This window comes from Lacerta agilis, chromosome 13 (genome assembly GCF_009819535.1).
Source record: "Lacerta agilis isolate rLacAgi1 chromosome 13, rLacAgi1.pri, whole genome shotgun sequence".
In the NCBI taxonomy this organism is placed as follows: Eukaryota; Metazoa; Chordata; class Lepidosauria; order Squamata; family Lacertidae; genus Lacerta; species Lacerta agilis.
Genome location: NC_046324.1, coordinates 8,648,097 through 8,791,348, shown reverse-complemented (window position 1 = coordinate 8,791,348; position 143,252 = coordinate 8,648,097). Strand labels below are relative to the sequence as shown.

General features: G+C 45.7%; 4 protein-coding genes and 1 pseudogene across 6 annotated transcripts; 4 read left to right on the top strand and 1 right to left on the bottom strand.

The window, feature by feature from the left end:
• Window positions 1–3,206: 3,206 nt before the first annotated feature.
• Window positions 3,207–4,933, bottom strand: LOC117056710 (annotated as a pseudogene).
• Window positions 4,934–51,838: 46,905 nt separating this feature from the next.
• On the top strand, window positions 51,839–52,363 carry LOC117057075 (60S ribosomal protein L26-like). Its single transcript, XM_033167848.1, is given in 3 exon segments — window positions 51,839–51,989; window positions 51,992–52,224; window positions 52,227–52,363. Coding segments are annotated over 3 exon segments (435 nt in total). The 5' UTR covers window positions 51,839–51,874; the 3' UTR covers window positions 52,314–52,363.
• A 2,958-nt stretch (window positions 52,364–55,321) lies between these two features.
• C13H15orf39 (chromosome 13 C15orf39 homolog) lies at window positions 55,322–96,608 on the top strand. 3 transcript variants are annotated; one of them, XM_033167056.1, is made up of 4 exons: window positions 55,322–55,914; window positions 87,302–90,805; window positions 93,268–93,301; window positions 95,382–95,488. In XM_033167056.1, exons 2-4 carry the CDS (start codon window positions 87,349–87,351, stop codon window positions 95,383–95,385), a joined length of 3,495 nt encoding a protein of 1,164 aa, XP_033022947.1. In that variant the 5' UTR covers window positions 55,322–55,914; window positions 87,302–87,348; the 3' UTR covers window positions 95,386–95,488. The 3 variants fall into 3 exon arrangements, with proteins under 3 accessions (XP_033022947.1, XP_033022945.1, XP_033022946.1); XM_033167054.1 differs by lacking the exon at window positions 93,268–93,301 and having other exon boundaries at window positions 95,382–96,608; XM_033167055.1 differs by lacking the exons at window positions 55,322–55,914; window positions 93,268–93,301 and adding an exon at window positions 85,544–85,896 and having other exon boundaries at window positions 95,382–96,608.
• Window positions 96,609–107,197: 10,589 nt separating this feature from the next.
• On the top strand, window positions 107,198–130,333 carry LOC117056885 (mucin-6-like). The gene is made up of 13 exons (XM_033167579.1): window positions 107,198–107,263; window positions 113,045–117,069; window positions 117,710–117,768; window positions 119,541–119,701; window positions 120,640–120,764; window positions 123,128–123,186; window positions 123,929–124,065; window positions 124,168–124,292; window positions 124,805–124,863; window positions 125,242–125,396; window positions 127,265–127,374; window positions 129,046–129,193; window positions 129,660–130,333. Coding segments are annotated over exons 2-13 (5,148 nt in total). The 5' UTR covers window positions 107,198–107,263; window positions 113,045–113,061; the 3' UTR covers window positions 129,662–130,333.
• Window positions 130,334–133,786: 3,453 nt separating this feature from the next.
• Window positions 133,787–140,840, top strand: LOC117057116 (zona pellucida sperm-binding protein 3-like). The gene is made up of 8 exons (XM_033167909.1): window positions 133,787–134,277; window positions 136,617–136,735; window positions 136,822–136,925; window positions 138,130–138,307; window positions 138,401–138,521; window positions 139,929–140,020; window positions 140,117–140,265; window positions 140,647–140,840. Exons 1-8 carry the CDS (start codon window positions 133,867–133,869, stop codon window positions 140,838–140,840), a joined length of 1,368 nt encoding a protein of 455 aa, XP_033023800.1. The 5' UTR covers window positions 133,787–133,866.
• The last annotated feature ends 2,412 nt before the right edge of the window (window positions 140,841–143,252 follow it).

The following is a 143,252-nucleotide window of genomic DNA, read 5'->3' as shown; positions in this document are numbered from 1 at the left end:
GGTGAGCTCCCGTTGCTCGGTCCCTGCTCCTGCCAATCTAGCAGCTTGACAGCACGTCAAAGTGCAAGTAGATAAATAGGTACCACTCCGGCGGGAAGGCAAACGGTGTTTCCGTGCGCTGCTCTGGTTTGCCAGAAGCGGCTTAGTCATGCTAGCCACATGACCCGGAAGCTGTATGCCGGCTCCCTTGGCCAGTAACGCGAGATGAGCTCCGCAACCCCAGAGTCGTCCGTGACTGGACCTAACAGGGGTCCCTTTACCTTTACTACTACTACTACTATTTATTGAATTTATATACTGCCCTATACCTGGAGGTCTCAGGGCAGTTCACAGAATAAATAAAATACGGTTTCTAACTGTTTTTAGAATGTCCTTAACTGGTTTTGGAATGTTTTTAAGTACTGATATGTTTGCTGCCCTGAGCAAATTTGGGAGGAAAGGCAGGATATAATTTTATACCAATGTTATGTATCTGATGTCAGCCACCCTGAGCCCGACTTCAGCCAGGGAGGGTGGGATATAAATAAAAGTTTTTATTATTATTACTTGTTATTATTCCTTTGTAAGAAAATATGAAATAACGTAAAACCATTTTTGCAGGTGGGGGGAATCAATGGGGGGGGGAGGGTGACAAGAAATTTTCCGCACTGGGTACCACCTGACCTTCCTACGCCTCTGAGAAGGGCCTCTGTCTGGTTCCCTGTAACCTCACTTCTCGCAATGAGGGAACCGCCAGAAGGCCCTCGGCACTGGTTCTGTGTCCGGGCTGAACGATGGAGGTGGAGACGCTCCTTCAGGTATACTGGACCGAGGCCTTTGAGGGCTTTAAAGGTCAGCACCAACACTTTGAATTGTGCTCGGAAACGTACTGGGAGCCAATGCAGATCTCTCAGGACCGGTGTTATATGGTCCTGGCAGCCACTCCCAGTCACTGTAGTTAGTACCTCACAGAGCTATCATTTCTGGCACCCTTAACAAAGAACAGTTCCAAGGATTATGTGGGGAAAGCCATGCGCTTTGAATATGTGGCACGCATGCAGAGTATCCTGGAATAAGATCTGACTGGCTGGCTGGAACCCTGAACAGGTATTCTGTGCAGCTTCCATATTGGTGTCCCACATGGCCTTTCTTTAATTGGGGTTACAGGGTAGAGGAGGTCCGTGCTTGTGACCCACCAGAACATCCTAACAAGACCAGTCACCAGACAAAGAAAAAAGGAGAAGTAAGCTCTCATCGTTGTTTCACCACATAACCAGCAAAATCTTGTGACCTGACCTTTTAGTTAGATATATCGATGGATGGAATTCCCAGAAGTGCATGTTGTTAGCAAGATGTACTCAAGAAATATCAAGGACTTGGGGAGTCTTGATTAAAACAGAGCTTCCCAGGAGCCTTCCACTAAACAACCGACTCAGGAATTTTGTTCAGAAATGGATGCTGGGCAACAGAAATGGTCTTATCAGAAACCGTGACAGACATGGGTGTGCTTCAGCCATAACAGTCTGGAAGCTTTAAGGTCAGGATGTGGATTCCCAAGGATGTTTCACAGCAAGCTGGGACATGTTATGAAAGCAGGCTTTGAAAACAGAACGGCAACATCTTGCACCAGTACTTATTATAGATAACCCCATGCGATTCTGCCCAGCAGCTGAAGTCATTGTCCAAGCTGTGAGGGTGATGTGCTCAGCGACAGAACACATGCATTGCATGCAGAAGGTCCTGAATTCCATCTCTGACATCCCCAGAGAAGGCTGGGAAAGAGTCCTGTGTCCCGAGCTGCTGCCGGTCAGTGTAGACAAGGGACAGCTAACATGGTGCCCTTCATGAGAGCCAGTGTGGTGTAGTGGTTAAGAGCGGTAGACTTGTAATCTGGTGAACCGGGTTCAGCTCCTCAACATGCAGCTGCTGGGTGACCTTGGTCTAGTCACACTTCTTTGAAGTCTCTCAGCCCCACTCACCTCACAGAGTGTTTGTTGTGGGGGAGGAAGGGAAAGGAGAATGTTAGCCGCTTTGAGACTCCTTTGGGTAGTGAAAATCGGGATATCAAATTCAAACTCTTCTTCTTCTTCTTCTTCTTCTTCTTCTTCTTCTTCTTCTTCTTCTTCTTCTTCTTCTTCAGATGTTGTTGGATCTCACCGCCCATCACTCCTGGCCAGTGGCTATGCTGGCTTCGGCTGATGGGAGTTGAAGGCCAAAAACAGCTGGAGGGCACCATGTTGGCTACTCCAGGTGAGAACAATGCTGAGCTAGATGGAACAGTGGCCTGACTCATATAAGGCAGCTTGCTGTGTTCCTATCACCCATCTCTTAGTGCCCTTGCCTGCAGAGGTTGGGTGGGTGTCATCCAGATCGAATATGTTTTCTGTAGTTCTTCTCCAAGTGGTGCTGTCCCTCCCAAGAGATATCTGCCAGGAACCTTCATTATAATCCTTTAGGCACCAGCAACACCTGCCCTCGCGACTGCCAGCCTTTAGTGGAACTCCTGTGTTTGTTTGCTGGCTCTTTGGGCAACTAGGGATGTGAGGAGGCGTTTATTTCCTTTCCAGGCTGTGTTCACTGCATGCAGCACTGTTTCCATTTTGCTGCGTTTCGGCTTCCAACCAAAGAAATGCCATTAGTCTCATGGTCCCATGTGGCAGAATTTCGCACCATTAATTGCACCATAATTACATTATTCCACAACACATTGTTACATGCCACCCCAATCAGTGAGCAAGTCTTCGAGGATTTCTGGCACTCACCCAGGATTTGTGTTTCCTTTGGAAGATTAGGCACAACGGCGACTGTGGTGTCTTCATGATATTTGGTTTATTTACACATGTATACAACCTGAGCCTACTTATGGAGCGTCTTACAGCAGCAGTACCCAAAAACACACCAGCTTATGCCAGAGCAGAGGCAACAAAACGCCCAGCACCATTTTTTCTCTGCAGGGCAGAATGCAACTTTCTGGTTACATCACTCCAGCCCTAAACCCATAGCTTCTTCCCCTAGCCAAAATTCTTGTCTCTTATAACCCAGGGGAAGTTCCCTCCTTTGATGTGCTAAAGTTCATTACCTCACAGGAGATTAGCTTTTCATACCTATTCACACTTAGCCCTTTCAATGCTTTGAACGTCAAATGATCTATCCCCACAGGCGGTTCCTTCACGAGGAAATTAGTCTTTCGAGTTAACAATTTTTTTATATTGGGAAAAATTATTTACTTTTTTATGCTGGAAACTTTTCATTTACCAGGAAGGATAATGGCATCATACTTCTGCTGGAACCAACGCATGGCTTCCTCCTTGCTGATTCGGTGCTGGACCCCAATGCTACCAGTTTGGTGCTTCTTGTCAGCAAGGCTGAAGCCTGCCCTGCCCAGAACCAATACTAGTGTGCTGGGCCCGGGGGTAATCCGAGAAACGAGGTCCAGGTCCAGTCCAGAATCCGAAGGTTCAGTGAGGAGTAAGCCCAACAGAGCCAAGGCAGGACACGGGGCAGGAAACCTGGCAAGGACAGGTACAGGATCTCAGGCAGGATCTGACATACAGCAATGTTGTTCCCGCAACCTGGGATGGTGTGATGGCCTGGGAGTCAGACTCAGATGCTGAACCTGAGGGATCCCAGCCTGTACAGGATTCCCCGCCTCCAGAACCAGCTGAGGGCCAGGGCTTGAGCCTGAAGGATCCCCACCTGTGCTGGATCGCCAGGTGCAGGTATCAGAGTCTGCTCTGGCTCCTGATGGGAGGGAGGACCCATTGCCTGCAGGTGCTCCACTCCCAGCCTCTTCAGAGGAAGCTGAGGCAGCCCCTGGGTCCAGTAACCCACCAGCCTCTCCTGAGCTGCAGAGGCTCAGGACAGAGAGGCGAAGAGAGCTAAATGCCTACAGGAGGAGTGCTCGCCTCCAGGCCCGGAGGAGAGGCGAGTCTCTGGAGGATCGGGGCCACCCTAAGCATAGGGCCAGATAAAAGCCAGCCAGACCCAGCCCAAGTTGTGTGAGCAACTTAGTTGCAAGCTTATGCTCAACCTGCAACCTTGTGCCTGAACCTGCCTTGGACCTTGATCTGCTCCCTGCCGGACTGACCTCCTTTGGACCCCTAGACCCAGGACTGGACTTGGACCTCGCTTCACGGACAAACCCCTGGGGCCAGCACAGATGGGGTCCGACAACCTTTTATCTTAGTTGGGGCAACGGCCAGTCCCGTCCCCCAGCGACTCACCTCCCTGTTTTGCCCGAAGGTGAGCACTCCTCCTGCGAGTACTCAGGTCTCTCCTTCTTTCAGACCTGAGTCTCTGTAGCTCGGGAGACGCTGGTGGGTTACTGGACCCAGGGGCCAAACTGGAAGTGGAACAGCTGTAAGTGATGGCCCAGCTGAAGGCAATGAGGTAATCTCTGCATCTGGACAAACTCAGGCCCCTGACTCGGCCCAGCTGGTGTTTGCTGCAGGGGAATCTGTGCAGACTGGGACTCTTCAGGATCAGGCCCTGGACTTGATTCAGATGCTGTCTGAGGCAGAGGATCCGGTGCAGACTGAGACTCCTCTGGTTCTGAGTCCGAGCCTGAGTCCCAGGCCATCACAACTAGGATTGTATTTCATCTCCAGATCAATGTGCTCCTGGATTCCAAAACCAAAGTTGCCGGTGTCAGAAGAGTTATTCCTTCTCAGCACATATTCTCACACCTTCAGCCCTTTCTCCAAGATCTCCTCAGCTTTGGCCCCCAGCATACAGTGCAGTGAACGGCTATCTTCTCATTTCTCCTGATCCCAAAGGACCTGGCTGTGTATTGAACTCTTGAGAAAACAGGAGTCTGGCCCATGAGCTGCTCCAGCACTTTGGCTTCCTGGCTGAGCCTGTCTCCACTTCCCCAAACACAGACGTTCAGGCAAAGTTTGTGGATGTACATTTCCCGCATGGGTTTCTCCTTCTCCCCCTGGTCCTGTTGCACCATCTTGGAGGTGTGGAAGAGATCGTGACAGTCCCTGAACCGAGTTAAAACTTGTTGATTGGCTAGGATTACTGTCCTAATGCAGTGGTACCTCTGGTTACAAACTTAATTCGTTCCAGAGGTCCATTCTTAACCTGAAACCGTTCTTAACCTGAGGTACCACTTTAGCTAATGGGGGCCTCCTGCTGCTGCCGCACCGCCACCGCACAATTTCTGTTCTCATCCTGAGGTAAAGTTCTTAACCCGAGGTACTACTTCCGGGTTAGTGGAGTCTGTAACCCGAAGTGTTTGTAACCTGAGGTGTTTGTAACCCGAGGTACCACTGTACACAACTTCAGAAATCTGCCTAATTTAATTCGTGTTTATGCATGCTAATTACTGATTCTTATCAGTGGGTCGAGCACACTTCCTACTACCCCTGGTACACACTTGGGTGTGCCTACTTCTCAGATTCGGCTCTAATTAAATCCTAACATTTATGAAACCCAAGCGGGGTCATTGCAAAGGCCATTATTTTCAATGGAAAAGAAACACAATGAAAATGGGGAAATTGTAAATATGTACAATTTTTCTGGCAAAGGGTGTTTAAGAAGATAACAGAAGTCACTGGGTTAAAGCTGACCGAAAGTGGCATTATTATCAATTTACGATGGGGTAGAAGGTTCGCAGGCTATGAGTGACTTGCTCACAAATTTATTAACAGCTGCACGCATTATTATAGCTAGGAAGTGGAAGAGGCAAGGTGAATATAAAAAGGAAGAATGGTATAAAGAGGTGTGGGGTATAGCTATTAATGATAAATTAACATGTGCCATTAAGGTAAGGTGGGGAATATGCAGGAGAAATGATTCTGAGGAGATATGGGGAGTGTTTGTAGAATTTGTACTGTTAAAAGGGAAAGGGGGGTTAAACCATCGCAAGAGGTGTTGAAATTTTGGGAGGTTGGATAGTTACAATGGAATGGTATTGGTGGCAGGGTGCACATTTTTATTCTTATTTATGTAAAGAAAATATAAAATAAGAAAATAAGAAAATAGGGAAAAGTCGTGGATCAAGTATTCCTTGCAAGCTAATAACCACTGCAATGCACACTGATCATATTTGCTGGATTCCAGACATAGGACAAACCAGCAAACACTGGAAATTCCCTGTTCCTGTTTCCACTGGAATTTCCCAACATTCCAGGATGCAGTGACTGCCCTCATCCACCCCCAAAGCAGATTGTCTCTCCTCCGCATTGCTGGATTCCAGTGATTTCTTAATATAATAATATAAGAGGAGGCCTGCAGGATCAGACCAATGGCCCCCCTAGTCCAGCTTCCTGTTCTCACAGCGGCCAATCACCTGCCTTTGGGAAGCATGCAAGCAAGGACCTGAGCATAATAGCACTCTGCCCACCTGCAATTTCCAACAACTGGTATTCATAGAATTAGAAGAAAAAGAAGAGTTTGGATTTGATATCCTGCTTTATCACTACCTGAAGGAGTCTCAAAGCGGCTAACATTCTCCTTTCCTTTTTTGAGTGCCAGTGTGATGTAGTGGTTAAGAGCTGTAGTCCCATAATCTGGTGAACTGGGTTCGCATCTCCGCTCCTCAACATGCAGCTGCTGGGTGACCTTGGGCTAGTCACACTTCTCTGAAGTTTCTCAGCCCCACTCACCTCACAGAGTGTTTGTTGTGGGGGAGGAAGGGAAAGGAGAATGTTAGCCGCTTTGAGACTCCTTCGGGTAGTGATAAAGCGCGATATCAAATCCAAACTCCTCCTCCTCCTCCTCCTCTTCTTCCTCCTCCTCCCCCACAACAAACACTCTGTGAGGTGAGTGGGGCTGAGAGACTTCAAAGAAGTGTGACTAGCCCAAGGTTACCCAGCAGCTGCATGTGGAGGAGCGGAGACGCGAACCCGGTTCACCAGATTATGAATCTGCCGCTCTTAACCACTACACCACATAGTGGTAGAGCTGTAGAGTTGGAAGCGACCCCGGGGGTGCTCCAGTCCAACCCCCTGCAATTCAGGAATCACAGCTCAAGCATTCAAGATATGCATTACAATAGAAGCAATTGCTTACAATATTGTGTACATGAGTCAAAACTGCATGTAAAAATGTGTTTGTTGGGAGAAATTCACACTAAAATGCTGATGAAATTTCCAGGAAGATTTTAAAAACACACACACACACACACACACACACACACACACACACACACACACTGCTGTAGAATTGTAGAGAAGCGAATTTAAAATGGGGGGAAATGAGAAACTGAAGTTGGCAGATCCATCTCTTCATCCCTCTAGCAAATCAGGGTGAATTCAGAATGAGGAGTTGTTGTTGTAGAACACAATGCTCAGTAAAGACCAGATATAATCCATCTAATCTCCTTGTGGCTTTGTTCAAGCAACTCAAGGTGAATGCTCAATAAATTGCTTGGAAGAACTAGGGGAGGAACAGGGGGCGGAGCATGTATTTAACCCTAGTTTTACCCCAGTGCCTCTTAATTATTTTACTGCATGGTACTCATACTGGTAACCTGCCTCAAGAACTTTGGTTAGTGGACTCCAGAAAAAACATGATGCTCCAAATGAATCGTGTTGGGAGAGAAAATGAGCTGCGTTTGTTGCTGAAGGAAGAACTCGGTGCCTATGAGCAGCAGCACAAGGAGCTGAAGGAGATGCTGCGCCTTCGCTGCAACCTCCTGCAAGCCTCGCTGAGAGTTTCATCATGGCCCTCATTATCAAGAGGATGCAGAATTCCCAAGGTCCCTTCCTTGTTGTTCCTTATTTGTCAAGAGAAGGATATCGAGCTCTGTAAAAGGCTCCCCTCAGGGACACTTTGGGAGCTGTTTTGATTATTGTTTTTCTTCACCGCCTGGTGCTTCCTTCTAACAAAGCCATGTGCAGAATTAATTTCATCTAAATTTATTAGATTTCTCCGTCTCGGGCACCAGGCGGCGAGCAACCAACAGTGTGTTCCTCTAACAAAAATTCGCCTGTCCAGAGAAGCTGCAGGAACTCAAAACTGCTGTCAGATCATCAGTTATTGTATATCAGGCACGTCCAACAGGTAGATCATGATCTACCGGTAGATCACTGGACGTCTGTGGTAGATCACTGGCAGATCACTGGCTCTCCCCAAAGAAGCCCAATAACTTTGGCTCCCCTAAAAAAGCTAAACATTTTAGCCCTGCAGCCCGTAAAAAGAAGCTCAACAACTTTCACCTGAACCCCTAAAAAAATAGGGATTTCCTTCCTAAAAAAAGCTCAACAACTGTGACCTGAACCCCAAAAAAGGGGTAGATCACTGCCAATTTTTAACTCTGCGAGTAGATCATAGTCCCTTGGGAGTTGGCCACCCCTGTTTTACACACACACACACACACACACACACACACACACACAATGACTGATGATCTGAAAATCTATCATATCTATCTATCTATCTATCTATCTATCTATCTATCTATCTATCTTTCTTTCTTTCTATCTATCTATCTATCTATCATCTATCTCTATGATTTTCAGGTTTATACATTTCAATAATTTTACAGTCATTTTAACATTTCAAAACTTGACTTCTTTCCCCCTCTTTCTGCGTTTCCTTAAATTTATTTTTAATATTTTCTGCGTGTCCAAATTAACCTAACTTGTTCATTTATTCATCTACTTTAAACACATACTGTTGTGAAACTGCAGGTTATTACAATAATCCTGCTGATGTTCTTATCTGTGTACAGTTTGCTTGTAAATATTCCATATAAACCATTTCCATTCTTTTATAAAAAGTTTGTTATCTTGATTTCTTATTTCCCCCCGGTAAGTTTCGCCATTTCTGCATATCCCATAAGTTTTTGTATCCGTTCTTATTTCTCTGGGACTTCTTCTTCTTTCCATTTTTGGGCAAGTAACATTCTTGCCGCTGTAGTTGCAAAAATCCACCTGTCCAGCGAAGCTGCAGAAACTCAAAACTGCTGTCAGATCATCAGTCATGGCCGCGGTTATCACCTTCTGTTGTTTTTCAAAAGCATCTGCTGAGAATCAGGCAGTATAAAAAGTCCCAGTTGTATCCAAGGTCTTAGGAGACTCACTGAGCTTAATAGACACAGCTACCGGTATCTCGGATCCTTTAACGTCAACAGATCAACTCTAAATATGGCATAGCTGGGTACACTGGGAACCTTTGCTACTCTGCTGATATGACTTATATTTTATCTGCTGCCCACCAGGGGCGTAGCAAGGTAAATTGGTACCTGGGGGCAAAATATTTTTTTGTCAACCCCCCCCCCCCCGAGGCATAGGAAGGTCAGGTGGTACCTGGTGCAGAAAATTTCTTGTCACCCCCCCCCATTGATTCCCCCCCCCCAAAAATGGTTTTATGTTATTTCATATTTTCTTACAAAGGAATAATAACAAGTAATAATAATAAAAAAACTTTTATTTATATCCCGCCCTCCCCAGCTGAAGTCGGGCTCAGGGAGGCTAACATCAGATACATAACATTGGTATAAAATCAAACAATAATTAAATTACCTCCTAAAAACATCTCAAAATCAAATTAAAGTCTAATTGGATGGCTTTCCACAGGATTAAGCTTGGGAACAGTAAGTGCTCCACTGAACTGAAATTTCAGCCTTCACGACATAGGAAAACAGCCAAGTAAACAGCTATTTTGGTGGAGGAGGGTCAAGATATTAACCGGTATGCATGAAATTTCACATATAGCTATATAATCCCTAGTATAGTAAGATAAGACCTTTGGAGCAGGCATTTTTTTAAAAAAAAGTTTTTTAATGAACTGCCCTAGTAGGGCAGTAATTGTTCCTTTATAATTTGTCACCCCCTCCATTATGGTAACTGGGGTGGACCGCCCCCTACGCCCCCCTTGCTACGCCCGTGCTGCCCACTGAGATGAGTTTTATTATGATGTTGCTATTTTGTGAATTGATTCCTATGAAGAATCCAGAAGTGATTTTGCAACACAATAATATATATTACTAGGGATTGTTCACTAACCCCTGTACCATTCTTCCCACATTAACCCCCTAGAATTTCCCTCCAACTTCTTCAGTCCCCAACTCCCCCACCCTAAATCCAGAGATTCCCTATACAATCAATGTGCTCTCCTATTCAGATTTTCAAAGAATAGGGGATCTCTGAATTTAGTGAGGAGAAAGTGGGGGGGACAACAGCAGTTGGAGGAGAAAACAGCATGGATAAAGGGGAATCCAAGGAGGAGGTGGGTGTGGGCAGGATTCCTGCATTGCAGGGGGTTGGACTAGATGACCCTCGGGATCCCTTCCAACTTTACAATTCTATGATTCTAAGGGGTTCATGATCCACATGAAGTCATGGTATGGACAGGCCCTGAGTGGTGTAGTTGTGCCACTGGCAGATGTTTTTTGCACCAACGTAAAGTACCGGTAGTTTCATAAGCAAGCTGCTGGTAACTTTGTTGCACAACAGATTACACCATCCATTGTACAAAAGAGTTTCCGCTTGCACAGTTTTCGCACAACATTAAAGCATTAAAAAACACCTAGAGATGCCATATGTCCAGATTTTCTCATGCATATGTGTCTGGGCAGAAATCGGATAAATGTCCAGGAATATCTGGGTATATGCCTGGTTGTTGTTGTTGTTTTTAAAGCTCAAAACCAGCATTTTTAAAAGTGTATGTGCCCGAAAAGCTCAACAACCTTGGGTGAAATTAAGAATTCTTAACAATTTTGCCGAAAAAAGCTCAACAATCTTTCTGTCCTGATTTACTGTATTTTTCGCACCATGAAATGCACCTGACCATAAGACACACCTAGTTTTTAGAGGAGGAAAACAAGGAAAAAAATTCTGAGGAAGGATTGGAGGGGTCACTTTTTTTGGAGGGGGTGCTCCTTCAAGTACTGTCTGCGGAGCGTCTGCCTCCTGCCTGACCTTTCGCACTCCATTGCCTTCTCCTCCGTGCCTTCTTCAAATTGGTGTCAGCCTCCCCCCCCCCGCACATATTTAGGGAGGGCATCAGGGGCAAGGATGCATATTCTGGGAAAGTTTCAGGGTGGGCAGAGCTGGAATGGGGGCATGGGTTAAGATGGAAGGCTTGGAAAGAAAGGGTCTCTTACAGGGAGGGCTCAGGGGGGAAGGGGGCACATTGTGGGAAGGTTTCAGGGTGGGCAGTTTCTAGAGTGGGAAGGAAGGAAGGAAGGAAGGAGAAAGAAAGAAAGAAAGAAAGAAAGAAAGAAAGAAAGAAAGAAAGAAAGAAAGAAAGAAAGAAAGAAAGAAAGAAGAAAGAGGTGAGAGAGAGAGAGAGAGAGAGAGAGAGGGAAGGAAGGAAGGAAGGAAGGAAGGAAGGAAGGAAGGAAGGAAAGGAAGGAAGGAAGGAAGGAAGGAAGGGGTGAGAGAGAGTGAAAGAAAGAGGGAGAAGGAAGGAAGGACGGATGGGAGGGGAGAGAGAGAGAGAAAGAAAGAGAGGGGGAGAAGCATCTCCCTCCCTCCCTCCTTGTTTTCTCCAGGGGTGGGGGAGGAACAGACATCCCGAAAGCGCTGTTTTTGGGCTGTCTGTTCCTCCCCTGCCCTGCCGGGAGCCATGGCTCCAGCGGCAGAGGCTTCCCTCCGCTTAAAACTGCAGTGACAGCTAAGGGATCCTGCTGCTGCTCAGTGCCTTCGCTCCATAAGACGCACAGACATTTCCCCTTCCTTTTTAGGAGGGAAAAAGTCTGTCTTATGGAGCCAAAAATATGGCACACTGTTTGAAATATGGCAACCCTGAGCACACCTGCTTTGTGAAACTTGCTTTGTGCTAGCAGAGAACGTTGAATGCAGACCCAAATGCACAAAGGGAGAAAAAAACAACAATTTGAATAGGATATTTAAATAATATTACTGATTTAACTAATCTATTTAGAAATCTACAGGTTGAGCCTTATAGGGTCCTGATGCCAGTACATTGCTTGTATCATGGTGAGTCAGTGCTTGCCTGTCAGTGCTTGTATCAAGGTGAACCCAACATGTTAAAGTAAAAAAAAGTCACCCTTCCCTCTTCCCCTCCGCCAGGCAAAACTTTTAGCTCCCCCCTTGCAGACTGCTATGATGCAAGGGGTGAATAGCTGATTGTGCCCATTGACTCCTACGAGATAATGATGCGGTGCCTGGTTTGTAGAGGAAGCTGTTTGCCCAATTTGCATTAACAGGGCAGCGTGGTTAATAATACTGTTAGATTAAATCTTTATGCATGCATGAGCATGAAATGCTTGTTCAAACATTACCCCTAGAAGGTATTCAAGGTTTTTGGCAAACCTCAAGGGGAAGGAAGGTTCCAAGCTGGTGAGCAACTACCAGGAACACCTCACTTTGTACCCATTTTGTTTGCATAGATAGAAAGCAGCAAGAATCACAATTAGCCTCAACTTTGGGTAAAAACTGAACGCCACTACAGTATTGGCTTTTATGGGCATCACTCAGCCTTGGCACTGAGGAATGTAGGAAGTTGCTCTACACAGAGTCAGACCGTTGATTCATATCGCTCAGGATTGTCAACACAGAGTGGCAGTGGCTTCTGCAGGGTTTCAGACAGGCAACATTTCCAGCCCTACCTGAAAAAGCCAGGGAATGAATGTGGGCCCTTTTGCATGCAAAGTGAATGCTCCACTACTGACCTTCCTTAAAATTATTCATGAGACATAGGAGCAAAAGAAGATGCCTTATGCTGAATGGCGGTTTCCCAGGCTGTGGTCTTTCTATTGTGAAAACGATTTGGACTTTGTGTGGAAAATCCGAGTGGGCAATCAGCTCAGTTTTATTTCGTTATTTGTAGTATAAACACCAACCACTGGGAAACACTGGCCTGCGAGCGCTCCAACTGGAGAACAGCCTTTACCAAAAGTGTCATGGGCTTTGAAGATGCTCGAACTGAGGACGAAAGGAAGAAACATGCTAAGAGGAAGGCATGCTTGGCAAACCCTCACCATGATCAACTCCCACCCGAAAACCAATGTCCCCACTATGGAAGGACGTGTGGATCCAGATTGGCCTCCACAGTCACTTTCGAACTCACTGTTAAAACCGTGTTCATGGAAGACAATCTTACTCAGCTACAAGTGATCACCAAAGGAGAAGAAAGTTATTTGTGGAAGTTATATTCTGCTGTTCCTCTCAAGGGAGCTGACTTGTCATCATGACCTGAGGCTGGACACTTCAGTCATTGGAGGATGAACCAGACTTTCAGGAGAAGGCAAGGTGTCCTGGAACCTGTACAGAGGATCTCTTTGAAGGAAAGGCCTTCTGGTGGAAGACATGCTGAAGAGCCCTCGGAGCTGTCAGAGGAGGAAGTGGAACTACTCAAGAATGCCATCAGAAGAGTGATGGCATCACATGCACCTGTGGATTCAGAATTGTCATGTGGCTTGTGAGCAAGGGGTGTACTCATGGATAACCAATCCCTGGGACATGTTTACTACCAGTAGATAGGGTCAAGGAGGCTACAGCATATAAGGTCTCCTCCTTGAACCTTCCGGCTATTGGAAGCAGCACAGGACTTTGGCTCCTTGTTCCTTGTTATCTTGTACCTTGCTTGAACACCTTGGACTGTGGCCCAACCTGGACTCTGGATCATGGTTTAGATCTAGACTGATTCCCTGTGCTTGACCTTATCTTGTTGCGTCTATGCTGCACCTTGAAAGCACTGCTCTTTCGAGTAAGTGCTTTGCGAAAAGGCTTTCGTCTTCTGGGACTGAGATTCTAGCCCCCGAGGGTACCCAATAGAGCATGACCCCCATCAATATTGTGTTGAGTGTGTATACCTTTGGCTATTTGGATAGTGTGTCAACTGCGCACTTAAGAAGGCGGCGCTATGGGAGAGGGCATGATCAGGCTAAAATGTAGGGGAAGAATCATTTCCTCTGGAATGCAAGTACAGAAGGTCCTCCTTGGATGATCCGAAAGGAAGCAAAGTAGTTGTGGGGATCCCTTTCCCCTACTAATGGAAAAAAACCAACCTACCCATGGAAAAAACCAACCAGGGAGCCAGAGCTGTTGGTGAGTGAATCTCATATCTCCCTCCTTGTGCTACCCTATTCCTTCTCCATGTTTCTACTTCTTGGGTACATGCACAGTTCAGAGAGCAAGTGTGGGCCTGCAGTGTCCTGAGAGTCAGATGATGCTGAGGGCCAAAAGAAGTTGGGTTGAGGGCCACCTATGGCCCTTGAGCTGCAGGTTCCCCACCCCAAAACCAGAACCTGAGTTGAAGTGGCCTAGTCTCTGATAGGATGCAACCACCTCCCTCTCTTTGACTTGGAGCATTGGGCTTCTGATTTCTGTGGCTGACCTGCATTATCACTGACCTGTGTTTTTGTTCAGGGTAGGCAAAATGCAGGACCTGCCGAGACTGGAGCCCAATCTACATGTCTAGAAAAAAGCTTGTGGGGCAACCACCCCTGTGATTGTGCCATCCTGGAGTATCACCTGGCAATCACATAGTAAAATGGATCCACACATTGCAATCTTTTTGCAGATGGAAGGCTAACGTATTGGGGAGAAGAGTTCTTGCACAGCAGGAGCGGGGTTAGATTAGGATCTACTAGTAGATCTGTTTAGTAATTTGCAGTAGGTCAGCAAGGATTTATGATGCCCAATTGCTTAACAGCAATCTCTTTTCTTCTAAATGAGGCTGTTGAGATCAAGGGTTTAGGGGTGGGGACCAGGAATAGATTTTTGTGTGACAGGCATGTGAACTCAATTTTGGTACTGAAAACAAATTCTTGTGTTGAACATGTGCTTAGGGTTAGCCAACGCGGAGACTTCCAGATGTTGGCCTGCAGTTCTCAACATGCTTTGTTCATGCAGCAGCCCAGTTGAGGGAAGTTTTTAATGACTGATGTTTTAATGTACTTTTAATTTTTTGTTGGAAGCTGCCCAGAGTGGCTGGGGAAACCCAGCCAGATGGGCAGGGTATAAACATGATGATGATGATGATGATGGGAGCTGCCCAGAGTGGTTGGGGCAACCCAGTCAGATAGACGGCAAGTAAACAATTTATTTATTTATTTATTTATATTATTATTAAACATAAAAACATAATAAAAAACAATGACAGACAGCCTAATAGTAAAACAATCATCGTAATAACAGTCCACTTCCCTGCACTTTCACAGACCATAGATAATTTAATAGGCATAGTCCTGGGTAAAGAGGAATGTTTTTGCTTGGCACTGAAAGACATGCAGTGATGGCGCCAGGCAAGGCCATGTTCTCTCTGGGGAGAACATTCCACAAATGGGGAGCCACCACAGAAAAGGCCCCTTCGCTTGTTGCCACCTTCTGAACTTCTCTGGGAGGGGGGCACATAGAGAAGAGCCTCAGATGGCCAGTGCAGGGTCCAGGTCATTTCATACGGGGAGAAGCGATCCTTAAGTTATTGATGTCCTAATCCAATGGAGTCATGGATACAGATTGCTACACTTGATGCTGTTTAGGGTGACCGAATGATCACTGGGTCAGGTCGGAACGACTTGACATCAAGAACATAAGAAGAGTCTGCTGGATCAGGCCAATGGCTCCATATCCTCCAACATTTCTCCGATGGAAATAGGGACGTCCCATTCCATAATAATTTCACTATTTATACCTCACACACCTGACTGCGTAGCCCCAGCCACTCTGAGCGACTTTCAACATATATAAAAACATAATAAAACATTAAACATTTTTAAAAGCCTTCCCTATACAGGGCTGCCTTCAGACGGCTTGGGGGTTGGATAACTCCATACCCTCCAACATTTCTCCAATGAAAATAGGGATGTCCTAAGGAAAAGTGGGACATTCTGGGATCAAATCAGAAACAAAGATGGCTTCTCTAAATCAGGGGCGTCCCTGGAAAATAGGGACACTTGGAGGGTTTGAGGTGGGCAATGCTCCGGGTTGCACTGATAGTAATGGTTGTTGTTGTTGTTTAGTCATTTAGTTGTGTCCGAATCTTCGTGACCCCATGAACCAGAGCACGCCAGGAACTCCTGTCTTCCACTGCCTCCCGCAGTTTGGTCAGACTCATGTTGGTAGGTTCGAGAACACTGTCCAACCATCTCAACCTCTGTTGTCCCCTTCTCCTTGTGCCCTCCATCTTTCCCAACATCAGGGTCTTTTCCAGGGAGTCTTCTCTTCTCATGAGGTGGCCAAAGTATTGGAGCCTCAGCTTCAGGGTCTGTACTTCCAATGAGCTCTCAGGGCTGATTTCCTTCAGAATGGATAGGTTTGATCTTCTTGCAGTCCATGGGACTCTCAAGAGTCTCCTCCAGCATTATAATTCAAAAGCATCAATTCTTTGGTAATCAGCCTTCTTTATGGTCCAGCTCTCACTTCCATACATCACTACTGGGCAAACCATAGCTTTAACTATACGGACCTTTGTCGGCAAGGTGATGTCTCTGTTTTTTAAGATGCTGTCTAGGTTTGTCATCACTTTTCTCCCAAGAAGCAGGCGTCTTTTAATTTCGTGACTGCTGTCACCATGTGTGGTAATGGTAGGGGTGGCAAAAGTGTCTTTTCTAAATCAGGGATGTCCCTGGAAAATAGGGACACTTCCAGGGTCTGTGGCTCATCCTGTTCTGACAGTGGCCCATGAGATACCTGTGAGCCAGCAAGCAGAATTCGAACGCAAGAGCCACCTCTCCTCTTGTTGTTTCCGGCAGCTGGGTATCAGAATCCTTGCCGCCTTCTCCACGTGCTTCCTCCTGCGCCATTATCAGAGTGTCGATATTGCCACATATTTTGCACCAACGGTTGTGGCATTCCAGAAATTGCTGAGAATATTATCTGGAAATTCAGCTGCTCCTCCTACTTCACCAAAGAAACAGAAAATGTCATGCTGCAAACTACAGGCAGCCGGAAACGGTACTTAAGAAGCAGTTGAGCATCTTGAAATTTGCACAGATGAAAAGATTGACTGTTTCCCCCCCCCCCCCCCAGTTTTTAAATGTGCTTTTAATTATTTAAAGCAGAAAAGAAAACGATTCAAAAGTCCCAAACATAAAACTTTGTTACACACAGGGGAAAATGACTTGCACTTTTTTGTTTGTTTGTTTAACACAAATAAATAAAGCGATCATAAGGTGAAACAGTCAAAGAGGGCACAGATTTTAAGAGGCCTGTGGGAAGAAAAGATTGACTGTTAAAGGAAGGTACTAGGTGCCATTCACAACAAGTTCTGGACAACGTGTATAAACAAAGAGCAATTAAAAAAGTAGGGAACGTTGGGCTGTAAAACTTTATTGCTCAAGATTAAAAAGTTTTCCTGAAGCTTGCTTATCTGTGAATGATCAATAAATAATATTGTGTAAGGGAAATGTTTATAAACTACAAAATTGATATATCCTCCTGTTAAGATAATGGTGATGTTGAATTAAGGCCTGTCTTATCTCTGCTAGAAAAAGAAATGCAGAAATTAATTTAGAATTTATATGTGACAGTCTCCTTCCTTATGTTTAGTCTCATAGGAGTTTTCAGCAACAATAAAATAACTGTGATCATTTATGGGGCAGATGATTTAGGGGACAGTTAAGCTACGTTAAAAATGGCAACAACATGATGCACTTTTAAAAATAGAAATGGTACAAAAATGCTGTGGTTTCAAGGTTAAGTAGCTCTTTGACATCTGAGTTCTCTCGCTTTGTGGACCAGCCAGCTGGATCGGCCTTTTGCAAAACTGGCGTAAAATTTCTGGTATTTCCTTTTAAAATTCTGATTTTTGTATAAATAAATCTACAGGGGTGAGGGAACCTGGGGCCCTAAAGATGCAGGTGGACACTGTCAGTCCCAGCAGGGATGCCCAGTGGGATGATGGGAATTGCAGACCAGCCCTGAGCTAAAAAAAAACAACCTCAGACTAAAAATAAATTAAACTAAGGAAACACATGTCCTTAACAAGATGCAGAAATCTGCTGGGGACACTGCCTATAGTATAAACCTAAATGCTATTATTTGCTAGCTCCTAGTAGCAGGTCATCTATAGATGCAGCTGTGTATACATGCAACCAGCATTTTCTTCGTTTTAATATCTTGCCCAGGCTGTCTGTGAATCTTCCTAGTTTCTGTTTTATTCTCTTTTATATGTTTTTATTGTTTTCTTTTCTATGATGCTGTTTTACTGGTTTTAGGTTGTGCTCTTGTTTTAAGAATATATTTGAGGGTTTTTCTAGACTTTGCAGCCCTTAAGAGATTATTAAACTATTACACGGCATATAATTGATTTTCAATAAATAATATTAGAATTGGTATGTAGGATTCTGCTCCTTGCAGGGTGTCCAGGACAGGAATATCCCAGACCTCTGAGATTTCAGGGCCTAAAGCTGAGATCTAGGCAGTGGCGGAGGAACCCTCTCCGGCACCCAGGGCAGCGCATGTGCGGCACCCCGTACGGACTGCGCATGTGCTGCATCTCACGCGTGCACACTCCATATGGAATGCTGCACATGCGCAGTCTATACGGGCTGCCGCTTACATGGCGACTGTATGGGCTGCCGCGTAGGCAGCATCCCATATGGACAGCGCGAAAGAGAGGCAGCCCTCAGCTACTCTACACCAGGGGGGAGGCAGGGGCCATCTTGTCGCCCCTCCCAGAGTGGCACTGTGGGGCCTTTGGTTTTAACTGGGAAAGCCTCAAAACCAGTTTAGCACTTGGAGTGGTGTCCAGCTACACTTCCTTCTGCGTTCTCCTGCTTCTCCAGTGCTTTAGCAGAGTTTGTTCAAACTTCTTGCTTCTTACTTCTTCTTGTGCAACGGTGTGTGTACCTTTCGTGCCAGCAATTAAACTCCCACAACGTCTGGGTTGTTTCAAAGCAAGTATGCTTTATTACAAGCATATAAATCATAGCCACTTTCCCGGAGAATGGGAGGACATCATCGCTCATGTCTCTCCGGTTCAGAACTGAAAGTAAGACTGACCAGAAAATAAACGGTGCGTCACATAAATCACAAAGACATCGCATACAGCGGATAACCCGGATGTTGTGACACATCCTCAACCCTGTGGGACGAGCGAACTGTTGAGCTTCTTTAACCCTCAAAGCTCCGAACATCACAGGTACCCGGGGCACTCCGCCCCCTCCGCCCCCTCCCTATGCCACTGGATCAAGGGCAGGCACGGTGTTGTCAGTAAGCATAACACACTAAGCATTAACCACAGATTCTCCAAGCGTCCCTATTTTCCAGGGACAGTCTTGGATTTACACCCCCGTTTCTGATTTGATCCTGGAATGTCCCGCATTTCCTTAGAATGTCCCTATTTTCACCCGATAAATGTTGGAGGGTATGGAGTTATGTGAGCCCCGAGCCAAGGAGATAAGTAACTATACAACCTTTAGAAGACAGCCCTGTATAGGGAAGTTGTTTAATGTTTTATTATGTTTTTATTTATGTTGGAAGTCGCCCAGAGTGGCTGGGGCAACCCAGTAGGATGGGTGGGGTATTATTATTATTATTATTATTATTATTATTATTATCATCGGAGAAATGTTGGAAGGTACGCGTCACTGAGCAAATGTCATTCAAATGACAAACACAAAGCCTAACAGAGGAGCCAATGTGTCACTGGTTGGAAATCAAAATAGGTCCAGCTGCAGGAAGGGGATCATTCCTTTCTACCTGCTTATAGATTCTGGGTGGAGAAGGCTCTCCTGCCCACCTGGAGGTTCAAGCTCTCCTCCAGCCACCTGGGGGAAGGCAGAAAAAACCTGGAGATTTGGGGGCGGCCCTGGAGGTATGGCAACCCTAACTCCCTGCATGAGCCAAATCAGACAAGAGATGGCCATGTGCCATGTTTTTAAATGTTTCAAAAAGCGCCCATGTTTGTTTGTGGGGTGGGGGTGGGGGTTTCTAATTTAGACTGGGTGCTGGGAGAAGTGGGGTTTAGTAGACTACTGGGGCGGAATGGGGTTTCAATCAAAACCACTTAGCAAATGGACTTTGAAGCAGTAGCAGTCGCCTGCCTCACACTTGACGTCAGGGGTGGGGCAGTTGGTATAAGGTTTTTTTGGGGGGGGGGGTTGAGGAGTAATGGCCTCTGTGCCCCATGCTTTACAAGGGACTCAGATTGTGCTTCTTTAACAGCATCTTGCGTTTGGACTGGCAACACGATGACAGAACCTCCTAGGCATTAGTCATACTTCTCACCGGATTCCACCAGATCTGATTACGGCAAACTCTGCTGGCTTCTGCAAGGTCAAAATATATGAATACACACTGAGGTTTCAAAACCCACGGCCTAGATCATGGGTAGGCAAACTAAGGCCCGGGGGCCGGATCCGGCCCAATCGCCTTCTCAATCCGGCCCGCAGATGGTCCGGGAATCAGCGTGTTTTTACATGAGTAGAATGTGTTCTTTTATTTAAAATGCATATCTGGGTTATTTGTGGGACATAGGAATTCGTTCATTCCCCCCCCCATATACTCCGGCCCCCCACAAGGTCTGAGGGACAGTGGACTGGCCCTCTGCTGAAAAAGTTTGCTCACCCCTGGCCTAGATAATGCATCAGGGGGGAAAGGTCATCTTTCCTTTTCATTCCCCCAAACTTTCTATCCTTGTTTCCAGGATATTTGGTTTCCTCTAATGAATCACTATATATACACAAGTAATTTATAATAATCACTTCATAATTAAAAACACCTGACCTTTTCCCCTTACCATTGTCACACTGCTCCATTTATTATCCAGCTCTCAGGAGCAGTCTAAAAGTACTTAAGGTTTTAAATGCTCGGTGCCAAAGTTCAGTTTCAGAATGTAAGCCCTTGTAGGGCACATATGGCTACCAGACCGAAGATAAATTATAATGTTGCAAAATCTCTTATACAGCAAGAGACCATGCCCTTATGGCAATGCTGGAAAGACAGTGGATTTGACGCACGTGCTGTGGGACTGCGAATTTATTTTGTCCATCAGAAACCAGATCTCGCCTTCCTTTGCAGTCAAACTCCTGCTTCCATTAGAGACTTGTGTAAGAAGCTAGGAGGAGTCTTGCTGAAATATTCCCTTTGGCTCATCGAGCGCAGGTCCTTGTTTCCCACGCAGGCCAATCTCAACGATGCAGTTGAAGCACTTTTATATTTTGGATTTAATGGTCTGGTCTTTAGATGTTGGTCTTTAGATTTACTTAAAAGCATTTATATACCACTTAGGGATAATCAAAGAAAATTATTAAAATAATGCCATATCAGAAAGGTGCAAGACTAAAAAATCAAGGAAAGAGAGAAAAATAAATACCGGTAGATGATCCAGAGTCTGGAAACCAAGCCTTATGGGGAACAGTTGACGGAGTCGGCTGTGTTTAGCCTGGAGGAATTAAAGAACCTCTTAATGAGTGTGAAAGAGGAGAGCGCAAAATATGATCTGAAGCTCAACATAAAAAAACTAAGATCATGGCCTCTGGTCCCATCACCTCCTGGTATATAGAAGGGGAAGAAATGGGGGCAGTGAGAGATTTTACTTTCTTGGGCTCCATGATTACTGCAGATGGTGACAGCAGTCACGAAATTAGAAGACGCCTGCTTCTTGGGAGAAAAGCAATGACAAACCTACACAGCATCTTAAAAAGCAGAGACATCACCTTGCCGACAAAGGTCCGTATAGTTAAAGCTATGGTTTTCCCAGTAGTGATGTATGGAAGTGAGAGCTGGACCATAAAGAAGGCTGACCGCCAAAGAATTGATGCTTTTGAATTATGGTGCTGGAGGAGACTCTTGAGAGACCCATGGACTGCAAGAAGATCAAACTTATCCATCCTTAAAGAAATCAGCCCTGAGTGCTCACTGGAAGGACAGGTCCTGAAGTTGAGGCTTCAGTACTTTGGCCACCTCATGAGAAGGGAAGACTCCCTGGAAAAGACCCTGATGTTGGGAAAGATGGAGGGCAGAAGGAGAAGGGGACGACAGAGGATGAGATGGTTGGACAGTGTTCTCGAAGTGACTAGCATGGGTTTGGCCAGACTGCGGGAAGCAGTGAAAATAGGCGTTATAAGAAAGAAGATTCCAAGTAAACATCAGGAAGAACTTTCTGGTATTAAGAGTTGTTCGACAGTGGAATGGACTCCCTTGGAAAGCTGTGCATCTTTGTATGATTATCTTCACTAATATATGCATTTTTGCTTGCACATTTCACTAATATACACACTTCTTGCACACATTCATTGGTTGGAAAACTGCATCACAAAATTTGGAACGTGCAGATTTTGAAAAAAAAGCTATATTTTGGTTTGCATATTGGTTCAGGAATTCTTTGGCAATGCTTAACCTGCAAACCTTTTAGGGTGGCAATATTAACAAGGTTCCTGTAAGTTACAGATACTGCCTTGTAGTATTGAAGTGTCAATGTTGCACGTTCTTTTTTAAAATGTAGATGTTTTTTGTTTTTTTTTGCAGAGGAATAGAGAAACTGATATACTGTACCCTGTTCCTCAGTTCCCAGGATGATTTTCAGAGTCTCTGTTGATGATTTTGTCCAAGGGCTCTAATTATTTAACCACTAAGCAAGTTGCAAAATTTCTAAACTTTCTCATTTACATTGACAATTGTCCTGTGTTTCTAACAAGGATCAAAAACATTCCATTCCATTTTTGCTAGGCAGTTCAGAAACCTTCTTTCTTTCTTTCTTTCTTTCTTTCTTCTTTCTTTTCTTTCTTTTCTTTCTGTTTTCCATTGACACAAGGTGACAGTGCTAGGTCATTTGACGTTCTATCTTCCCAAGGTTCTTGGCTGATTAGCATTTCCCCTTAACTTTTAATTTTGTTTTATTTATGAGATTTGTATCCTCCACTGTCTCTCTCAAAAGTTACTGATGTCAGTTTGAAAGACAAACAATTCACCAACAATTAAAACAATAAAACCTTAACAAATGGCTGTTGAACGGAAACAGCAGATAAGAGAAACCATATGTTCTATGAGAGCATAAAACATAAAACAGCAATCCAGAAAGTTTGTCTACCCCAGCATCCTGTTCCCACAGTGACCATCCCCAGAGGCCTATGTGAAGCCTGCAAGAGGGACTCTTCTCATTGCTGGTCCCAGGAAGGCATATGAGCCTCTTGGGTTCGAATCCCTGTCACGGGGTGAGCTCCCGTTGCTCTGTCCCAACTCCTGCCAACCTAACAGTTTGAAAGCACGCCAGTGCAAGTAGATAAATAGGTACCGCTGCGGCGGGAAGGTAAATGACATTTCTGTGCGCTCTGGTTTCTGTCATGCCATTCTGTTGTGCCAGATGTGGTTTAGTCCTGCTGGCCTCATGACTCAGAAAGCTGTCTGTGGACAAACACCGGCTCCCTCAGCCTGAAAAGTGAGATGAGCACCGCAACCCCATAGTCACCTTTGACTGGACTTAACTGTCCAGGGGTCCTTTACCCTGACCATTTTTTTATTGCCTCCGATATTGGAGTAAGGACACATACCCACCAACATTTCTCTAAAGAAAATACGGATGTCCTATTCAATAATAATAATAATAATAATAATAATAATAATAATAATAATATATTATTTACACCCCGCTCATCTGACTCGGTTGCCCCAAGCCACTGCTGTTGGGAAACTTCCAACATATAAAAAAAACATAATAAAACATTAAACATTTTTTTTTAAAAAAAAATCCTAGACAGGGCTGCCTTCAGATGTCAAGGATCTACTCGGTCTTCTAAGATGTGCAATCCTGCCCTCACTTTTTTGGGGAGCAACTCTGCAAGACTTATGCCCGAGTGAGCATCCCTCAGACTCTCACATACACAGGCAAAAATGTTCCTGTAGGTTCGTATGCGATATGAAGACAGGCAAACTAATGCCAGTGTACTGGAAGAAGCAAAGATCGCCAGTGTCAAAGCAATGATTCTTCAACATCAACTTCGTTGGACTGGTCATGTGCGGATGCCTGATTATTGTCTTCCAAAGCAACTACGCTATTCCGAACTTAAAATGGAAAGCGTAATGTTGGTGGTGAACAAAAGAGGTTTAAAGAGTCTCTCAAGGCAAATCTAAAAAAAATGTAGTATAAACATCGACAACTGGGAAACACTGGTCTGCAAGCGCTCCAATTGGAGAACAGCTTTTACCAAAGGCTTTGAAGACGCTCAAACTCAGGACGAAAAGGAGAAACGTGCTAAGAGGAAGGCACGCTTGGCAAATCCACACTGTGATCAACTCCCACCCGGAAACCAATGTCCCCACTGTGGAAGGACGTGTGGATCCAGAATTGGCCTCCGCAGTCACTTACAGACTCACTGTTAAGACCGTGTTCATGGAAGTCAATCTTACTCTGCTACAAGGGATCAACAAAGAAGAAGAAGAAGTGATATGAAAACACACAGGTGACAGTGCCGACTGGTTTGTGCAAAAAATTTCTTGAGTGGCAATCATTAGACCGTAAGCTAACAAGCCAGGTCAGCTCAGTTTACAAGGAAGGTACTCAGAGAATGCCTGCAAGGCAGGTGACTCCATCTGACATTACCTGCCCTCCCAAAGCAGGCGGGGAATGGTGTCTGGTATCCGAGTCAGTTCCCCCAGGGCAGCTGTACAGGTGGGAGACGTCAGCCTGAAGCTTGTTTGTCTCCTGCCTGCTGCCTTCCAAGAGAAGAGTGCTGCTTTCTCTGCGGAGGAGGGTGGGGCAAGGCGGGGGCATAGCAAGAGTTTATGACTTTAAAAGAACAGCGTTCTTGCGGCAGGCGAAACGGAGGTGTGGTGGGTGCCCATCTCCCAACTGAAGGCCAATGGAAGCAGCCCAGCAGGTCGACTTCTCTGCACCTTCTTAAAGGAATGACATTGCAGGCATCTCATCGTCTGCTAGCAAAAATGGCCTTTGGTGGCTGGTGGCCTCTAGCACCCACCTGCCCCCCAACCAACACTCCCCACAGCCACTCTACTGGCTGCGGTAGAGTCTGAAGAACTACCAGAAGTGGGGGGGGGGGACTCTGGGCTTTGCCTCTGACCAGGAAAGAGGTGCTTTCAGGGTCTCTGAATGTCATTCTGCTTGCCTTGAGGGAAACTGTTGCTGCTTTCGCTATCTCTAGATAGTTTCTCGGACATTCAAAAGCAGATATTAGAACAGCAATGATGCATCAGATTCTGTGATCTTTTTGCGTCACAGGGAAACTTGTCCTGCCAAATCTTGCAGAGGGGTATTTTATGGATTTAATAGATTCTTAGCCTTCTCAAAGCAGTTTACAGCCATATATCGCAATCGCATGTAAATTCGCGAGGTAGGTCGTGTTTGCCCACAGCAGCAAAACAGTAAAAGGGCCCTGTGATGCCTTGGAGACATAATGTACATCTTGTGGCATATGCTTTTGTATGCCACAATATGTAAACGGTAGCATTTAGATATTTCTCAGGCAAATTGCCTCCCTCTGTGGCAGATTGCATGCAAAGTGGGGGAGATCTCTGTGGCAAATTGGATGCAAATCGCCCCCTCTCTGCTCATGAGATTCATCAAGTAAAAAGTGTTGAGAAGCGAACCATGATCTGCATGGATGAGCTGGAGGCGGGACCGTGCTTAATTCGCAGTTCCTGAAATGATGCATGAACCTGAATGCAGCTGTCCCTCAAAATCCGCAGTTCTCTGAATTTTGCAATGCAGTTTTCTCAAACGAGAAAAATAAATAAAAGTGTGTGGGAAAGTGTGCGTAAAAATACATATATCGATTAAAATGTATTTTTGTAAACCACTTAGAGGTTGTTGTTTTACAATCAAGTATTGTATAATTTTTATTAAAAAAAATAAATATTAGGAGGAGCTACTCACAAAGATGTGTGCATTGGGCAAAACAGCATACAGAAACTGAGTATGTTAAGGGAAATGCACACTCAGATGCTGACAGATTTTCATGAGGACTTTTTTCTTTAATTTAGAAAATGGCAAGTGATGCCAGAATGTGACACACTTAACTCAAGAGGGCGAAAAAACAAACAAACAAGAAACCAAAACCGACAGATTTGTCAATCTGTAATACTCATTTTTGGTGACACCACCAATCTAGGGGGTAAAGTGTTTTTGCATTTTTGCAATGACCTTTCAAAAGGTTCAAGTTTTATTTTTTTTATTTTCATTATTTGTTTTTGCCATTTTATGGTGTTCAGGGTAGCGACCCTGTTTTATACTGTACATCACTCTGAGAGCCAAGAAAACCTAATAAATGTTTATAACAACAGTGATGATCTCCTTGGGGCTGGGACCTATTTTATTGGTGTTGCTTTGAAGAGCACCCTGTATTTTCCCCGCATTGAAGAAAATAAGAACAAGCACTATAATTCCCTCTAATAGCAAACTTAGACGTGAGTGCTGACAGCTATGCAGCCCAAAAGGAAGGGATCAGCATAACTGAGGAGACATATAGGAAGAGGCCATATGTTAAGTCAGACCATTGGTTCATCTAGCTCGGTATTATCTGATATTTCACCTTCTAACTGGGATAGCTCAATCAGTCGAGCAGGAGACTGTTAATCTCAAGGTTGTGGGTTCAAGCCCTGCGTTGAACAAAGATTCCTGCATTGCAGAGGGTTGGAGTAGATGACCCTCTGGATCCCTTCCAACTCCACAATCCTATTATTCTATGACTGGCAGCAGCTCACCAGATTTCAGACACTGGACCTCTCCCAGCTCTACCTGGAGAAGCTGGGGATCAAACCTGGGACTGATGCTCTGCTACTGAGCTATGGCCCTCATCCAAGTTTGCAAGAAATCTTTAAGGGAAAATCTCTTAGGGCAGCCCCCTCCCTTCAGAACTATCCCAGTGTCTTAAGGTAATTCCTGTAGTTTCCAGATGAACTTGAATGTGGATTAAGTTTCTTAATTCACAACATGATCAGTTGAAAGAAGTTGACGTTGATGAATCATTGCTTCGACACTGGTGATCTTTGCTTCTTCCAGGAATGTCATCTTAATCCTCTTAACTATATGATGAAAAATCTAGTTGCATTAGTTAGACTTTGAGAACATAATTACAGAAACAGTGTTGGGGTTTATTGCTTTTGCTTTATCAAAGTGGAGTTAGTTCACTGACTATTGTAGTTTTATAGAAAATACCTCCAAATCTTAAGTATGGATTTTCAGCACCTTGAGCTGAGGAAAGCTGAGTTTAGAAAAGTCGTCCCAACAACGCTTTCTTTAAATTTTTGGTTTGATTGTACTGTTGGCAAGATAACAACAAAATAGTTTGAAAAAAAAGAATATTTTCTACTTCAGCACAGGACCTTATTGTATCGACATTCAATAAGGTATCCATGCTTGCTTCTTTTCTGACGATCATTCAGATGTACATGAAGTAAACACCCCATGAAACAAACTAGTTCATTTTCTCATGGGACAAACATAAATTGGAGTTTGGTTCTCTTTGGGACGTGTTGAACTATACCTTGTTCGTCTTCAGAATGAACTTTCCAAGCTCTGCCAGGAACCACAGGATGTTGAGGATCATCTGGAAAAGAAGAACAGAAAAACTGGAGGGGAGGGGAGCTGAATTGACACATGACTGGCTTGGCTGTCGCACAAGAGCTCTCCTATTAAGAGACAAGGACATTATACTGTTGCATTCTGTTTGCAGATCCCACTGACACAAGAAGCTTTCATTATTATGCGGCAAGACTTCTGTGCAAAAAATAGGTGTATTTCCAAATCACCTCTTTTTTCTTTTCTTTTTTTAAAAACTCAATTATAAATAGAGGAGGAAAGCAGGTGCCTGGTTTTGAAAGAGAAGGAATAGTGCAATGCCCATTGCACTCGACGACTCGCAGGTAGAGAAGCAATGGATTTTGAGGAGGAGCTACTAAATGAGAGGACATCTCCCTTTCGCCGGCAGCTATTTGAAAGCTTTGTCTTCCCCACCTGCTTTGAGAGGACCTGGGGCTCTTGCTGTGTGCTTAAGAGACCCCCTGCCGCCGCTCGGTGACTGCGTCAGGGTGAATCTTAGCCTAGACCTTGCTGTGACCCCTTGTAATGACACCAAAGGGAGGTTCATTAGGAGCAGGCACCCCTCAATGCCTCTGCAAACCAGTAATTGTGCCCCCTGTGGTCTGGAAGCATTGCTCAGGCAGACATGATTCCTTTTTTCTAGGCTGATTGCTAGCAACAGCTCTGTAATGCTCTGCTAGGAAACATCATCTTTGGATGAGGGAATCCTGCCTTGCTCCCTGCGATATCAGGTTGAGATAAAGGGATGCATCCTGTTTGTTTTATCCTCTGTGTACACATGCCCTTCCATATATACCCATGGCAGGCATCTGACAAACTGCGGATGTGACTTTCACTTCTCGCTTGCTCCCTGCATGTGCCTTGAATGGCGGGTGGAGCTGTTGGGATATTTGCCAATAGGAGCAACTCCTATGAGGAGAGGTTACAGCATTTGGGGCTTTCTTTTTCAAAAAAAAATTTATTTGCATTTTCAAAAACAGGAGCAGAGAACATATTTAACCCCCTCCCCTCCCCTCTCCTCCCCCTGTCCCACTTACAACTTCGTACCAAATAAAGCATGTATACATACACCATATGACTTCCCTTCCCACACTTTTCCCGGTTCCTTTGCTTTTCTACCACTCCGCGTAATCCACCATCTTCCAAATTATTACATCACTCCAATCAGATTTTTTGTTACACATTTTCTTCTTGACTTCCTGTCCCTCCTTCCCTGATTTTTTTTAAAAATCCCCCTTAATAGCTAATTAAAACAATAGCTAATTAAATATCCCTGATAGGTCTTGCCCCATGGATCAGTTGCTGAGACTGACAGGGACTGCCTCCCCCATAGCTGTCTAGTTTCACACCTCTCTAGGGCTTTCTCCCAGCAATCGGAGACTATACCTGTGTGAAGTCAACCTCTTCTGTGCCTTTTCATGCCTCTTCTGGTTCTGGGAGATAAGTGGGGTGGGGAGACACCTGCAACTCTTCACCAGCACAGATTCATTTCTGCCTCTTCGCCTCTCTCCTGCATTTAGATTCTGATTCTGGATTCTCTCTGCCACAGACTCTCCCAGCTCACTAAGCCCTGTTACATCTTCACCACCACTCTCTCCCAGCTGGTTCCTCCCCACTATTCTGCCTGTGTCCCACCAGTCCATGACAATGATGAAGATGCTCTTTGCATTCCTACCCATCTAGCCTTGCTGCTTACAATTCCCCTTTCCAAACCGTGTGAAAACTTAGGATGATGCTTTGTGCATCTCATGAGGTGGACTCCAGCCCAGAAAGCTTAGCCATCAAGATAATGTGTTTGTCTTTTAAATTGCCCCAGGACTCTTTGATGCTTTTGCTGCAACCGACTAACGCAACTAGACTCCTGGAAATTCTTCCCTATTTCAACACTCAAAAGGACACATTGAACCATGTCAGGATAACCAAGTGCTCTGAGACATCGTAAAGATTAACTAATTTAAATATGCATATTAATCAGCACTGCTTGGCACATGCCATAGTACCTGCCTGCCTTAGGGTTGCCAGCCAACTAGGAAATAACTGGTCAAGCCTGATCCTGCAAATTTAACACATGTTTAATATGCAGAAATCAGCCATGGAACGAGGAGGGGGGAAGGGTTGCATTGAATTGAGCCACAAAGAATCCATCACTTCCTAGTCCCTGTTAGTCTACATTATCAAATAGCAGCTAAACCAGGGAGGGGGGTGCCTGGTGCCCTCCAGGTATTCTGGACTCCAGCTTCCATTAGCCCTGACCCAGCATTGCCAATGGCCAGAATGATGGGAGTTATGGTTCTGACAACACCTGGGGGCTACAGGTTCCCTGCCCACTTGAGTTAAGTTCCCTGCCACCTGGTTCCAAGCCAGCAGGCCTCGGTTGGTCCCCATGTGGCATTCATTTGGGATCTTGAGCTTCATTGGGAAAGAACCTGAATCTGATTGGCTGGTGTGTTTGTTTGAGCACTTAAGGCTTCAGTGGGACCAGAACAAGCATGAAACGATTAGGTCAGGGCTCTCAGCATGCCCACCCCCACAACTCATAGTTGCTCAGGGCAGCAGCTGGCTTACACAGCACACACTTTGCTTTTTCCTTCCTGCTGGGAAGAGCCACAGAAGCACAGCTCTGGCCAGCCAGGGCTCCAGCCAGCAGCCTGGCACATTTCACCAGGGCACTTCCTCTCAGGGGGTACAAAGGTGCCATCTTCAAGGGGTGACATTTGGCACCTCCACCTAGAGTCTCAAGCACAAGCCAGAGCAAATCCAGTGGCTTTGGGCTTAGGACTCACCACAGCACTGCAAAAGCATTAGCTGTGCTTGCTTTACTCAGTCCACCTGACCTGGGGGTACCATCCACCCACACCCCTTCAAGTCACAGTGAGCGTTTGGCGTTCCCCCACAATGCTTTGCGGCACCTCATTTAGCAAATGGGTGCCGCAAAGCATTGTGGGGGAACGCAAAACGATCACTGTGACTTGAAGGGGTGTGGGTGGTGTGGGTGGGGTGACAAAAAAAAATCCGCACCAGGTACCGCTTGGGCTTGCTATGCCTCTGCCTAGGGGGCCTTGCTGCCCCCACCAAAGCCTCTGTTAATCTGGCCAGTGTGGTGACGCCTGGTTCTGGCAAGATCTCAGCAAGATCTCGCTGGAAATGCTGGAGCTGTCAGTGCCGGTTCTCCACCAGCAATGGAAGTGCTGGGCTTCCGTTGCCTGAGGCAGCTGCCTCAGCCTGCCTCATGACTGGGCCGGCCCTGGTCAGAGGTTCATACAGATGATCCACCATGTGCTTTTTTTCTTGCAGTACGGTTGTGTCTTGTAAGTGCCTTGAATTCGCTTTAAAAAAGAAAAGAAAAGGTCAGGGTGTATGTCTTTCAAACAGAATAAATAACGTATTACAAAACACCAGGAAGCCTCCATGGCTTCCTTCAACAGGAAAGGAAATTGAGGTAAGCCTTGCCCCACTGCCTGGAGAAGTGTATAGGGCATAACAGTGGACTTCTTCGCACATTACTGAGGCACTTGTGCAAAGGTTTGTGCAAGAGTGTACACTTGTTGATTTGTACAGCTCAGCAGTTGTGCACACAGGTAGTACACTCACTAAATATTACATGTGAATAACTTTACAGGTGTACAGCTCAGCTGCTGCTGAACACAGATAGTATATTTGTGAATGTAATGTGGAATCGCCCCCATCATCAAAATCTTTCTTTGGTTTATATCCTGTTTTTCCTCCCAAAGGATCCCAGTGTAGAATGTGAAATTGAGAAAGAATTCTGTTACATACGGATACCTTGCAGCTTACTTAATTTGTTTCAACGAATTGTTTTGGGAGGTTCCCGAAAGCCTCATGGCTTTGTACATTGCATGCTTTTTCGGATTTAGATAATCTGAGATAAATCATCAGTGCTTTGCATCCAAACTATCACGTCTCCCATTCAACGCCTCCGTAACAGCGCAAGCAAAATAACATAGCATGTCTTGGGAAAGAGCTTGGAATACTCACAGAACTTTTAGTTAGTTTGAACTCTCTGGTTGCCCTTCCAAGGAATTGAGAGGGCATTGTTTGATATCACAGTGGAAGGAAGGCAGAGAGGTTGCAGGCGTGAAACATGTAAGAGCAAAAACACAATTGCCCTGAAAGAGGAGGAAACGAGGGAACCCAGATTAAATTACACAATGCTCAAAAGAGCTTATCAAGATTGTTTCTTCTAGCCCAGTATGTCCTCTGTATGGCCAACAGAGCTGTTCAAACCTGTTACACAAACCTAGATTTCCAGTACGCTCTTGAATCCCTCCCACAAAACACTGACAATCAAGAAGCACCCATTTCCACCCATGGTAGTTCCTTCTAGACCAAGGGTGCCCAAACTTTTTCCAAAGAGGGCCAGATTTGATGAAGTGAACATGCGTGAGGGCCGGCCAAAGTTGTTGACCTTTTTAAAGGATTGAGGTTGTTGAGATTTTTATTTTTTTAAAATGATTTTACCCCAAAGGATTGAAGTTTTTGAGCTTTTGGGGGGATTTTACCCCAGGAGATAAACTGCCAAAGGAGCCAGCTTAAACCAACTAGTGAGCTGGATAAGGCCTCCAAAATGGACTTTGGACATGCCTGTTTTAGACAGATCAAATGTTTGGTAGAATAAGGGGGAAAGTCTTTGCTAACCTCCTACAACTCAAGAGAAGGGAAGCAATTGTGCAATCCAAGCACACGGCTGAGAAGGCCTTGCAATAAGCCAAACCCAACCTCCTGACTCAGCAGCCATGTAACTTTTGAAGACCTTCCCTTAATTTTCCCAACCTTGTGCCCTCCAAATTCCAGCACCCACCTGTTCCGACCTTGCTGGCGAAGACTGATGGTAACTGGAAGCCTTGTGCTAGTGTATGGCAGAGTTTATAGCTCACTCAATAAAATAATACAATGCTAGCGGAAGCTTTTTATAGCTTGACTATGGTCATGCAATCCATTCTGCTGCAATCACAGATAACGTACTTGCATTTTTCCTTGCACAACAGCTTTTCACAAGCATAACAAGGGGACCACAAAGTGACTTTAATTTGGCGGGTTGTTGGATGCAGTCCAATAATAATGGCAAGATCCGTTGTGTTTTTTGTTTAAATTACAGCAACTGCTTCTTAATATGTTGCTATGTGTTTGAGGTGTTAAATGGGTGCTAGACCCCTCTAATCCCTGGACCCAGCAAGTGTTATAATTTAATCTTGGAATAGCCAGTTTAGTCTCCTGGTGAGTCGACAGTCTGGGTGATGAGCCATTAAGGGAGACTTAGGGGCGTGGTGCGAAGAGGCAGGTGGTCCCCCCTCCCTCAACAGAGAAAGCCAGAGTTTGCAGTTGGAGGTGGGTGTGATGTGACCGAAGTAATGTGGCAAGCTGGAGAGAGCGTCAGAGCAATGTTTGAAAGCAATGTTTGATTTTTGCTTGGATCCAACTTGACACGCAGCTGGAATTATTTAAGCAGAGTTTTCATTGAGACAAATAAAAACTTTTCTAAGTTTAAAATAAACTTCTTAAAAATAGATCACATATAGAATATAGGCTCTTCTCTATACTGGCACACACTGAGAGAAACTAGTCCCACAGTCAAGGTAAGTAACTCACACAGCACTGAAAAACAGTTACAGACTAGAATGGCAGTTACATCTTAGAACGACAGTTATAGCAGGCATCAACAGCTGTTCCTGCTCTCATGCGTCTTTGTCACATGACAACTCTGCACCTATGGGAGAAACAACCCTCTTGGGTGCTTATGCTAGGAACCCCTGTCTCTATCTGGATGCTGTCAGCGGCTCCCGGCCGGTTGCCCAGGAAAATATAAATCAGTATACAATAAGCAGCACAAAAACGGCGCACACAAATCTACCAAACCATTCCACGTTCTGAATTCTATATTGGTAGTCCAATCAAAAGAGAAGAGCAAGTCAAACAAAGAAGCCACAAACAGAAAACTCATTCAAGTTAGTGCAACAGGACAATTTCAGTCTTTAAATTTCTTTAGCCAGGCTGCTGTAGATATTGATGAAAATAAGTCCAGTCAGATGAAATATCAATGATGATACGCACAGATGTTAATTGATGAAGGCAAGCCCAATCAGATGAAATATTGAAAATGTTACGCACAAAAGTTAGACAGGGTGCCGGCGTTTGTCCCGTTTCTTACATGTAAATTGTAAGTATGGACTTTTGTATTTGTCTGTTCAGACACTATTTACAAATTTTGATATCCTTTGCACTGAATGTTTTAATACTAATAAGGTTTGACTTATCCCACCAGTGTATGTATGAAAATACAGTAAACCCTGGGAAAGAATTTACCGAAGAAGCCCAAAACTGTCCATGGGCGAAACAGGGAACAAACGACTCCGAGGGGGATTTTTTGAAATGTCTTTTCAAGGACAGGCAGCCCTTTGTTTGAGGTTCTTCCCTGCTCACTTGTGTGTGAGGAATACCCTGTTCCAATAAAACAATAAAGATCAAGCTTACTAGCTGCTTTGCTTCTAATTATTCTCTGTTTGGCCTCTGTTTTTTTACTCCTACCGATGGAGAACCTTCAAAGGACTTTACAAGGGCTATTGTGTACCCCATAAGGGAATAAGGGCAGATTTTTTTTCTTATAACATGTGCAACAATACATAAAAATTAGCATGCACACATTTTATGCAGATCTGTGTCTTCTTGTTTCATTTTTTGTGGGGGAGGGATGTGCTGTGTGAGTGACCACTTTGCCTGTCTACGCTGTCCCGGTCGCACTGGGTGGGGAAGGCTGCCCCCTCTGCTCCTCCGAGAGCTACACGACATTGACTGCTTTTCATTCTCTATCTAAATCATCAGAGTATCCACCCACCTCAAAATCAAAGCAAATTGATTCATTGATTCAACAGCTATCCTGTTCCAAAGCAAACTAAATAGCTCCAGCAGGTATTTGCTTACACATTCTGATAGGTTTGGATTCAGAGCTCTGGTTTCAGGGATGGTTGGCTCAGGCAGATTCCAGTTAGGTTCCTGGAAACTGAGGTCCCACCCCGAAAGATCAACAACTTCCAGTTGTTTTATAGCCACTTCCAGAAAGGTTGGCTCACTTTACCAGACTATATTTTGGGAGTCACCAAAGCCTGTTTTTGAACTGTGAAGTTTTTATCTGAGTTAGTCATTATAAGAATCTTTTTTAGCATATAAATTTTATTATTAATTTTGTTTTACAAAGAAAAAAATCTTGGTCCAACCATTGACAAAATTACAAAATAAAATTTGATACAATTTTGTTTGTATTTTGATCTCACATTCTTAATTGGTCCTGTGTCTTAATTGGTCCTGTGAAGAAAATACATTCAATAAGAAAAGAAAAGGGAGAGAAAAAGAACAAAAAAGAAAGAAAGAAAATATTTTCCATATACTCTTCACAAACTTAACCTATAATTTCTCAAATCTGACCTCCTGTCAAATCCCTTTGCATCTACTTTTCTTAATGTTGAATGTTTTCAAAACAGTAGGCCTTCATATATATTCTCCAATACATTCCTAGAATGTTACCTCCATAACTCTTTAACCTTCCTTTATCACTCAAAAGCTGGCATGGTAGCAAACCATTATTGCATTTTTGCACGTATCTCCTATATATATCCCATTTTCCACAAATTTTTGCTTGGTATTTCCTCTAAGATCGTTAGTTAAAAAGGCCATCTCAGCAAATTCTTGTAATTTACTTTGCCAGTCTGAAATTTTTGGCACTTCCTTATGTTTCCAGCATTTTGCCACTAATATTCGAGCCGCCGCAATTGCATACAGGAATACTTCTCTTAATTTGTTTGGTATTTCTTTATCTACTATACTTACGGTAGTAGAAATGTTTCTGGTCTTTTAATAAAAGATATCCCCATCATCTTTTTTAGTTCCTCATATACTCCCCCCCCCAAAATACCTTTATCTTTCCACACAACCACCACATGTGGATCATATCCCCATTCTTTACTCCACATCTCCAACACACATTTGCTAAGCTTTTACATTTTTGAAAGTCTGGAAGGCGTAAGGTACCACTGTGGTTCATTTTTAACATGTTTTCTCTTATATTATAATTGGCTGTAAATCTCAAATTGACCTTCCATAAGGTTTCCCAATCTTTAAACATAATTGGGTGTCCCACATCTTGTGCCCACTTGGTCATTGAATCGGTAACCATCTCGTTCATTACCTCGTAATCTAAGAGAAGTTTGTACATTCAGGAGATTATCTTGGTTTTACCGGTACTATTCAATACTCCCTTTCGAAATTGGAGGGCTCCCTTTTGAAACCAACCTGTTTATCTTGTTTATACACTTCAATGATTTGAAAATAATCCAACCAACTAGAAAGGTAATTTTTAATCTCTTCATATTTTTTCAATTTTTCCTCTTTTTCGATTAACAGTAAATTAATGTATCCACTTCTCTTTAATGTTGTTCTTTTTTTAACCGCAATTGCTTCAAAGGGGGAAATCCATCTTGGTGTTTTGGGTTCCAGGTATCTTTTATATTTATTCCACACCATATATAAAGCATTTCTTATTATATGATTTGAAAAGCTTCTATGTACTTTGGTTTTGCCGTAGTTAAGATAGGCGTGCCACCCAAAACGGGTGTCGTAACCTTCCAAGTCCAGAACATCCCAGTTTTGTAACATACACCAATCTTTCAGCCAGAGGAGGCAAGAGGCTTCATAATATATCTTCAGATCTGGTAAACCGTAACCACCTCTATCTGTGGTATTTATTAATATTTTGTGTTTTTTTCTTGGTCTTTTGCCCTTCCACAAAAATCTTGAAATTTCTTTTTGCCACTTTTCAGTATTACTGGTCTTTCCTATGACTGGCAACATTTGAAACAAAAAATAGCTTTGGCAAAACATTCATTTTGATTATCAAGATGAGGACCAAGAAGGATAAATTTAATCTGTTCCATGAATCCAGTTATCTTTTAATATCATTTCAGCATTTGGAGTAGTTGTCATTATATTAATATTCTTTGATGTTAACCATAGTCCTAGATATTTAATTTTGGGATGAGTTTTAATTTGTATTATATTTTCAAGTTCTTCTTTTTTGACCAGCGATAATTTTTTTTATAACAATCTTGTAAGATTTGGTACCTGAGCTGACTTGGTTTTCCTCTTCCCTTCCCATTCCCTTTTCATTTTGTGTTATGACTTTTTAGATTGTAAGCCCGAAGTAGGGACTGTTTTATTTCTTTTATTATTGGTATGTAAGCCACCCCAGGAGTGGGGTATAAATGCTCTGAATTCATGAATGATCCTGAGACTCTACACCACTGAATGTTCATAGACCTAAGCCCATGAATGACTTTTATACTACTTTGATAAATGACACTGACATCTAGAGGCTGTAATTCAAAAGTTGTTTCCATGCTGGGGTCCAATGGGACATCTGAGACAAGGGATGGATGGATGGATGGATGTGGCAATTTCAGTTTCTCAGTTTTCCAGTTTTACGTTCATGTCTCCATATTTCTGCTGCAATTCATGATTTATTTATTTTTATTTTTTAAATCCTCATTGACACTTTAGTGGAAATTTCTCCCAATGGGAACATTGATGTATGTAGAGTAATACATATTTTTGCAGGCAATTCTCCCTAATATAATGCATTCTTAAGGTGACTTCCACCCAATTTTAAACAACTCCTCACCCACAATAATACAACAACAGGACTTAACATGGACACTGGTACCAGAGCCTGCAATAAGCCCAGATGCCAACTTTGCTGCCACATAAACCCGGACAACACCATTACTGGCCCCAACAACATCAAACATACCATCTCAGGACTATTTAGTTGCTCATCTTCTAACATCAAATGCCAACAGTGCCCTTCAGCTCTCTATATTGGACAAACAGGCCAAACCCTACGCCAAAGGATAACTGGACATAAATCTGATATCAGGAATCACAAAACAGAGAAACCAGTAGGAGAACACTTCAGTCTCCCAGGGCATTCTATACAAGATCTCAAAGTAGCTGTCTTACTACAAAGGAATTTCAAAAATAGACTGGAAAGAGAAGTTGCTGAATTGGAACTAATTACCAAACTCAAAACCACGGAGAGACCTGGTCTGAACAAAGACATTGGATTCTTATCTCATTATACATAACAAAGCTATCTTTAGCCATCTCACCCCTTGCCTTTTCCTGTAAGACAAATTGCAGTCGTTAACAGTTGTCAACAGGTTTTCCACACCTATCAGCCTATCACCATTCCCACCACCCTTCTGAGTAATACCCCTCCCACTCCCCCTATATTAAGGATCTGGTGACTTCTGTTTCAGTGTATCTGAAGAGTGTGCATGCACACGAAAGCTCATACCAAGAACAAACTTAGTTGGTCTCTAAGGTGCTACTGGAAGGAATTTTTTAATTTTTAATTTTGTTTTTACTATGGCAGACCAACACGGCTACCTACCTGTAACTTTCTCTAATGTATGCATTTTCATGCACTTTGTTTGGAGAACAGCATTGCAAAATCTGGGGGAGTGAGAATTTTGAAAGTTAATTCCACTTCCTTTTGCACATAGGTACAAAAAGGGCAAATTAGGCAGCTTTTAAGTAAAATGCAAACCAAAAGCATATCCCCCCTCCCATTGGAGAATTCAAGAATAATATGTTTTGTGGAGACATGGCTTATTTAAATATGCCAATAGTTTCCATTTTCACAGATCTAGCTTGTAATAATATCACCTAACACTTGAAGGCCACTAAATTGAAAAAAGAAAAGATAGGTGCTTTTGTTTGAGAAAGAACAGAAAGAAATGCAATTTGCTGCAGGCCTTCTCTCCTTGCCCCACCTATGTTCTGGGGATATGAGATACTTTCTAAGAATGGGGAACGGCAGAAAGATTTTTATTCAATCATTCATTTTATTTGTATGCCCCTTTTGCACACACAGGGACACGGGTGGCGCTGTGGGTGAAATGGCATTTCCGTGCGCTGCTCTGGTTCACCAGAAGCGGTTTAGTCATGCTGGCCACATGACCCGGAAGCTGTATGCCGGCTCCCTTGGCCAGTAAAGCGAGATGAGCGCCACAACCCCAGAGTTGTCAGCGACTGGACCTAATGGTCAAGGGTTCTATATCGGCTCTTGGCAACCCCATAAGGGAAAAGGAGCAGGTTTTTTTTCTCATAACACTATAATTAAGTTATTCATTTACCAAAAAAAAAAAATACAATTCAAAAATATAGAATTCTCCAAATTCTCTGACTTCCACCCTCCCTTTTGTGGGGTCCACTAATAATCATTTTCACTGCATATCATATTATCTTCCATATACTCTTAAATCTCTATTTTCTCCTACGGTCCTCTTCACGTTGTGAGCGCTATTTCAATCCTGCTAATGTTTTTAACTGTTTACAATGTTCTGTCAAATATATTACAAATTTTCCCTAGTCTTTGTTGAAGTTTTATTGGCCTGATTCCTGATTTCTCCAGTTTTTGGACATCTCAGCATAGTCCATCAATTTTACTGTCCAGTCTTCTCTTGTAGGTATTATGCCCAAAATGTATTTTCTTTATCCCAGAGATTTAACTCAATAATTTCTGTCCATTTATGAATCACTTCCTGTAAAATGTCTCAAAGCTTAAGAAACAAACAAACAATAAATAAATAAATCAACAATGCAAATGCATATAATACAATGTTTGCATGTAAAAAAATACTATTTCAAAGCTACTTCAGTTACAGGCTGACACAGAGCTGCACTCAGAAGGCTTTTGTGAAAGAGGAATGTCTTTGCTAGGAGGCAGAAAGGCAGTTGAGATGGTGCCTGTCTGATATCTAGTGGGAGGGAGTTCCAAAGGTTAGGGGCTGCCACGCGAAAGCCTCGATTCCTTTCGCACATGGAATGGACTTCCTAATGAGATGACATCTGCAGAGCATCGTGAGCAGTTGGGTATCTGGTGGGTGATGTATCTTAGTACTGGCTTTGAACACCAGCACCAGTGCCTTGAACACAGCATGGTAGACGGTGCAATTATTTCAGTAGCTGTGTAACATTATAGCGATATCCTGCCCAGCGAGTTACTGCCTTTTGCACTAGTTGTGCTTCTAGAAATGGGAGCGTTTGTTCAATTCGGTAAAGCCTACTAACTGATCCGAAACATGTGCAAACTCTATGTGCAGGGACACTATGTATACAATTGGGAACCCTGCAGAAATGGGCCCTGATTGCATGAACAACCATTTATCTTCTACCTCTGCATACGTCACGTGAAGCAGCCTGTGACCCAAGACATATACTCGTGATTGTTAGACTTGCCCCATCATTATTGATTGTGCATGGCTCTCACGCAGCCAAAAAGAATTTATGGGAAGTTTTAAATCAAACACAGTTCTCTGCCAATCGAGTGCCGTTTCCCCATGACACTCTCATCTCCTTTCTCTCCTTTCGTCTCACCTCTACTGGTTTCTCCGTCCTTGAAGTTTAAAACTCAAGCATTCCTGCTACGAAAACAATAAGAATGCATCCGAGGTCAGGGCAAGAGCAGACATGCACCCAAGGAAGGAAGGAAAGAGGGTCAGGAAGGCGATGCAACAGTCAAAGGAACATTAGATACCTCCATACATCATGAGCAGGTTTAGGTTTGATGAGGCCCTAAGATACTAAAGGTAATGGGGCCCTTTATATTACCAGCTGTCCTTTGTCAACAACAAATTGTTGCTGTTTTTTGTGATGAATATATGCTATATGATATTTATGGACCTAATAGGTATCTAAAGCCATTTGCACATACAGAATGTAGCACCCTATATATAGAAATGAGCAAACCAGTGATATTTTAGGGAGCAGGCTAGCAGGCGGGGCCCATTACTTACATCACAGGAGCCTACACAATGCAAAACACTGTTGCTGTATGTAGGTTTTCTTTTATTTGTTTTTTTATCTTATATTGTGGAAATGTACATCCAGTTTTTTTCCCTTTACATTTTTGGGGCCCCCAAGAGAGTGGGGCCCTAAGCTATAGCTTGTTTAGCTCAGTGTTTTTCAACCTTTTTTGGGCAAAGGCACACTTGTTTCATGAAAAAAATCACGAGGCACACCACCATTAGAAAATGTTAAAAAATTTAACTCTGTGCCTATATTGGACTATATATAAAGTAATTCTCTTGAATAGGAATCAAATAAACAAATTTTTTCCCATGGCACACCAGGCAACATCTCGCGGCACACTAGTGTGCCGCGGAACAGTGGTTGAAAAACACTGGTTTAGCTTATATGTAAATCCGGCACTGATCATGAGTATTATTCTTTCAAAAAATGAACTTACAGATTGCAAGGCTCAATAAAGCCTTGAGCTAATTCTCTGTATTCATGAAAGCCTCCTTTGCACACTTACCTAGAGGTGAGCCTAGGTGAATACAGTGGGACTTGCTCTAGAGTAAACATGCATAGATAGGATCACACTCTAGGGCAAAGGTGGCAGACCTGTAGCTCTCCAGATGTCGTTGGATTACAACTCCCATCAGCCCAGCCAACCATCAGGGGTGCTGGCAGCTGGAGTTGAAGAACATCTGGAGGCCTAGAGGTTCACCATCCCTGTGGTAATGCTTTGAGGTTTAATATCCTTCACCTATCCCAGCTGTATCGGGGACAGGCCATATTTTCTGGTTGCTGCTCTTAGTTGATATAGAAATTGCACACACATCCACATGCAAATTATTCCTATGGACACATGCAGATAAATGTGCTCGCAACAGCCATTCTGAGGGGTCAACTCTGCCAACATTCACAGCTCCCCCCACCCCCATCCAAATGGTGCAAATGTCTCGGCAGGCCTGTGAACAGCATCTTGGTAGCCGAGATGACCCCGGGACTAATTGGTGGAAGATGTAAAATGAGATCATATATGCTTGCTTTGAAGCTTTGAAGTTTTGAGTTTTGGTTTTAGTTGGGAGAGGGGAGGCTTCTCGCTGCCTGCCAGCTACTACTCCCTATCTGAGAGATGGATGGGAATGTCAAACAGGCCTTTCAGCCAGGGGTGGTTAATTGGGTTATTGTTGCCAGCTAACTTAGCTTGCTTTTCATATAAGTAACGCTTAACATATTGGCCTCTCATGCTTACTGTTTCGGTGTCTGAGTCTGTAAGTCAGCTAGGTCACTGGCATTGCATCACAGGTTTTCGCCTTTTCATAACAAAGCACTAGAATTAATCACTCTGCCGTTTTTGAAACAAAATTGGAAATTGATTCCAGTAGCACCTTAGAGACCAACTGAGTTTGTTCTTGGTATGAGCTTTCGTGTGCATGCACACGAAAGCTCATACCAAGAACAAACTCAGTTGGTCTCTAAGGTGCTACTGGAAACAATTTCCAATTTTGTTTCGACTATGGCAGACCAACACGGCTACCCACCTGTAACTGGAACTATCTTCCGTTTTTTGACATCTTTCTTTGGAACCCCTGCACTAAACCAGTTGCACAGCCCCTCCTTTGGGCCCGTGGATCAGGACCATACAGAGGTGCAGACGGTCCCTCTGCACACCTAGCCTGGGGCCCCATTATCACAGCTGGAGAAGCAGAGGGGTATATATTGGGGTATAAAAGCAGAGAGTTAAGTGATTGTGGCAGGAAGGCGAAGAATGGCAGTGAAGGTAAGGACTAGGGTTTGGAGGGTCAAGAGGCCAGATTTATTTATTAAGACTATTCCTACCATGCCGATTTACAATTGTTTGCAATAATATCCCCCCCCCCTCGCATGCACGCACAAACCCACACCACCTGGCCCCCACTGATGGGTGAGGCCAGAAATTTTCAGGGAGGCATGTTCTGGCACGGGGGGTGGGGGTGGAGAGCAGGCAGGGGCGGCACTGGCGCACATCCCGGGAGCATAGCGTGCCACCTGTGGGGACATGGTGCCCAGTGCGGGTGGGAGGGCGGTGCGCTCCCTCCGCACTCCTCTTCCTCTGCCAGTGGCTCTACCACGGAGCTGGGGCCACCCTCCTCCTCAAACCGCAGCCCTTCCCAGGTCAGCTGGAGAGAAGTGGCATGCTCCCAGCAGCTGTTCCTTCTCTGACTGATGGATGGGAACAAGCAGGTCTCCCACACGCTGTGATGTACCTTCTGAGAGGAAAGAGGTGCCCTCTCCCAAAGGTTGGTGGCAAAGGCCGAATTGTGCTTCCCTGCTGCTCTGAGCTCCCAGGGCAAAATTGATTTCATTCTCCAATTGAGCCAACTAATGTTCCATTTAATTAAATGTTCTGTTTAATTGTTGCATTGCAACACGTGGGTAAAATTGCACTGCACTGCAGCAAGTTATTTCCTGAAGTGGCAAGTGGGCACATCTTGTCTCTAGTACAGGGGTGGGGCTGCATTCTCCACTGGGCGACATTTGGGGTGGGCACATGCCAGGGGCAAAGCAATAAATGTGAATTTTACTATTGTGCAGTAGGCGAGTTTCTACATCCGCTCACCCTGGCCCCATCTTCCATCCCAGCAAGCAAGAATCATTGTCTGCTTTCAAGGGCACCTTCCAGACAGGCACAAAGAAGATGTGAAGTTGGGCCCATGTATCATGAGGCAGGGAACCTTAAAAGGAGGAAACCCCATAATTACGCTCTATGGAAAGACCTCTGGGTGACTTAATGTATCGGACGAAAAATCCAGTGAAGGGGAAAAGTGATAACACATGTCAGAAATGCTGACCCTCTCAGGGAGAAAACTCATTATAAGGAGGAGGAATAGGAATGAAGTTACAGCTGACATAATGTAGGTTAAGCAAAGTGTGAAAGTGTTAAGTAGATGATAGCAGGAATACTATGTTACTGTGAGTTTGGGATGTCGGCTTGGATGCCATCCATGGGGGGGGGCATTCCAGTGTGGTGTAGTGGTTAAGAGCGGTAGACTCGTTATATGGGGAACTGGGTTCGTGTCTCCGCTCCTCCACATGCAGCTGCTGGGTGACCTTGGTCTAGTCACACTTCTTTGAAGTCTCTCAGAGTGTTTGTTGTGGGGGAGGAAGGGAAAGGAGAATGTGAGCCACTTTGAGACTCCTTCGGATATCAAATCCAAACTCTCCTCCTCCTCCTCCTCCTCCTCCTCCTCCTCTTCTTCTTCTTCTTCTTCTTCTTCTTCTTCTTCTTCTCTTCTTCTTCCAGGCCTGAGAGTCTGTATCCAGTAAGGGTTAGAATCTAGAAGAAGCAGCTGTTGAACCAGTCAAACCAGTCATTTCATAAGGTTATGACCTTTGCTGACCAGTAAAGTCCTTTCATTTGCATCACAAAGTGTGAGCTAAGTGGTGGTGTTCTCTCATAGCCTCCAATGTCTCTCCATTGAAAATAGGGTCATCCTAATACTACTACTACTAGTAGTAGTAGCAGTAATAATAATAATAATAATAATAATATAGTTGTTGTTATTATTATTATTATTATTATTATTATTATTATTATTATTATTAATGTTTATGCCTAGCCATAAACATTAAAAACTTCCCTTTACAGGGCTGCCTTCAGATGTCTTCTAAAGGTTGTATAGTTGCTTATCTTCTTGGCCTGGGGGTTGCATGACTCCATACCCTCCAACACTTCTCTGAAGAAAATAGGGACGTCCTAAGGAAAAGCAGGACATTCTGGGATCAAATCAGAACCAGGATGGCTTCTGTAAATCCGGGACAGTCCCTGGAAAATAGGGACACTTGGATGGTCTGTTTTCTAAGAAGGCAGTAGGCATGTCCTCACTACTGTTCCTCACCTGACTAGATGCAACATCATCCTAGGTTGGGGAACAAGAGGCCAAGGAGGGTTTTTTGTGTGAGTGTGAATTTTGGCTGACGCTGGAAGTGGGAGAGACAGAGGCATGTCTTGCTCTGTGCTGGATCCAAAGCTGAGACTTGAGGTTTTCCTGGATACTACCGGTAATGGGGAGGCAAGATCTGTGTGAATGCTGTGAGCCCCCCACCCCACCCCATCCCACAGATGTGGGGAAACCCCACTCGCACAGCTGAGTCCGTTTACTCACTAGCAAGGACGAGGGACATTTGATAATTCATTAACAAAACAAAGTTTGATTTCTTACTTGAGCAAGGTTACAGCAAGCAATTGGGGACTCATTAGAAAGTGGAACCTCGACCTTAGTTTCCACCCAGTGGCAATACAGGTCAGAAATTCAACACATTCAACACACCGGAGGTATGGTCTAACTGTCACCCTAACCACAAAGGCAGGTGTTTTCACACTTGAGCTATAGTATCTAGGCATTTTCCTGTTTACACATCCAAAGGTTAAGCCCTTGCAAGCTTCCATAACTTCCCTTTATACACAAATCTGTTCTTTATTTGTTCCTCTCTTTAGGTTGCGTTACAGCATGATTAAAACAAAAATTATGTTACACCAAAATGGCGTCTGTTTGGTTCAGGGTGGCGTTAGTCTGGCATTCAAGCCATTAACCCTGTACTCAGATTGTTGTTGTTGTTGTTGTTGTTCAGTCGTTCAGTCGTGTCCGACTCTTCGTGACCCCATGGACCAGAGCACGCCAGGCACGCCTATCCTTCACTGCCTCTCGCAGTTTGGCCAAACTCATGTTAGTAGCTTCGAGAACACTGTCCACCATCTCATCCTCTGTCGTCCCCTTCTCCTTGTGCCCTCCACTTTCCCAACATCAGGGTCTTTTCCAGGGAGTCTTCCTTCTCATGAGGTGGCCAAAGTATTGGAGCCTCAACTTCAGGATCTGTCCTTCTAGTGAGCACTCAGGGCTGATTTCTTTAAGAATGGATAGGTTTGATCTTCTTGCAGTCCATGGGACTCTCAAGAGTCTCCTCCAGCACCATAATTCAAAAGCATCAATTCTTCGGCGATCAGCCTTCTTTATGGTCCAGCTCTTACTCCGTACATTACTAGTGGGAAAACCATAGCTTTAACTATACGTACCTTTGTCAGCAAGGTTTGTATATATGTGTAATATGTGTAAATAAATCCACCATAATGTTCATTTGTCTTCATTCCACGAAAACCAAAACCTGGGTGACTGCTGCACCCCTGAGTTGTTAGGATATTGTTGTTAGGATTCTTAGCATTTATTAGTTGCTTTTTTCATGTAAGCAAAGTGAAATGTCTCAAGAGAATACCATACTGAATGACATAAGAGTAGCAAAAACATTGTATCAAGCCTGGGCACATCTGGAGACAAATTATAGCAAGGCATACTGTGTGTCTGCCATGGTGAGAGCAGGAAGGCATGGGTTGATCACAAGGGTCCGGCACACCCGATCATTTTGGCATGGAATTTGGCAAGCTCACCAAGGAATTTGGCAAGCTAGCCTGGACAACAAGCCTAGCCTAGTAAGGTTCGTGCTGGATTAGAATGAGACCATATCAACTCTTTGCTTAGGATGTGTGTGGGATAAAATTAGGAATGGAAGGATCTGTCCATTTCGGAGCTCTCGCTTCTCGTTTTTTTTCCAATTTAAAATTCAATTCTCTATTTTTCAGCAGCAATTAGTGATTAAATAACATCTCGTGGCAATCCACCAGCGTTTTAGTGCAAGTTTTTCTTAATAAACAAATGGCAAGAAACCAATCTTTTAGTGCACCTTGGAACTCCTTGCTTATTGGCAGCTGTTGATTACTGTATATTGGTTTCTCAAATCTTGTAAGGTTTTGCTGTGGGTTAAACCACAGAGTCTAGGGCTTGCTGATCAGAAGGTTGGCGGTTCGAATCCCTGCCACAGGGTGAGCTCCCGTTGCTTGGTCCCAGCTCCTGCCCACCTAGCAGTTCGAAAGCACGTCAAATGCAAGTAGATAAATAGGTACCACTCTGGCGGGAAGGTAAACGGCGTTTCCATGCGCTGCTCTGGTTCGCCAGAAGTGGCTTTGTCATGCTGGCCACATGACCCGGAAGCTGTCTGTGGACAAACGGCAGCTCCCTCGGCCTATAGAGCGAGATGAGCGCCGCAACCCCAGAGTCGGACACGACTGGACCTGATGGTCAGGGGTCCCTTTATCATTTTACCTTTCAAGGTTAGTGTGCCTGGTTAGTGTGCCTGATCATGCTAAATGAGGATGTTTTTCAGCCACCAGTCACCACTAGTATTTCTTTTTATGAATGGATGAGATGAGAGACACAGAATGCCTTTTCTATGCTTTATTCACTCTTTCGTTTGTCAGCACATACAACTCATATATGCAGTGAATCATTTCAATTATTGGGAAGGGAAATAAGATTGGTTCTATTCTCATTTGAAGGAAAATCTATCAAATTTGCACTTGGTGAAATAATGCGACAACCAAAACACAACCATCCTTCAAATATCGTATCCAGATTTCGAGATGTGGTTCTCCAACCAAACAGTGTTTAAAAAATGCACATATTAGAGGGAAGGGTGCATAAAAGAAAGCTACTAGTGAAAAATGCACTATATTAAGGGAAATTGCTTGCAAAAATGTGCATCTTAGTCAGAACTACATACCACGTGTGCCTTCTTGAGGTCCTTGGGCCAAAGGCATGCAAAAATAATAATAATGGAATAAATAAATAAAACTGACAGTCGATGTATAGCAGAGCTGCTTTGGTGTAGAAATTGCACAGGAACCCTTAGCCACAGGAATGGAGATAACTACCACTGCAAATGCAGCTGTTTCATTAACCTGATCCCGGCTGATTTCAAAAGCGAAAGCTGGAGTGCTCCCACACAAGGCATTTTTCTACAGAGCTTGTGGTTTCTACAGGCAGATTTGATGCCTTATCACAGACTTGATCTGAGGCTTGTCTCACATGACATGAATTGCAGTTCTGCTGGGCTGATGCAGAGATAAGGGGGTTAATCCTTAGGAGTTTAGCAACGACTGTGTACAGTACTCACATAAACAATGCTAGGTGGTTTTTGTTTCAAATTAGAAACTGCTCCCACTAAAAAGGTGCACTGATTTCTACACAAACGCACAACCGTTTCTCAGGATCTCAGGACCAAGGGCCAAATATGGCCCCCATCACAGTCATCCCTCTTGGCCCTCAGGATTCTCCTCATGATAAAACTCTTCCCTGGGCTCTGCAGCATCCTCAAATGCTTTTGCCTGGCCAGAAATGTGTGTTTGGATTGTGATAATGTGTCAGGGCAGGTGTCAGGAACAGGTCAGCAGTAGCTCACATGGTGCCGGTGAAGTTAACTCTCTTTACTCAAAGAAACAAAACAGTTCAGAAGCAACCCTTCCCCGTAGATCTTGCCCCAATGATGTAGTTGTGAGCACTTTCCCACAGCAAATTAAGTCTCCTCCTGCCCTGGCTCCTTTCATTCATTCTGCAGGTATGTGTGCTCCAAAATTCTTTACTTGGCCTATGCTTTGCTCTTTCCCTTTAGGGTAAGGACAATTAGGAGGTGGGCAGTATGCAAGCATTGGTTAACAATGGACAAGCGTTTTCTGGAAGTGAGCAATTGTGTCAATAATGGAAAGGTATTCAGTAAAGAGAAATCACTTGACACCCCTTGGCTGCCAATGCATATTTTGGAACAATGATTCTATTTTCATACAAAATGAAGTCGTTTGCCTAGTTTTTGGAGAAGACCTTTGCATGCAAAACAAGGTCAGAAATACAAGCAGGTGACCCCTCTGTCCCTCCCTCCCCAAGGGCCTTGGGGCTTTGCTTTTAATAATTGCATGGGAGACCACCATTCAACAAATGCAGCTTTTTCCAACTGGAAGATGAGAAGACCTTCTCCTTGTCAATTTCATCTTATCACACAGCTGCCAAGGATCTGACAAGGTAAGAAAAGATGACAATGGGCAGGTTGGAGGCCATTGAAGATGTACGTCAGGATAATCAGGGGTGCTTCCAAGAATAAGATCAAAAACTGCATGATGAGTTATGCAGTGCAATGTTGTTGGATTCCCAACCCTCATCAGCTTGAGCCAGCATGACCAATGGCCAGGGATGATGGAGACTGTATTTCGACAACAGCCCCAGGACCACAAGTTCCTCATCCCTGGTGCAGCAGTTCCATTTTCACAAGAGGCCCAGGTTCAAATTCCTGATGAGCTGTGAGATAGATCTCTGGCCAGCTACACCCACTAAGCCCAAGTTACCTCCCAGGGTTGATGGATGGGCAATGGGATCATGTGTGCTGCTGCCTTCTTTGAAAGGTAGGATACATATCTGATACATTTAATTAGCACCTGTATTTTTACAGGTGAGGGATGTTAAGGCTGAGAAACAACTTCAAGCAACTGGAGCAAGGCAGGGTCTAGCAGAGCTCATTTGGTCTCAACTTGCAGTTATAGTTGCTATTGACAAAAAGCCCTGCTGACCTTCTAGTTAAGTGTAATCTGTTTACGCATGAAGCTCACTGGGTGACCTTGGGACGGTCGCTTCCTTTCAGGTTAGCTTCCTTCAGAGAGGAAAGGAAAATGTTTCAGCAAAAGGACCATAGATCAGTAGTAGAGAATATGCTTTGCGGGGGAAATGTTCCAGGTTCAACCCCTGGCATCTCCAGGTATGGCTGAGGAAGACCCATCCATGAAACCCTGGAGAGTATTCATTGCAGAGCAAAACAAGAGAACCTGTGGCCTTCCAGATACTGCTGGACTACAATGTCCACCATCCTAACCATTTGCAACACTGGCTTGGACTGGTGGGAGTTGCAGTCCAACATCTGCAGGGCTTAGCTCTGCCCTAGCAGAGATGCCCTTTCAGCCCATCACTGCAAATGGAGGCAGGAGTTAGATTAAGCCAGTTGGTTTTAACAAGCTCTAGTAGGCAATAGGGAATACGCTGCTAGGGAAATGCTCCTGAAGGAGGATCATGAATTGTCGAGAGTTGGCAGGCACCCTGAGGATCATCTAGTCCAACCCCCTCCAATGCAGGAATCTCAACTAAAGCATCCATGACAGATGGCCATCCAATCTCTACTCAAAAACCTCCAAGAAAGGAAAGTCCACAACCTCCTGGGAGAGACCGTTCCACTGTCGAACAGCTCTTAGAGAAGAGCTGTTGATGGTTCCCTTCTCCATGCAAGGCATAAGAACCTAGATATCTGGTCAGCCCCCACCCTCTCTCTCTCTCTCTCTCTCTCTCTCCTCTCCCTCTCTCCTCCTCTCTCCTCTCTCCTCCTCTCGTCATCCTTCTCTCTCTCTTCTCTCTCTCTCTCTCCTTGCTGTTGTGGAGGTGTTTTGCTTGCTTCTGTTCAGGCTTTCACGCTTTCCCTACCCATGGGTCTTGTTAGGTGAAACTTTCCATCTGAGCTGGCAACTCATCAAAAGCCAGAAGGTTCTTGCATCATTCGCTGAAGTCTCCCTTGTTGTCAAAGGTTGGCAAGGGAGGGGAGGAAGGAAGGAAGGAAGGAAGGGGAGGGAAGGAGGAACAACAGGAGAGGAGGGGGAATGCCTTATTCTACAGTTCGGCTGGCTGGATTTTTTCTTCAAGGGCATCTGGTGGAAAGATGAGTCAGTCTCTCTCTCCCTCTCTCCTTCTCTCTGGTAGGTAGGTAGGTATGTTTATTTCGGCCATGTGGCCCATATCACATCGTAAAACACATTCATCATAATACACACAGAGTAAAACAATTTAACAAATTTAAACAATACAGTATGAAAACAATTTTAAAACAACCCATTTACACCCTTCCATCTAAGTCACACTGAGATCTGAGTAGTCCAACTGAACTAGTTTTTTTTAATTAAAATAAAAATCTGTTAAAATTAATTTATCAGCTATTTTATTGCCCCAATAACAGGTCTTAATTATTTTCTGCATTGTCATAAATGGGAAGAGAACCATTCCTCTTCTTTGTAAATAGCACATTAGTCAAAAACCTAGCAACCATATGGGTTCTATTTGGTTCCTCGTCATTTAATAAGAAATTAATTTAGCATCCTGAGTTTCTCCTTCTCTCTGATAAAGTCTGGAATCCAGGAATGGGGAAGCTCAGGCCCAGGTGGGGCTCCCCAGGCTACACTTCACCCCCAGTTGCAGCTTCCTCAAGTATTTTTGCTAGGCTGGAGATGCTAGGGACTCAACCTGCGACCTTCTGCATTCAAGGCAGCTGCTCTAACCACTGAGAAACATCCCTTCTCTCTTTTTAATAATAATTTTTATTAAATTTTACATACATTCTTTTAGTTACAGGTGGGTAGTCGTGTTGGTCTGCCATAGTCAAAACAAAATAGAAAATTCTCTCCAGTAGCACCTTAGAGACCAACTGAGTTTGTTCTTGGTATGAGCTTTCATGTGCATGCACACTTCTTCAGATACACTGAAACAGAAGTCACCAGACCCTTAAATATAGTGAGGGAGTGGGGAGGGGTATTACTCAGAAGGGTGGTGGGAATGGGTGATCAGCTGATAGGTGTGGAAAACCTGTTGACGACTCTAAACGGCTGCAATTAGTCTTGCAGGGAAAGGCAAGGGGTGATACATTCTTTTAAACACCCATTAATATCATCTCTTATACATATTTTTGACTTCCACCATCCACTTCTCAAGATTTTCAAATTTCCTAATTTCTTCTTCTATTTCCAATTTCGCAATTACTTTTTATCACAATAATTAATTTATACCTTCCAAAATTGTCTCCGTAATATTTCCTAAAATTAACCTTACAAAACTTCTTGCAAACCTACTAGCATGATTTGTTGTTACAGTTGTCTTTCAAGTATTGAAACAGCCCTTCTCAAAGGCTCAAGTGGACTGTCTTATCTCGATGTCAAGATGAGCTTCACCAGTCAGTGTTACGCCAGACAAACAGAACCAGGTTTCAGGGGGCCCTGGCAGTATGTCCTCTGGTGAGCTCCCTCCTCTATCCATGGGCCCTGATGGACTTCCCAGGTTGTGATGGCAGCACTGGGAAGGAGGTTTTGGCCATCCCTTTCATTTCCCACAATGCCCTGGAAGTCAGGGTACACAGATCTAGTTGCCTGCCTATGCTTGAAGCACCAGGCTGGGGGTACAAATAAAAATAAAATAAATAAAATAAAATAAAATAAAATAAAAAATAAGATTATAATATAATATAATATAATATAATATATAATAATATAATATAATATAATATAATAATAATTAATAATATAATATAATATAGGAGGCCTCAGGCAAGCACCAGCGGTCGGCCCTGCAGGATGCTGGGGCCCTGGCAAGGGTGACAGATGCTGACACCAGCCTTGAGATCAACCCTCTGTTGAAATACAGATTCAGACTGACTCTTCCTCTTTTTCTGGCAATTTGGCAATTATGAGGGAGAATGACTGTGCCTTTGTGGGTCCCCCTTCCTTATTTAAAGTTGGCTTCTTAGAAATTGGACAGTGAACATGATCGAGGACGTGGAACAACTCCTGCAATGAGGAAAGGTGACAGAGTCTGGGGCTTTTAAGATAGCAGTCTGTGTCTTTATTGGATTTGCAGTCGTTTTCACATATGAAATGGTTTTAGTAGTTTGCATATATGGAGTTGTTTCCAGCTGCTGATGTTTTTACTGTGAATCCCTTCAGGTTATTCTGTGGAAAGTGATTCATAACCAGGATCAAGCTTTCCGGGCGGCCATAGCCGAGGCAGCAGAGGTCAAAATGAAGTTCAATCCATTTGTGACCTCAGACCGCAGCAAGAACCGCAAACGGCACTTCAATGTGCCATCTCACATTCGCAGGAAGATCATGTATTCTCCCCTTCCCAAGGAGTTGAGGAGAAATGCAATGTCCGTTCTATGCCCATCCGAAAGGATGACGAAGTCCAAGTCGTCCGGGGTCATTACAAAGGGCAACGGATTGGCAAGGTAGTCAAGGTATACAGAAAGAAGTATGACATCTACATCGAACGCGTACAGCGTGAGAAAGCCAATGGCACAACGGTACACGTCGGCATTCACCCTAGCAAGGTGGTGATTACAAAACTAAAGCTGGACAAGGATCGTAAGAAAATATATTGGAACGTAAAGCAAAGTCTCGCCAAGTTGGCAAAGAGAAAGGAAAGTACAAGGAGGAAACAATTGAGAAGATGCAAGAGTAAAATGGACTCATATTTGTGAAAACCATTAAAGTTTCAATAAAATCTAAAAATATAATAATAATAATACCAGGATCAAATCAATCAATCAATCAATCAATCAATCAATCATCGTGTGTGGGTTGGAGAAAGGGCATAGAGGGAAGTTTTTTTTTTATCTTTCCCTCATAATATTAGAACTAAGGGTCTCTCAATGAAGCTGAAGGGGAGGAGATGCAGGACAGGCCAAAGGAAGGATTGGACAATACTGCACTGCAGAATATGGAATTCTCCCCAAAGGGATGCAGTGATGGTCACCAATTTGAGCAGTTTTACAAGGAGATTAGGCAGATTTAAGGAGGATTAGGCTACCAGAGGCGTTATGTCTATGAAAGGCAGCTGCAGGCAGAACCTCAAACCAAGAAGCCAATGTGGCCCTCTGGGAATCTCTGTCTGGCCCTTCAAACTCTCAATATATCCCTCATTGGCCTTACTTCCCACCCTCTTTGGATGTTTGGCTGGCTGGAAGGTTCCTTGAACTCCGACGATGACTCTGGCTTGCCTGGATGGGCAACGGAGATGGGCGCTTGAGCCTGAGCCTCCGGATCTCAAGTAAAACTCATATCTGCTACTCTACCCTCTCTTGCTTCGGGCTCTGTGCACCATGCGCACGTGGTCCCTGGAAGGTAGATGTAATACCTTCCAGAAAGCAATGTAGCCCTTGGGTTAAAAAAGGACTCCCCTTCCTGGACAATTCAAAGGACTCAGTTTGGTTATTGAAACAACGCCTCTCTGCCCTCATATGAACCAGCTGCTGTCATGCATTGCTTGTCGAGGAGGCGCAGATCCACGCTCCACTGCCATGCAAGGTGTGGCTGGGGGGGGCCATGCAGTTGAGGGCCTTCTTGGTGGTGGTGCCCAGGCTGCAGAATTGTCTACCACGTGGGGAGATGCAGAGAGTCTTCCTTTAGGGCAGGTTTAGGCAACTCAGCCCTCCAGATGTTTTGGGACTACAACTCCCATCATCCCTAACTAACAGGACCAGTGGTCAGGGATGATGGGAATTGTAGTCCCAAAACATCTGGAGGGCCGAGTTTGCCTATGCCTGTTTTAGGGCATCCATGAAAACACAATGCTATTTAGAAATGCCTTTTGTACAACAGTTTAACGGGCAATGCTGTCGGCGGTTAATCCCTGGCTTCTGTTTTTATAGTTCGTGTTTTATTGTCTTGATGTCAGATGTTATCACCTGTGGCTTTCTACCTTTAGGATGGAAAGGCAGGATATACCTATTTTTAATAAATAGATAAGACGCAAGGGCAAATATACACTTATTACACAATAAACTGATCACCTAGAAATATGTGATGATGTAGAACAGGCAATGACTTCTCAGAAGGAAGGACCCTGGGGAAGAAGGCTGATCACCGAAGAATTGATGCTTTTGAATTATGGTGCTGGAGGAGACTCTTGAGAGTCCCATGGACTGCAAAAAGACCAAACTTATCCATCCTTAAAGAAATCAGCCCTGAGTGCTCACTGGAAGGGCAGATCCTGAAGTTGAGGCTCCAGTACTTTGGCCACCTCATGAGAAGAGAAGACTCCCTGGAAAAGACCCTGATGTTGGGAAAGATGGAGGGCACAAGGAGAAGGGGACGACAGAGGATGACAGAGGATGAGATGGTTGGACAGTGTTCTCGAAGCAACTGGCATGAGTTTGGCTAAACTGCGAGGGCAGTGGAGGATAGGTGTGCCTGGCGTGCTCTGGTCCATGGGGTCACGAAGAGTCTGACACGACTGAACAACAACAAGTGCCCCCCATGTTCCTTTAATTGTCAGACAGTTACCATACTTTAGTTTCCCCCCCCCCTCCTGATTGGGGAGGAGTTCTTAAAGCTGTAACAACTGAATTCTGATGTCATTCTAACCCAGGTTTCACAAAGTTTCACTGGGGTTGGTTGTGAACTCCCAATTGGAAAACTGCGATATAAAGCTGTGACTTTGCACATGCATATCTGGAAATAAAGGTGAGATTTGACCCTCTATGATCTGCTTTGGGACCTGAGGTGTTAACAGTGGTGGGAGCCTCTGCATGTTTCCTTGTGTTCAGTGGGGCTTACTCCCAGGAGGAACTAACAAGGACTGCAGCCTCAGAGTAGGGAGACCTGCTTAGACACAGCCAGGATTTTTTTTTTTTTTGGGGGGGGGAGAACGCCCACCTGTCATTATCTGTCTAGCAGATTCAGAATAAAACTGCCTCAACCACAGTTGTTTTAAATTACTTTCTTTTGACCCCAAGTGCTCAGAGAAACCTGTCAAAATCTTCCTACAATTTCTACTTTTAGTTAAGTATATTTATTTATTTCTGATTTTTTTTGGGGGGGGAGCAGCTGCCCCCCCCGCCTATGCCCATGAGTACCTATATCACAGGACAGGAACCCTACTTCCTTGAGAGTAGACCCCACTGAATTCAGCAGCACTACTTCCAACTGGTTAGGATCAGAGTCTTGGCTCCTTCTTTCCAAAAGCTAAAGTAAGTGTGGGGAGACAGACAGCTGGGCCTTTTCTCTCACATTCCAAGAACTGCCTACCTGGCAGGGTTGTTGTGAGAATAAGGGAGGGGAGGTCTACATAGGTATGTTCCTTGGAGTTGAGCTGTGATTCTTGCATTCTGGGGGTTGGGCTAGAATATGATGTCCCTTCCAGCTCCATGATTCTATGAGCTCCTTGTTGAAAGGAATTGAATGAGCAACAACAAGAAGTAAATCAAAAAGGGTAATAATAATAATAATAATAATAATAATAATAATATGGTGGTGATGATGCACAGGACTTGGTTCCACGTGCATGATCTTACTGGCTTCTTTTCTGTCTTTGCGAACTTTCTAACCTCTTTTTTCCGCCTGTTGATGCAACCTCTCCGCGTGGGATCCGATTGGCTCGGCTCGTCCCGAATCCGGATTACGCGGAAGGTTGCCATCACATTTCAGCCTCGCCGGCTCCTCCCTTCCCCCTCGCGCACCCTCCTCATCCTCTGGACTCCCCTTCGCTCCTTCCTCCTCCCGCGAGGCGGGAGGGACCGGAGAGACACAGGCACACACAGAGATCCTTTCAGATGACTGAAGCAGCAGCGGCTCCGGATCAAGCTCTCGTCGCTTCCTTTCTGCAAAGTGGTGTTTTTTTGTTTTGGCGCGTGGAGAACCAACGGGGGAGGGCGAGGAAAAAGAAGTCCAGACAAGAGTTTCTAGGCCTGGGCAACTCGGATTTGAGTTTTCCCTTTTTTAAAAAGGAGAAGGAGGAAGAAGGGAAATCAGTCCGGATCAGCGCTCGCTACGGATCTGGAACCTCTATTTGCTGCCTGCCTCTTTTAGGCACCCGGAGTTTGTTCGGCCAGCTCGGATCCGAGTGCGCCCTGCTTTTGCAACTTGTACCTCCTGCGAGGCTGCCTTTTTCTATTTCTATTTTCTTTTTTTAAATAGAGAAACCATCTCGTCCTCCGCTACCACTTGCTCCCCTCCCCACGAGCCTCCCGGAGCGATTCCCCACCCTATCGGGGGACTAAGATGCGCTTGTGGGGGCAGCCTTACCTGCGGGGAGCGACGGAGTCCGACCCCGGCAGCTCCAGGTAAGATCGGTTTCTCTCCGCGCAAGATTTAAGCCCGCTTTCCAGCGATGGAGAAACGGCGGCTGCCTCAAACCTGCCCTTTGAAGGGGCGCTGGAATCATAAAATTGTACAGTTGGAAAGGGGTCCCGGGTTCATCTAGTCCAACCCCGTGCAATGAAGGAATCTCAACTCGATCATACATGGAGGATCGTGGCTATATTATTATTAATTATTATTATTATTATTAATTGAATTTATATATTGCCCTAGACCTGGAGGTCTCAGGGCTGTTCACAGAAAATAAATAAATCTGGCTGGGTTTTCCTCTCTGGGTGGCTTACAGCACATTAAAAATGGTAAAACATTAGACATAAAAAATATCCCGAACCAGGGTTGCCTTCAGATGTTGCCTTCTAAAAGTCAGAGGGTTGTTTGTTTACACACGGGCTTCCTCCCTCCCTCCCTCCCTGCAATTTAAAAAGGCATGTTTACTCGGGAGTAAGCCCCGCTGCGCCCACTAAGTTAAGTCAGTCTGTGTCAGGATGGTAGCCCCGGGCTGCATCCCTGTCAAAGGATGGGAGTAGAAGCCCCGTGGAGTTGAGTGGGTCGTACTCGCGAGTAAACACGGAGGTTTGCGAAGGAGGCATAAGTGCGCGTGTGGGTGTTGGGGGGGGGGCTGCCTGCCCCCATCTGAAACGGCCTTTTGTTAACCTGGCCTCCCCAATGTAGACAGAAATAAGCCAGAACAAAACCCGGAATGATAAGCATCGCGATTGCATCACTTTGCTGGCCTAGGGAGGCGGCGAGGGCGCATTTCCAAAAGCACCCAGGTGTTCAGCTGTGCAGAGGGGAGGGGGGTGTTTGGGTTGGTGTCTGGCGGAGAAGAGTCTCCTCCAAGATAAACAGAGAGCCTTAAAAAAAAAGGAAGGAAGGAAGGAAGGAAGGAAGGAAGGGGAGAGCAAGCAAGCGTTGTTTAGTCTGTTGGTGCGTTTGGAAGGGTGCCCAAACGCGCTTTGCGGACTCGATCCCAAGAAGAGATCGTTCGTTGGATGCCAGGGACCAGTTGTCGCTCTACTAAGCAGAGTTCTCTTGGAACCAACCATACAGGAGATTGTGCTGATTTATTTTTTTTAATCACAGGGCAATCTAGTCTGTTTAAAAGAAAGGAAACACAAAAAAATATTATTGTTATTTAAAACGAGAGTTGCCTACCACTTAAGTTCCTTGGAGACTTCTAATACAGAGGCTGGTTGCAAAGCACTCTGCACATGAGTGGAGGAACTCGTTCCTCTGTTGTTTGTGTGTGTTCTGTCCTGTTTTCCCTAAGACATGAGCATTTAGGAAAATTAAGGCTTCAATCTTGCTGTGTGGAGGCTTCATTGAAGACAGGGGTGGGGGCTTAAGTTCTGGGGGTTGGGTGGTGGTGGAGGTAGCATGCCTAGCTAGAATGCTGGCTCCCAAACCCCAAGGTGGTTTTTCTCAGATTTGCTGCCTGCTTACAAGAGCTAAGGAAGTAAGTAAAGCGTGGGCTTTCTCTTTCAGCAGAAGGAGGTAACATAATCCCACCCCCCTAGAGGAGGGCTGGTTTTCATCTGCTGACAAGAGTGTGCTGTGTTTTTCTATCCTGGCACTCCTCCTCCTCCTCCTCTTCTTCTTCTCTCTCTCTCTCCTCCCCCCCAATTTCGCCCCCCTCTCATTTGCTAAAGGGTGGGATTTTTTCCTTTGACAAAAACCCCAACAACTTGTTCCCACAAGATCATCTGTTTCTTGTTGGATGCTTATGAAAATATAAGGGCCTTGAGGCTCTGGTTAGGGCCTTTGTGACCATTTATGGATTGCCTAAGTTGTGTGTGTGGTGTGGTTCATAGGAGCGCTTGCATGCGCACACATGTACAGGGCTGGAGACTGCTGCTCTGCAGGCACGTGGTCGGCGCCGGTTGAAAAGCCATGCGTTTCGGCACCACCGCCTCTGCTCCGAAAGCTCGTGTTTGCGGTAACTATAGTGCTCGGGTACACAAATGCGCTCAGTGGGCAGAGTCTAGGAAATGCCATTGGTGTGAGTGAGTGTGTGATGCTTGGAGCAGAAGCGTGAAGGAACGGTTTGGCTCCGTTTTCTCTGCAGATGCCCAGAATGAAGTAAGAAGTCTGGCGACAAAGAAAGGGGTGTGTGTGAGAGAGGATGTCTCTTAGTTGCACCAAACCAGGGGTGAAGAATGTGTTTCCCTCCGTATGTTGCTGGACCCCAACTCCCACAGTGATGTGTGGCGATTTGTTGTTGTTGTAGGGGGGACAGTTAGGGCCAGAGCCGCCAGCTTGCGAAGGTGATTTGGGGGGCAGGGAGCTGTTTGGGTCAGCATCCCACCTCCCTCCCTGAGCCAGGTAGAAGCTTCCCAGGCTTGGGAAGGGGGTGCCAGGGGAACATTTAGGAGACTAGCCTAGTCCCCTTGTTATGAGTCTTGTTGCATCTATAAAGATCAGGCCTCCTGGCTGCTGGTTTGCTTCAATTTCATGGCTGTAGTCTTGTTTGACCTCCCATCCTAAGCCTGCGGAACTCACCGACACCCTAGTCCACTGACCAAATGCCGCTGAACTCCCATCTGCATGGCTGATGGCTGGGGGTGATGGCAGCTGTAGCACAACCGCCAGCTGGAAAGCCGCAGGGTTTTCGATTCCGCCACTGGTTTCAGTTGGTACTTTGGGTTATGAATTTAATTCATTCCGGAGGTCCGTTTTTAACCTGAAACCATTCTTAACCTGAGGTACCACTTTAGCTAATGGGGCTTCCTGCTGTTGCTGTGCCGCCGGCGTGCGATTTCCGTTCTCATCCTGGGGCAAAGTTCTTAACCCGAGGTACTACTTCTGGGTTAGTTGAGTTTGTAACCCGAAGTGTTTGTAACCCGAGGTACCACTGTATATTGTGTGTGGGGGGAACCCTATGCAGGTGTACTTGGAAGTAGGCCCCCCCACCAAGTTCCGTTGGGTTTATTATTCTCAGTTCAGTGTCCATGGATTTCCATCTTTTGCATGCCAAGACATGTGCTGTGCTGCTAAGCTACGGCCTTTCTCCAGCGCACTTCACCCATTTACCCCAACCTATGCGTCCTTATCCTTGCACATCTTTTCCCTTGTCACATTTTGGATTGTAAGCTCTCTGAGATAGGGAGGCACCATTCACACTAATGGCACCATCTCTTCTTCTTTGGCAATCCCTCGTTGCCAAGTAAGATTGTCTTCCATGAACACAGTTTTAACAGTGAGTCCGTAAGTGACTGTGGAGGCCAATTCTGGATCCACATGTCCTTCCACAGTGGAGACATAAGTTTCCGGGGGGAGTTGATCATGGTGAGGGTTTGCCAAGCATGCCTTCCTCTTAGCACGTTTCTCCCTTTCGTCCTGAGTTCAAGCATCTTCAAAGCCCATGAAACCTTTGGTAAAGGCTGTTCTCCAACTGGAGCGCTCGCAGGCCAGTGTTCCCCAGTTGTCGGTGTTTCTAATACATTTTTTTAGATTTCCCTTCAGAGAGTCTTTAAACCTCTTTTGTTGACCACCAGCATTACGCTTTCCATTTTTTAAAGTTTGGAATAGAGTAGTTTCTAATGGCACTAGATATATAACAATAACAATATTTAATCAGAACTTTTTCTCTCCGTTCCATGGGGGCTGTTCCAGGTACCGTTAAGTCATGGCTGTAATCCTAGGCACACTTAGGAAGTTAGCCCTGTTGAACACAGGCAAGCTTGCTCATTAGCAGCGCTTTTTTCTGGCAGTTCTCAAGGGTACCCCAGCATGTTAAAAGTGTGGCACTTACTGTAACAACGTCATAGTGAAACAAAATCAAAAAATCAAAAAATCCCTTCCAGTAGCACCTTAGAGACCAACTAAGTTTGTTCTTGGTATGAGCTTTCGTGTGCATGCACACTTCTAAGGTGCTACTGGAAGGAGTTTTTTTAATTTTTAATTTTGTTTCGACTACGGCAGACCAACACGGCTACCTACCTGTAACTAGAACTTCATAGGGAGTACTGGTACCTTTTTTTCCTTTAAATTAGCTCATTAGTAAATATGCACAGGATTGTGCTGTTAGAGTGATACACACACACACACAGCTGTATTCAACTAATTGAAATTAATGAATCTTAATTAGTTTTGTTGGCTGATTTCAAAGGGCCTAATGGACAGGACAGACATTGGATGCAGCTACCCCCTCCTAGATCCGTTGGTTGATTTTATTGCCCCCACCTGTCGCCTCCTGCAATCTGTGTTTTCAACTGAGACATCAATGACTTAGTGATTGATAAAAAAATCTTTCCAGTAGCGCCTTAGAGACCAACTAAGTTTGTTCTTGGTATGAGCTTTCGTGTGCATGCACACGAAAGCTCATACCAAGAACAAACTTAGTTGGTCTCTAAGGTGCTACTGGAAAGATTTTTTTTATTTTGTCTCAAATAAATTGTCACTAATAATAACCAAAAGTGCTGCCTGGTTACAGATAAAGAAGGCAGATAACTATGTCGGCCCATCAGGAAAAATCCGACCAGTATTATTTGTAATGTTTCTGTTTGGCTATGGGTTTCTTTCCTTAAAATGAGTGAATATCAAACGTGGCACAATGTTCTGCCAGTGGTATTTGGTGTATTTGAGTTATTCCCCTATCATCAGTGGTAGTTACATCCTTCTGGACTCCCTAGTAATTATGTCTATGGTTATGCCTAGCTGTGTGTATTCTGCCAATGCCCATGGCGTATTGTGAGCTACAGTCAGCAAGAGAGTAGCACATTTCTAGCAGCTTTGAAATGCTTCTGAGCATTGGAACCATGTAGACTTTGTCACTTTGATGTTAAGAGGAACCTCAAGTAAAATGGATGATAAGTGCTCTGTGTACCTTAATCCAGTTTGGGATTGAACAGAGTTTTTCAGAGAAAAAAGGAAACTCTCATGCAGGCAACATTAATGGAGTTGTCAGCCGGTAGAGTTCCCTGACAAAGGAGGTCTTTTTAATTTTTTTTAAAAAGTGCTTTTAAGTTGTATGCCTGATATAATATGCAACAGAATGCCCATGAAACTGGAGGAAGGCATTTTCGATTTAATGTTGTACTCAGCTCTTGTAAGATCGAAAATCAGCATCATGAGGCGACGGGTGACTTTCTAGAAAGCCTTACCAAATGTGTGTTTCTCTGAGACTGAAACTTTTGGCTTGCTTTGTCAGGGTTTATAAAATGTGGGTAGGTCTCACTATTCAGACCTGTGATGGGAAGCTGGACTTTGTGTATAGGCAATGCATTAGTGAAATCCTGTGAAGGATAAGCTGTCAACACTGTGCCTGCTATATTTTTAACATGAGCATGGGGGAAAAAAATAAAATTTTTGGCACAGCAAATCCCTCTGATTGATATAGGTGCACATGCCATGGAAAAGGGTTTGGTCATAGGTTTTCACACAGCATGGACACATGAACCCCATTTAAAGCAGTATTATATTACTTTGCACTGCCATTGCTTCCCTGAGGGAATCTGGGATTTTCGGTTTAAGGGTGCTGAGAGTTGTTAAGAGACCCCTGGTCCCTTCATGCAGCTACAATTCCTGGAGTGGTTTAACAATCAGCCTTTCCCGGGGAACTTTGGACCCCCCCCCCACTACGTGCAGGAAACTGCTCTTCTTTCAACACCTGTGATACAACCTGTTAGACCAGTCTCCTCCAACCTGGCTCTTGCTGGATTACATCACCCATCGTTCCTGACCCTTGGCTGGTGCTGATGGGATTTGTAGTCCAACAAAAATATACTGGCTGCACTAGGCTGGGGAAGGCTGTGTTCGACAGATGATTCTGTCCCAAGCAAAGAGCAGCCAGGAGGCAAACCTCTGAATCTTTCTCATGCTCAGGATGGAGTCACTTGTCCAATAACCACACAGGTTATAGGAAGCTATCTTCTGCCAAATCAAGTCATTGGTCCATCTAGATCAAAACTGTCAACACTGACTGGCAGCGGCTACTGACTCCAGGGTTTCAGACAGAAGCCTTTTCTGGTTCTGCTTGAAGGTGCTAGGGATAAACTGTGAGACCTTTTGCACCACGTAAATCTAAGCATGCTTGTGGAATTTGATCTTTGCAAATTCCTATAGGAGGTGACCAGATCCACACCTCTTGGAATAATGTGCAGATAGAATCCTAAAGTTGGAAGAGACCCCAAGGATCATCTATCCCAAACCCATGCAATACAGGCATCTTGACTAAAGCATCCAGGACAGATGGCCATCTACCGTATTTTTCTCTCCATAAGAGGCACTTTTTCCCTCCTAAAAAGTAAGGGGAAAAATCTGTGCGTCTTATGGAGCGAATGGTGGTCCCTGGAGCTGAATTGCTCAGGGGCCAAAAGAGGATCATGCTTTTTATTTTACAAAGAGAAAAGGGGGTGTTGAAAGGACCCCGCTCAGCAGCTGATCAGCAAGAGATCGGGAGAGAGATAAGAGTCCCAGCCCTTTAAGCCCCGCCCTCCATTGTTGAATGTGCTGCAGAGGGAGGTTGTTTGTTTCCCCAGCGACATGTGACTGGCTGATTAGATTATCTGTCTAGAAACTGTAGAAAAGGCTCCCTTTCGTTTAGAAGCTGCAGAAATGTGAGTTGAACCCCATAAAACACGGGGCTTTTCCTCTTTGCTTTTCCCCTTTGCAAAAAAGCTGCAAAACTTTTAGCTGATCCTTAAAAAAAGGGTTTTTCCCTTTGCAAAAAAGCTGGAAAACTTTTAGCTGATCCCCCAAAAACCAGGGCTTTTCCCTTTGCAAAAAAAGCTGCAAAACTTTTAGCTGATCCTCAAAAAAACAGGGCTTGTAGAGGAGGAAAACCAGAAAAATATCTTTTTTTCTTGTTTCCTCCTCTAAAAACAAGGTGCGCCCTATGGAGCGAAAAATACGGTAATTGCTGCTTGAAAACCTCCAATGAAACCCTATCTCACTGCTTTTCCAATGTTTGAATGCATGGTTTACCTCAATCATCAATCTCATTTAGATGCCTTTTTGGACATACTGACTGTGTCTATTAAACTGTTCATTTAAATTAGGATTGATAGATTATTTTACTGTTATATTATTCATGCTAACCTCATTGTAGAACAGCCATTCCTAAAATCATTTACAAACTTCCAGTTTTGGCTCTTGGAAATGCAAACAGAGTTGTTCTGATTTCCCAAACACAGCAATGCTTAACTCACACCCTTTAAAAAACTATCAGTTGTGTCATATTGTGACAATCAAAGTTTAAAACTGAACACCACCAGAACCAATGATTTTTTGGGGGAGATGATTTGGTAGTGCAAAGTTTCAGCCATAAGGTATTAAAAATCTCAGTGATGACAGTAACGGATCCACACTTTTGCCTTGCATGTGGGTAGAGCAACTAATCCATGTTTGAGATCCACGTACAATATTTTCAGTATGTGTTGCACAACTGCCAATACTAGGAGGAACAGAAGCAGAATACAACTTTGCCTTAAATAATCTAGAGGAAAACCCCATGAAAAGAGTGACCTTTTTATTTTACTGATTGATTAGAAAAACGGGCACAGCTGCAATTACACGTGCGCCACCACTTTGTAAACTAGGAATAAAAAATGCTTGATCCCCCCCCCCCCGAATTTCTGCAGAGTGGCTTTGGAGTACATTTCTTAGAGTATATTTCGCCCACACTTAAATACTTCTCTCTTTCCAGGCAAGCAGAAAGCATGATCATAGATAGTACAAGGACACATTCCAGCCAGACAAAGAAACTTGAGAGGGTGCAAAGTGGGGCTGGCAAGGGATTTGGCTTGTGGAAGTGGAGTGTGCGGGTTGGGCCAGATAGAGAGGTATGGAAGGCTGCGTTTGTGCCTGGGTCCTGTGGTTCCTGTCTCTGGTTCACTCACGTGGTGGGTTTAAGAGGGGGCTTTTGTGCACCCTAGATGGTGGCTTTCTGCCTCTCTGCCTTGTTGGCTGTCTGTCTAACCGCACCGCACACTGCTGTGGAATCTGGACATAGGGTTGGCATATTTCGAAAAATAAAAACCAGGACATCCCAAAATTGTTGCGCTTTCCCAAAGTTGTTGAGCTTTTCTTTTGACTGACTTGCCTGAGATCCAGGACAAAGCGACGCCTTTCGGAAATTCCCCCCAGGTGTCAGTTACGCGGTGATGTCCGGGTGTATGGCAGCTGTAATTTGGAGAAGCCACACGCTTTGTGTTTGGCATTGGCAGAATGGCATCATAGTTACATGTACCCATTTTGCGGCTTCCTGAAATTCTGGTTTAGTGCTGAGAAAAAATCTCTCTCTCTCTCTCTCTCTCTCTCTCTCTCTCTCTCTCACACACACACACACACACACACACACATACATTCGTGGACACAATATATGTCTGCAATGCTAGGTTTACCGGTAATTTTCCGGGAAAATTCTACAGAATGAGGGACATGAACTTCCCAGTAAACATGCTTAAGAGTGCCAGATAGTTCATCAAGTGTCGCTGGGCTGGCTGGCCATCTGAAAAAAGATTGAAACTTTGTTGTAATGTTTAACATTAGTCTATTTTGGATACGTGCCTCTGAGAGGGCAGGCTGGCTGGCTGGGCGAGGCACTGGTCGTGGTGTTTTATTTTACAAACTTGCTTTCTCCCTCGATGGCTCCTCTTTCTGTGGCCTGCCTCGTAATCTTTTGAAAGTGCCACCAAGCCACGGTGTGGCTTTCAAACACCAGAAAAACATTGCCTGCACATGAGCGCGCTTGTTCTGAATAGGTCCAAGTCTTGAGTGCCATCAGTGGAATCTCTCAACAGAGATTCAGCAGGCGCCTTCTGTTTTAACTTTTCCTTGTTTGCTGAAAACTTCTCTATGCTGCCAAACTTGCGCAGACAGTTGAAAAAGCATCTTCTGTAAATAATCTTCTGGAGGAGACTCTAGAGAGTCCCATGGACTGCAAGAAGATCAAACTTATCCATCCTTAAAGAAATCAGCCCTGAGTGCTCACTGGAAGGACAGATCCTGAAGTTGAGGCTCCAGTACTTTGGCCACCTCATGAGAAGAGAAGACTCCCTGGAAAAGACCCTGACGTTGGGAAAGATGGAGGTCTCAAGGAGAAGGGGACGACAGAGGATGAGATGGTTGGATGGTGTTCTCGAAGCGACTAGTATGAGTTTGGCCAAACTGCGGGAGGCAGTGAAAGATGGGCGTGCCTGGTGTTCTCTGGTCCATGGGGTCACGAAGAGTCGGACACGACTGAACGACTGAACAACAACAACAACCACCTGGATGGATTGGCTCTAAAGGACAATTAGATAAATTAATAGGGGAGAAGGGAATCAATGATCACTAGCTATAATAGGGTCACACCAGTAGGGAGAGTGCTGTTGCACTCAGGACATGACCTGGCAATATATCACGAATCATGATGCGTGTTTGTGTGCTAAGCAGAAATCACAATGTGGTAGTTCCATCCTTACTGCAGACATTGTGATTCATCAGTATATCACAGTGTTTTAAAGGTTATATATCAAGTTGAAAACCACATATCACCCAGCTCTGCTGTTTGCTTCCACATAGTTCCATCCTTATTTTAGATACCGTGCTATAGCAAGTGATATATCGCAATGCTGAAAACCAGATGTCGCCCAGCCCTATCCTCCTTATCATATTATTCATTTATTGTAGCATTTTAATCAGTGCTATTTTTCTAGAAAAAGAAGTCACCATGAATGCCTCCCTTGTTCTCTTATAAGGGCAATGGCGCCAACCTGAGAGGTGCCGGAACTGAGTTCTGGTGAATTTTGACAGAAAAAAGCACCACCCTGATTTTAATCTCCCTCTGGTAAGCTACCTCGTGAGGTCTTGCTAAAAATACACAATGCAAATACCGCCATTTCTTCTGTTTCCTAAAGTCAGAGGTGAGTGTTTCCATAACAGTGTGCATCGTCATTTTGCAGTGTCATCCATGCACACAAAGGACGTGTGTCAGAAATCTTGGGACCTGGCAAGGTTTCTACGGCTGCAGAAACTCCTTTTTGATAAAAAACCCTAAAAGCAGGGTCAGGGACAACCCAGGAAACACTGAGCCTGCTCAGTGGCTATGGACTACCGTGAGAGACTATTGGGACAAAAAGCCTATTCTGAGGGAGGGGGAATGGAACGGCAAAAGGAGGGCATGGCTGGCTGGCTGAAACCTGAAGCAGGAGCTTTCTACTTTGCAGCTTTGTGTTGCAGATCCTACCTGTACCTATTCTGTTAGGAAACTCATTTTATGAAAAGAATGAGCCAATCTTTTGCTACTCTACAGGTTATATAGTAGAGGCAGTGGGGATCATGCAGGTGAATTTTCCCATGAGGCAGATAATCATTTTATTTTATTTTAATATTTATTTTATTTTATATTTATATTTATATAATGTCCTTCATCAGGAGACCACAACAAGGTTTACAATATTTGCCTTGTTTCTTGATGCTGTCCATTAAGCTCACCCCAAATTCTGGCTGCCACCTGAAGTGGCTTCTGCCAGTGACCCATGGATTTGTGATGAACCCACACTGAGATGGGTTTCTTGGAAGCTCGTTCTGTGCCCTGAAATTGTAGGTTCCTGAGAAGAGGCTGAAATATTTGCCTGACAAGAAGAAGAAGAAGAGTTTGGATTTGATATCCCGCTTTTCACTACCCGAAGGAGTCTCAAAGCGGCTAACATTCTCCTTTTCCCTTCCTCCCCCACAACAAACACTCTGTGAGGTGAGTGGGGCTGAGAGACTTCAAAGAAGCGTGACTAGCCCAAGGTCACCCAGCAGCTGCATGTGGAGGAGTGGAGACGCGAACCCGGCTCACCAGATAACAAGTCTACCGCTCTTAACCATTACACCACACTTGTTGGTTCTTCCGGACTGACTCTTGAGGTGGCATTTTGCAATGTAAAGCTGTGCGGAGGGGGGAACCCCTGGTCAGATGAGGTCCTCCAAGCCTCCCTAGGTGGCTTGCAAGGTTGTTCTAGCCAAGGCATGCCAACCTGCCCTACGCTTGATGTCATATATAGGATGTCAGGTGTGGGGCAGGAAAAAGACAGTCTGCAGAATACGTTTAAAGCGCCCATATACCACTTTAGCAGTCATGCTAAGGAATTCTGGGAACTAGTTTGTGAAGGGTGCTGAGAGTTGTTAGGAGACCCTTGTTCGCTTCCCTGAGCTACAATTCCCAGAGTGGTTAACAGCCAATCCCTCTTCCCAGAGAACTCAGAGAAACAGTGTGGGGTAGTGGGTAGACTAGAGTGCTGGACTGGGACCCTGGGAGACCAGGGTTGAAATCCCTGCTCAGCCACAAAACTCACTAGGTGACCCTGGGTCAGTCACTCTCTTTATTATTATTATTTTTAATGATTTTCAATTTTATACATTCCAATAATTTTATAATCATTTTAATATTTTAAAACTCAACTTCCTTCCCCCTCTTTCTGTGGTTCCTTAAATTCATTTTTATTATTTTCTGCATACAGTGGTACCTCTGGTTATGTACTTAATTCGTTCCAGAGGTCCGTTCTTAACCTGAAACTGTTCTTAACCTGAAGCACCACTTTAGCTAATGGGGCCTCCTGCTGCCGCTGCGCCGCCAGAGCACGATTTCTGTTCTTATCCTGAAGCAAAGTTCTTAACCTGAAGCGTTATTTCTGGGTTAGTGGAGTATGTAACCTGAAGCATATGTAACCCGAGGTACCACTGTATTCCAAATTAACTTAATTTGTCCATTTATCATCTATCTTAAGCATATACTGATAAAACTGCAGGTTATTTCAATAATCCTGCCAAGTTCTTATCTGTTTACAATTTCTCTGTAAATATACAACAAACCATTTCCATTCCTTTATAAAAAGTTTGTTATCTTGATGTCTTATTTTTTTCCGGTAAGTTTTGCCATTTCTGCGTATCCCATAAGTTTTTTTATCCATTCTTTTGCCCGGACTACTTCTTCTTTCCAGTTTGGGTCAGTCACTCTCAGCTGAAACTACCTCACAGGGTTGTTGTGAAGGATAAAATGGGGAAGGAATTCCATGCCAGTCTTAGCTCCATGCTGGAAAGGTGGGTTAAACATGAAATACCGGTAAATATAATGAATGAAGAAAAAGGTAAAGGTAAAGGAACCTGACCACTAGGTCCAGTTGCGGACGACTCTGGGGTTGTGCACTCATCTCGCTCTATAGGCTGAGGGAGCTGGCATTTGTCCACAGACAGCTTCCGGGTCATGTGGCCAGCATGACTAAGCCGCTTCTGGCGAAACCAGAGCAGCGCACGGAAACGCCATTTACCTTCCCGCCAGAGCGGTACCTATTTATCTACTTGCACTTTGATGTGCTTTCGAACTGCTAGGTTGGCAGGAGCTGGGACCAAGCAACGGGAGCTCACCCCGTCGTGGGGATTCGAACTGCCGACCTTCTGATCACCAAACCGTAGGCTCGGTGGTTTAGACCGTAACCCCCTGTGAATTGTAGTTCTTTGAGCCCTACGCGTCGCCCTTTGCAAGCTCAAATAATCAGCTGATGGTGAGGGCCTTGCCTACTTTAGCTTGTAAAGGGCAGGATGAGGGATGACACTGCCGGGGCCCCCCCCCCCCCAGCTAGAGTACTGTCTAAATTTGTTGCTGATGTGGAGGAAGTCTGGCCTCATCTGTGCCAAGGCCTCGTGACTGCCGGGCTCCTGAGGACTGAAGTGATGCTACACAGTCATTTTGTTGACTGTCCTCAACAAGTGACAGTACTATTGCGAAAGGTCTTCCTAGTTCACAGTTGCTGGCTTGGGTGATTTTGTATGTGTGGGGTGGTTTTTTAAAAAATGTTTTCCTGCTTCAGGAGCTGAGGGGTAGCTGGTTTGGGAAGCATGAAGGCGGTGAAAACATCTAACTTATGAATTGAATTGTATTATTTTTCTGCTGGTCTTTGACCGTATTAAAGTTTCACTTACTTATTCTCCCCATCCTGGCCTTTGTGACTCTTGATGCCTCCAGATAACCCCAGGCTGCAATTGGCAAACATTGAGCCTTTTGCGAATTGGCCTGTGGCTGATACAACCTCTTATTTGGTTCTGAAAAGCAGCTGCTTGCTCCCTCCCCTTTGGTGCTTCTGGGAAAATCCATCTAAAAACAGGAACGAGTCTTTATTTACCTAAGCGGCAAGGTTTTGAGATTGCTCACAAAGAACTTTGCACGTGTTGAAATACCGGCCAGTGTCTTGCCTTCTTTTTCAGCATCCACCCCCCTTCCCGCACCTTCCTGGCCTTCATTTTTAGTAAGAAACAAGAGGGGGAAACGCAGGTGGGTGGGGGACCCTTTCTGATTCAGAGAGCCACATCTGGGCAGCCTTCTGAAGCCACGTTATGGTGGGGGGTGGCGGGGGTGGGGGAAGGGGCAAAGTGGGCAGAGCAACAAATGAAAATTTCAGTTTTGTACACTAGGCGGTTCCTACGCACACTCTTGCTACCCCTGTTCTCCAGCCAAGCAACAGACATTCTAGGAGCACTTGAGCCGGGCAAAAACGCTCAAGATGCAAAGCATGGAGGGTTTTGGCTGGGGAAAATCCCAAGGGCCAGGAATTTGGTCCCTTGGAAACCTCCACTCCTTGCAGCTCCCCCACACCCCTCCAGCTTCTTTGCGGATATATCAATATACAGTGGTACCCTTGGTACTCGAACGGCTTGGCTCCCGAACAAATCGGATCCCGAACGCGCAAACCCAGAAGTGAGTGTTCCGGTTGGCAAACGTTTTCCGGAAGCCGAATGTCTGACGCGGCTTCCAATTGAGTGCAGGAAGCTCCTGCAGCCAATTGGAAGCTGTGCCTTGGCTTCAGCCCAATTTCCAAGTGGCTTACACGGACTCCCGGAATGGATTAAGTTTGACAACCAAGGTACCACTCTATTGTCCAAAACTGGTTTGGAGTCAATATTGTGATGTCGGTTTCATAATTTTTGACCTGACAATACATCACGAAACATGGTGTGGGTGTGGGTGCGCTCGCTATGCAAAAATCACATTTCCCGTTGCTGAATTGCCATTTCAGGAAAAAAGACTGCTGATTTTTATACCATAATGTACAGTATTTGCTCAGGAGCCTGGCACACACACACACACACACACACACACACACACACTCTGTAATGTTGTTATGTTATGTTTTATGTTTTATGTTTGGTGTTATGTATTGAAGTTCTCACCCTAGGCCACTAGGGGTGTGTGTATATAGTTCATTCTGCTGCAGCTTTCACTCAGGTCCGCACATGCAAATGAGGGATTGAAAGTGACATTCAGGGATTGGGTAACTACAGAAAGTTGTTACTGTTGCTTTGTAGCTGAGTTCCATATAAGCAGGTTGCTGAGCCCTTCAGCTCACTTCTGTTCCAGCCTGAGAATAAACAAGAGCTGTTTGTAAATCACTGTGTTGTCTGCTGTGTCCACCCACAACTTAACATTTTGTTATGTTGATAATGCTATTCTGAGTAAAGTTGCATTGCCCTCCCTGGGGAAAAAATCGCAATGTGGGGAAACTGGCCAATGCTTCTCTAAATTTCTGCAGCCCCTGTTAACTGTCGGCTCAGCTCTCCCCTGCCATCTGCAGGGAGCAGCGAATCACCGGCAAAAATCATGATGCGGTCATGATATATCACTTTATTGAGACGTTGAGCTGGTGATAGATCACAATGTCGAAAACCAGATATTGCGAACCCTAGTCTCCAGAGTCTGGGCAGAGGTCTTCCCCCATCTCATGCTACCTCATTCTTCTGCATGGAGATGCCGGACACTGAACTGGGGATCAACTGCCTGGAAAGCACATGCTCTATCTCTGAGCTATGGTAAACCAGCCCTTCTAGGCTCTCCAGGTACCACTGGATATGACAAAACACCAGAGGAGCCATTGATTTAATGGCAACCTATAGGAAAGTCCTGCTCTGTGTAAGCCACTTGGAAATTGGGCTGAAGCCAAGTGGCAGCCTCCACGGGGCCTTGGAACCTCTGTCAGTGATAATGAAAATGACATTATATCTGATAAGAGACTGAGAGGAGCATAAAGAGGCACCACAGCAAAGGCTAGAACCATAGTGTACTTAGATTGTTTCAAAGAAGATGATGATATCAATTTTGCCAGTGTGAGCAATGCCAGAATGATGCAGATGGGATGCCAGCTGCGCCTTCCCCTAGAGCAGGGATGGGGAAGCTGTTTTTGGATTTTATCACCCATCATCCCTGACTATTGGCCATGCTGGCTGGGGCTGATGGGAGTTGGGAGTTGGGAGTCCAGTTTATATCTAGAAAGCCAACACTTCCCCATTCTTGCCCAAGAAAGATTCTAGGCATGTATGAAAGTTGGGAAAGTGCTTGTGTTCCCTCCCTACTTCAAGCACCAAATGATGCATGCAATGAAAAGATTTAGTCCCATCACTAATAAATACAGAAGATGTTGAGACGTTCAGTGATGCTCCTCCTCCTGCATCGATTACATTTTAACATCATTTCACTTTCCTCTTCCTGGTGTTTTTGCTTTTCTCTTCACTTTCCCCCTTCCTTCCCTGCTTCCTTTCCTTCTGTAGTCCTAGCTGTGTTGGGGATAAAAGCATCCTTTAAAAAAAATTATTATTTCATTAATAACAATCCAATGGAGGCCACATTCATATAATACCAAATCATGCCAAATCACGATACAATAAAAAAGCCAATTAATCAGTTCTGAATTTAATGTTTTTGGGTGACTTCCCGTGTTCTGGTTATCTGGAGCTGATGTTAATCCTTGGTCCTGCTCCAATTCTCTTAATTAGTCCAAATCCCACAATTCCAGTCATAATCCTTTGTTTTAGCAGCCACTGGTGTGATGACTTTCGTTTGTATTTAATAATTCCATATCCGTTAGCTTGCAGAAGGAATTTATATCCTGTGGGGTTTTTTGTGTGAAATATTTGTTTACCTTCTTCATGTTGTAATCAATCAGTTTTCTTCAACATTGCCCCTCCTTCGAAAACTCATTTCTAAGTACACCACAACTCCCTTTTCCCTCTCCAAAACCGAAAGCACTCCAGCGTCCGGCCGTGACTCCTGGCTTACTTCCAGCACTTATCTCCTTTACTCCTTTCCAGCCTTCTAATGAGCTGGTGTCTCGCCAAAGCCATAATAAATCAAAATTAGAGTTCTCTGGGACAAAAAGATCCTTGAGCCTGCTCCGCTGGGTGGGCAGCTATGAACTTAAGATAAAAAACTGGACCATTCAGAATGGGGAAGAAATGGTTGGTGCTTTAAACTGGATGGGCTGCGGGGAATTTTAGTAGGGAGGTGCAGGTTGAGGATTATTGGTGCAAGAGTTGAGTGGACAAGCTGTAGAGGAAGAGCCAGTCCAGGGAGCTACTGCTTGGACATGGGCTCTCAGCAGGTTCCTGACCAGAGTGGCCTGGTGATGTTGGCCCTGGCAGTTAATGACGTTGGCAGCCAGGGAAATTTAATTAAGAGACAGGAGCTTCTTGCACCTGCAGAATGGGGACTGGTGCTGGCTCCAGGATTTGGCGATGATCTCACTGGGCCTCCTTTGTCTTCATGGTCCTTGCTGCTGCCCATTTGCTTGCCTGATGGGGAAGGTTAAAGGGAATGTGGCTTTAAAACAGGGTGGATTTGATTTAAATCAAATCACGATTTCAATCACTAGTCAGTAAGACTTGATTTAAATCTTTTTATTTCTATTTTTTTACAGAAAGACTCATTCTTGCTGTTATAATCTTAATATTGACAACCAGAGGAAGGTTTCATTTTTGGTATAATAAATTTTCAGAGTAGTTTTTACTGTACAGTTATATCAAAAATTAACTGATTTGGTTATACAGCGGTGCCCCGCTAGACGAATGCCTCGCTAGACGAAAAACTCGCTAGACGAAAGGCATTCGCTAGCGGAAGGCTGTCTTGCAAGACGAATTTGTCAATGGGCTTGCCTCGCAAGACGAAAAAAATCCCCCCCATCAAATCGCTATTTTCCTGTTGGTGCTTCGCAAGACGAAAAATTCGCTATACGACAACACTCGCAGAACGAATTATTTTCGTCTTGTGAGGCACCACTGTACTATTAGAAATACATAGATGGATAATTATGAAGTTATTGTGAGGTCGAACAAGTTAACTGTTTATATTTGGACAACGTTTCTGCTGTACTTTATTGGAAGGAGAAAAATAATCATTTCCTTAAGAACAATTTAAACAACTAAAACAATAACATTATAGCATATATATCCATGTTTCTTAACGGATGTGGTTAAACATTTTTATTTTTTAAAGCTTAGACTGAGTTTTAGAACACATGAAAAGCTTAAAACAAATCCTTATTTCCTGATGAATAGCCTTTGGACTATAATGAACTTAAATAGAAAACTATCTTTAGAAAGATCCCCCCGAAAAGCAGTTTATTTAAAAATCTAATTTAAAATTTAAAAAATCTGATTTATTGATTTTTTAGTAAAAAAAATCACAATGATTTTTAATCCACCCATGCTTAAAGAGGATGAGACTCATTCATGGGGGGATACCAGTTTCTGAAAACCACAGGGAGGGGGGAGGGGGCCGTTGCGCTCAGGCCCTCCTTTGCAGTTTTCCCACAGGCAACTGGTTGACCACTGGGAGTAAGTGGGCCACAGGCCTGACCCAACAGGCTTGCCTCGTGAGGATACTGCTCTTTCTGTAACTGGATGCTTGCTTGGAGATGGCAGGTGAACCGGAAGCAGTAGGAAAGATGTCTCTGGTGTCTCTGGTGGGCTCCCTTGGAGGATGTGGGTGACTTGGCACGGGCCCAATGAGCTTTCTTAGAAAGTAGTCAGGTCAGAGCCGTCTTAAGGGGATCTGCCGCCCTGGCGCGGCTATCCCTCCGGCGACCCCGCCATGCCGCCTCTCCGCCGCCTCCCTCCCGCGCTTGCCGCCCCTTGGGAGGGGGGTGGGCGAGCTGGGGGATGAGGGGCGTGGCGCTGGAGCGGGCGCGGGGCTCTGCGCGTCCCTTCCAGCGCTTCCGGGATGGGAGGCGAGGGCGGACGGCTTGCGCTCCCGCGTGCAGCCGGGCAGCTCGCGCTCTGCGCGCAGCCGGACGGCGCGACGCGGCTGGGCAGCTCACGCTGCGCGGCAGCTCGCGCTGCATCGGGCGGGCGGGCGGCTGCGCGGCGCCCTCCGGCTGCTAGCGCGCGGTGAGCGCGAGCCTGCTGCCCTCGCCTCCGTCCGGAAGCGCTGGAAGGGCGCGCAGAGCTCCTGTGCTCTGCTGGGCGCCAGAGGCGTGGCGTGGCCGGCCAACTCCCTTGCCGGGAGTCAGAGGGCGCTGCCGGCCGGCGCTGCCAGCGGGGCTGGAGGGCGGAGGCGCCCTCCAGGCCATTGCGCCCTGGCGCGCCGCGCCACCAGCCCCAATGGATGCGACGGCTCTGAGTCAGGTGCATTTCACATCTGGTGTGTGGTCCGATTGTGACACGTGGAGATCTCTGGATACCAGGTTGGCGACTTGGGAAAACAAAATTGCCACTGTGAGAGAAAGATCTGAAATATTTTCCTTGAAGTGTTCATGAGGCTAGTAAGATTCACGCCAGACTTTCCTTATTGGAATTTCGCCCTTAGAGATTCTGGATCAAGATCTAAAGTATAGCAAAAAAAGACCATCTCCCAAAGATTGGATGATATTGAGCTGCAGCGCAAATATTATGCTGGGTGGGGGGGGGACATGCTCACCGGAGATCTCTGGGCATTGTAACCCCCACTTCAAACACCTGCCTATCTATCAACTCTTTCTATGTGCTAGTCTCCGTTTCGCTTTTGATGAAAGCACGGTTCAGTGTCTTCCCTTCAAAAACGTTCTTTTCACAGATTTCTGGGGGCCAAGTTTCAGTCTTATGTGCCTGTGATAACTGTTCGATTGAATCTTTGTATCACATAGGGTTTGTCTGCCCCTTGTATTCTGATGCCCGAAAGACTTACTACTTCCATTAATTCAAAATTACCGGGGTATTTGGGAAGAGACTTACCTTACTCTTCTGTTGCAAGATACAGACCCGATTGTAACTTTACATATTGCAAAATTTCTGACCTCAGTCCTGACACTTAAGAAACGCAATGGTTTGCTATATACAGTTTTAATTTTAATTTAACTTTTATCATATTCTACGCAGCTGAGTATTTTTTAAGCTATTTTTTGTTAGTAATTGTAAACCACTCTGTGATGTTCTGTTTCTGTTTTTGGTTGTTATGTTTATGGGGTCAAAGGCGAAATAAAATGAGTGAGTTTCCTTGAAGCTTGAATTTGTTGTATTGTGGATGGGCTGATTTGATGTTTTAAGGTGTTGTGAACCGCTTTGAGATTTGTTCTTTAAATATAAAGTGGTATAGAAATGGAATGAATAACCATCCTCGTTGTCACCATCTCTGTGCACAAAAAGCCCACAGCACTTAGACATCTCGTGGTGACTGCAACCTATAAGGTGCCATTGGCAATTAGATTATATATCTGAGTTTCTAATACTGCCAATGAGGCCAACAGCCGAAGCCAGCCCTGGCTGCAATTTGAGAAAAAACTATGAGAAGTTTTTTTGTTCTCTGAAATTGCCAACTTGTTTGCATGGGTGTGTTCTCTGCAATAGAGACACCTGGTTCTCCTTAAAATGCTTTATCCTAGCAGAATCTACCAGTTTAAAAAGTTGGAAGTCTTCAGGGGAAAAGATCTTTATTTTTGCGTAATGAACCAAATCAAGATCTGCACTGGGGAAAAAAGGAAGGTGGGTGAGTGGCACTCAGCTGCTTGTTTTGCCATGCTCACAAACCCAGATTCTTTGTGAAGAAATGGATCATAGTAACCGTGAGCCACTTTTCCTGGGTCATGCCCAAGAATTTTTGAAACAATCATTTCTAAATTTTACACAAGGACCACATGGATGCATTTCTAAGACCCACTTAGTCTAAACATATTTCCCCCTGTGACCAGTTGGATGCCTGATGCCTCCAGGAAGCCTGCAATCAATGTTTGAAATCAATTATCCCAGCAGCTCTTGCTCCCCAGAAATTGAAATTAGAGGTAGACTGCCCCTGAAAACAGAGGTTCTATTCTCAGCTGTTGTAATGCTGGGGAGTCCAGTCCATGGTTTATGTGCATTTCAGTTCACCAGGGTCTGGAGCAGTTACAGACTAGGTCTTACACACCAGTTCTAGAGACACCAGGCCCTGAAGCAGCTGAATTTGTAGATTTCTGGTGGGCTTTTTCTCATGCCTCATGTTTGTTAGAAACAAAGTATTTTGTTCACTGTCATTTGTGCCAAGAATATGTGCCAAGAATATGGCAACAAGAGACTTATGAACTCGCATGTGTATCTGAAGAAGTGTGCATGCACACGAAAGCTCATACCAATAACAAACTTAGTTGGTCTCATAAGGTGCTACTGTTTTATTTTGTATCGAACTCACATGGACTTTGGGATGCTGGCTGAGGTCTACTTCACAGACAAAAGCCTCCATATGTCTGCTCATAAGTTAATAGGTGTGTAAATGTCCTTTCGTCTTCCTGCTTTGTATAAGATGGAAAATAGAAAACCAAACCTGCTATGGCTGCTCTCTCTGATTTTCCCTCAGCTGATGCTTATGTTTCCCACACAACCTTAGGGCTCTGTTGGGATGAATGGAGCCAGAGACTGGAAGTTTTTTTCCGTGCTATGGTAATGGAATGCAATGAAATATGCTCTCCTTCTGCTATATGCTACAGAGTGTGCGACATCTTTACCATCCTCCCAGTTGCAGGAGATGGTGATGGTTACATGAAAGGGAAGAACACACTGACAAAGTACTTTCGTCCAAAGAAGAACATAGATTTTGAGATGTATAAGTTATGCCAGGCCAGACAGAAGCAAAGAGAATGCAGGGATGAGCTTCATGCATGTCAGAGAAACCAAGCTGTTTCCTCTAAATTCAGCAATGTTTTCAGTGATGGGAAAGCTGAGATATTCTAAGGATTTCCCCAGCAACCGTGCTTTTTGGGTGTCTGATATCAGAACTTACAGTTCCAGCTCAGCACGGCAGGATTGGGATGCAAGACATGGCAGCCAAAGGAAAAATAAATGAAGGAGAATGCCGAGAAGCACAGAACCCTATGACAGCCAACCGTCTTTCGTCTGAAGAAGTGTGCATGCACACGAAAGCTCATACCAAGAACAAACTTAGTTGGTCTCTAAGGTGCTACTGGAAGGAATTTTTTATTTTATTTTGTTTTGTCTATGGCAGACCAACACGGCTACCTACCTGTAACTTTTTCAGTCCTGTTTGAGTTGAATAAAATATTGGGGCGGGGGGCGGGGTGGGCAGGTAAGCCATGCCTTGCATAACCAATCATATGATTCAGCACATGCACATCATTTGAATGGCAATGCCCATCTAACAACCGCTACAGTTGGCATGCGTATCTAAATTACGATATATCTAAAGTGCATAAAGGTTTCAATGACCACAGAGTACGAAATGCCTTATTTAAGGTTTGGGGAAAATACAAAAGATTGATGGAACCTAAGACCCCTCGATGGATATCTCCATTAGAGGCAAAGGCCGTAAAGAAGAAAAATATGAGAGGAAACTGGCTAACATATAATTCACTACTGATAGAAGATGGTAGCCAAATTAAGCTTAGAAAATATGAGGAAATTAAAGACCAGCTCTCAGGGTGGCTAGAATATCATCAACTCCAACTATATCAGATTGGCAAAGTAAGTTACAGGAATATGTAGAAATGGCGCAAATGACAAACAGTTTGAGAGGCAAGCTGTATTTGTTTAAAAATGGGATAAATATAAGGAATATTTATGAAAAAATAACAGCAGCATAATGTCTATGGCAGCATTTGAATGACCCTTGTTTAAAGACAAATATGAGGGGGGATGGGGAACACAAAAGGTACAAATTGCTGTAGGGATGTATTAGAAAAAACATAAAGAATATGATAATATGTACATTCACTATTAGAATGAGAATATACACTGGGAAATGATAGGAAGTCTAATTTTTAGTTTTTTAAAAAATTTAATCAATGTTACTAATCAGGTGGGACGTGGGTGGCGCTGTGGGTTAACCACAGAGCCTAGGGCTTGCTGATCAGAAGGTTGGCGGTTGGAATCCCCGCGACGGCGTGAGCTCCTGTTGCTCGGTCCCAGCTCCTGCCCACCTAGCAGCTCGAAAGCACGTCAAAGTGCAAGTAGATAAATAGGGACCACTCCGGCAGGAAGGTAAACGGCGTTTCCGTCCGCTGCTCTGGTTCACCAGAAGCGGCTTAGTCATGCTGGCCACATGACCCAGAAGCTGTACGTTGGCTCCCTCAGCCATTAATGCGAGGTGAGCACTGCAACCCCAGAGTCGGACACGACTGGACCTAATGGTCAGAGGTCCCTATACCTTTACCTTTAACTTTACTAATCAGGTAAGACATTTAATCTATGTTAGTAATTACCGGTAGATAAGAATACAAGAGATACTACAAAGACAACCTAAGTTTAAGTTCTCTAAATATGTGGAATGTTATTTGTATATGGTTTTTGTTTATACAGTTGTTTTCTTTTTGTATATTCAAGAAGCTGTACATCATATACAGTGGTGCCTCGCAAGACGAAATTAATTCATTCCGCAAGACTCTTCGTCTTGCGGAAATTTCTTCTTGCGAGGCACCTTTTCCCATAGGAACGCATTAAAATTTAATTAATGCGTTCCTATGGGAAAAAAGCCTGGGGGCCCCTTCCCACCGGCACCGGAGCCACGCCGCGCCGCGTTTTAAGACTGCAGTGAGCGAACAGCTACGCTGCTGTTCGCTCGCTGCAGTCTTAAAACGTGGTGCTGTGGCTCCAGGAGGGAGGGAGGGGGCCGTGGGATCATGCCCGCCATCGGGCGCGATCCCACGGCCCCCTCCCGACCGGCAACGGAGCTCCGCGGCGCCGCGTTTTAAGACTGCAGCGAACGTTGCAGTCTTAAAACGCAGCGCTGTGGCTCCGGGAGGGAGGGAGGGGGCCGTGGGATCATGCCTGCCATCGGGCGCGATCCCACGGCCCCCTCCCGACCGGCAACGGAGCTCCACGGCGCCGCGTTTTAAGACTGCAGCGAGCGTTGCAGTCTTAAAACGCGGCGCCACGCGGCTCCAGGAGGGCTTACCTTTTCGCTCCGGTCGGGAGGGATGTTGTCCGCGTCCGCCATTTTGGATCGACTGCGCATGTCTGGACATGCGCAGACATGCACAGTCGATCCAAAATGGTGGACGCAGACAACACCCCTCTCGACCGGAGCGAAAAGGTAAGCCGGCTTACAGTGGTACCTCGCCAGACGAATTTGTCTTGCGAAAAACAGGCATAGACGAATTCGTCTTGCGAGTCAACTAAAAACTCGCAAAACCCTTTCGTTTTGCGAGTTTTTCGTTGTGCGAGGCATTCGTCTTGCGGGGTACCACTGTATGTTATATGTGTTATATGAGATCTTCAGTAAAGCATGAGAAAAGAAAAAGAATTGCAGTGCCCATCAACTTGGGGTGTTTGTTGTGTGGCCCTCTCAAATATTTTATTGGGGGGGGGGCTGAAGACCCCTCAGCCCCGAGGAATTGGTTCCTATGGTAGGAGGTTTTGTTCAGCAGTAAGAAAAGAAGGATGTGATGTTGGGGAGTCCAGCCCACGGTTATGCATGTTCCAGTTTGCCAGGTTCTGGAGCAGTTCCTGCCTGGGTCTTCCACGCAAGCTCTAAAGAGGCCAGGCCCGGAGGCAGCTTGAGGATGTTGTTTTCTGATGAGCATTTCCCTCATGCCAAATGTTCATTTGAGTTTGCTATAAAGTATTTTGGTCACCATCCTTGGTGCCAAGAGTACACCTTGCAGCTATCATGATTTCAGACATCTGGGTGGGCCAAAACGCTTTGCCTTCTCCTTCGCAAGAACAAAAGAAAGCTGGGTGAGACCAAAGACCCACCTAGGTCCTCATATTGTTTCACACTGTGGCTGGTCAGGTGCTTATGAGAAGCCCACAACCAGGATGTGAAGGTATTTATAGAGGAAGCTGCAAGGAACCATCTCATAAACCGGAGCATAATGGTGCCAGCCAAGTGAGATCATTGCCAGCTGCAATCTTTCAGGGCTTGATGTCGGGCCACTATGTACTGGCACCTTGGGCAAAAATACCTTTGGCACGAGTTCAGTAGGTACAGTGCCTACTTTTCTCCCCGTGCATATTAAGTGTGTACAGCATGCGGCCTTGCCTCATTGCATAACAGGCTGGTGGCGCAACTGTGTTCTCATAATGAGTTGCCTCCTGGGAAATGTGTGGTCCAAAGTTATGCCGCGAGCAAAACCATTTTAATAAAGTCGCAGTTATTGGCACATTTTTCAATGCACGCAGGGCTGCCAAAATATATGGGCCCATGAGCTCTGACTCCGAGAGTGGATGATCTATGGGTGTGTGTGTGGGGGGGGGGGGAACAGGAAAAGTGGATTCCTATGAAAGCATTCCAGGACTTCCAGCTACAGCATGATAGGTCTCCGTCTGCAGGCAATGGACTATAGCAGGGGTAGGCAACCTAAGGCCCGTGGGCCGGATGCGGCCCAATTGCCTTCTCAATCCGGCCTACAGACGATCCGGGAATCAGCGTGTTTTTATATGAGTAGAATGTGTCCTTTTATTTAAAATGCATCTCTGGGTTATTTGTGGGGCCTGCCTGGTGTTTTCACATGAGTAGAATGTGTGCTTTTGTTTAAAATGCATCTCTGGGTTATTTGTGGGGCATAGGAATTCATTCATATTTTTTTTCTCCAAAATATAGTCCGTCCCATCACATGGTCTGAGGGACGGTGAATCGGCCCACGGCTGAAAAAGATTGCTGACCCCTGGACTATAGATATTGTATGTCACACTTAACCCAGGCAGAGAGCCAGTGTGGTATCGTGGTTTGAGTTTTGGGACTAGGACCTGGGAGGCCAAGGTTCAAAGCCCCACAAAGTCATGAAGTTTGCTGGGTGACCCCGGGGCAGTTCGGCTGCATCCACACTTTATTCCTTTCGATAATAATTTTTGTTAGTTTTCAATTACAATCCAATAATGGCCTCGTTATAACAATACCAGTTTATAATACAATTATTAACACCAATAGTTCAAATACCGAATTAAATAATTTAGATAAGGTGCCCCCCCCCTCACGTGCTAGAATTGATGGCTTGGTTATTTTCTGTATTTCTGCATTCCAAAATCTTATTAACTTCCATTACATTCCGGTCATCATCATAATCCCTTGTACAACAACTGCAATATTAATAACTTCTATTCGTGTTGACACATTAAATGATTTATAAAACCACAAGTGAGGAACTCAAACTATATCCTTGTTCTTCCTGTGTGTGGCAATTATTCTGTCTGTGGTGCTTCTTCCCGTACTTTATTCCATTTTGGTGACATTTCCTCATCTGAGAATTTCCACGTTTCACGTGATCTTTCTCACGATGCCAAAGCCACTTCTGGAAACCTAGCAAAATCGAGTGGAAGCTTCGCATTTATTTCTATGTTATTTGCTTACGGAAAACATACGTTTGCAACCCAGCCGACCTGGAAATTTGCGAGAGTTTTGAAAATGGCAATTTATTGTAATTCCACATTATGAAATTTGGTGTGTTGGCATTCCGACGTACATTTCTTTCCTGCCATTTAAAATTCAGCAGTATGTTGGTTTTTTGTTTTATTTTAAAGCCAAAGTTCCATAACGGAATGGCTAATGCTTTTCAAAAGGCGTGTTAGAATCTGGGATAGAAATGCTAGCGTTATAATAGGAAAAACAAACTAACACAGCAATCCCTGTGTGTGAATGTACCGTATTTTTCGCCCCATAAGGCGCTCCGGACCATAGGGCGCACCTCGTTTTTAGAGGAGGAAACAAGGGAAAATTTTTTGTTCTGTTTTTCCTCCTCTAAAAGCCCTGGTTTTTTTGAGGATCAGCTAAAAGTTTTGCAGCTTTTTTTTGCAAAGGGAAAAGCCATGTTTTTTTGAGGATCAACTAAATGTTTTGCAGCTTTTTTGCAAAGGGAAAAACCCTTTTTTTTTTAAGGATCAGCTAAAGGTTTTGCAGTGGGTTTTTTGCAAAGGGGGAAAAGCAAAGCTCCTTTTGCAAAGGAGGAAAAGCAAAGAGGAAAAGCCCCATTTTTATGGGGTTCAACTTACATTTCTGTAGCTTAAGGAAAGGGAGCCTTTTCTACAGTTTCCAGACAGATAATCTAATCAGCCAGTCACATGTCACTGGGGAAACAAACAACCTCCCTCTGCAGCACATTCAACAAAGGAGGGCGTGGCAAGAGGGCGTGGCTGAAAGGGAGCCGGGACTCTTATCTCTCTCCCGATCTCTTGCTGATCAGCTGCTGAGCAGGGTCCTTTCAACACCCCCTTTTCTCTTTGTAAAATAAAAAGCACAATCTGCTTTTGGCCCCTGGGCAATTCAGCTCCAGGGACCCCCATTCGCTCCATAAGACGCACAGATATTTCTCCTTACGTTTTAGAAGGAAAACGTGTGTCTTATGGAGCGAAAAATATGGGTACTTCCTCTCTGTCAGCCTACTGTACCTCACAGTGCTATGTGAGGAGAAACTGGGGGGTGGGGGGTGGGGAGAACCATGGATGCCAACTTGAGCTCAACTTGAGCGCCTTGGAGAAAAGATGGGATATAAAATGTAAGGAATAGAGGAACAATGAATATTCCCCGTTTGAAAAAAGTTAAACGGAAAAACCACACATACCGTATTGGCCCGAATATAAGCCACACCCGCAAATAAGCCGCACCTTTAAAATTCAAGGGGGGGGGGAGAAAAAAATACAATACCCGAATATTAGCTACTCCCTTAAAATTGGTCTACAGGGTGAAAATTGCTGCGGTTGGTAGAATTGTAACTCCGAGCCAATTTAAGCCTTTGATCTTGCAAGCCCACAAAAGTTACCGTTCAACCGCTAAAATCGCAAATCGCTCTTCAATCGCTACAGTTCTGCAGGCGCTCACACCCGTAAATAGCATATGAACAGCCTCAAGCTCACAAATCGGCAATAAAACACTTTTTTTGTTCCGTTTTACCGTACGTCTGTTTCAGCAGCGATATCATAAAAGCCCATTTTTGTAAGGTCACAATAACTTTTCAGGGTCGGAATTTGGAGGAAAAGTGAGGCTTATATTCAGGCCAATACGGTACAATCCTCCACAATTTGTTTACCCCCTGCTAAAAAACACACTCTGGTCCCTCCCGGAGAAGAATGGCAGATTAAGTTGATGGACTACACCAAAATGGCAAAAAAGACCGGAAGAATTAGAAATCAGGAAGACCAAAATGGTAATTAGGAATGGGGAAAATATATAACTTGCCTTAAAAATATATAAAGGTAAAGGTACCCCTGTCCAGTCGCGGACGACTCTGGGGTTGTGGCGCTCATCTTGCTCTATAGGCCAAGGGAGCCGGTGTTTGTCCGCAGACAGCTTCTGCGTCATGTGGCCAGCATGACTAAGCCGCTTCTGGCGAACCAGAGCAGTGCACGGAAACGTCGTTCACCTTCCTGCTGGAATGGTACCTATTTATCTACTTACACTTTGATGTGCTTTCAAACTGCTAGGTTGGCAGGAGCAGGGACCGAACAATTGTGGGGATTCGAACCGCTGACCTTCTGATTGGCAAGCTCTAGGCTCTGTGGTTTAGACCACAGCGCCACCTGCATCCGTAAAATATATATATATCACCTTAATATGTAACTTACCTTAAAAACCATTGTAAACAATTAAAATTATTAGTAGGATTGGAATAACACCTGTATAATTTTGGTTATAAAGGAGGTTTAATAGATCTGGATTAATAGACAAGATGCAGGAGGAAAAGGTTAATACAAGGACCCACAAAGGGCAGAAGGGATGTCCAGGTGATTCTTCGGAACTCTCTTTTTATATCGTTCGTTATTTTTTCCCCCTGTAAATTTCAAAATCTGGAAAAACTAAATACAATTTATAAAAAACACACCCTGAAAGGGTTTCTCGGGGTTCAAATAGAAAAGATGTGTAGGAATATGTGGGATGGGGTCTCCTGTGTGAAAAGCATGGAGCGGGGAGGGTTAGTTTGTTGTGAAGTGAATTAACTCCACACTCTTGTATCGGTATTCTCCACCCCCCAAACAGATATCTTTCCCCCTTCGTCTTCTGTTTCCTCTCTTGAGCTCAATATATGGCCATTGTATGGGCAGGATGGAAGGGAAGAAAGAGCTGCACCTTTATTGATTGTGCAGAAGAATTTCACCTGCTGAAAGGCCTTTTGCACCTGGTTACCCCTTTCTACGGACACCTGTGTGTTTCCCCCATGGGACGAACAGCAGTGAGTGTGTGAGTGATGATTATAATTATCACCTTGCACAGATCCAGCATGACGGTTTCCACTTCCAACTCCCCAGATATAATTTTCAAACACACTGTTTTGCCGCAGTTAATAGTTCCAATCCTGCAGTGCGTACAGCTAATCTCGGTTTGTTCTTTGGAGAGAAGTATATAATTAGCATCTCCTTAGGGGGGTGGAAAGGAAAGTTAGTTTGCATCCAGCTCTGAACTTTGCAATCCGAGTCTGTTGTACCTTGGCTTAGATGCTGACACAAATCTGGCTATGAATGTGGCCGCTGATTCTGACCTAATTGCGATTCCCTTTATTAAACTGGGGTGCAGGGACCTTACTGTATTTTTCCTTTTGGGGGGGGAGAATAGGGGTGAGTTAGGGGTCAGAGAGATTCCAAGGTGCTCTTATTGACTCTTCCTAAAAATTCAGTTGTGGCCAAAGTAGATAATCTGTGAAAATTGTGTTACTAATTTATTTTGGAGATTGTAAAGCACACCTGCTAACTAAACTGCTTTAGCTGGTTGACGATTAGGGATGGGGAGAAATTTGATTCGTTGCCTAGCTAGCAGGACCAGTGGTTAGGGATAATGGTGGTCCAATAACAGCTGGCGATCCAAGTTTGAGAAACATTGCTGTAGCCCCTACAGAACAATAAAAAAAATGTTTATTGTGGGGAGACAATAAACAAATCTCTCCACAATAAATAAATTGCAATAGCAGAATGTTATCAATCTTATATTTATGCTTCCAAACATCTTTTGTCATGGGTGACCAAGTCGTGGGATAAGTTTAGAACTTGACTAAGATCCTAAGCAGATTTGCTTACTAGGGAATAATCCCACTTGAGCACAATGGGACTTTACTTCTGTGTAGACATGCACAGGATTGCTCTGTCAAAGTAGTTTCTATCTATGGTAAGTTGTTTACCTTCTGCAGACTCAGAGGCCTGGATGAGAGCAGGTGTTGACTGTATGGAGCCTGGAGGAGAGCAGGTGTTTGAGGTCAGATTTGAAATTTCCAAGAAAAAAAGAGGAACCTTATAAGAAGCGCCTCCTTCCTAATGTGAAAATCACAAACCCCAAGCAGTTTGCTGCATTTGCTGAGAAGCTTGAAATGTTTAGCTCCTAGACATTATTGGCTCCTGCCAAGGAGTCACGCAGGGACCTCGTGCTGGTTTTGCTGACTTTCTGACTTAATCGAATGTGTGGTAACCCCAAAGATGCAAATGCAGGGGGACCATTTAAGTGATGCAAGATTTGAAACAGGAGCCAGCAGGGCTTAGAGCTTGTTTCTCTCTTAAGTCTTGCTCCCTTCTCCCTCCTCTTAACCCCCTCTGCAAAAGTTGTTGTCTGCTTTGAAAAATCAGAGTATGGACCAGTGGGATCACCAACAAAATGCATTAGTGTAGAATGCTCCTGTTTTACATTCCAGCCAGCTCTATCCTTTTCTAGGATATTTCATTCTATTCTGTCTCCTCCCTGGTTTTGCATCTCCCCACCCCAAGAGTCAAGCAGCGTACCTGCCCACTGTGCATGTTCAGTCTTTTTTCCCCATTTTTCCATTTTCCATTTTTCTGTTTCCCAAGAAGCAAGAGACACAATGAAGGTATCAAGGACACCTTCCAGCCAGGCAAAAACCTTCAAGGTATGATTCCCCCCCCCCCAATGCAAATGATGGCAGTTTGCATCAAGAACTTTTTCTAATGTCCCAGAGGGTGAACTAATGTAGCATGTTTATTTTATTCGTATTTAGTGAACAAATGCAATATTTGGCCAATGCAATATTTGGGCAGTTTCGACATTTCTAGCTTTGTTCACTAAATACAAATAAAATAAACAATAAATAAATTGGCCAGTTAGTGTAGCACTCTGAGAATTTCCACTTTCATGTTTTCTTTCTTTCTTTCTTTTGAAAACCCCCCCAAGTTTCTAGTCTTTAAGACAGTGAATGTACTGTATCTTGAAAATGGGTGCATGATGCCAAATGAATCTGAGCAGGTTTACTGTACGGGACTTTGTCGCCCTACTTAATACTTTTGCCTCGGGGGGGGGGGGGGCTATGGGAAATAAAGCAGAATTAAATTATGAAAGATGAAATGAATGTGTACATTTATGATTGATTTCCGCTCCCTCCCATCCTTTAAAAAAAACCAAAAACCAAAACCTAACCTTCCTCAATAAATGTTTTCTATACAAAATAGTGCCAGGTTAAAAAAAACACACGACAGGAGCTTTGTAGATAGGCAAAGCAATCCCTCTGTTATGTTGTAGTGAAAAGGGAATTCCCTCCCTCAGTGCCTGAGCAGCTGGCTCTGTGTGCCCTCTGCTGGAAGGATGTCAGATCTATTTGCAACCTTTTCAGTTCAAAAAGAAAAAGAAGATGACTGTGGTGTATGAAATCTGGGGTGGGGAAAGTGCAAGAGAGAATTTTCTCCTTCTCCCATAATTTTTCCAGTCTGGTGACATAATCAGAGAACTCGATTCGCAATAGGTTATATTATGTTCATAGAATCATAGAGTTGGAAGAGACCACAGGGGCCATCCAGTCCAACCCCCTGCCAAGTAGGAAACACCATCAAAGCATTCCTGACAGATGGCTGTCAAGCCTCCGCTTAAAGACCTCCAAAGAAGGAGACTCCACCACACTCCTAGGCAGCAAATTCCACTGTCAAACAGCTCTTACTGTCAGGAAGTTCTTCCTAATGTTTAGGTGGAATCTTCTTTCACATACTCAAAACAGGGAGACAACATAATTCCCTCTGTTTCTGAGGGTGAGGCTGTGAGTGCTGTTGCTTGTGTCTCTACCCACTCGCAAGAGAGAAGCATCAGCTATGTAGGGATAGGAAACGCTGATGTCTTCCAAGTATTTAGAGGCTACAGCTCTCCTGGGCCCCAGCCAGCATGGCCAGGGATGGGAATTGTGGTCCATCAACATCTGGAGAGCCTTGGTGTACAGATAACCGCCATGCAAGCAAATCTTTGCCTAGCAAGGAAACAGTGTGGTAGGCTTGGATCCCTGATTGTTTGCCTTTTCTTTCCTCCCCTTCCAGAGTATCCAGAGTGACTCTCCGAGACCAGAGGTGGCGAGGGCAGTGTAATGGCTGAGAAGCGGCGCTTGGAGCCAGTCGGGGCCGTGAGTTACAGCAAGCACCCTCGGCTGGAGGTGGAGGGAGGCCACGTTCTCTCGTCGGGTTTGTGCAGGTCGAGCGCCCTGCCTGGCTACACCTCGGAAAACCATTACAGCTACAAGGGATCGTACTTTGCGTACCCGCTGCAATGCCACGAAGGGTCCAAGTCTTTGTCTCCCTGGACTCCCGCCGAGACCCACGCCCATTGCACGGGTGCCGCGGTCAGCCACCCCCCGAGGACAGACAAAGCCCTGTGCATGCTGTACAGTCCGGAAGCAGAAAGTTTTGGGGCACGGGGGCAAATTTCCGGGCACGAGAAGGCTGGCAGCAAGTGCATGGCTGCTCAGGAGAAGCTGGCCAACTACAAGGGCCATACAGGACTCGTTCAGCAGGCCTGGGTGCATGGCTACCCGGCACAGCATTCTCCTCGAACGGCGGCAGGTTTCTCGACTCTGGCAGTGCCCAAACCGGTTTACTGGAACCACAGTTACTGTGCTGAGACCGGCTGTGGCCCGAAAGGTTCCCTAGCCTTGGGGATGCAGGTGGAGAGCATGCCCAAGCAGCCGGCAGGAGCAGAATGGGCTTTGCCATCACCTGGACACCTGGTTCACATGGAGAGGCCCGGTTGTGGCACGGCCGTGCCCCCCAAATCGGTGGTTTCCGAATCGGGTTACCTGCCATCCCACCAAGGGTCCAAAGACACTTCTGCGAGTCCTGTCGGCTTTTCGCCGTTCCGCAAAGTGTTTGAGAAATGCCAGGCCACATACCACAGCCCGCCGAATATCCCCGAGGCTCGTGGCGGAAGTCCTCGCAAACATGCGTGGTCAAAGCTACCTCCTGCTGCCAGCCCGCTGGCCAATCCCCAGAACATGATGTATCAAGAGAGGTCACCTGCATGTTACCCGCTCACTTCCTACGCACTAACTTCACACGAACAGATGCTGTTGTACCACCAGAGCTATGTGCAGGCAGAGAAACCCAATTCCCTCTTTGCTCTGCCAGCCTGCAAAGGCTTTGGCTCTCTGGGCCGCGAGGAACCCCAGCTTCTCCCAGGATCTTACTTAACACCACGGAGTTATTATCCTAGTCACTTGGACAGCTATATCTACAGAACAGTTGGTCCTCCTCCTTCTCCGGCAACCCCGCCAAGCCACCAGCCTTTTCGGGAACATGAACCCCAACCAAACGCGAGGACCAAAGCGGACTTGGTGCACGAGGCTCCCATCTCCAGCTGCACCCTGTCGGAAAAGGCTTCGTATTGTGGCTCTTTCTCCAGCAGAGATGGCCTTCCGGATTGTCGCGAGGGCGATCACGTCGCCAAGCTAAGCAACGAGAACATTCCGAGTCAATGGGCAGCTCCTCAGCGCCAGCCTTTGCAGATGCACCACCCTGCGGACAGATTGCCCGGCTTCCTTAGTGGGTTTCGGTCCATGCAAGAGGCTGCCTGCAGGGTGGGTCTGAGCCACTCGGAAGAGGCCAACGCTAAGGGAGAGGAGCTCTGTGATGCGCCCAGAAGGTCCACTTTAACACCTGAAGCCAAGAAAAGGAACTTCTGGGCTTGCAAAACTGAATCAGGGAAGTGCATAGTTATTTCGGACAGTCCAGTTGCGTCCCATGACTCTTGCCTTAAAGGAGATCCCCTCCAGAACGTCCTTGGGGATTCCAGTTCCTCATTCCAAAGTATGCTGCAGCCATCAGAGGACAAAGGGAGGGGTGCTAAAAGACCCGAGGAGCCCCTCCCCTCTTCCTCCCCTCCTATGCCGGTCATCAACAACGTCTTTAGCTTGGCACCTTACCAACGTTACCTGGCTGATTCTGAGTCAGCGGAGATTTCGCACTCTAAAAGCTGTCAAACCCAGGAGACTTCTCTTGGTAACTCAGGCAAATGCATGGAAGTTCAGAGCCCACCCCGGCCAGACCCTGTACGGTCAGGGGAAGTATCTGGGGCACTGCTGCCCGGAAGGAAAGAAACAGCTTGTGATGCAATGGCAAAAGTTGCTAAAAGGGAGGCAAGCCGCGACTGTGCAGGGGTAGTGAGAGGGAGTGAAGATTTTGCTGGGACTTGGGAGAGCTGCCGGGTTGAACGCTTGCCTCCCAGTGGGCCTGCGCCCAGTCATCAGGCCCCGCCAGCTTGTATAAATGGCAGTGCTGGGGCCAGAGAAGACCACGCCCTGGATCTCAGCTTTAAAACAGAAGGCTTGGCGGAAGTGCCCAGTCTTCAGAGGTCACCTGGGAAGATGGAGGCTGTTGAAAGGGAAAGTTCAGAGAGCAAAGGGAAGGAGGCGGGCGAGACTTTGCCTAAGGGGCAGGAGATTGTGCAGGAGGCTAATGTGCAAACGGCAGAGTTGGCCGGGAAAAGCGGCACTGCGGGAAAGAGCAGCTTTCACAGCTCTTCGGCATTCTTGTACAAAAAATTCAAAATCCAAAAATCGCACGCAGCTGGGCGAGGTTGTGCAGTGCAACAAGACTCTTCCTCCTTGCAGCTGAGCTCCCATGTGTTTGTTAAGGCCAGTGATGTCTCTCTGCGAGAAGGCTCTGGACAAGCAACAGATCTGCAAAGCAACCCACCAGTTCAACAAAGCCTCCCGCAAGCGGCGACTCGGCAAAACACGCCTCCGGTTCAGCAAAGCCTCCCCTATGCAGCGACTCGGCAAAACACCCCTCCGGTTCAGCAAAGCCTCCAGCAAGCAGTGACCCAAGCCGAAACTCAACTCTTGCCACAGAATTGCTTTAACATTAAGCTGCTAGATGCTTCAAAAGCTTCGCCTCCTAGCGCGTCTGCTGCGTCTCCTGCCCTGGGAGAGACCCGTGCCTCGCTTTCCACCAGCAGCGAATCGCCCGGTCAGCAACATTCCCCCAGGCAGCATTTCACTGCCTTGCATACTTCTATCTGCGCCATTATTTCCTGCTCTGTGTCTACCTCTGCTCCAGAGCTGCTCAAGGAGTGGCTGGAGAAGACCAAGTCCAAAGGGGCTTGCCAAGAGAAGGCAGCAGGGTCGGCGAAGCACAAGAACGGCTCCAAGTTTTCTGAAGCTCCAATGCCTTCCAAGGGCAAGGAGATCTGGCTGGCTTTCAAGGACATGGCACTGTTCCTTAACAAACTGCTGTCTCAGCTGGAGGCGATCCTGTTTACTCGCAAGTGCCCCTTTCCTCACGTGATCCGAGCGGGCACTATCTTCATCCCCATCCACGTGGTGAAAGAGACCCTCTTCCCCAACCTGTCCAGCTCCTCTGTTGACCACGTGCTGCAGGACCACAGGGTGGAGCTACGACCCACAACCTTAACTGAGGAGAGGCTGCTGAGGGACCTGGAGCTAAAGAGCTGCACCTCCCGGATGCTGAAGCTGCTGGCCTTGAAACAGCTGCCCGATATCTACCCAGATCTCCTGAACCTCCACTGGCACGACTGCGTCAAGCAACAGCTTGGTAAGTGCAGCTAGCGTTGGCATGCAACCTGCTTTTCAGCAAGGAGCTCTCTCTCCGCTCTACCCTGAAGCAAAAGGATATATCTGCTGTACTCTTGGGTTTTCGTGCCTGCGCTCAGCTGCTTCTCGTTTTGCATGGATGGTATTCTTGGATTAGCGCTCCTCTGTGAAGTCTAGGCATTTACATGACTGTGAGTGTGCCATGTAGGATGGGAGCTCTTGTCTAGTTCAGAATCCAGTGGGGCGTGGGTGCAAATGTATAGGACCATTCCAGCCTCTTAATTTGGATAGGGCAGAAAGGAGCTGGTTTAGGCTGCAGGGACGTTGGCAGAAGGAATGGTGAAATTGTTAGGGGAAGGGGAGAATCTCTCTCTGTGTGTGCATACGTATACACACACCCTTCAGCTGGAAAAAAATAGAAACAGGCCAAGGGAGCCAGCATTTGTCCACAGACAGCTTTCTGGGCCGTGTGGCCAGCATGACTAAACCACTTCTGTTGCAACGGAACACCATGACAGAAGCCAGAGCGCATGGAAATGCTGTTTACCTTCCCGCCGCAGTGGTACCTATTTATCTACTTGCATTGGCATGCTTTTAAACTGCTAGGTTGGCAGGAGCTGGGACAGAGCAACAGGAGCTCACCTCATCACAGGGATTCAAACTGCCAGCCTTCCTATCGGCAAGCCCAAGAGACTGTGGAGTTCCGCAACCCCATAGTCGCCTTTGACTGGACTTAACCATCCAGGGGTCATTTACCTTAAAGGTAAAGGGACCCCTGACCATTAGGTCCAGTCGTGTCTGACTCTGGGGTTGTGGTGCTCATCTCGTGTTACTGGCCGAGGGAGCCGGTGTACAGCTTCCGGGTCACGTGGCCAGCATGACAAAGCTGCTTCTGGCGAACCAGAGCAGCGCACAGAAACGCTTACCTTACCTTTACCTAAAGAGAAACATTTCTACCTGTCAGAATTATAGAACCATAGAATTGTAGATGGGGTTGGAGAGGACCCTGAGGCTCATCTAGTCCAATCTGGGGGGCGCGGGTGGCGCTGTGGTCTAAACCACTGAGCCTCTTGGGCTTGCCGATCAGAAGGTCAGCAGTTTGAATCCCCACGATGGAGGAAGCTCCTATTGCTCTGTCCCAGCTCCTGCCAACCTAGCAGTTCGAAAGCACACCAGTGCAAGTAGATCAAGTGGTACTGCTGTGGCGGGAAGGTCCAGGGGTCCTTTTCCTTTTCCTTCTTCTTCTTTTTAGTCCAATCCCCTGCAATGCAAGACTTTCCACTAAAGCATCCACGACAGATGGCCACCCAACCTCTGCTTAAAAACCACCTAGGAAAGTCCACCACCTTCCGAGGGAGTCAGTTTCATGGTTGGACAGCTCCCACAGCCAGAAAGTTATCAAATGTAGCACCCCACTGCACACCAGGATATCCCATCTGCTCCCTAGCCTTGGGGATGCAGGTGAAAATCACGCCCAAGCAGCCTGCAGGGGCAGAATGGGCTATGCCATCGTCGGGACACCTGGTTCTCATGGAGAGCCCCGGTTGCAGCATGGCCGTGTCCCCCACGGTGGTTTCTGATACAGGTGTCCTGCCATTATACCAAGGGTCCAAAGATGCTGCCATGAGCCCGGTGGGCTTTTTTGCCTTTCCGCAAAGTGTTGGAGAAATGCCGAGCGACATGCCACGGCTTGAATATCTCATGGTGGAAGTGCCAGGTTCAGTCCCCAGCCAAGGGATCGAAGAAGCAGCTGATAAGAAAGACGTCTGCCGAGCCCCTGGAGAGCTGCTGCCAGCCAGAGCAAGCAATACTGGCCAAAGTGGACAATCTGACCTTGTAAAAGGCAGCTGTCTATATCCACGTTTGTGTGTGGAGGGTATTAGAGGCTGGTGGCCCTATTTGTGCTGCTCACCAATCCTAGCACCCCCCCTTACACTTCATGCAAACGCTCTATCCTCTAACAGCTCCTTTGATTCCCCCATAGCCTCACGGCTCTTCCAAGCCTCCTCACAAAAAATCCAGGCACTACAACTCCTCACACAGGGGGTGTGCAATGATAGCCTAACATGTGTACAGTGGAACCTCTGTTTACGAACATTATCTGTTCTGGAAGACCGTTCGACTTCCGAAACATTTTTGAAAACCGAGGATCAATGGGCTGGCTGCAAAGACAATGGGGAAAAAGAAAAGAAAAATGTGCCTCGGAAGCTGTTCGACTTCCGAGGCACGTTCGAAAACGGAAGCAATTACTTCCGGCTTCCGAATCGTTCGGCTCCCGAGATACTCAAAAACCGAGGTTCCACTGTATATATATTTGGAGAGAGAGAAGGCACAAGCTTCTTTTTGCAGAGGGGACTGTCACCCTTAGATTAGCTCCAAACAAACACCCACTGCAAGCCAACTTTATGACCGACCCTTTCACTAACACACCAGATGATTATGCGTAACTTTATTTTTTTCCAGGTCCCAGTTCACAGGCTGTCCTGCATACCTCCAAGTAGGTATCTGTTCTTTGTGTGGGGTTTATGTGGTGTGCAGCTGCTTATGGTGATGGAGACCAGCTGGTGCCCCCGGCCTCTGGACCTCCAGGGTGGTTGGACTCCCAGCTCCCATAATCCCCGACCAGCAGGTATGCTGGCTGGAGCTGATGGGAGTTGCAACCCTCACCAGGAATGGTGGGGTTTGTAGTTCAGCAACAACTGGAGGGCCAAGTGTTCCCCCCGCACTTTCCCTAAGTAGTAGAGCCCATGCTTTGCCAACAGAAGGACCCTGGCTTTGACCCCTAGCACTGGGATGGGGAAACTGGGTGCACTCTTAATGTGGTTGGACTCCAGCTCCCATTAGTCCCAGGCAGCATGACCCAATAGGCAGGGGTAGTGCTCGTCCCCACCACCACCGCCTGCCCTGGAATGATGCTACTCTGGTGCTTTGTGAAATTTTGAATGGTAGGGCATAGCCAGTCTTGCTGTGGGGGGTGTCCCTGAGTGGGCTGCAGTGGGCCCTGTCCCAAGGTGCCAGATGACTATGCCAGTCTTGCTTGAAAGCATAATTTGAACCTCACTGTTCCAGTGTGAATTGCCCGGAGTCGAGATGTTCGGCTTGCTTAAGAAATCAATTGGAAAAGGCAAGTGATGATAAGCTGTCCTAAAGCATTAGATGTCATGGACTGGGCAGAGGAGGAATGGTGGAGGCCGCCTCTCCAGCCTGACCCACCCAGAGAAGAAGACAGTTCAGAATTACAACAGGGGTTTGAGCCAGAACACAGCTCAGAGGCAGATGAGGGGAAAAGATGGAAAATAATTGGGGGGGGGGGGGAGGAGGAGGAGGAAGCACCAAGAGGGGGGCAATAGCAGGCGGACATAGTGTCTTTAGAAAGCATTCCTTACCCCCCTTCCCAGAACCTGGCAAGCATTGAAAGTAGGAGAGCAAAGAGCTCAAAGGCAGAGGGCACTTTTCAGCACCTGTAGCAATGATGCATGAGTAAGTGGGAGAGACGGAAGGGGTGGAGACTCACTCGGGACAACGCCATTATTCCAGGAGGTAGCATTCCTAATCCTCTCTCTGTGAATTTTGAATAAAAAGCAGCTGGTGAGGACTTTTCCTTGTCTTATCCTTTCCTGGCAACCTGCTGTGGCGGTTGGTTCCTCTGCCACCTGGCATTAGCACTGCAAGTGTGGGCATCAATGGGTGCCACCTCTGTGATGGAGATTTCAAAAGGTTGCAGTGATGCTGTTACCCTGGAGTCTGAACTCTTGCTTAAGAACGTGGATGGGGAAATTGTGGCCATCTCAGGTATTTGCAGGGCCACAACTCCCATCAAACCCTGACCATTGGCCAAGCTGGCTGGAGCTGTTGGGAGTGTGGAGTCCAGCAACATCTGGAGAGTTCCAGGTTCCCCAGCTTTGTGCTCAAGAACAAGATTCACCTGGCCCCCAGTTTCTTTGCATGAAAACCAGTATTCCATTGCAAATTGTCCAGTGGACTCCAGTTGACCTTCTTCCCTTTCCATGGCTTAAGAGCATCTTTGCAGGAGCTCGATCAGGTGTACAGCCCCACCTAGGGACACGGGTTGTGCTGTGGTCTAAACCACTGAGCCTCTTGGGCTTGCCGATCAGAAGGTCGGCGGTTCGAATCCCTGTGACAGGGTGAGCTCCTGCCAACCTAGCAGTTCGAAAGCACACCAGTGCAAGTAGATAAATAGGTACCACTGCGGCAGGAAGGTAAACGGCGTTTCCGTGCGCTCTGGTTTCCGTCATGGTGTTCTGTTGTGCCAGAAGCGGTTTAGTCATGCTGGCCACATGACCCGGAAAGCTGTCTGTGTACCGCCAGCTCCCTTGGCCTGAAAGCGAGATGAGCGCCACAACCCCATAGTCACCTTTGACTGGACTTAACCATCCAGGGGTGCTTTACCTTCAGCCCCACCTACTGGGGGAGTCCAGGTGAGAGTCTGTTGCATCTTCTGAGTGAAGGATGTGTGTTTTCTGATCCGCTTTATAGGACTGCAATGGATGATTTTGTGTTGAGGGCGCAGGCACTAATTTGACTGAACGTTTATTATTAATTTTCTGGTTCCACAGGTGATCTAGCGGAGGAGAGCCCAAAGATCAACACTGAAGCTTTATCACCAGACGACTTGAAGTCAACAGATGCAGCCAGATGTTTACAGGGTATGACAGCCCAGTCTCTCACCCAAGACTTTGCAGGGAAGCATAAGCAAGGCAAAAAATATGGATTGGATTCTTGTTTGCCGTCCAAGACCTGCCAACAAGTAGATGATGATATGTCTCAGGGACCTTCCTCACCTTCTATCCGAAGGGACGCTGCCTTAAAGGGAGCAAAGTTGCAGCCTGAGAAAGACTCTGCCTCTGTGGCCTTGAGGACCAAAGGACTGCCGCTTCACTCTAAGGCTGCAGAGCGGCTTTTGCCAGCCCTTAAACTCCCCGGGGCTCTTAAGGTGAAGCTGGCCAATTCGGATGCCAGGAAAACAGCCAGTACCTCAAAGGGTCTCCACCACCGTCAGAAATCTATGGTCCACATAAAATTCCAGAACGCCCTTCGAGATATTCAGGGGCCACCGGCCCACACAGCTGCAGGGAAGAAGAGGGGGAAGCCATCTTCACGGCTCCTGAAGAGGTTCAAGCGCCGGGCGCCAGGTGGGGCAAGGGCCTCCGCCTTGCCCCCTCAGTATCCGGAACTGGTTGGCAAGCGGATCAGGCACTTGTACGAGGAGAAGGACAAGACGGAAGCATGGTATCCAGGAGTGGTGCTGCGGGTTCACAAACGCCACAAGAACCCTCTGAAGACCGTTTACGAGGTGCAATACGACAGTGAGCCAGAGTGGCAATATTACCTCGAGATTTTGCAGGACTATAAGAAAGGCTGGCTGGAGGTGGATGAGTGAGTGAGTGAGTGAGTGTGTGTGTGTGTCTGTTTGGTGTGGGTGAGGAGAGTGAGATAATGTCAAAATGGGTCATCCTGCAGGCAGATTGGAACCCCATTAGCAAGCTGCCTGAAAACATAGCTATGTTCCATGGTCCTAGGCATCTCCCACCCCTAATCTCCATGCATTTTGGAGAGGCTGATGAGGACTCTCTCCAGATGTTCCTCTGGTGGTGTGGAGCCTGCCAAATGTCACATGTCTTCAGGAAACCTTGGCATATTGCGGTAGTTTGTGGTGGCAGCCATGTCAAAGGAGGAACATGGGAACAGGACCCAGAGTTCACAAGATGGCTTCTGTGCTCTTCCTCCCACCACCAAAGCACACTGCGCTTGCTGCTGAGTGAGGCAGCTGGCTACTGGTCTTTTAAAACTCCTCCGTTCAGGGTTGAGATCCAGGTTTGAGGAAGCCCTTGGTCTGTTCGGCGCTGGTGGGTCCCCTCTTGTGTTGGTGGACAATGGCAGGTTTAGCTGGCCGCGGTGACAGAAAGCTGTTGTCTCATCACCCTCTAAATTTCCCACAATGCTCCAGAGTGACAGCAGGTCAGGGGCATTGTGGGAAAGGAAGAGCTGCCTGGCACTGCTCAGAGGGCCAGCGAGAAAAAAGGATGTGTGGATCCCTGGATCCCTTGCAAACCATGAGACTTCCGTGTATTCTGAAATGGTCCAGATACAATTATTAAGCAATTGCCAGTTTGGGTGCTGGAGAGAAAAAGATTTTGCTTGGCAGTTTTTTTTTAGTTCATTCTCCTTCCTGCTGCCTCCACACCCATGACAAAAAGAGTGAATCCAGCATTACTGGTCCAGTGGCATAAGAGGGCAATGAACTTAGACTGTGACCACTTGGCCCTATGTGCTCACCCTGGTGAACAGTAGCTAATGGTTCATTGTGAACACATCGATTTTAGCTGCTTTGCTACTCCTTGCTGTTGCAAGGAGAGAAGCAAACCACGATCCCTGGCTCAGAATTCTGGCTTGCTGCCAACTAAGTCAGAGTAGACCCATTGAAATTAATGGACTTAATCCTGTTGTGTCCAATAATTTCTGTGGGTTGGCTTTGAATTGAACTAGCACTGGATCCAAGCCTATGTCCAGGCCAAGAACCATGGTTTGTTTTGTTCAAAAACAAAAAACCATGGTCAGCACCTGAGATTTGTTCATGGCTTACCTCTTGGGGGTTTGCTTGAGTGGAAGGAAAAAAGACCGCTATTCCATATTTCGAGACAATGCTACGCCCAGAATCATCAGTTTGTTTCTCCCAATGGGGTGGAAGAAAGCAGCCAAGATCATCATGTTCACAGTAAAAGTCATTCACCTTGGTTTGCCACGGAGTGTGGATTGGGCCTGCAGTTCGGTTGTTTTGCTTGTTGATGCAGCAGGCAAGACTGGTGGGTGGGTGGAAGAGAGGAACGGATCCTTGCAGCATGGAGGCAGGACCTGTTGCTGTACTAGCAGCTTCTTCTCCTTCCTGCTTTCTTGAGGCATCCAAAAAGAGATGAGCAGTACCTTTCGACCCCATTGGCATTGCAGAAAGGGCTGCATTTCATGGGTTTCCTTTTCATGTAGATTAATTTCACTCACGAGAGATGCCCTGCTATCTACCTGACTCTGGTTCTTTTTCTTTTTGGATGCCTTTCTTGCCAAATTCACTTGCTCAAACCATGCAGGTGAGGTAGAAGCCCTGTTTTCTGAGTTACAGCTTTTCGGATTCAGCATGACTGAATGTGCCTTCCTACAATAATACGTATGGATACAAAGCATCACCGCACATAGAAAGCTAGCACGCCATGGTTCTGTTTTCCCCTGATGTGCTACTTTTCTAAGTGCGGCAGGTTTTTTCTTTTCTTTTTGAGTCGGGAGATTTGTGAAGCATTCAGTCTTGGTAGCCTCCACCCGTCACCATCAGAAGAGAATCAGCTTGGAAATAACTTTACCATTTCACCTGCTTTCTGTGATAACAATGACCAATGCTTAAGTCTAATGGGGACCACTTGATACGTTGTTTTTTTTAAAGTCAGTTTCCCTCCTTTGTGTGTATTTAAAAAAAGAGAAGACAGGTTTGAAAAGTCCTGGTTTCTCCATAACGTCAATGGGGACATGGCTCCTGTACGTAAATGTCTGGGGTTTTGTGGCTTAAACTACCACATTTTAGAAATGTGACAGCTTGGCCTTTATAAGGAGTTACTGCTGCCTTCAGTTTTTTTTTTTAAGGCTTCAAATTGGTACTTTTTTTGTGTGCAGGTTTTCAAAGAAGTTCTTGGTACTGTTTGTGGGCTTAGATCCATCACTTTTTTTTTTAAAAGAAGCTCTTGTGTATATTAAAGGGAATCGGAAAGGAAAGTATGAATGACAGATTAGCTCTGTCATAGTCCAAGACACCTGAAGATGTGTTTGTGCTGGTGGCAAAATTACTGTTCTGAACTCGCAGCGGACTGGAAGGCTTTAGATTTGACAAAGTTCCTTTCCAGCCAGCTCTGGGCAGAATTCAGAGACTAGGTTTGTGTTAAAAAACACAACACCTCAAGCTGGGTCACAGAGGAAGCGATTTATCTTAAGCAAATCTTAGGCAAGGGATGCATCGCGACGCCCCCTGTGCTCATGTGATAGTATCTAGAGGCAGCACCACTTGCCATTATCTCCTTGTTATTGTTGTTGTTGCTGTAATTATTGCTATTAATATTATTATTTTCATGGTGCACTGAGTGTGCAGATCGGTTTGGAAAGGGGGGGGGGGAGCCTGCTATTTCCCCACCTTTCAGTGCTGCCAGACAATTTAAAAAAGGGATCTTTTCTCCACCTCATTTAAGTACTGTGCAACCATTTGGAAACAAGTGTTTGATACTGTATATTTTGTACAGAGTTCCAATGAGAGCACCTTGGCCTTTTTATTTAAATAATAATAATAAAAGTTTTGTAAGGATACAATTTCTAAGAGGTGCTTCACCAAGATTAAAATGTCTGTTTTGGAACTGGTGTGTTGTTTGTCTTCTCTTTGTGTGTTCATTCATCGCTCTGTTTAATAGCAGACCCGGGTGACCGAGTGCCTGTCGTTTCTGGAAGTGCGATGGAACCATCCCAAAATACAGTAGTGCTTTCAATGCACATCAGTGACTCTCTAGTGCAAGTCTACACATATATTTTTTTTAATCCCCCAAATGGCTTGTCAAGAACTTTAATGCTTCCAGGCCAAATAGAACATTGGAGAGTCCATTAAAGGAAAGCTGGTGCCAAACTGGATCTTTGACCCGGGTGAAATAAAGCCCTATCATTTCTTAATTTCTAGGATTTAGGGCATGGGTAGGCAAATTAAGGCCCGGGGGCCCTATAGCATTCTAATTCCAGCCTGTGGACGGTCCAGGAATCAGCGTGTTTTTACATGAGTAGAATGTGTCCTTTTATTTAAAATGCATCTCTGGGTTATTTGTGGGGCATAGGAATTCGTTCACCCCAAAAAATATAGTCCGGCCCCCCACAAGGTCTGAGGAACAGTGGACCAGCCCCCTGCTGAAAAAGTTTGCTGACCCCTGGGGGGGTGGGTCCCCTAAAACGTATAACATTATGAATAAAAATAACACAACTGGTCTGTCTAGAACAGGGGTCAGCAACCTTTTTCAGCCATGGGCTGGTCCACTGTCCCTCAGACCATGTGGTGGGCCGGACTATTTTTTTTTTGGGGGGGGGGAATGAACGAATTCGTATCCCCGCAAATAACCCAGAGATGAATTTTAAATAAAAGGATACATTCTACTCATGTAAAAACACACTGATTCCCAGACCGTCCGCGGGCCGGATTTAGAAGGAGATTGGGCCACATCTGGCCCACGGGCCTTAGGTTGCCTGCCCCTGGTCTAGAACCGGGTTCCAGCTAGACCAGTGTTCCTCAACCTTGGGTCCCCAGATGTTTTTGGCCTACAACTCCCATCATCCATTGCTAGCAGGACCAGTGGTCATGGATGATGGGAATTGTAGGCCAAAAACATCTGGGGACCCAAGGTTGAGGAACACTGAGCTAGACTACAGTTCCCATCATCCCTGACCACTGGGCCTGCTAGCTACGGATGATGGGAGTTGTAGTCCAGCTGTTTTTGGAGATCCAAGTTTGGGAAACCCTAGTCTAGAAATCCACGAACATCTGTCAGGGAAGGTAGGGGAAGGAGAGCTTTTTCAGCCCAAAGACTGAACCCCCTTGCAGAAACATTTATAAATGTGTGTGTTTGGGGGGAGGGGCAAGAAACAATACTGGGTGGAGGAATTTGGACCTGGGAGACCAGGGTTCATATCCCCACTGAGCCATGAAGCTCACTACTGGGTGACTTTGGGTGAGTCACAGTCTCGGCCTAAAATGCAAACCATGTACAGCACCTCTCCTTGGAGGAAAGGAGCACCGCAACTCCAGAGTCGTTTGCAACTGGACTTAACTGTCAGGGGTCCTTTACCTTTTTACTGTTACTTATATACATGACCAGCCTGTTAAAAACAAAACCAGTATGCTAAAATAAAAGCTTTTTAACACACTGAACAAAGCTATACCCTTCCTGCAGGACAGAAACAAAACGTTTGCAGAAAACGAGTCGAACATGAGGAAGGGGCAATGCAATGAAATAATAGCGCCATTCACATTTGATGGATTTAACAGCCAGGGGAAGGATCCCATTCGCAGGTCTTGGCACCTCTGGAAACACATTCCTAAAGGGAAGGTGGTCCCATGTTTAAAATGGACTTTGGTCTTGTTTATTTAGTTTTGTTTGGTTGGGGATTTCCCCCTCTTTGTTGTCTTGGCAGATTGTGGATAAGGTAGCTTCCACTGCCACAAAGAGAAAGCATTTGCAAAGAGCTTGGAGAGTCACACCAATTATAAAACCCACATTTGGGATTTTATTAGGGCAACCAAAACAGTGACAACTAAAGTGTGTACACATTCAGATTTTTTTTTCTTTTTAAAAATTTTATTTAGTGTTTCAGATTTTAGAAATTTACAAACCATTAAAACAATAACCAACACAAAAAGAGAATTCCAAAGAATCTCCTGAACTTCCCTCCTCCTCTTTGTGGGGTCCCTATATTAACCTTTTCCTCCTGCATCTTGTCTATTACCCTGTTTCTCCCAAAATAAGACATAGCCATAAAATAAGCCATAGCAGGATTTCTATGCATTTGCGAAATATAAGCCGTTCCCCGAAAATAAGCCATACCCCGAAAATAAGCCATAGTGACGTGGTACCTCCCATTAAAACAGCCTGGAGAGGTGTGGCTATGCAGCGTACCGATGCGACACGGTTAAAATAAGACATCCCCTGAAAATAAGCCATACTGTGTTTTGTTGAGCGGAAAAAAAATATAAGACGGTGTCTTATTTTAGGAGAAACACGGTAATCCAAATCTACATATAATAACCAAAATTCAACATTAAAACTGCAAGTGTTATTCCAATCCTACTACTAATAATTTTAATTGTTTACAATGGTTTTTAAGGTGTTAAATACTTTTCCCCTTCCATATTAAAAATTTGGTCTTCCCGATTTCTGATTCTTCTGGTTATTTTTGCCATCTCCGCATAGTCCATCAACTAAATCTGCCATTCTTCTCTGGTAGGGACTCTCTCTTCTTTCCATCTCTAGGCTATTAACATCACAGGTAAAAGATTGGGGATATGGGTGGTAAACAATACAAAGGGTTGGGCGAGGGGGGGGGATGGCTGATATTAGAGCCATAGAGGAGGGGTCAGCAAACTTTTTCAGCAGGGGGCCGATCCACTGTCCCTCATACCTTGTGGGGGGCCGGGCTATATTTTGAAAAACAACAACAAAAACACGAATTCCTATGCCCCACGAATAACCCAGAGATGCATTTTAAATAAAAGCACACATAAAAACACACTGATTCCTGGACCATGCAAGGGCCGGATTTAGAAGGCCATTGGGCCGGATCTGGCCCCCAGGCCTTAGCTTGTATACCCATGCCATAGAGGGAATTTGCATTTAGACGCAGTCTTAAGGTGGAATGCAGGGGGGGGGAGGTGCAAAACACCTCACAGAGCTTCATTTAAATGTGACATTGTCCCCCACTCCATTTCTGTTGTCTTGTCTTGCCCAGTGAAGCATTCTGGAGAACTCAAAAATTTGCACACTTTATTTTGTAACAGCTTGGTTTGGAATTCGGAATTTTTCTACATGGGCTGACACAGCTACAGTTGCTTTTGGGTGACAAAAACCAGAAGCAACCATAATGCTCTGGGGGCAAAACACACTCTACAGTAAAATTTACAAACGGGGTTTCTTCCATACCTAGTGTGAGAGCCAGTGTGGTGTAGCACTTAGTGTGTTGGATTGGGAACCTGGGAGACCAGGGTTCAAATCCCCCACTCAGCCGTGAAACTCACTAGGTGACCTTGGCTCAGTCACGTCCTCAGTCTAACACACCTTGCATGGTTGCTGTGTGATATGATAGCCATGTTCAAATATATAAAAGGATGTCATATAGAGGAGGGAGAAAGGTTGTTTTCTGCTGCTCCAGAGAAGCGGACACGGGGCAATGGATTCAAACTACAAGAAAGAAGATTCCACCTAAACATTAGGAAGAACTTCCTGACAGTGAGAGCTGTTCGACAGTCGAATTTGCTGCCAAGGAGTGTGGTGGAGTCTCCTTCTTTGGAGATCTTTAAGCGGAGGCTTGACAGCCATCTGTCAGGAATGCTATGATGGTGTTTCCTGCTTGGCAGGGGGTTGGACTGGATGGCCCTTGTGGTCTCCTCCAACTCTATCATTCTATGAAGATAAAATGGAGAGGAAGAGAATCATGTTTGCCACCTTCAGTCCCTTGAAGACAAGGTGGGATATACATGCAACAAAAATAGATATATGAGATAGACTCATGACATGCAAAGCGAGATATGTCAAGCCTTTGCTTGTTATAATTGTGATGATTATGGCACACAGCTGATGAGAACCCCAAATTAACAATTTCAATTTGGGGTTTTTTATCAGCTGTGTGCCATAATCATCACAATTATAACAAGCAAAGGCTTGACATATCTCGCTTTGCATGTCATGAGTCTATCTCATATATTAAACTCCAGTAGCTAATGAAAACAATTGCTTACATAAATGGACTTTTCCTGCATTGTGGTGGGTTGGACTAAAATCCTAGTGGTCCCTTTCAACTCTATCATTCTGTTTACCCAGCTTTTGGTAAACATGTAAAATGATTATAACATTCAAACACAGGTTTTTTGTGGGGGGCATTTTAACATTTTCTCTGAAGCTTTAGTTTTTGATTAAAAAATGTACTCAATACCAGATTTTTTTTAATGTGTTCAAGACTAGGATTTTTAAATATGTGGAAAACTGCTTAGATATTAAAAAAAAAAAATCCCTTCCAGTACCACCTTAGAGACCAACTAAGTTTGTTCTTGGTATGAGCTTTCGTGTGCATGCACACTTCTTCAGATGCACTGAAACAGAAGTCACCTGACCCTTATATATAGTGAGAGAGTGTTACCTGTAACTGCTTAGATATTTTTGCTAAAAGATAAGTGGCCCGCAAACTGTTGTTATCAAGTTGTTTTATTTATTAAAAAATCGGTGTATACTACTCAGTGACAGAAAATATCAAGATGGTGTACATCAGCATATACATATAAAATGAGATAAACATATTTTTCTCCAGCGCAACCTCCCCTTTCTTTTGGATTTAACACCCCAGTGTGTCTGGCAAGGAAGAAAGCTAGCTTTACCTGGTAAAATATGCTGAAAGACATGATGTTATTGTTGCATCCAAACAGATGACAGCCTTTTTCTCTTTAGTTTTCCCCATAAAAGACCTTCGGAAATGACTTTCCTTAAGGCTTTGAACTTTGGAATCCTTCCTTGAGGCTGTTCTTTTAACAGCAGGGCCATTTGCAGCAATTAGCAGGTGATCTGCATTTTTTATTCTGCTCCATATTTCACTTCTAAACATCACATTTTACTTAAAGGCACAGGAGCCATATCTCACAGGAACCCTACCCTGTTAATTCATGGTCCTCCAACCAGGTTTGCTCAATATAAGTCCCAGGAGGAAATGTGTGGCAAAGTCTACTCCAAACATCCGAAGGGCACTAGGTCAGAAAAGGCTGTGGTTAGCAAGTTAGACCTGGTAGATCCTCACTGACCTTGGGCTAGTTATTCTCTCTCAGCCTAACCTACCTCATAGGGTTGTTGTGGGGGGAATTAAATGAAAGCCCTTGGTGTAAGAGTAAGATAAAATTGCAATTAATACCAATAATCCATCTCCTTGGCTGATTTAATTATTTGTGAAAGTACTCTGCAATAGGCATTGAGGAAGCTCACAGAGAAGTCAGTGCATAGTTAAAATCATGGGTAGTTTGCGCTGGTAGAAGAAAAATGTCTTGGAGGTGTAATTTAATGTTGAAATGTGCACTGTATTTGGCAAAAAAAAAAGCATAGTCCTATCAGCCCAGGGAATGACCATTGTCCTCATGTCCTGCTCTAGGCTTCCCATCTATTTGGCCACTGTGGGAAGGAGGATGTTAGACTTGTCCCGACCCCGCAGAACTCTACTTATGCTAATGTACTAACATCTATGTACATTTCTCTATGTCATGATTTGCTGACACCATGTTAAGAGAGAATCTTCCACTAAGTACTTTCATGTTTTGTAGGGCTCAAACAAAAGAGGGGGAACTTTTGGCGAAACTTGTTCAGGAGTACCAAAAGGTGCTTCTAGGGCTGCCTTCAGATGTCTTTTAAAAATAGGATAGCTGGTTATTTCCTTGACATCTGATGGGAGGGCGTTCCACAGGGCGGGAGCCACTACTGAGAAGGCTCTCTGTCTGGTTTCCTTGTAACCTCACTTCTTGCAATGAGGGAACCGCCAGAAGGCCCTCGGCGCTGGATATCAGTCTCCGGGCTGAATGATTGGGGTGGAGATGCTCCGTCAGGTATACTGGACCGAGGCCTTTGAGGGCTTTAAAGGTCAGCACCAACACTTTTAATTGTGCTTGGAAACGTACTGGGAGCCAATGCAGATCTCTCAGGACCCATGAGAACATTGGCAGGTTTATTGTGATAACCTGCAGTTTCTTAAGAGTATATATTTAAATAAGATCAATAAATGAGCAAATTTAGTTAATTTGGATGTGCAGAAGATATTAAAAATAAATTTAAGGAACTGCAGAAGGAGGGGTAAGGAAGGCAAGTTTTGAAATGTCAAAATGATAATTAGCAAAATGTATAAACCCGAAAAGTATAAATAAAATTATAAAGCTGAACACGGGGTTGGGGAGTTGGGGAGACATTGAGCCTGTCAAAATCTGCTTCTTTTCCATATACAATCCTTTGGTCCAACCCTGCCTTCTGGAGCTGCAGAGAAGACGTTTGCTCTGCCTTCTGCATTGGCAACCCTTCTTCATATTTGAAGACGGGCATGGATGTTGCATGGATATGCTTAATCACAAGGAGGTTCTGCTACAAAGAATTTCTTATCAGCCTTGCACATGAAGACTATATTCCAAAACTCCCCCCGCCCCCATGAATGCTCACTTAGGGTCTGGTCCCATCAAACTAGGATTGCCAACTGTTCATGGTGGAGAACCTGGTCAGGCACTCTCCCGCATCTTTAAGAGAGGTTTGAGCTGCAGTACTACACTAGGGATACTCTTCAGGGCATGGAACTAAGCAAGTTTGCTTAGGATAAAAGTGCTCTTAAAGGCCCAGCAGCAGGAACTGGTTCAAAACGTTGGCAATCCCACGTTGAAATCAATAGGGCATGCTTTCGCACATAGGTAGAAACCCCGGGGCTAAAAAGCGGATTGCCAACTGACCATCAAGCCTGCCTGGGTTACCTGGCCGTGTAACAACACCAGCCATTTGCTAGCAGATCACAACCACCGGCTTGCTCCTGCTGCTTAAAAACACAGCAGCACAAAAGTTGGCAACACTGTACTGTTATTACTCTTGGTATCTGAAGAAGTGTGCATGCACACGAAAGCTCATACCAAGAACAAACTTAGTTGGTCTCTAAGGTGCTACTGGAAGGAATTCTTTATTTTATTTTGTTCTTACTCTGTTACGCGTATGTTCTGTTACAGTGCCTCTGTTGTGATGGTTTTGCAACCCGCATGTTGCTTTTTCAATACCAAAGTTTCAAGGCGGTTTACAGGCGCTTTTTGGGAAGACAGGAGCACACCAAAACGTACCTGGCTCCTCTTCCTCCTCATGAGTAAAACCTGCTCAGACAGCCGGGGAGGCGTCAGCACCAGAAAAAAAGACGACCCGCCGGGTGGCCGCGATTGTTTTGCAAAACCTTTGTTGAGATCGGTCCTCCTTTGGCTTGGAGGCGATTATCTCCTGCAAAAAGGTGTTAATTGGGCTTGCAACCTGAAGCAGGCATTGGGTTTCTGGGAAATCTCAGTCTCCGCCCCTCAAAGGACAAATGCAATAACAGGAGGCGCGGAGGAGCAGGCTGGGGTGCAAGTCTTCTTTTCTGTGCTTGGATTCGTTCCTTGCAGGTAAGAAAACGGCGGCGGCGGCGGCGGCGGCTTCCATGAAATGGGTCGAGGGGAGCGAACAGGTGACCTGATTTGCTCTAGTCCTGTCTCAAGAACCCTCTCTTCCCAATCTGCTTCCCCTTCTAATAATAACTATAATAAATGAAGGGCGACGATGGTCTGCAGTTTAATGCTGTGCCGTCGTTGAACTGGGCTGCATTGCCCTTATCTTTTTAACGGGTTGGGGTGGGGGTGGTAGAGGAATATTCCAAGTCAATGAACAAGCTGGCAAATGCAAACTCCTTGCCAAGCCTGGTCCAGAGAGATGCAGCTTCTACAAATCGCGGGGTAAGGGGTGCGAGGTTCAAATCTCCCACTCAACTGGGTAAAGGATTGTTGGAAATTTGCTTCTCGGCCTAACCTACCTCACAGGGTTGTTGCGAACTGAGGAAGGAGGACAAGCATCTGGACATGAGCTCTTTTGGAAGACTGGAGCACACCAAAACATACCTGGCTCCTCTTCCTCCTACACTGAAGGTTAGGACCCGCACTTGCCTTGCAATTGTAGAAAAAATTGGGGTTCCCTTTTGCAGGGCACACCTTTGTTCTTTTCTCAACAAGAAAATAAAGATCTTCCTGGCTTTCCTTCTACTGGTTCCTGCTTCCATCCATTCTTTCACCCATCATGGACTTAGGGGACTCCGAGACTCTTGGGGAGTTGGGCAGCTAAAGCCAATCTCAGTTGTTTCTGCAATTGCTAGGGACAATGAATGCCAAGCTTCGAAAGCCTTGATGGGTCTCCTGCTACCATCTCCTCACCTTCTTCCTTCTTTCCAACTTTTGTTTGCTATAGGTTGGTTTGTGAGCCACAATGTTCTAACTTAGAGGCGGTATCTAAATGTATTTGGACTACAACTGCCATCTGCTTCTGTTGCCAGGATCAGTGGTCAGGGATGATGGGATTTGCTGGAGGGAACCACATTGGCCACTGCTGTTGAAGATGGGGCATCTGGGCCTGAGATATGTTGGGCTCCCGTCATCCTTGACCATGGTTCTTGCTGCTGGGAGTAGGATCTGGTAACATCTGGAGGGCAAGGGTTGAAGCTGGCCTGCCACAAGGTGCTTTAAGGCTGGGTACAGAGTGTTGGCTGGATGGGATCCTTTGTGTGAAACAAAGAAGGAAGCCAGCTAGCCAGAATTGATGGGGAATTTGGATGAGGGCAAACACACACACACACACACACACACACACACAAGCAAAAGGGAGAACAAGGTCCTTTTTGGTTCTTGAGCCTAATATTTGCACAAACTTTGTACTATCCTGTAAATTGGTGCATGAACTGTATCAGCTTAAGTCTGTATTTGCATGATTTGGTGTGCTTGTATGGAGGGCTGGATTAACCAGTAAGCAAATTAAAAGCACGTGGTTAGGGCATCAAGGGAAAGGGGGTACTCCAGAAATTTTCCATTGCCAGATTTACCATGGACTAGATGGTGCAGCTGAACAAAAATAAACATTATTTATAGAAATACAGAAAAATAAACTTTATTTTCCATCTTACTGTAGGTTTTGCTTCATTTTGAAAAACAAAATTTTATTTTACGATTTATTATTGTTTATATTTTGAATTGGATATCTATGCCCCCCTCAAATCTTTTAAGTACTTAGGGCAGGTATAGACAAACTCGGCCCTTCAGGTGTTTTGGGACTACAACTCCCATCATCCCTAGCTAACAGGACCATTGGTCAGGGATGATGGGAATTGTAGTCCCAAAACATCTGGAGGGCCAAGTTTGCCTGTGCCTGATTTAGGGCCTCTAAAGGTCTTAATCCAGCCCTGCCTGTATGCCCTAAATAAATCCTGCCGGCGTGAGCCCTACTCTAGCCTTTTGCCTTCCTATGTGTTGGGAGTCTTCCCCCATCCCCCCCCCCCCGTCCCCACCCCAATTTCATTGTGTCAGTCTGCAGGGTGCTTCCTTTTTTAATATATATATATATTTAATAATTTTTTAAAAATAATTCCCCCCCCCCAAGGCAGCAAAAGCAGAGACACATCGAATAGTGCTATAGTATTTGTACTGCGCTTATTCAAGTTTCCGAAAGTGCCCCACATGCTTTGTTCTGGCTGCCATCCTGCTAACAACTCTTAATGATTATCCTTCTCCTGACTCCATATTGTAGATGGAGGGATCTGAGGCTGAGAGCACCTTGCTTCAAAGAGCTCCTGGTGGACAGCAGATTTGAGCCAGGGAATTTGAGCCATGCGTTTTATTCGTTTTTTTTAAAAAAATTAATTTTTTTTTGACATTTACAATAGTCAAACAACCAAAACAAAAAGAGAATTCCATAAATTCCCATGGACTTCCCTCCTCCCTTTTGTGGATTCTTATGTTAACCCCCCCCCTGCATCTTCTCTATTATTCCAACTTTATTAAATCTCCATTATAACCATAGTCCGATGTTCAACTCCAAGTATCATTCCAATCCTACTGATAATTTTAATTCTTTACTATGATTTTTAAAGACAAATAATGTATTTTCCCCATCCCTTATTAAAATTTTGGTCTTCCTGATTCCTAATTCTTCCGGTCATTTTTGTTATTTTGGCATAGTCCATCAATTTAATCTTCCATTCTTCTAGGGACTCTGTTTTCCCTGGGCAGCTGTGGGCACATACATAAATAGTCTCTTCTGGTTCTTTGGTATTCTGGCACCTAGAATTCTTAGAAGAAAAGATTCAGGTTTTTTTTTTTAAAGAAAAATTTATTTTAAACATTTTTTCCAGTTCATTATTATCATCTCCCAAAATTCTTTTGCTACCTTACAAGTCCACCACTTGTGGTAAAAGGTGCCTTTTTGTTCTTCTTACATTCCCAGCATGTATTTGACCTTGCTTTATACATTTTAGCTAATTTGCTAGGAGTTAAATACCAGCGATACATCATTCTCATATACCGGCAATTTTCTTTCAGAGTATAACATACTGTAAACTTTAAATCCCAGTTCCATCACCTCTCCCGTGCTGCAAGTTGTCTATTATGTCCAAAGTCCCTCGCCCAGTGTATCATAACTGATTTGACCTGTTTGACTTTAGTATGCCATTCTAATACTAATTTATACATTTTAGAAAGCAATTTAGTCCTATTTTCTAACAGCTCTTTTTTCAGATTTAGAGGTTTCATTAGAAAAGCCTTTCTTTTTGTCCATCTTACAGATACCATTAAGCTGATGGTATTGTAACCGATAAGTTAATAGTCCTCTTATATCTTCAGACCTCTTTAATTTTAATTCTATGTTCAACTTCCATTAATAATTCCTTATCAGTTGCTCAGTTATTTCTCTCTCTCTTTTTTAAGGGAGATATCACCTCCAGTAGGGAAAGTCACCATGGTGTTTTTTTGTTCTAATAAGGTCAGGCGTTTTAAACAGTGCATCATGTCAGCTTTTCATTAGGTCGCTAACTAGAAATGGCAGGCATCCATTTGCCTCATCTTCAAATAGTGTGATTAATAAAGCATTATTTGGTGTCAATGCCATTAGTGCATATAGAATGGAGGTAGTCTGATGGGGAACTGTGGTCTTGCAGAGTTAATCCTTCTCATTGAGGGATGTTTTAGAGCAGGGGTCAGCAAACTTTTTCCGCAGGGGGCCAGTCCACTGTCCCTCAGACCTTGTGGAGGGCCGGACTATCTATCTATCTATCTATCTATCTATCTATCTATGTTGTTGTTCAGTTGTATCCGACTCTTCGTGACCCCATGGACCAGAGCACGGCAGGTATGCCTATCCTCCACTGCCTCCTGCAGTTTGGCCAAACTCATGCCAGTCGCCTCGAGAACACTGTCCAACCATCTCATCCTCTGTCGTCCCCTTCTCCTTGTGCCCCCCATCTTTCCCAACATCAGGGTCTTTTCCAGGGAGTCTTCTCTTCTCATGAGGTGGCCAAAGTACTGGAGCCTCAACTTCAGGATCTGTCCTTCCAGTGAGCACTCAGGGCTGATTTCTTTAAGGATGGATAAGTTTGATCTTTTTGCAGTCCATGGCACTCTCAAGAGTCTCCTCCAGCACCATAATTCAAAAGCATCTATTCTTCGGCGATCAGCTCTCCACCTGGAGAAGGAACTGGCAAGCCACTTCAGTGTCCATGCCAAGAAAACTCCATGGACAAAGACAATAGGGCCCCCCCCCCTCTCTCTCTCTCTCTCACACACACACACACACACAACTCCATGTACAAAGACAATAGGCATCACACACACACACACACACACACACACACACACATATATCTGCTAGGGGAGCAAGTAGTCCTACTCCCGATCCCACCCCAGCCACCTTCTCGGTTTCCTGCCTGCCTCATTCGCCGAAGGGCTGGCGGCAGTGGCATGAAACGGGCTTCCTCCCCGCCTAGAGAAAGAAGGTGCTGTGCTTACCTTCCCAGGGGCTGCTGCCGCCACCACCGCTGCTGCTGCTTCTCGTGAAGCGGGTAGGCAGAGTGAACTCATCCACTCTGCTCTCTGGCCCACAGGAGCACCAGGGCAGCGGCGGGAGGAAGAGTCCAAGTGGTGGCTCTGCCAATCAAACGCCGCGCCTGGTTTACCTCAGTGCGGCGTGGGGGACATCTCTGCCAATCAAACACCGCTGAGGTAAACCAGCGCGGTGTTTGATTGGTAGAGCCGCCGCCGCTTGGCCTCTTCCTCCCATTGCCATTGCCAGGAGTCTTGGCTTTGCAGTGGATTCCAGCTTCGTGGTGCGAGCCGGATTTATGACCCAGGTGGGCCTGATCCTGCCCGGGGGGCGTAGTTTGGCAACCCCTGGTTTAGTAAATAGTAGCTGAGGGCCCACCCTACAACTTTAATGGCTTGCTCATGGTTGCATGTGGGCAAGCCCTCAGAATGCAGGTTTTGCCCTTTAAGTCTAGAACAGTGTTTCCCAAACTCGGGTCTTCAGCTGTTTTTGGACTACAACTCCCATCATCCCTAGCTAGCAGTACCTAGTAGTCAGGGATGATGGGAATTGTAGTCCCAAAACAGCTGGAGACCCAAGTTTGGAAAACAGTGGTCCAGAAGAACTTGAGGAGGTAGTTGTAATATCTTGTGATGAGGAAGAACTGTTCCTTGAAGCAGCAGCTCTCTGGGATTTCAGATGGGGGTCTCTCCTAGGCCTACCTGCAATGCTGGGGATTGAACCTTCCACATGCCAAGTAGATGCTCTACCACCCTTTCCCCAAGTATGCTATGGCCTTGGCTGTCACTTCATGTTTGTGGGTGTGCAATTTAGATTGGGGGAAACTAGACGGGTCCCATTTGGTCAGGGGTGGGGAACTTGTGGCTCTCCAGATGTTGTTGGGCTGCAGCTCCCATCATTCCTGATCGCTGACCATGCTGGCTGGGATTGGTGGGAGTCCAGCAAAATCTGGAGAGCCAGAGGGAGCTGTCTTATTCCAACCTTGCACTTAAGTACATGCTTAGTAGAAATGGGTGACTAGGAACTGCATGTAGGCGAGTGAGCAGGCTGGCATAGCATGGATGGAGCGCTCCATCCATCTTCTGTGTTTGGCATAGAAATCTAATGGGCTTCTAGAAGAGGAAAGTCCTCTCCTGTTCTGACTAGTCATTTTTTTAAAAAAATCTATCCTGCCTTTCTTCCAAGGAGCCCAAGGTGGCATATATGTGGATCTCCCTCCACCCCCCATTTTAGCATCACAACCTCTGAGAGGTAAGTTGGACTGGGAGACAGTGACAGGTTTGAGGTCACCTAGTGAGCTTCCTGGTTGAGTGGGAGTTTGAACCATTGTCTCCTAGGTTCTAATCCAGTGCTCTGACCCAGGATTTCCAAAACCTGGATCTCTAGCTAATACTTTTGGACTACAATTCCCATCATCCCTGACCACTGGTCTTGGTGGCTAGGGATGATTGGAGTTGGGTTTCCAGCTGTTTTTGAACTACAAGTTTGGGAAACCCTATTCTAACCACTGCTTCACACTGGCTTTTATGAGTGGGCAGAGCTGGTGTCCTGGTCCCTTGGCCCATTCACACAATTCACCCCATATTCTAAAATGATGGGGAGTATGCTTTTAAAATCCAATTTAATGAGCCTTTCTCCCATGGAGAACAGATGTTGCTGCCATCCAAAGTAAGGTGCATGGTCAGCAGAGAGGCTTCTCAGTGATGGCACCCATCTGCAGAATCCCTTGCATGGGTGGTGCTGTTTTGGCTACATAATGCGGCTCCTTATTAGCCTATAGGATTTATAATTTAGGTGAACTACTGTTCTCATACTTTTTTCTGATTAAATAAATCATCTCTTCCTTCCAGTTCACAGCCAAGCAACCATGATGGGGGTTTTTATGATGAGTCAAACAACAGGACCACTTGGTGGCAAACTGGCCCCTTCCGGAAGCTCAAGTAAATCCAGGAGAACATCCTCATGCTGTAATTTGGGTTTGGCAACAACTGCCCAAAGACAGACATGGCAAACTGTCTTGTCCATCATTCCTCTTCTTTTTGCCAGCACCGCTGCTTATAACGAAAGCTATTTAGCTGCAACTTACCAGACTCCACCTGGCACAAGACCAGGGTCTTCAGATTCCTTGCCTTTCCAGAACGTTACTGATGGGCAGCAGTTGACTAGGCAAGACTTGCAAAATTGGTCTGACAGTGGCCAGCCACGTTTTCCTGCTACAGGGAGAGATCTATATACTTCAAACTTATTGGCCAGCACGGCTGGCACTGTTGACTGGTCCTTTGTTGCAAATACCCAGTGGGATTCAAGTAATGTCTCTGGAAATATAGAGTTAAACATTAGTGAGCAAGGACCCCTGAATATTGGCTCCACTGTCTTGAAGATGGACCAGAACAGTTCTAATGTTCTGGAGCTTGCAACTTCACTCACACCTGATTCTACAAGCATTTCTCTTAAGCTTGCTTCTAAGGGGGTTGAGCAGCTAGAAATTACCACGGCACCTCCGTCCCTCATATCGCAAGCAGTAGGAATCGAAAAAATGGAGACTGCTTACACCATAAGGGTGACTCCTACATTGTCCCCAGTATTGTCTCTTCCAGACATGAGTAGCTCCTTGCAGTTGGATCCAAATACAACACACCAGCATGCACCTGCTTTCCGAAATACAGCTGCTACAGATCAGCCAACTGCTGCTGGCACGGTGGTCTTAACTTCAAGAAACCCACTTGCTCTGGAGCACATCCCCAGGGTTGCGCAGGGCCTACGTGAAACGTCTTCAACTGAAATGGTCTACAAAACCAGTATAAGTAGGATAATGGCCGAGTATGCTGGCACAGCTACTTCTCCACATAGTGACTTCCTCAGTGACCAGTACAGGAAGACACTGCATACCAGTCATCAAGATTCGATGACCTCTTCTGTTGGAACAACTCCTCCTGGAACCAGTCATCAAGATTCGATGACCTCTTCTGTTGGAACAACTCCTCCTGGAACCAGTCATCAAGATTCGATGACCTCTTCTGTTGGAACAACTCCTCCTGGAACCAGTCATCAAGATTCGATGACCTCTTCTGTTGGAACAACTCCTCCTGGAACCACTAATATAGGGATGAAATTTCTCCACCCAAGCAGTGGGCATGCATCCCATAGTTCTCTGGCTTCCACGCTGCACACTCCTGCCAATACCTTGCCTGGCCCTTCTTCACACTCTTCTGGTGCAAGTTCACACAAGGCTGACTCTGAGCCGACAATTGTGTCCAATGGCCAGAAACTTGATACCACTGAATCAGTGAGTAGAGGGCCCCCTGCAGCTGTTCCTGTAACTTTGTCCCCGTCTTCCCTCTGGCCCTCACTTAGTCATTCAAATGAAGCTTTGCCAGCTGTTACTTTACCCGCTTTTACAACTTTGGCAGGCTCCACAGGCTCTAGAAAGTCCAGAGGGTTTCCCACTCCGCAGCAGCCCGAACTCCTAAGCACTGGATTTTCTCCACATAGACCTATCCCCACGACTACAGAGTCTCCTTATGTGTCTTCACTGTCGGCTGCCGCTGATGGAGCCCATGTCAATCCAGAGAACTACACTGAGATCCCTCTGAATTCTGTCTTCCCTTATTGGGAGGGTAAGGGCACAATCCCACCCATCCATAGCTTACCATCTACAGCTGATCTGACTAGCTCCTCAAGCCAACCAACCATGACAGAGTCCACCATGAACAGGTCCCTGTGGTCCAAAGCTAGAAATCCTACTTTACCCATTTCTCATAGTTTGACAGCAGAGTCTTCTGCTGATGTGGCACATGGCAGTGTTAACAAGCTGACTTTGGAGACTACTACACATATTCCTCATTCATCGGCAGATGGGGAGGCAGCGTTCAGCCTTTCTCTTGCAACTATGTCACTCGGCCTTGGCACTCATGCAGAAACTGGCCTGTCTGTTGGGTCCCAGAGTTCTCGGATGAAAGAGCAGGTCACACCTCTGCCGCCATCTCTTAGTACTACCGAAGAGGACTCTTTAGCCACTCTTGGGGTGATAAGCACTTCTGCAGGCGAAGAAGCTAGGCTGGACTTGAAGGAAGATCCCTCACATGTACCACAGGAGCTTATTGGTTTCAGTGAGGTCTCTACACATGGCACCATCTCAAACAGCAAAAGTGGCATGACCAACTTTGGCATTACCACCTCACCCTGGCAAGTTTCAAGTTCTTCACTTGGCACATTGCATGCTGGGGATGCTGAAACAGGATATAATGTTAGTCCACTGGAAGGTGTAACCAACACTGCTAGTTACAGGGAGCAGATGGCTGAGCCCCATAAAATAACTGCTGCTGCTCAACTGATGCCTATGTTCTCCTCGGAGGTCCCAGTGATGGCTTTAGGAGGTACTCCAGCTGAAGACTTGGTCTTTAGCTTAACTTCTGCAGAGTCCCCAGTTCAGCTGACAGATGAGCACTATGCTTTGCCCAGGAGGAGGAGTGGGTCGATGCCAACTCCTCCTCCAAATTCTACCTCTCTTGTGACGTCAAGGGTTGTGTCCAAGGAACCTTCTGAGCCAGAGACTCTAACCATGTCCTTGACCACAAAGATGGCTAATGATTCCATTGTACATACATTTACAGCAAGAAGTGACTCTATGCGCCTCTCTAGCCCACACCTAGAAACAGCAGAGGCTACCCTGCCAAATAGAGATGTTTCTGATGGAATGGTACATGTTGATCTCTCTACAGGAGATGCTACAACCAGGTCTGCAGAAGAATTTCTCAGTGTGACTTCCCAGGGATGGAAGCTTGCCATTCCAACGTCATCTCATGCCACAGCTTCACACGGAAACATAACAGAATCAGGAAGATTTTCGGTCATTCCAACACGTGGGTCTGTATCTACAAGCTTTATCTCAATGGGCTCCTCTAGGAGTAGCGTTCCCGAGTCAATTTTGAAGATAAATGATGAGGCTACTGAGGGCCTAATGAGCAGGTGGAAAGAGCAGGGGACACCTACCAACACAATGCTGCCTGTTGCGTCCACTGCAGAAGCATGGACACATGATTTGAAAGCCATCGCTTCTTCTCAAACAGCAGCTAACACTACAGATACACTTTTGCCTACAAGGGCCTCTGAGGTTGACTTCAGTGCCTCTGCTGTAGCAACTACACTGGGGACCATACTAGGATATAAGATCACAGATGCCTTTACTGCAGCTGTCCCACAAGTAGTTAGCACAATGGCTTTGCACACTGGCAGCTCAGGGGTTGAAAGTTCCACTGCCTCTCAAGGCCCTGCATATCTGTCTTTCCCAGAGAGCACATCTCCTGCATATCTGTCTCTCCTAGAGAGCACATCTACCCAGGCTGTCCCTGTGTCATCTGTTACAACAGATCTGCTGACTAGCCCAAGAATTCTTCCTGGTGAGTTGACAAGAGCAGCTTGCAGGAATGCCCCTTGTACAGTGAGCACCATCCCAGCATCTTTCACTCTGTCTCAAGGTGCATCAACTCAGATTCCTACTACTACCCAAGCACTCTTGACTAGAAAGCTTTTGGTTACTCCACTGGGGTCAACAGATGCCATGAAGAATGGGGCCAGTGTGGTTCTCGGCACCACGGAGACTAGCCCTGAGCACATAATAAGCACAACTACACAAATGGTGTCTGGAAACCAAAAGGGCAACACTCCAAAACAGCCAGTGTCAAAGTTCAAGGCTCCATCACTGAGCCAGTTCACCAGGAAGGAGAGTTTGACCTGGAGAACATCTACACCACCTGTTCTGGCTGTGCATAATCTGCCTCTGTGGTTCCGTCTCATTGGAATTGATTATGAAGAATCCTTGGAGAACAAGTCTTCTCAAAGCTACAAGAAGCTGGAGAAAGAAGTAAAGTTGACCGTAAGTATTCTAGACAAATTTTTTTAACACCACCACACCTGTTTAACTGACATTGGATCAGATTTTGGTGCACTTTTGACATCATCATTGTGGTAATCTGCCCTTCCAGCGCTTTGTCCTACAGGATTGTTGGTGGTGGGCCCTCTATCCATGGGTGAGGCCAACTCTAGGAGTCTGTACTATTCTTTTTATCCCACTTGAGTTAATTACTTGCACAGTTGTACAGCAGATCTGCAACTTACGTGCATTTAACTTGCACACACTTAGCTTTACGCACTTGGCAATTAATTTTTGTTAAGAGGGCCAGAAAGCCTACTGTACAACTATAACATCTACACTTGTTGATCTTCTCTCTTTGTGCTCTGGCTCTTCTGAAATTGGCAAGTGGCCCCTGGAAAATTGCATAGGAGGGAATGTCCCCCTTGGACTGAAAAAGGTTCTCCACCCCCGCTGTTAAGGAGAAAACATCATTGTTATGTGTCTGGTCCACTTTGTCTCTTGCTGTCCAGGAAGAGCAAACTCTGAGCTTCATCCCATGGCATCTCCATCTGCATGTTTGTTCTGTGGGAACTCTGCATTCCAAATGTTCTTCTGGGCAAACAGTCCCTGCACAATAAGCATCTCTGTGTTCTGCTTTCAGTTAAACAAGATGCTATCTACCTATGAGACCTTTCTTCAAGCAAACGTTCTCCATTTCTTGTAAGTGACTCTTTATCGACCGCTCTGTTGTGTTTCCAGAGAGAGAAAGCTTGGCCTGTTCAGAAAGTTTCATGTCTTTCATGTCTTGAGCATTGTCAAAACATTGCTTAGCTGTGAATTTAGGATTCACCTTCATTGTAGAAAAAGACCTTTTTTTGAGGTGCACTTCAAGCTGAGAGAAAGAGAGAGCTCATTCATTCCTCATCCATGTCTGTTGACTTGACCTACACTCTTCAGCAGGTCTCTGCTCTACATTTCATGAAGTAGCCTACCACTTTAAACACTCGTAGCTTCTCACAAAGAATCCTGGGAATCCAATTGTTAAGGATGCAGTGAGATGTTTGGAGACCCCTCTGCCCCTCATTGAGCTACAATTCCAAGAGGGCTTGATTGAACTGCAGCAAGGTGAGGGGAAGAGGGATCTCCTAACCACTCTCAACGCCCATAACAAATGACAGTTCCCAGAATTCTTTGGGGGAGGGGGAAATCACAACTGTATTAAGTAATACATTATTGCTTGCAGTGTATAGCGCAGGTAGGTCTTCACCACCAATGCGCCTGTGAATTACCGCCAAATACTATTGGGTGGTTTGGAAATGCAAGTGGCACCAAGACATGGAGTATCTGAACCAGACTTTCTCACTCAGATACTGCTGGATTGCACCTCCAGTCAGCCTTGACCATTGTCCACACTGGCTTGGCTGATGGGAGCTGCAGTTCAAAACATTTGGAGGGGCACCAGATCTAAGCAGAGGAAGACGAATAGAGGAAGCCCATGCCTACAAGCTCCATCCTAACAGTCACCATTCAATGGGGAAGTCTCCATCTTCTCATTCAGCTGAAAAGGCATAGAGTTCTCCCAAAGTTGGGGAGCTTGCATGATGGGAAGAGTCTATAAATGAATGAATGAATGAATGAATAAATATGAATGATGAATTAATGAATCAGATAAGTGCTGGAAGTGCAAAGAGGTGGAGGGAATGTTCTTTCATATGTGGTGGACATGTACAAAGGTAAAAGAGTATAGGGAAATGATTTATAATGAATTGAAAAAAGGTTTAAAATTACTCCCCCCCCCAAAAGATTCCTTTTTGTTGGGGATAACCCAGACTGAAATCCCCAGGTGTCAGAAAAAAGTTATTTATGTATTCCACTACTGCGGCCCGTGTTTTGTTAGCCCCCAAAAGGAAAACGAGCGAAGTCCCAACTAAAGAAGAACGGCAACTTAAGCTGACAGAATATGCACAACTTGCAGACTTAACATATAGAATAAGAGAACAAGAAGAACATACGTTTAGAGAAATATATGGGGGGATATTGTGTGTACTTGAAAACGTTGGCAGCATTAAGATCAATTCAACAGTGTAAACAAGTTTTGATGGATGCAACAATGGAATACTGAATGGTTTAGTTTTTGTAAAATGTGCAGGGATTTATGATATGCAAAATGAACTATGGAAAGAGAAGAATGGAAGTCATCGATATTTTAAGAATGTTTAAATGAGTATTTTAATGGGAACACTCCAGGGCCCCATTTCCTCCTGGCATTCTGAGAATGCATGGAGGCCAAAACTTTGCTCTCCAAGTAGAGTTTAAAACGGTTAGTCATAGCATGTCATCCCAACCTTCCTTTTTTAGGAACAGGGGATCATATTGATCAATTTGATGGCACTCCAGAAGCTGGTGGATTCTTTCCTCCTTGCAATGGGGCTATGCTAGGAGGTCTACTAGAGGTGGCCAAATACATGGTGGTTGTTCCGGCTTCTCCACAGGAATGGCTCTGTGATCGCTGAGGCTGTGGCTGTGTTCCAGGCTGGAGGCCCTGTTCCCACACCCTCGGACGTCATCCGTACAATTGTCACAGAGGTGGAGAGGCGGGAAATGGACACCTTCTTTGGCTGGAGGGTGGATGTGAAATCTCTTCAGTCAAACGGTGAGCTTTGTTGGAATATCTGAAAGCCATGATAAAGACAAGGAGGATCTGGAAGTTGCAACAGCTATGATTGCTGCAGCCAGACTAGTCATAGCAAGAAACTGGAAATCTGATAAAGCATTTGACATCTTATAATGGTATATATGGGATGTAGCATAGTTGACACAATATGTGTATTATATAGACGAGTGATTGAAGGACGTGTGGCAAATGAATTTACTGAAAAAAGAAATAGTAATGGTTGAATATTGGAACAACTACAGTATGTTCAGCCTTATATTAACAGTATGAGGCCAGTTTACTTGCAAGATAGCTGTATACCATATTTGCCCACTCAAGCGCTTTGTTATGCTACATGTGCACTGTAATACTTGCTTTGCAAGTATTTTAGTTGTGTGCATGGTCTCTCTTTTACACTCACAACAGTCCTGTAGGGTAGATTTGGCGGGGAGAGTGCCTGCCCAAGGTCAGCTCTGTGACTGAGTAGGGGTTTTTAACCCAGGTCTCTACTCCAGTTCTCTCTCTAACACACACACACACACACACACACACACACTGTCTCAAGATCAACTGTCTGTACTATATATTTAAAGAAGATGAATAAATTAGGTTAATTTGGATATGCAGAAGATATTAAAAATAATTTTAAGGAGCCGCAGAAAGAGGGGGAAGTCAAAATTTAAAATGTCAACACAATTGTAAAATTAGTGAAATGTATAAAAATTAGTGAAATGTACAAACCTGTAAAGTATAAATAATTTTTTTTTTAAAAAAATTAACTGTCTATACAGCAGTAATAGCCGTCAGTTGATAAGCTAGAGGAGGGAGGAAGAAAGCAAGCATGTTCCTTTTTTCCATTAATAATTATAAAACAGATCAAAAGCATTAGAAATAAAAGCAATTATCATTAATTGCTATGTCCCTTGAATGTTAACTAGGGTTCAGCTGGAAAAACCTAGAACCAGAGAAGCTGGCTGTATCGTTCACTGTTCTGGGGCTGGGATCTTCAGCATCATTTGATGGCATGATGAACTTGGAACATATGGAAAAGCTAAGACGCAAGGTAATTTGGGGTGTTTGTGTGAAAGGCCCTTTGGCTTCAGGTGTGTGAGACTTAACATCTGGAAGATGCTGTCCTCCTTGCGAGTTAGTTCCAATAATTCTTTGACTTTTCTCATCCTTATAGCTAAATCAGATGTAGTTTGGTGGCTGTGTGGTGTAGAGAGCCAGTGTGGTGTAGTGGTTAAGAGTGGTAGTCTCGTAATCTGGTGAACCGGGTTCGCGTCTCCACTCCCCCACATGCAGCTGCTGGGTGACCTTGGGCTAGTCACACTTCTCTGAAGTCTCTCAGCCCCACTCACCTCACAGAGTGTTTGTTGTGGGGGAGGAAGGGAAAGGAGAAATGTTAGCCGCTTTGAGACTCCTTCGGGTAGTGAAAAGCGGGATATCAAATCCAAACTCTTCTTCTTCTTCTTCTTCTTGTAGCAATGTAGCCCAATCTTTTAAGAGTGGCCGACACATCCAGCTTAAGCTTATTGGTGCTGGTGACAACTCCTCACTTAGAAAACCGACCCGCCCCCCCTTACCCACAATAGCTCTCAACCCTGGTTTTAGTGAATTGCAAGCCACCTAAAAATACCAGATGGGAGCAAAAGGCAGGGGAAAGGAGTGCAAGTTAAAAGTAAAGAATCAATCGCAGCTAATGAAGTTTTGTAGGAAGTGCTTTGGGTTGCTTGTCATCTGTGGTGTTGAAGAATCCCGGAAGTCATGTCTAGAGCAGTGAGGGGGAATCTGCAGTCTCAAAAGTTAGGAGGATCACAGCTTCCACCATCCCTGACCATCAGCCAGGCTGTCTGGGGCCAATGGGAGCTGGGAATTGAAACATAATCTCTTGGGCACCTGCTCCTGATCTAGAGGGAAGTACATAGTTGGCATGCCACCAAAGAGGAGGCTCTCTCTAGCTGGAACCTGCCTAACCTCCACAAGTAACGCAACCTGCTGAAAATATTGCATATAATATCTAATTTTATCTCCACACTGGGGTGAACAATATAGTAAAATACAGTGATACTCAACAACTCTGTCACACAAATACATATAAAGATTATAACAAATATACAAAAAGGAACCCAATGCGTATGGATCCCATAAAATGAAATAAGAAGTCCATAAGGTGCTGTATAAGTCCATAAGGTTTTTGTATAACAAATACACAAAAAGGAACCCATACGCATTGGGTTCCTTTTTGTATATTGGTTATAATCTTTATATGTATTCATGTGACAGAGTTGTTGAGTATCCCTGTATTTTACTATCTTGTTCACCCTGGTGTGGAGATAAAATTAGATATTATATGCAATATTTTCAGCAGGTTACGTTTGTTGTGGTTTACGCTTGAGCTGTACGTAACCTAGGTTTGTTGTTGGATTGTTTGACCTCCACAAGTGGCAGCATCTGAGAAGGCCTTCAAATGGATGAATGGGCAAGTTCACCTGGAGTCAGGTGCTGCTTTTACATACCGTGGTCTCAGGTCTTGCCTTCATTGGGAAGCAAAGGAGGACGTGGCTTGAATGGGTTTGGGAACATTCCTGTCTTACCTCTTTGCACTGGTGGAGAAAGAGGGGGCGGGGGGAGTGCCCCCACCCCCGGCAGCGCGATCCCGGTGGGGTTCCATTGCGTCTGCCCCCCGCCTGCGCTGGGCGCCCCGCCCCGCCTGCTCTCCACCCCTGGTGCCAGAGCATGAAGCTCCGCCACTGCCTCTTTGTGGGTCCCAAGTGCCTTCAAAACTCCAGCCTGTGTGTTTGGTCTTTCCCCTTCTTCCTGCTTCAGCCAGCATCTTGCTCCCATCTCTTTTTACTTCCCCTGTTCCCGCCCTTGTTCACTCCCTGCATCTCTGCTTGTTCCTCCTCCATTTCATGCTTCCTTACACATTCCCACTGCCTCCCCATTCTCCCTTCACTTAGTGAAGGGAGATCCACACCCAATGTATCTCTCATCCCACCGTTATCCTCTGCTGGGCTGAGCAGTGCTGTGTCCTCAGCATGGCTTCTCCGCTTTATCCTTTCCAGTCCAACTGGCTCACCTTCCAGCTGAACTACCAACGCTGTGGCGCATGGTAGAGGAATCTCCCCCAAGCTCTGCTCGCAGGGTTCTTGTGGCCTCATCTTTCCCTTGTTTGACATGGAAACCCTAAGCTCTGCTAAGCATAAGACTCTTACTGTAATCTAATCTCAGGGTCATTGGTTCAAACCACACATTGGGCAAAGAGATTCCCACATTGCAGAGGGTTGGACTAGATGACCCTAGGTGTCCCTTCTGACTTTACAATTCTCTGAATCTGTCTAGTGGTGATGGCTCTAGCTTTGAAGTTTAACATCTGCACGCTGATGAATTATGAGTAAGAACAACATTGACTTTTGTCTGTAGGTGTTCCTGTTGCTTGGAACTCAGTACACAGTGCAGAATATCTCTCTTAATCAAGTCAGGTATGTACATGAGTTAGTCTCTTTTAGGGGCTGGGCCGTGGTGCTGTTGGGCAGCTTACAAGCACCTGCTTCTGTTTTGTGTCCTAGTGGGAAGGATCCACTCCTGAAGAAGGTAAATCTGTGGTCATGGCATCTCCTATACTAGATTTGTACTGGCTCAAGCAAACAGCTTGTATCTCAGCAAAGCTTCATAATGGGGAAAGGGGAACCTGCGATCCTCAGTGTTGGACTACAACTCCCATCTGCCCAGGCCAGCATAGCCAATGGTTGGGACTTGTAGTCTGGCAACATTTTGGATGCTTTCACAGGTTCCTCTTCCCTACTTTATAATCTGAACCTTAGAAAGTGCTGGTGTATACTTTTTGTGCTGGAGGTATGAGCTATCTAGTACCTAAATGCCTAGGCTGGTCAAAACTGGATAACCTACCCCTGGTTGTAGCATTGGTGTGCACTGATGGAACCTTTGGACCTGACTAGGAATAAAATGCTTTTCACCAGTAACTTGTTGCTTGAGGAGGACCTCAAAGACCTCTATGATTGGGTGCCTGATCAAAACCAATTCCAAGTATTTAAACAGTCAACGTTGTTAACATGTTTGGCCAGGTGCCTGCTTAATAATAATGTTATTATTTATACCCCACCCATCTGGCTGGGTTGCTTAGGGTGTATTGTAGCACCACTTGGGGGTGGGTAGGGATACCCTCTTATGTGCACAGGGTAACACAACTTCTGTTGCTTGCAGATATAGCCAAGGTGGTGTCGATATTAATGGAGAGGTCTATATTGATACCAATGCTCATGTGGACATTGGCTGGGCTCTAAAAGCACTGATGGGGCTTAGAAACTACTCTGTGGACCTCACGTCTCTCTCCATCAATGGTCAGTAGCCGCTCTCCTTCTGGCTTGCTTTTAGGGAGGATGATGGGCAGTAGGTGGGAAGCTTAATTCTCTGCTCCTAACCCCCATGCCTTCTGCTTCCAGGGTCACGCCTAAGTCTCCAGGTCTTCCCAGTGTCTTTCTTGGTAACCAACAGGATATTCAATGAGAGAATGATGGATCGTTCTTCTGTAGAGCACCAGAACCTTGCCAGGGATATATCTGATGTGGTAGGCATGAGACGTTAATGCAAGCAAAACGTTAATGGTTGGTAGGGTCTCTAATACAAGGATAGGGGACCTCCAGCTCATAAGCTGGATGTGGCCCTTCAGACCTCTCTCTATCTGGCCCTTCAACTCTCACTAGCCCCATTCCATCCTGCCCTCCAAAGACACATTCCAGATAGGCAAAACACTTGAACTGCTGCTCTAACAACAGCAAGGGATGTAAGATCGAATTGCTTGAAGGAGCAGGAAACCACTGGAAGATGAAAAGGGATGTAACTGGCCATCTATGGGGCAGGGAAGTATTGAGGATATTCAAGCAGGCAAGAGGCTGGCAAGGCCACAAAAGGCTCAAAGGCAAAGCAAGGTGTTTGTGCAGGATCTAGTTGCTTGCAGGAAGCCAGTGAAGGAATTTAAGCTTTATGATCTCCTAGGATTTTGAGTACTGATTCACAGAGCAAGTGACCAACTGTAAACATCTATTATTATTATTGTTGTTGTTGTTGTTGTTATTCCAGCTAATGCATATTCTAGGGAAGTACAAAAACCTCCTGCAAGTGGCAATCCGAGACATCACGTAAGTAATTCTGTCTAGATTTTCACTTCCTCTAATACAGACTAGGCACTGAAAGCTGAAACTCATAGGTGAGTCTTTTTTTCATTTGCAAAACCTGCGCAACCGTTTAACCTAGGAAAACTGGGCTTGTTTTTTAAAGGCTAAGTTTATCTCTTTTAAAACCAAGGTGACTCTCCCACTAGCTGCGTCTCTTATTGTGTGAAGCTAAATAAATTGGTGGGCTTTTCTTTTTACCCCTCTTCCAAAAATTATAAGTTTGCCTGGCCTGCGCCTTCTTCACAACTGGGAATTTAGCCAAGTTTCTGCACTAGGGTGGTGCTGAAAACTCGGTTCCTTCAGGTTCCTATCCTTAAGCCTATCTCTTTGCCCTGACTGCAGCGGTGGATCCCTGATATGCCATGGAGATGTGATATTCCAGCACCCAGCTCCAACAAGCAAGGATGTCCTACAGACGCTCGCTCTTTCAGTTGGCCCGAAGGATTATCTGGACTCCTCAAATCTCCAAGTGGACCCATTCTCCTTTACTGTAGCAGGTATGCCAGTATAAGGTTCAGAAAGGGGCCTTAAAGGGAAAGCCAAGCACACACCCCTGTGGAATGAACTTGGGGCAGTTTCAAATTCCACCCATCCTAAGATTTGCTCACAATAGCCTACAGGTATTTAAGACTGCTGCCACCACCCTGCTTGTAGTAGCAAAGCAGGGCTCCTGGAGCATGAATCTTGAGTCTGGGGACCAAATGCACTTCTCTGGCCCTCAAAACGCCCCCAGATGTGTCTCACCTGCAGGGATGTACTGTTGAGGGTACCAGGGGGCAATTTCTGAAGGGATGCAAACCAGGCTCCCCAATGCAGCTGACTCCTCTCCGCTCACTAAGGGCCTTGTCAGCCAGCCAGGCTTCCCTCTGTGCAAGGGGGTAGGCAGTTCAGCGTGACCCCACTTTGCTCTGGTGTGCAGTGGCGTAGGAAGGGCGGGGCGTAGGGGGCGCTCCACCCCGGCTTCAAGGGGAGGGTGGTGACACTCCCCGGCCCCTCCCCCGCCACCCAGCACCCCGTCTGTGCTTCTTTACGGACGGTGCTTGTACCCTCTGCATGGCACATGCTCCTGCTCACCCCGGGCACCAGCAACCAATGCTATGCTGCTGGCTACCTGACTAGAATGTATCCTTGGAGGATCGAGGTGTGTGTATGTGTGTTTGCGCGCACACAAACTAGCCTTTTGTCCTCATTGCTCTGCCCGCTTTTACCTCTGGCCCCACCCACCATTGGAATTTGGGCCTTTGAAGATTGTCCAGAAGGAAATGTGGTCCTCAGGTTGAAAGGTCCCCAGCCCCTGTCCTGGAGTCCAGGGCAACAGCTTCTGGGGGAGGTATCTGGGCTGGCTAGAGGGCCTGAGATCAAAGGGTTTGTCTTGCCTAACAGGTCGGCTTGCTCTGATCTGTTATTATTATTTAATTGAATTTATATACCGCCCTATACCCAGGGGTCTCAGGGTGGTTCACAGAATAAAATCAAGATATAAAACCACAAAACACATAATAAAAACAACAACCCAATAGCCCCCTTCCCCCAACCCCACATTTTAAAAGGGCATAGGGTGTAAATCAGATCAACCAAAGTCCTGGTTAAAAAGGAATGTTTTCGCCTGGCGCCTGAAGGTGTATAATGAAGGCACCAGGCGAACCTCCCTAGGGAGAGCATTCCACAGCAGAGATGACCCCGTTTTTGTGTTGCTGCCCTCTGGACCACGAGGAGGAGCCACACAAAGGAGGGCCTCAGAGGATGATCTCAGGGTCTGGACCGGTTCATATGGAAAGAGGCGGCCCTTGAGGTATTGTGGTCCTGAGCCGTTTAAGGCTTTATAGGTCAAAACCAGCACTTTGAATTGGGCCCGGAAACTAATTGGTAGCCAGTGCAGTCGGACCAGGATCGGTGTCATATGCTCAAACCGTCTTGCTCCGGTGAGCAACCTGGCCGCTGAATTCTGCACTAGCTGAAGTTTCTGAACTGTCTTCAGAGGCAGCCCTACGTGTAACACATTGCAGTAATCTAATCTTGAGGTTACCAGAGCATAGACAATAGTAGTTAGGCTATCCTCGTCCAGATAGGGGCGTAGCTGAGCCACCAGCCGAAGCTGATGGAAGGTACTCTGAGCCACTGAGGCCACCTGAGCCTCGAGTGACAGCAAAGGATCCAGGAGTTACCCCCAAGCTACAAACCCGCTCCTTCAGAGGAACTGTAACCCCATCTGAAGCTGGACCAATAAAGCACTTCTGAATTATAATCTGCTTTCTCCCTCTGCAATTAGCAGTGGGTGGTGGATGATGAACTTCCTAGATGAACTTCTAGGAACCATCCAACTCAATGGTTCTGTGACTTCTCTTCATTTTAAATATTTATTTAGGTGATGGGCTGGAGCCTCCCGTTACACATCGAGGTGTCCCTGGCTATGTGGTGGCCATCATTGTGCTCTGTGTCCTTGCACTAGTTGCTCTTCCTATCCTGGCTCTGCTGGTAAGTATCTCATATGAACCATACAATCATTCTTTTTTGTATCGCACTTGCCCCCTGTAAGGGTTCTGGCTTTGTCTTGCCCCTGATCAGCATTTCTCAAACTTGGGTCTCCATCCAGCTGGTTTTGGACCACAACTCCCATCATCCCCAACTAACAGGACCCCAGTGGTCAGGGATGATGGGAACTGTAGTTCAAAACAGCTGGAGACCCAAGTTTAAAAAACACTGCCCTAGTTAAAGAGCATCTCCTTCCCTGTGCCCCAATCAGAACCAGGGTAAGAATAGGCGACAATGCTCAATGGGTGAAGGCAGATCCTGCTATTCAGTTTTCCCCTTAGGCAGCTGACCTGATGGCAGTTGGAGTGCCCCCCAAGCCAGGTGGGAGCTTGATGGAGTTCTCTTCCTCCCTCACCCATGCCAGGAATCATTTTTTATATCACAAAATGTTTTTGATGTTTCCTTCTGAGTCTGGCATGTAGAAGGCAAATTGTGCTGAAAATAAGGCTCTTGAGCAAACTGCAAGACAGAGGTGCAGAACCTGGTCTGGACAGAGGGCCAGATCTTTTTCTCCTCTGTGCCTCACTGGCCAGTGCCACCCATCCAATATGTGGGTGGTGCTGTGGTCTAAACCACTGAGCCTCTTGAGCTTGCCGATCGGAAGGTCGGTGGTTTGAATCTGCGCAACGGGGTGAGCTCCTGTTGCTCTGTCCCAGCTCCTGCCAACCTAGCAGTTCGAAAGCATGCCAGTGCAAGTAGATAAATAGGTACTGCTGCAGTGGGAAGGTAAATGGCTTTTCTGTGCACTCTGGCTTCTGTCATGGTATCCCGTTGCACCAGAAGTGGTTTAGTCATGCTGGCCACATGACCTGGAAACCTGTCTGTGGACAAACACCGGCTCCTTTGGCCTGAAAGTGAGATGAGCACTGCACTCCATAGTCATCTTTGACTGGACTTAAGTATCCAAGGGTCCCTTAACCTTTTAGCTTCACCCAACTGTCAGTCACCTGATGGCACAGGGACATCCAGTGATGATCACCAAGACTTCAGAGCATAGCACAGGCCTATCCGCTGGTGGGCAATCACTTGAATCCTGGTTTCTGCAGGGATTGCCCATGCAAGGTTGGAAGACCTGTGGCTGTCCTCTCTCCATCAGTCCCAGCCAGTGTGGTCAATGGTCCGGGGACAAGAGATTTAGTTCAGCAACACCTTGGAGAGCACCCAACTAGCACCCCTGGTCTACCGGCAGAATATGGATTGGTAAAGCACTAAATGCTTAATCTTGTATTAGGAGAGATCTTCAGGTTGTAGGACTAGATCAGGGGTCAGCAACCTTTTTCAGCCGTGGGCCGGTCCACCGTCCCTCAGACCATGTGGTGGGCTGGACTATATTTTTTTGGCGGAAATGAACGAATTCCTATGCCCCAGAAATAACCCAGAGATGCATTTTAAATTAAAGCACACGTTCTACTCATGTAAAAACATGCTGATTCCCAGACCATTCATGGGCCAGATTGAGAAGGCTATTGGGCCGCATCTGGCCCACGGGCCTTAGGTTGCCTACCCCTGGACTAGATGATCCACAGGGTCCCTTCCAACTCTACAGTTCTATTATTGTAACTGGCAGCTTGCTAGGCTACAGTCTCTTAACCAGCTCTACTAACTTCTCCTAAGCGAAAGGTGCTTGGCCGGAGAGACAAGATTATTATCAACAGGGGGCGTGACCATGAAACGGGCGTGGAGACATTTGAACTAGATAACCCAGGATTCCACCCAACTCGGGATGAGGTATACTCCAGACTGTCAGAACATATGGAAAAATGTGAGTGTGCAGCCAGCTCTAAAGGAGTTGTAAGTTCCCCAAACTGGCCTTTGAAGAATCTAGAAATCTTTGGTATTTTGGTTATATGGCACTACATGCCTTGGATTTTTTTTTTTATTTTATTTGGCAGGGGGAGAAGGGACAAGGGCTTCTGCCATGAAAATAACTTATTTGTGCATTGCCAAAGCACAACATCTGAATTGGCAGTGTGCTGTTAACTGAATATACTAACCAAGGCACAGTCTTTCCTTTTTAGGAGCAGAGTACATCAGGCTTTCATGCTTCTGAATAAAAACAAAATAATTTGTGAAGACACACTTTCTTGATGTAGCCTAGATTTTTTAAATTCTAGCAGATTAGAAAGGTTGAAATAGTGATGGGGGATTTCAGTGTGTCCAGCATTGAAAGTCTCCCATTTCACGGGCTTCTGGAGTTGACAGCGATCTGTTTTGCCTTTTGCCCACAGGATGGTGCCAGATGCTCTTACTCTTCTACAAAATCACTCGACAAGAAGAATCAAAGGCTTGGGATGAAGATGGGATGTTTTCATACCATCTGAGTTGGGGGCCTTTTTGTCTACTGATGAGAACGGTGTCTGAGCCAGAGCGGCGGAGGATGCAGGAAGGCGTCAACCGGTGACTGGTCATAAGAAGAAGAAACGCAAATACCGATCTCAGCGCAAAATTGCCGCATAATGTCTCGAACAGAGGGATGTGGAAGCAATGAAACTTTAAAAAAAAAGAGGGGAGTGTGTAATGGCTTCCCTTTGTAAATGCCACAGTTGATTTCCTGGGCATCTCTTTAAAACTAGAATTAAGGTTTTAATGCCAGCAGAGGCAAATGGTCCAGAACGAGAGTGCAAGGCTGGTTGTGTTCTGTAGCTCTTGAGGAAAGGTGGCCCCAGAACTTAAGCACACAGGTCAAAAGATTTATTACACCTTTCCCTTGTGCCCATGCTTGAGGCCTTCATTGTAAAGGTCTCTCCTCCCGAACTAGCAAAGCAGTCTCGTATTTTTTTTATGGCTAAGCTGATCTTTTATGTATGTCTTTAAAACATTTCTTATTACTTTGTATGTCTAGGCCATAGAAGCTAGTTTTTTTTGTTTGTTTTTCCTGATCAGATCTTGGTAGGATAAGAACTCAAGGTGTGTTAGGGTGGGGGGGGGGGAGGGGGGTAGGCAGATTTTTTTTTGGCGGGGGGGGCAGATAGAGCCCTGGGTATATCTGATGGTAACAGTCGCTCTTGAACAACCCACAGAATTGGAAGTTCTGAACACACCTCTCTTTTGAGAGTATGTGCCCCTTTGCTGCTATTCCTCCAGATTTGTGCAGAACCCGGGCGGTTTCTATATCATGAGGAGTTTGAGAGGGGCCTTTGGTTTGGATTTCTAGCTAGAATGTCACAAGGGTGAAATTGATACAGACTGCCAGTGATTCCCAAAGAGTCAACTTGTTATAACATGCATTTCAGCAGCCCACCTTGGGATCCAAAATATTTTATTAGCAGATGCACTAATTTCCAGGTGAGATCTTTAGCTTCAATTTTGCTACTGTATGTTTAACTGCAGCAATCTGGTTCTTTCGGTAGCTTTGAGGAAGATGTCTGTCCCTGGCTTCACACGTTTGCTAACTGAGGTGTCTTATGTCTGTATTTTTTGAATGTCTCGTTTAAACTGGGAGTGGGGCACCTCTGGCCCTCCAGAGGTTCTTGGACTCCAACTTCCATCAGCCCGAGCCAGCATGGCCAATGGTCAGGGATGATGGGAGTTGTAGTCCATCCATATCTGGAGGGCCACAGGTTCCCTGCCTCTGGTTTAAAAGGCCCCTCCTGAGGAAATGCAGTTATCTTCTGCTCACATTGCCTTTCCAAGGCAGCATCAGTTTTTACCTCATTTTTGCTTTTATCCCTGGCAAATGGTTTCCCCCTCTGAATCACTTGGCAGAAGTGCCTTTGTTTTAAAGTAATTATGTTGAACCTGGTTAGTAAACACAATATACTTCCTCCCCTTGGGTTCATTGCCATTATTTCCAAAGAATGAAGTTATGTATTAAAATATAGTTCTGAATAAACTGTAACAACTTTTTTTTTCTTTTGGAAGCCTGTCTTTGTTGGGTATGTTGGGAGAGAATTCTGCTCAAAATGCTGGAGTGTTGCTGCTAGTGTGGCTATGAAACACTGCTGAATTAGATGCAGCAGTGGTGTGGGGTTAAGACAGCTTCGTATGTTCATAATATTTTTTTCCCCTACCAGTAGAAGCTCCATGAGAAGGCACCATGCTGACTACGCCATGGCTTTTCTCTAGGATATAGCAAAAATAAGCCTTTTATAAAAGAAAATAAAACAAGAGAGCACATAATGTGTAACGCCCGGGATCCCTGACCATTGGCCGTCCTTGCTGAGACTGAATTGGGAAGACTGTACCAACTGGAGACCACAGGTTTCCCAATCCTGCTCTAACTTTCATTTGTATCAGCCAGCAGTAAATCACAGCATGCGAGTTGGAGTTAACCCTTTATTATCAAAAACACGATCGATATAGGAGTGTCAGGCCTAATGAGCACAGCAACTCCTCTCCGGTAGGTCTTGCCCCGATGAAAGGTAAAAAAGGTAAAGGACCCCTGGACGGTTAAGTCCAGTCAAAGGCAACTATGGGGTTTTGGCGCTCATCTTGCTTCCAGGCCGAGGTAGCTGGCATCTGTCCACAGGCAGGTTTCTGGGTCATGTGGCCAGCATGGCTTAACCGCTTCTGGCACAATGGGACACCATGACAGAAACCAGAGCATGCAGAAATGCCATTTACCTTCCCGCCACAGCGGTACCTATTTATCTACTTGCACTGGCGTGCTTTTGAACTGCTAGGTTGGCAGGAGCTAGGAAAGAGCAACTGGCGTTCACCCTGTCACAGGGATTCGAACCACCAACTTTCTGATCGGCAAGCCCAAGAGGCTCATTGGTTTAGATCACAGTGACCTGATGAAGCAGTTTCTGAGGCTGAAGGTTCCTGCTTCTCACAGATGCCTAAACCCTCTCCTCTCCAGGTTCCCCTCCCCAAGTAATTGGAGACTGCGCCTGCACGTCACCAATCTCTTCTTTGCCCTTTTCATGCCTCTTCTGGGTCTGGGAGACAAGTGAGGAGGGGAGCTTGTGCCTCTTCACTAGCCTGACTCATCTCATCCTCTAGCCCTCTCTCCTCTCCTGCTTCAACTTCTCCCTCAGATTCTAGACTTCTCTCTGCTACAGATTCCCTCAGCACACTAAACCCTGTTACCCTCTCGGCTTCCAGCACCTCCTCTTCCCAGTCTTCTCCCTGTGACCACACACTGTTATCCCACCACCACTCCCTGGGCTCTGAGCCTACTTCCATTGGTGGTTCCTCACTTGGTACCTCTCACCATTCCTCTGTGTCCAACCAGTCCATGGCATCACCATTCACAAGTTTGCTTCTTTGCCTCTAAGGCCACCACACCCCTTCTGACATGATAGATCTCCATAAATCTATGCATGGCATGGAGAAAGTGGAGAGGGAAAGGTTTTCTTCCCTCATAACACTAGCATTTTTAGACATCCAGTGAAACTGCATGTTGGAGGAGTCACAACAGAAGAAGAACAAGAGTTTGGATTTGATATCTTGCTTTATCACTACCCGAAGGAGTCTCAAAGCGGCTAACATTCTCCTTTCCCTTCCTCCCCCACAACAAACACTCTGTGAGGTGAGTGGGGCTGAGAGACTTCAAAGAAGTGTGACTAGCCCAAGTTCACCCAGCAGCTGCATGTGGAGGAGTGGAGACGCGAACCCGGTTCCCCAGATAACGAGTCTACTGCTCTTAACCACTACACCACACTGGCTCTCATGCATCTGGAAGCGCTCTTAGGCTAAGTCAGGGGTCAGCAAACTTCTTCAGCAGGGGGCCGGTCCACTGTCCCTCAGACCTTGTGGGGGGCCGGACTATATTTTGAAAAAATAAATAAATGAATGAATTCCTATGCCCCACAAATAACCCAGAGATGCATTTTGAATAAAAGCACACATTCTACTCGTTTAAAAACACGCTGATTCCTGGACCGTCTGCGGGCCAGATTTAGAAGGCGATTGGGTCAGATCTGGCCCCCTGGCCCTAGTTTGCCTACTCATGGGCTAAGTGTTTTCAGGATAAAGTACCTTCTACGATTGGATTGAAGACTTATATACAAACTTGCAACATATGAACAACTTGCATATAAACGCAGACTTGCCATGGACAAATTCACTGATATTTGGAATCCATTCTTACAAATACCTGGAATAGGTTAAGATCTGGTGAAGTACAATAACAATTTTGTAAAATACACAGTTTTGGGTTTCTCCCTCCCCCTTTATTTTCCCTTCTACATGGGTTCTGTTTCTCTTTTTCTTTCTCTCTCTTTAATTTACATCTCACCATGTTTAATGCACATATATTTATGTACCTTTTGAACTTTCAATAAAGATTTATTATTATTATTTTTAAAAAGAGAGGATAAAGTCCCAGTGAGTCAAGTCTGCATTGTCTCCAGCTGAGGCTCATTGCTCTTATTCCTTCTCTGCAGCTGGCAACAGCTGTGAAGGGGCTGGATCCGCAGCATTTAAAGCCTTCCTCTCCTGCCCTGGTCCTCTTTGAGACACAGTGGGTGGTGGTTTAATTTTGCAGTCAGAATGGGGCTCTTAGCTTACGTTAGCAGTGTGCTGTTGTGTGTAGTAATTAGTGTGGTGGACATTGCAGGCCCTTGGGAGTTGTCTGGGGACGATCTGGTTTGGAGATCTCCTTCCAGGACTGTTCCTCCAGGGGGACAGCCTCGCGGCTCAGTCTTGTCTCGGTCTTCACCCTGGGCTTGGGTGGACGTTTCCCAGCCGAGGGCTTTATCCCTCCTGACTCCCGTGACTGTGCATTGCATGGAGGCTCAGGTGGTCGTAACTGTGAACAGGGACCTGTTTGGGACGGGGAGGCTCGTCCAAGCTGCGGACCTGATCCTGGGCTCTCTTGGTTGCCAATACACCTCCCTTGACAATGCAGAGAATATGGTGGTCTTTGAAGTTGGGCTCCATGAGTGTGGCAGCATCTTACAGGTAAGGTGAACTGATGGAATGCATTTACAGGTAGGTAGCCGTGTTGGTCTCTAAGGTGAGCACACGAAAGCTCATACCAAGAACAAACTTAGTTGGTCTCTAAGGTGCTACTGGAAGGATTTTTTTTTCTTTGGTGATGAAATGCATGTGCTTCTTGAGTTCCTTTAGCTTCTTTTAGTTGTTCTAAAGTAACAAGAAAAGCCTAATGGGTGAAGAAGTATACCGGGGGTGGAAAGACTCCCCATATTTCTGGTGCTCCAGCTGTGGCTACTGTTTGTTCATGTGGTTAAAAAGATACTGCCTGTGCAGGGCTGTCTTAAGTATATCTGGCGCCGTGGTGCAAAGATCCCTCCGGCACCCCCCCCCCGGTTCCCAGAGTTGCTGACCTTTGTATGGCGCTGGAGGAGGGCAACGGCTGGAGGGCGGCTTCTCTGGTGGGGAAGAGGCGGAGACTCCAGGCACGGTGCTGCTTCAGCAAGGCGGGCGAGGGCGGCGAGCTGATGTCAGGAGACGCCACATCCAGCCTCCGCCTCTTCCCTGGCACCTGTGCCGTGGTGGCCACAGCAGGTGGAGGCTCAGAGCTGCTTCGGCATGGCATGGCAGAGGCGGGCGAGGGCAGTGAGCTGATGCCGGGAGGTGCCGCGTCCAGCCTCCGCCTCTTCCCTGGTGCCCTCCAGAACTTGGCGCCGCGTGCCACTTGCCTCTATGGACAAGACGCCCCTGTGCCCGTGCATGAGAGGGAGGTATTGATGGCTTTGGGGGAACCCTAACATTTGCAGAAATAGAAATGCTTTAACGAACCCTGGAACTGGTAATGTGTTTCTTTTCAATGGGGTAGGTAAAGGCGAGAAAAGGGATGCGGGTGGCACTGTGGTCTAAACCACTGAGCCTCTTGGGCTTGCCGATCAGAAGGTCGGTGGTTCGAATCCCCACGACGGGGTGAGCTCCCGTTGCTCGGTCCCAGCTCCTGCCAACCTAGCAGTTCGAAGGCACGTCAAAGTGCAAGTAGATAAACAGGAACCGCTCCAGCAGGAAGGTAAATGGCATTTCCGTGTGCTACTCTGGATTTGGTGTTCCATTGCGCCAGAAGCGGCTTAGTCATGCTGGCCACATGACCCGGAAAAAATGCCGGCTCCTTCGGCCTGTAAAGCGAGGTGAGCGCCGCAACCCCAGAGTCATTCGTGACTGGACTTAACTGTCAAGGGTCCTTTACCTTTACCTTTAAAAGTGAGAAAAGGAGCAACTATCTGAGAGAGCAATGTGATGGACAGGTTGGGATCCTGAACCAGCAATACTCTGTGCACCAGCACGTGTGTGCTGCACTAATCTTAGAGCCTTATCATAGAATCCTCCATTCAATGGAAACTTCTCAAAACAAAAGGGATAGGAGTGGTTATCATTATGCGAGGTCTGCAAATAAAACATTAGTTTCCTTTTTCCAAAAATAGTCAAAAGTTTCGCTTCCTATGGCTTGTACCCCAAGGTGGCAGAAGGACCTTCTTAGAGAGAAGTGAATGCAGAATGCTGCTGGTTTAATGATGGTTGAGCCTAGGTAGTGACTGCTAGTACTGTATGTTCAGCTAGGACTGGCAAGACCTGAGTTCAAATCCCCACTCACTCAAGAAGCTGACTGATTACCTTAGGCAAGTCATCTGCCGCTTTCTGTGGTGCTGGATTTTTGTTTGTGTATGCTGCTATCACTAAACCTGGTGGGTTTTTTTTTTTAAACTGTACCTGGAGATGTTTTGCATTGGGCAACAAACTAAACAAATAACTACATCAGAATTGTTGTGAGGATGAAATTTGGTTATCTATAAAATTCTATAAAATTCATGTACCACTTTTTGCAGCCTACACAAAACAACTTGTGCTTTTCAGATGTGCATGGAATTTGTCTGGTGGTCCTAGGTTCTTTGTGCCCATGTCCTAAGCCCTGCACAAGGCCACCTCTGAATGGTCCCTCACTATCCTCTTACATTATAACAGATGATGGAGGGGGCATCCCTCTGGGCTGATTGCACTTCCCTACACTTAACAGGGAATATATCTTGAGACTAGCAATGGAATGATAATAGAATTGTAGAGTTGGGAGAGATCCAAGGGTCAAGTCCATATTTTTAAGGTGGCATTTATTTTTGGGAATATGATGCGTTTATATGAACTAACAATGGTTTGAGCAGCCTTCTCTATCCTGGTGCCCTCCAGATGTGGTGGACTCCCAACTCTCATCAGCCCCAACTAGTGCAGATGATGGGAATTGGAGTCCATAACATCTGGAGAGCACCAGGTTGATGAAGCCTGCTGTGAATCTATATTTGCCACTGCTCTTCTCCTTCCAGATGACTCCAGACTCTCTTGTCTATAGCATAAGCCTCTACTATAGTCCTAATCCTGGAAGTAACACTCAAATCATCAGGACCAGCCCAGCTGAAGTTCCTATTGAATGTCACTATCCGAGGTGAGTGGCTCTTTGTTCTCTGATTGCACCTTCCCAGTGACTGTTCCTTGGAGAACTGGTTGATCAGTGAAGACTGTCCCTTTCAGGAAAGACAATGTGAGCAGCAAGTCCATCAGGCCAACATGGATTCCTTTCAGCTCTACCATTTCTGCAGAAGCAAGGTTGGCCTTCTCGTTGCGTCTGATGAATGGTAGGTGGCAGCCTTGGGGAAAATAGTGTCTACTTCGTAAGTCGGGATGTGTAAGGGTTCGCGTGAAGGTGCTTCACAAGTAACAGAGCAGGAGCCCAAACAGTCTTTGGCAGTTTTATTGTGCAAACTATTTACAGTGCAGAGCTACGAAAAGCATATCTGTCTCAGTCGCTGGCAGAATCCGGGAGTGGCCCCTTCTGGCTTCTCCCCCAGCATAAGAACTTCGGCACCCCAAGTCTCCTCCTACCCTCCTTGCGTTTCATCCCTCTGCGCAACTGGGGTGCCGGAAATGGCGTGCCTCCCGCCTGACCAGCCGGGCGAGGTGAGCGCAGAGTCTCAGCAACACCCCCCAAGCCCTCTCCCCACCAGGCTCCCTGTTTGTGGCTCCTGGCTAGAAGAGGCGCTGGGGCTCTCAGTGGCACCCCTAAGCCCCCTCCCCGCCTGGCTGGTTCCCTCCCTCTCCTCCCCACTGGAGGTGTGGCAGCTTTCCCCGCTGGAAGAGGTGCTTGCTGCTGAATTGGCGTCGGGGCTCTCTGTATGCTAACGGACCCTCCGTTCCCCTCAGTGGGCCAGGTGGCAGTTCCCTGACAGGATGGGGAACCTTTTTTAAGTTCAAGGGATGCATTGCCTTCAAGGGCTGTATGTCGGTGATGGGTGAGACTAGAGGCAAAAGTGTGATGAACTTTTGTACAGTGTTGTTGTTCAGTCGTTCAGTCGTGTCCGACTCTTCGTGACCCCATGGACCAGAGCACACCAGGCAGACCTATCTTACACTGCCTCCCGCAGTTTGGCCAAACTCATGCTAGTCGCTTCGAGAACACTGTCCAACCATCTCATCCTCTGTCGTCCCCTTCTCCTTGTGCCCTCCATCTTTCCCAACATCAGGGTCTTTTCTAGGGAGTCTTCTCTTCTCATGAGGTGGCCAAAGTACTGGAGCCTCAACTTCAGGATCTGCCCTTCCAATGAGCACTCAGGGCTGATTTCTTTAAGGATGGATAAGTTTGATCTTTTTGCAGTCCATGGAACTCTCAAGAGTCTCCTCCAGAACCATCATTCAAAAGCATCAATTCTTCGGTGATCAGTCTTCTTTTGTACAGTAGGCTACCCCAATCTCTGAGTGATGTGAGATTCCAGGTGTTTCAGGTGCTTACCTAGGGCACCTGTATTATCCCATCCCTGTATTAAGATAAGGATTGCCTTCTAGATGACTGGAGTGCAGAGAGAACCATTAACAGATATCAGCTGGGAGATGCCATGCACATCCAGGCTGATGTCAATACTGAGAACCACGTGGTTCTGAAGCTCTTCATTGACAACTGTGTGGCCACGCTGAGCCCAGACAGAGACTCTTCTCCCAGATATGCTATAATTGACTTCAATGGGTAAGTATGCCTTTCTTGCCAGGATCTCTGGGTTGCATTTATTTGGCTGTCAGCTACTGGGGCAATGTTGCTAAACCATATGTTTTGTCTTAGATGCCTGGTTGATGGGAGATCAGATGACTCCAGTTCAGCCTTTGTGTCCCCAAGACCCAGGCAGGATTCTCTCCAGTTCACAGTTGATGCCTTCCAGTTTGCAGGAGATAATGGAGGCTTGGTGAGACATTAATGAACACAGCAAGCTTCCTGATCAGGCGCATTTTGCAGCAATTGGCATTAAAAAAAATATATCCCCATGAAAGTTCACCAGTGTTTTAGTGTGAATTTATTGTATTAAATACATTTTATATGCAGTTTTGACTAATGTCTTGCAAGAACATTCCCCTAATACAATGCGTTTTTTCATTAATATCTTGGGTTTTTTTAATCCACTTTCCTTAATGTGTGCAATTTTGTAATTATTGTCAGCTGGGATAGCTCAGTTGGTAGAGCAGGAGACTCTGAATCTCAGGGTTGTGGGTTTGAGCCCCAAGTTGGGCAAAAGATTCCTGCATTGCAGGGGGTTGGACTAGACGACCCCCATGGTTCCTTCCAGCTCTACAGTTCTCTGTTTCTAGGAGAACTGCATTGCAAACTTTCAAACTGGTGCGGATTTTGAAGGATAGCTGCATTTCAGTTCTCATATTATTTAGGGACGTGCAAATTTGGAAGATTTGGCTTTGAATGAGTATGGAATTGAATTTCTCCTCCTTCCCTACCTACAGGAAAAGCAGGGCATGGATGAAAGGGGCTTTTCAGGCAATGCCAGCCAGCTGACTGTCAGTGCCTGCAAAAGCCCAGTGCTTCCCAAGGGCCAACAATGGGCTAACTTCCCTGTGCCTCCTGTACTTTGATGGCTAGAGAGGCTGCATTGTACACTATGGATTCCAGATATACCGGTAGCTACATGCTGTGTTTTTAGCCTTTTATTGGGTGGTTGTTTTTATTTTGATTATATATTTTGTGGTTTTATATTTTGATTTTGTTCTGTGAAGTACCCTGAGACCTCCGGGAATAGAGCGGTCTATAAATTCAATGCAGTGGTACCCCATGTAACGTATGTGATCCGTTCCGGGTCGCACCACGTAACCTGGGCGTACTTAACACGAACGAACAACAACAACAACAACAGCAAAACCCGGAACTTTGTGGGTTTTTGTGCTTCTGTGCATGCGCAAAGTGCACAGAATGCTTCTGTGCACCCGTGCACTCCGCATGCTCCATGGAGGACTTCTGGGTCATGGAGGTGCGTAATCCAAATGTACACAACACAGAGCGTATGCAACACGAGGTATGACTGTACTGTATATAAATAAAATAATAGAACTAGCTCGTTGGACTTGGTAAAGCCACTGTGACAGAGTTGTTTGAGCATGAGTGTGGGAGAATCTGTGGTTCTCTAGATGTGGATTGGCTAGAACTCTCATTATCCCTGACCATTGGTCATGCTGGCTGGGGCTGATGGGACCTGGAGCCCAATGGCATTTGCAGAGCATTGAGTTGCTCAATAGGCCGCAATGCTGGAAAGTCCAATGGTCTTTCTTTGGGGCTCCCCCCTTACTTTCTCCCCCCTTACTTTCTCCAGGTCTACATTACTTGCCACTTGAAAGTCACAGCAGCTGATCAGCCTCTTGGTCCTCTCAACAAGGCTTGCTCTTTCAACAAAGCAAGGAACAGGTGAGGGAAGCAGCTGAGAACTGTGGAGGGTGGGGCTGTCTGAGAAGCCGAGACCAGCAGGGGAGGAGTGATTCCTGTACCCCCCTTTTGCTGCAGCTGGACTCCCATTGAAGGTGCTGCAGACATCTGCAGCTGCTGTGAGAGGAGGAACTGTATGCCACCTGCAGGCCGGTCTGGAAGGATGGATCCCTGGTGGAGAGAGACGAGAGGACGCTTCCAGAGAGATGCTCCTGTTATTGTGCATGGTAAATTCTGTGTCCAGAGTGACTTATGGAACAAGGGTGGTGACTCCAGGAGACGAGGCCTTGCTTCCTGCATGGGTCAAAAAAAGCTTCCTATTGGCTCCAATTTTTCAGAGGATGAAAAGACAACTGGTTCCAGTCAACTGCTCTTGCCATCCAAGATGTTTCTCCTAATGTTCATCCAACAACTTCCCTCCTTCTGGGACTCAATCCCATTAGAGCTCATCCTGTTCCCCACCACCACCACCACCACCTGCTGCCACCAACCCCTCTGCATCGTCAGTGTCTAGATTGGCTATGATTGTCCCATAGGAGGAAATGTGTTAAAAGGAGCTTAACTCGAACCTGATCAAAATAAGTTTCTAGGCTTTCATGCTTTTGCAGGTGACCCTTCAGTGGGAAGAGCAGAGGCTGATGTGCTGATAGGACCGGTTGTCCTGGGTGCCCCAAAGAGTTTGGGGCATCTTCCTGAAAACCAAAGAACCATGGGGGCAATGAGAGAAGGTAAGGCTGCAGTTTTGGGTGGCATTTTTAGCATGCAGAAAGTCTGCTGTTCAGCCCCTTGCATCTCTAGGTAGGGCTCAAAAAGACCTCTGCCTGAAAACTTAAGAGAGCTGGCAGTCATAGAATCATAGAGTTAGGGTCATCTAATTCAACCCCCTGCAATCTTTTTGCCCATGGTAGGTGATAGTAGGCCAGATAAATAGTCTGACCTTGTATAAGGCATCATACAGTGCAATTCTAACCAGGTCTACTCAGAAGTCAATCCCATGGAGTTCTTTGGAGTGTACTTCCAGCTAACTGTGGTTAGGATTGTAGCCTTGGATGGACTCCTAGTTCCAAGGTGACATGAAGCAGCTATGTATGTTCTAAGGCAGCTATGTTAACCATATTAAAGTGCTTTGGCAGTTGTACCTAGCCAGTAAGCAGAGTTTGACCTTGCAAGTCTTGGGGGTGGGGTGGGGGACTGCAGCTGCCTGCAGTTGTAAATCAGTTGGCCTCCAATTGAATGACTTCTTCCTGGGAAGAGAGGAGGTATGGCCCTTGACCATCTGTCTTCACCATGTGGTGGGTGAATGTGGCCTGTCCAGGTCATGTAAGATCAGATCCAGAAGAACTGTCCTCAATGATGGGCTGCAATGTGCAATTGGATGATGGTGATGGTCCTCGTGGCAAATAATGACACTTCCATGGAGCAGAAACGTGTAAAATGCATAGGTGTATGGTAGTGCACATGCTCTGCATGCAGAAGGGCCCAAATTCAATCTCCTGCTTCTCTTTCTCAGGTACCCATGAGATGTCTCTGTTGACAGTGGCAGGACTGTCCATAGCAACTGCCTTCCTAGCTTTGACACTGGGGATTCTGGGATATTTCCTTGCCTGCAAGAAAAATAGCCGCTCCAATTCTACTCGAATCTCAGAGCTTTCTTGAAAAGCTGTGTAAAATCAAATAAAAATAAAAATGGGTGAACTTGACTGTGACTTGAAGTCTTCTTCTGTAATGGAAGGGGGAGTATGTAATAATTGGGGTAGCCAATGGGATAGTGTCCCCCAAGAAGCCGTTGGTCTACAGTGCCCATCAGCCCCAGCAAGCATGATCAATAGTTGGAGATGATGGGAGGTGCATTCTAGGGACACCTGGGAGGTCACAGGTTCCCCATTCTTGTATTAAGTTGCTCAGTGCACTCATGACGGCTGCATTCACATGTTGGTTTATTTAATTTCCCTGAAGCTTCCTCAGCTGAAAGCTTAAGCTTTCAAGCGATGTCCGCATGTAATGCTAAGAGTTGCATGGGCATATGTGCCATGTCTAAAAAGTGTGTGGCAGCCCTGACAACTTTCTCCCCTCCCTAAATAAGACTCTGGTAACTCCATTCTCTTAGAGCAGGGGTCCCCAAACTAAGGCCCGGGGGCCGGATGCGGCCCAATTGCCTTCTAAATCCGGCCTGCGGACAGTTTGGGAATCAGCATGTTTTAACATGAGTAGAATGTGTGCTTTTATTTAAAATGCATCTCTGGGTTATTTGTGGGGCATAGGAATTTGTTCATTCCCCCCCTCCCAAAATATAGTCCGGCCCCCCACAAGGTCTGAAGGACAGTGGACTAGCCCCCTGCTGAAAATGTTTGCTGACCCCTGTCTTAGAGTCTACAAATGCAGTAACATGACTCGATGGCTGGAGTCACTAGATCCAAGTATCTATGGCAGAGCTTTATTTTGTTGACCTCGAAAGGATGAGAAGCTGTCCACCTCAGTGTTCTCCAACCTAGGGGACCTCTTGAATGGGTAGGCTTGTAGTTTAAACAGCGTCCAAGTGATCTCTGCAGGTAGCTGAAATAAGAAATGATAGTTTAAATCCAGCACGAGCAAAAGGAGAGGGGATTATTCTTTCTACGGTCATAAGAGGTTACTGGTAATATTTTCTCAAGATGCACCCCCTGACCAGATGTGGGGAACCTTCGGCCCTCCATATTTTTCTCAGCAGAGGTCATTTCTGGATTCAGAAAACAGTGAACACGCAGATTGGGTGAAAGCTGGATATATTGTTAATAGCTGAAAGAAAGCTAAAAAGGCTTTATTTTCTGTCTGCCTTTCCTTTGGTTGCTGGGAGCCCCGAGAGCAATGGACTCTTGAAGCTGGAGTTTGGCCAGCACACGTCACTTTCCAAATCTAGCCTGCGCTGAGGTTCTACCTGACAGAGGTGTTCTTCAGACTTATATACTGTTAGGTTTACATAAATCACACCTGGAATTCAGGTTATTGTTCAGCAGCCTGATGTTTATACATTCTTGTAAGGCAAAAAACTACTTAGCACTTGGCATGTAGCCAACATAAACCTCTCAAGTTCATCCATATGCTTTATGCCAGGTGGGGCCGTAAGACCCTGCTAGGGGCTTATCTGAGAGATTAAAATTCCCAGGTGCTGCCATCTTGATATGTAAGTAACGTTGAGAGAATAGCATTTTATAGAATAGCAGGAGAGAAACAGAAT

Excerpts from the sequence above, each read along its gene's own strand:
- LOC117056885 (XM_033167579.1), top strand. The coding sequence starts at position 113,062 with ATGATGGGGGTTTTTATGATGAGTCAAACAACAGGACCACTTGGTGGC. Across the intron at positions 124,864-125,241 it reads GTGGCAATCCGAGACATCAC|CGGTGGATCCCTGATATGCC; the intron begins GTAAGTAATTCT and ends CCCTGACTGCAG. Across the intron at positions 127,375-129,045 it reads TTCCTATCCTGGCTCTGCTG|CGAAAGGTGCTTGGCCGGAG; the intron begins GTAAGTATCTCA and ends ACTTCTCCTAAG.
- LOC117057116 (XM_033167909.1), top strand. The coding sequence starts at position 133,867 with ATGGGGCTCTTAGCTTACGTTAGCAGTGTGCTGTTGTGTGTAGTAATT. Across the intron at positions 134,278-136,616 it reads AGTGTGGCAGCATCTTACAG|ATGACTCCAGACTCTCTTGT; the intron begins GTAAGGTGAACT and ends TTCTCCTTCCAG. Across the intron at positions 136,926-138,129 it reads CTCGTTGCGTCTGATGAATG|ATGACTGGAGTGCAGAGAGA; the intron begins GTAGGTGGCAGC and ends ATTGCCTTCTAG.
- C13H15orf39 (XM_033167054.1), top strand. The coding sequence starts at position 87,349 with ATGGCTGAGAAGCGGCGCTTGGAGCCAGTCGGGGCCGTGAGTTACAGC. Across the intron at positions 90,806-95,381 it reads CTGCGTCAAGCAACAGCTTG|GTGATCTAGCGGAGGAGAGC; the intron begins GTAAGTGCAGCT and ends CTGGTTCCACAG.